Here is a 114,059-nt window from a genome sequence, read left to right on the forward strand (position 1 = left end):
AAGGCCAGGTTGGACACAGGGGCTTGGAGCAAGCTGCTCCAGTGGAAGAGGCTGGAGCTGGAGGAGCTTTAAGGTCCCTTCCAACAGAAACCAGGCTGGGATTCTGGGATTCTATGAACAGTTCCTCTCCAAGTACAGCATCCTTTCAGAAAACCAAAAGCCAATCTCCACTAAGACATTTCAGCAACAAGGAGTCAGCCAGCACTTCTGGTAGGATGCTCCAGCTACCAAATTCTCCCCACCATCCAAAAAACATACATTTATCTCAGCTTCCAGCTTCAGATTCACTCAAGCTTCTGCTCCTGATGTTCATACTCACAGGCTAAGAGCAAACCGTGCCTTGCACATCTCATTCCTGAATTCAGCAGACTGGTCCTTCTGGCCTCTTGATGCCCAGCTTCTCCCAGCCCTGATCCCTCTGCTATCCATCACCATTCACCATCCCTCTGTGTGTCCCTCTTCCCCCACACATCCATCACAGCTTGGGTCAGGGTATCAGCACTCTCCTCATCCACTTCACTTGTCTCTCGTTGAACAATGAAGTCAGTATTATCTCCTGGCCCTATTTTCCACCCCCACAAGATGATTGACACTAATTGGAACACATTGTAAATAATTATTCATTAATCAAGTCTCATATCACCATGCTGCTGCTGTGCCTGGGATCAGTGATGTGCTGACAGGCCTGGGCTTACCCACAGGGCCCTGAGCAGTCCTGTGGTATAAGGACACATCTGTGCTCCTCCTGCTCCTGCCTGCACAGAGCCTTGCCTGCCTCAGCCATCACCTGACCGCTTCTTTGGGGCCAGTTCTACTGCTGAGGAGAAAACAGCAGGAAGATGCTTATTTTAGAAGAACTTTGAATGACTGTGATTCAAGAATTAGTGTGACTCAAGACTCTGTACGGTTCAAAACTACATCCAGACAAGAGTACCAGTACAACTTCACAGCCCTCACCAGAGAAAAAGTGGCCCCAGTTTAATGGTCTCAAGCAAAGCATCACCCAGTTCTTCAGGCCACCACTTAAATATCACTTAAATACTGTGTTAGTGCCAGCTGCTTACAGAGAGGAGGCAGTACAATGGCCTGGTGGACTATGCTGGAGATGAGAGGGGCTCAGCTACTCTGAAAGAAATCTTCCCTTTAACATGAAGGAATCAATGAGCATGAGCTCACAATTTCTGGTGATGCCCAGGAAGATAGAACCAGTGCAAACCAGTTGCCCAGCGCAAGGGACCAGCACTGCTGACTCAGAACCACCAGCCAAGCCACCCTACTCCTTCTCTAAGAGCACACTGAGGGGGCAGGAGAGTTTCATCCCTCTTCTTGTCCCTTATTTGAGGTCAAAGGGGGCAAAAAATAGTTCTGGAGGAAAAACAGACGACATTTAGCAGGCACCAGGAGCTGCAAAAAGCCCTTCTCTTCCTGCTCTCTGACTGGGATTCCAGTGACCAAACTGCCAACGGAAGGCCGTATCCCAGGGCTCATTTCTACCTAGGCAATATCATTTTCTATGGAAACCAAAACAAAACAGCTCTCCTATGCTGCCTGGATCTTCTCCAGGGCATCCATCTGCTTCACCCCAGAAACCTCACTGGTAGGTCTGTTCATCACCCCCCACTCACAGGACATCTCTCTAAGTGATGGCAGAGTGCTGAGCAGCCGTGCGAGCATGAAAGGGGATCCTCCTGAGGCTGCTTCTCCCACACGATGTCTCTGGACAGCACTGCAGAGCTTTTTGCACACCAGGGAAGAGATGGAGACTAACTCCAGCCCATCCCTCGGGAATGCTATCAAAATCATGAGGAGTGATTCTGTGTTTTGAAAGAGAAGAATAAATCACATCTCGGGTTCTGTCTGGGAGGTGGTCAGGCCCTTGGCCCACAAGTCCAAGGAACACCCAGGGCTTGCATTGAACAACCCTTGAGTTACTCACAGTCCTTTCAGTAGAGCTGGAAGAACACGTGAAATAACCTAAACAGAATGAGTGTTTGTGTTGTGGGTGTTCTGAAGTCTGACGTTTCGGAAGGCGAATGGCTTCAACAGACTTGCAAACCCAGCCTCATGTTAGACTCATTACTCCAAAGAAATCCTCAAACTGTGCAAACTCCTGAGCCCATACTATAAAATCCTTCCTTCAACAACAGGTACTGGGATCCGAAACACTTTGGCGCATCCTTGGAAGTGGGATGATTGTGGCAATTCCCAGCTCACCAGCAGCTTATAAGTAAAGGAACATTCCTGTGTAACACTGCTGCTGGTACAAGCACTGAGGGGCTGAGGCTGTGCCCTGGCCATCCCTGGGAGCAGTCCTGGGTTAATGTAGCCATGTACTTGCCTAGAAAGCACTGTTCTTTCTGTGAACACTTCAAAACGAACAACCCATTTGAACACTTAACCCCCCCCCCCCCCATACCATTTCTGTGCCTTCCACTGTAGCAGCACCCTGTGATTTTGGTATGAAGTTTGCTCCTGCAAAAGCCTGTGGAATACAATAGGACTTCACAGAGCATTAAAAAGCATAGTTTTATCACTGAGGAAACACACAAAACCAGCCTCCGAGACAAAGAGACAACTCTGGCAGAAACAGGACTGAAAGCCCCTCTGAAATGCTGTCACAGGTAAGGAATACTTTTGTATGCTGCCATAGAGCTTCACTCGTTCATTCAGCAACCACAGGGATCAACAAAACACTGTCAGGAATTACTGCAGTTAGCATGTATGACACTGCAGAGATTAGATTAATGAAACCAATAAATCCCAAGCATGGATCAAAAGCAACACGGAGGAAGGAAGCTGAAGCAAAGATGGGAAGCGCTGCCAGGAAGGTGTGCAAAGGCCCCAGCAGTGGAATACTCAGAGGTAAAGGCAGAAGCAAAGGGGAAAGATGCAGAAATGGGTTTAATGCGGATACTTTCCCCTTAACAAGCCAGCTCCTTACCAAAATGCAAGAGAGCTGCCAGGAAGACAGAGGTCAGCGATTCCAACCACAGATTTCAGAGAAAAGCCTCTAAAATACACTTCAAAATACACTACACAAATACGAATTAAAAACCAGAGGGAGAGTGTGCATTGTAATTCATCCTCCATAGCCGCCTCCTTGCCACTGGAAAGGAAGTGACATTTAGCACCTTAATGACAATCACAAGTGACACTACTCTGGGAAATCAGCAAAGCAGCAGAAAAGATAAATAACACCGGTGTCATCAGAGGAAACACGAGTGCAGCAGACACAGCCAATACACCTCCAGAGTAAACTGTGGAGCCCATGGCCAACGGATAAAACCGAGTGAAAGTGCAATGGCGTTCAGAAGAAGATAGATATGTATATGGGTGCTGAGATGAAACACTTATTTCAGCTGGGTATTATGGAAGAGGATTTAAACTCTTCTATATCAGCCCAGAAATACACTATGGATTTTTCCTACGGACAAAGCTTTCCATAATGATCCATTATGGGCTTTTTTGTGCCTTTTGAAGCATCTAAACCTGGCAAATTATAGAAGAAAGAATAACAGATGGATTGCCGCTCTGATCCCATACATCCACCCCAAAATGTTTGAGTAATAGGATGAGACTTAACTGGAAAAAAGCCCAAAAACTATTAAGCAGTGGGGAAAAGCACACAGTGAATCGGAAATGGAAACCTAGAAAGGCAGCAAAAGCTGGAGAGCTTGGGGCTGGATTGGACAGTAAATTAGAAATCAAAACGCAATTGAATTTGGCAGTAAAAAGGTCAATGCAATTTGGAAGTGAATGTGCCAAGACTTCCCATCACCGGGCGGGCAGGATAGAGCCCACGACCAGTTTGCAAGATTTAAGCAGCTTGAATAAGTTTCAAACAAATACGCAGCCATTTGGGTGCTTAACCAAATCATGCCTCAAAACCCTGCTGGATTGTCCTTTGATTTCTAACATCTTTATGTTTGGCCTCTTTCCTGAGAATTCAATCTGCTGTAAAAATGAATCTCTCAAGATAAGCATCTGCAGTTGCCAAGAGACTATTGTGCTAAGCCCGAGGATGATTTAGCATCCTTGCAAACTGGGATTTTGGAATTAGAAAAAATGGCTCTGCTCTTAGCAGTAGATACACTTCACATCCCTGAGAACTTGCCACTGCTGCTCGGAACCTCTGATTCAGTTATTCCCCCCAAACCACAGCAACACTTTCTTCCGAGGCCCATTACCCCTGCCACTGGATAACACACTCCAATAAATAAGAGAAGTCTCTAAATGAGACACAAAATAGTCCTTTCATTTCCAAATGCCCTGCAGCAACTTCCCCGTTGTCAGAGCTCCATTTACCGTCTGTAACACAATGAAGAACAGGATTTCCTGCACAGCTTTTCCTCTGAAACCCAGGGATCTGACAGACTGAGTGGGGACCAAGCTTCAGAGCCATCAGCTGCCTCTATAAATAAGTCTTGCTGATATTTAATGCTCTAAGTATTTAAATAGTATGGTGCAGTGAACAGTAAGAACTATTTTGCCTTTGAATGTGCAGTTGCTGCACTCTTTCATAACCAATATTACATCTTTTAGCTGTTCATTATTGTTTGATGTAACTGAGTCTCCCATGTCAAGGAAGTTCAGATCACTCCAGCCTCAACATTCACTGGCAATTTCCTTTGAAGGAGGAAGGAATTTATTTGGCTTGACCTAATGATTGAACTAAGAGGGTTTTCCTCAAGCCACCTGCAAGACAGACATACTTATACAACAGACATATTTATATGACAGACATATTTACTGTGTGTGCTCTGAAGACACTTCAGGAATGTTCCTTGTAAGTATGAACTGCTCAGGAAGCTTTTAAATGACTGTGCATTGCTGAGGTAAGTCCCATGCTAAACCCTGGGTATTTGTGGAGAGCTGTTTTGAATCGGGAGGCATGGACTTCCCATTACTTCCCTGAAGCCCACAGAAACACCTTTTTCCAGGCATTTCACTTAAAGACTACGAGGCAAATGCAGCCATTTAGGAAATGCACTTGTCTGTAAGCAGCACATCCCCTGAGAGGCTGGGGAAACCTGAACAGTACCATTTACTGAAGAGCTCATTCATAACACTGCAGGTTAGATGGGGCAGTAAATGCAGCTCACACTGAAGCAGGGGGCCCTGAGAGAGCCGGATAGTCAGCAGAGCTGCGTGCCCAGGACCAGTGGTGGTGGTCCAGGCCTCGGGCCACCAGTTACCTTATTGCTGCTCTGGAGCAAAGCAGCACTGCACTGTGAGAACTTAGGCAAAGGGTTCCGAGCCAGGAATGGGCTTGCAGGAGAGGTCTGAGCTGGATGGAAGCAGGAACTGGTGGGATGCGCACTGCAGCCTGTGGTGCATGCTGAGCCCGGGATGCGGCAGGAATGACATGAGGTTTTCCCTGGCAGCCCACAGGCTTTGAGCGTGTGAGGTTCCTGGGCTGCACAGCTCCTTCAGCCCCCGCAGCCTGACCCCAGGGCTGCAGCTCTCGCTCGCTTTCATCTGCTCTGAGTGAGAAACTCACCATTATTTCTTGCTGGTTGAACTCTTAATTCTCCTGTTCCTCCTGACCTACACTGGAGGTTAACAGAGACCCAGCTTCTGTGTGGCGGATACAGTCAAACACGTAGCAAGTAGGCTTAAAAACCAGGGGGGGTTAAAGCTCAGAAAGCTGCCAGTTACCCTCAGTCTTTAATCCTTGGTCATTACACAAATAAATTATAGGTTCAGATAAATGTACTCCTTGCTGGGCTCTTGGAAGCTACCAGCAAAAACCTGAGCAATGTATTATCCTGCTCGGCACAATAATAAAGGCAAATACGCATTTGGCATCAAACCCCTGGAAAAGCAGCCCATGCTGCAGGAATTCTTGCTCGGAATTGCCCTGAAGTGTTGCCTTCACCCCGCACCAGCTGCAGAGGCAGTTTCCTGACTAGCCCAGAGCAGTCTGAAGTACCTTAAACTGTCCCAAATGGCAACGTTTGCTCTGATGTGAACAGAAAGGTCAGAGATAATGGAACCTGGCTGCTAAGCTGCTCGCAGCGAGCCGGGGGCAGCTCCTCTTCTGCAATGGGACAAGGAGGCTTTGCTGCATCCCCTGCTCAGCTCCTGCACGGGCTATGGAGGCTCCTGCACCCAGCACTGCACATGGGTCAGGCTGGTTACTGCGAGGTGCAAAAGCTATAGGAGAATTCTGCCCATTAAAGACTCCACATTCGTCCCAACACTGAGCAGTTGGTGAAAATCAGAGCGACGATGCATTAAATGAGGACATCAATCTAAAACCCAGAAATTAAATTAAAAAAACATTATTGCTCTGTAGGCAGGATTGACTTGGGGTGCTACAAGCTGATGTTCAGAGCTGCTCTGAAGGGATGCTGGCTGCCACACAGAGCAAACTACAAACTGCAGTTTGTACGTGACATCCTCTAGTGCCCATGAAACGTCTGTTCGCTGCAGCATCAAACCCACGGGCACATCAGGCTGCCAGGTGTCAGTCAGGAGCGCTTCCACTTGTTTCAGTGCAGTGAGACCTGTTTACACCAACGGAGCAACCACGGTTTGACGTCCTGCCCCTTGTGTTTAACTGCCTGGCCTTTGCTAAGCTACCTCCAGATGTTCTTACACGAAACTCCTCCTGCTGATTTCATGGGCTGCTGTGGAGGCCTGGAGCACCGAGCCCCACTTGTGCCTTGGTTAGGGTGGCACAGTTCAGGAGCCATGTGCTGCTCTGGTGGCCACAGCTACCCTGAGCTTCTGCACAGCAGCAGCAATGATCCCCTGACAGCCCCCAGAGCTCCTCTTCCAGCTGCAGCCCACACTCATACCAATGGAGGGTGAGGGCTTCCTGGCTGCCTTCACACTGAAAACCCAGCGAGCAGCTCCAGTGCCTGAAGGGGCTGCAGGAAACCTGGAGAGGGGCTTGGGACAAGGGATGTAGGGACAGGCCAAGGGGAATGGCTTGAACCTGCCCGAGGGGAGACTGAGCTGAGCTCTTAGGCAGAAGCTCTTCCCTGTGAGGGTGCTGAGGCGCTGGCACAGGGTGCCCAGAGAAGCTGTGGCTGCCCCATCCCTGGCAGTGCTCAAGGCCAGGTTGGACACAGGGGCTTGGAGCAAGCTGCTCCAGTGGAAGGGGTCCCTGCCCATGGCAGGGGCTGGAGCTGGAGGAGCTTTAAGGTCCCTTCCCACACAAACCAGGCTGAGATTCTGTGATTCTGGTGGCTCCAGCCCTGCTCTCTGTCCCTGGACCCTAAACCAATAACTTTTCTCTGCAAAACTTCACAGTGGGAGCAGTCCGTACATCGCAGACATGAGCAAACAGACACCCTTCACAGAAACCTTCCAACAAGACTTTCTAAATCCCACATTTACGACAGAGGGAACTCGGTTCTTTTCTTGCATTTAAAGCTCTAATCCACCAGTCACCCATTTATTCATCCCATTATCTCTCCCATGTAAGCCCCTGAGCAGTCGTGTAGCTCTTCAAACAGAATTTTAATCACACTGTTTTAATGCTTGAGCACAATGCTGGTCCCTGACTTGCCCACAAGTGCTGTGTTGTTGCTTCCTTTAGCTGCTAATCAAGCAGCAATAGATGGTCTGTAGGAATGTCTGTCTACACCGGGCCAAAAGCCCTCTATAATGCAGCAGCAGGGTACACTTGGTGATGGCATCAGTCAGAGCAACAAGAGTGACAATATGATGCCGGAGACCCAGCGAGCACTGGGTGGGCAACTGGGATTGCAGAAGAGAGATTAATTGGAATGTAGATGAGTTAGGGGAATCACAACCCTATTTAAAAGATGCTTATCATACACAAATGTGAAGTGCTGTCTACTCCACTAGTCCATGGTTACACAGCGGGGTTCAGAGTAGTGCGACAGAGACACAACTCTGCCACCCTGGAGCATTTCCATCTGCTCTGGAACTGAAACCTCATTGAAGCACATGCTATGGAAACACAGCATACCGTTACCCTCCATCGGAACCAGCGATGCTGTACAGCGAGCAGGAGCTCCATCCACAGCCAGCAGAACAAACTCAGAGATAAATGCACTCTGGTCCCAGTCTCCTTTCACCCAGCCATTGGCAGAGCAAGGCTGTGCGGTGTCTGCAGTGTGCGATGGAAGATCTGCCCCAGCGCTCATCACTGCAGCCCCACAGCCCATCCATGCTGCCCCGTGCAGGCAGGTCCAGCTCCAACACATCCAGTGCCAGAGCCTGCCCTGGTGCTGCCGGGATAAGGTGGGTTTAAGGCCATGGCAGCAATTCTCCCACAGGTGCTTCCCAGGCCAGGGCTGCTCTGCCAAATGCCACCTACATTTACAGCAGCGGCTGCTCTCCCCTTCTGCCCTGTGGCCATGCCCATCGCATCCCCGGCACCACCTTCAGGCGGTTCTGGAGATACACAACACACATCATTTTCTCTCCCAGAGTCCCGATGGCTCTGCAAGTTAATTAAAACAGAACTTCAATGGCTTTCTGTAATAGATCGTGATAAAGTTCCAGGACATCTGTTAAAATTTACAACCAAGGATGTCATTTGGGGGGAAAAACATGTTCTTTTACACCCAGCCCATTTATTTGTGTATTTACTTAGTGACAGAGCATGTCATTTATAAGAAACACACAAAAGCAATCATTAATCATACTTTTGTCACAAAGCAGCTTCCCCAGCAGTTCACTGAAAACCCACAGACAAGCTGCTCAAATGTGGGTGTTATGAGGACAGCCAATGAAACCTCACCAATAAAGCTGTAGAGTCACCTCATCTCTTCAAAGTCTAGTGGAGATTGGGTAGAAGACATCAAAGAATTGGCAAATTAGGCATTGGCTACCTGGGAAGTACACAGCACTATGGACAGGAGGAAAAGTAAATCAAAGCAGTCACTGCCATCAGGAATTTTGCTGCGTCAGAACCATTTCAGGATAAATCTACATCACTTACACAGCTCAGAGGCTGTATCATAGCAGTGCCTTGACACATCCCTACTCAAGTGGTTAGCAAGTGATCTCAGCACAGACAGCCCCATTGACAATGTCTCAGACTCACGGACCGGTTTGTGTTGAAAGGACCTTAAAGCTCCTCCAGCTCCAACCCCTGCCACGGGCAGGGACCCCTTCCACTGGAGCAGCTTGCTCCAAGCCCCTGTGTCCAACCTGGCCTTGAACATCCTCAAAACCACCTCTCCACATGACATGTGCCTTGGCTCTGGGTCCCCACTGAGACTCTGTCCTGCCCGCCCCTTCCTGATGCCCATGCTCCCTGAGGCATGTGAGGTGCATCCCCCTGCAACAAGAGACTCAAGCCAAACGTTGCTGCCTAAAGCTGTGAGGCAAGGATGAAATCGCTCTGTAAACATCAGGTGGAGAGTCCCCGAGGCTGTGCAGATGATGGCTTGGCAGCGACAATGGCCCACAGCCCCTCCTTCCTGAGATCCCCCTGTGCTGCAGCAGCCGCAGCAGCAGGAGAAAGGCACCAGCACAAACAGAAGGTCCACTCAAGCAGCACATCTGCTGAGGGCTCTTTGTCCTGTTCCTGCAGACTGACTTGCGCTCCACTACCAGAACAGTGGCAGGAAAGGTTTCAAGCTCTTGTACATAATTCCTGTCACAGAGAGATGCTCTGCCTCGTTCTGTGCTGTAACCACAGCTTTTAAATGCTGCCATAATCAGTGAAAGTGGCAATGTGGATGCTCATTAGATTTCCAATTTGCCTTAATGACCATTTTGAGCCACAGGAAAAGACTCTGGGCACGGAACAGACTGTGCAAACAAGCTGTGAGCCATCGGTACAGGAGTTCAGTTCAGAATGGCAAAATGAAGCGTTCCTCACCCTGGGGAGATGGGCATTTTGAAGAACAGCCCCATCTTCTCCTGTTGGTGACAACCCCTCAGCACTGCATCACCCCCAGGCACCTTTACATCCTTGTTGGCTTTGGCTGTATTCTTCATGCTCTGGGATGATCCCTTTGCCCCTCACCCTGGTCCTCACAGGACAATGCTCCTCCTGTGGCCACCTCCACAAGGTACATGGTCCTGCTTCTCCCTTGGGCTGGCAATAAAAGTGGTGTGGCATTGCCACTCAGGGTGACGCGGCTGGCATGAAAGCCGTTATATGTGCAAGTGGTTAATGGTCTGATGTCTTTCCTGAGTCCTCTTCCATGGTCTAATGACTCCAGTCGGTATCCAGCGTGAGCCCAGAAGGTGTGCAGCTCACCTGATAAAACCCATCTCACGAAAATCAATGAAAGATGAAAAGACCAGTGTCCATTACCAGGAGGGTTAGATGCAGCGCATCATCTTCACAGCAACTCAGCACTACTAGTCTGTAAAGTACCATCTTATACCTGCAGGTTGCTGCTTATCAAACGTTAACAAACAACAACAAACAACTCTGTCTGCACTGTGCAGCAGCAAGCCAGATATTGTCCTTTTCAGTCATTGATTTAAAGGTAAAAGAACTCAACTAACCCAAAATCCTTCATTACTGTGATCTTTTCCTTAAACATTACCTCTGCATTTTGGAGAACACAGATGCTGAAGCACAAAACCCGTCTGGTTACAGAGACTGCAGGGAGCTGGGTCTCCAGGAAGCGGAGCTGGGTCTCCAGGAAGCGGAGCTGGGCGGCAAGTCCACAAGATCATTCTGCTGAAGTGTGTGGTCAACAGCGGAGACGGCTCCCAAAGCCCTTGGGATTCAGAGTGAACACCCCAGAGTGGGGAGCAGCACTGAATCACAGAACCCCAGCCTGGTTTGGGTTGAAGGGACCTTAAAGCTCCTCCAGCTCCAACCCCTACCACAGGCAGGGACCCCTTCCCCTGGAGCAGCTTGCTCCAAGCCCCTGTGTCCAACCTGGCCTTGAGCACTGCCAGGGATGGGGCAGCCACAGCTTCTCTGGGCACCCTGTGCCAGCGCCTCAGCACCCTCACAGGGAAGAGCTTCTGCCTAAGAGCTCAGCTCAGTCTCCCCTCGGGCAGGTTCAAGCCATTCCCCTTGGCCTGTCCCTACAGGCCCTTGGCCAAAGCCCCTCTCCAGGTTTCCTGCAGCCCCTTCAGGCACTGGAGCTGCTATAAGCAAACCAAACCTCCCCTGAGGATGGCTGATACCTTTATCACAGGCTATGGACCTGTGGGTAAGTGCAGAGGAAGAATCCAGAGCAGGCTCTAAAAAAACCCCATTATGAAATGTCCCTGTCGGGTTTTGTGGTAACCCCTGCAGCAGCACTACCAAAGGAGCTGCTGTGAGAGGACAACAGCAGAGTCCCGGGCTGTGGTCAGGTGCTGGTGGGTGATTCAGACCTTAACCAAGGTGGAGGAGGAAGAGCTTAATCCATCTTCCTGCCCTGGCCTAACCCTGCCTTCAGCCACAGAGTACAGAGCACATAGTGTGAGGCTGTAATGGTCACCCCTTTTCATAAAGAGCTAAAACCATCGGCTGTGTTACAAGTGAACCCCTGAGAAGCAGTAAAGATTCACGCTGGTGCTGTAAAAATGCCTGCACCTCGCTTTTTAAAAGGCTGTCTTCAACCTCTCACCCATGGATGTCTGAACTTTGGTGCTGTTTAATTGCGTAGCAGTGAGAAAGCAGCAAAGGCCACAGTGAAAAAAGGGTTTAAAACTGAAAATAGGTTAAATCACTGCTATTCTGAAGTGCAAAAATAGAGAGCACCAGATTGCCTACGCTACCTACACCACCTCCGTGCATCACAGAGCTCAGATGGCCTCAGACTAGCCAGATCTCGTTAAAACACGTTATAAAAGCGTAATTCGACTTTAGCTATTTTTTGCCAGACTGGCTGGGACATTCACAGCCTGAAACACTCTCAGCCCATTGGAGATAAGGGACTCTTTGCATTATGACATGGGGTGATTTGATATGTAACTTTCCCCGACTATCTCTCCACGCCCTGCACAATCCTGCAAATGCAAGATATGGCAAGCAGCACACAGCTACAGTGATGTTCTGGAGTCTCTGCACACCACTGTGAAGTGAATTGCGACATCTTTTGATATAAAACCCTCTTGCAGAACTCAAGCAGGCTCCTCAAGAAGAAGGACGGTGGGATTACATTAGTTCAGTGTGGCACAATATTCTGTCCTAGAAAATGCCATTTAGCAAACCTTGTATTGGTTTTATCTTATTAGAGAAGACAGAAATCCAATAACATTCACACATTTTCATAATCTGTTGTGAAGTGCATATACCTGTGTGATATCAGCATGGGTTAGAAACAAGTATCTCAACATCTGGAAGTGTGATGGAAATGAACACTGCTGAATGTGAATAAGGATTGTTGTCAGACTGCAGCAATAACAGAGGTCTTGAGTCACCATTATTGCAAACATATCAATACCTTCTGTAAATGAGTGAGTATCCCAGCTCATGCCTGCATTAACCATTAGCACAAGGATGACCAAACACCACCTCTTTTGTGTTATTCCTACAAAACTCACTCTCAACACTAGGTACGAAGGCCAGAGATACAGCCATGGTCATGCTTGAGCCGTTCCCCATCAGCAACCTGTTTCAGTCACATGCACATTGCATACTTCATATAACACATAACTTAAAACAACCCTGGTGACCTTCAACAGCTGCACGTAACCAGAGTACGGAATTAGGAATCCCAGACTGGTTTGGGTTGAAGGGATCTTAAAGCTCCTCCAGCTCCAACCCTGCCACGGGCAGGGACCCCTTCCACTGGAGCAGCTTGCTCCAAGCCCCTGTGTCCAACCTGGCCTTGAGCACTGCCAGGGATGGGGCAGCCACAGCTTCTCTGGGCACCCTGTGCCAGCGCCTCAGCACCCTCACAGGGAACAACTTCTACCTGACAAAGAAGTGAGGCTTCATCTTTTGAGCAGGCCTTTGTCAGATCCTCCCCAACCTGCAATGCTCAGAACAAGAGACCTTCCCTACAGCGATGCTCACACGCGCCCCTAAAGCACCTCTTCAGTGATCAAACATACTATTAGAAGGACAATATCATAATGTAACTTGATGGGGTAAAGAACCTCTCTTAGGTAGTGCTCTGAGAGTGCCAACAATCACAGTAGCCTCAGCAGCAGCACTCAGTGTAGGTTATTTTGTTTTCAGTTTGTCGCCAATACATTTATCCCAAAGCAGAATCCCGGTGAATTAAGGGCATTCACTCAATCTTCCTGTAAAAGCAGCTGTTATCACACCTACTGAAGGTGGTGACGCGTTCCTAAGAGTGGAGATGTGTCATTGAGAGGAGGTGCCTTGGTGAAAAGTCACTCACTAAATGCAGGTAGTGAACCACAGCGACCATGGTGCAAGGTTTGCCAGGACACCCTTACCTTCACCTTCCTCCTTGCACAGCGTGCTCCGGGGGCCAGGCAGCCACCACGCTTTGCCGAATCAAACCCCCACATCTGCAGCCCAGGGCAACCCGTCTGTGAACCGAAGGGCATCTGTAGCAGCAGTTCCGAAGATGACAAGGTGAGTGCAAACCGGCTCTAATAGCTAAAGGGTTCCTGACTTCCGAAGACGTTCAACCCAACATTTAAAAGGCTTAGTCTCATCTCAGGTCTCGAAAGCACCCTGGGGGCAGGCTTAAGTAACTGCGCCATTAGGCAGTGAGCTGCAAATTGCCTATTAAGTCTGACTGAAACTGTAAAATTGCTTTTCACAATGCAAATTAATGTAAATAAGAACAATTGGTTACACATATCATAGACTATCAAACCGAGGACAGATGATGCATGCTGGTTTTTCCCCCTGAATTAGCATTGCTTTAAAGTTAGATTTAGTTTGTGTTTAAGAGGCCTGGATGTTGCTATGATAAATTGTACCAATGCGTTAGGAGCAGCATGCACATCAGGATGTATATTCTCTATTACATGAAATATAAACATCTTAGGAGAGTCAGTGATACTTGCTTTCAAGCCCAATGGAAACACCACACAGCAAGCCCTTTCCTCAGCAACGTATTCAGCCAGATCTTAACCTCGTTCAGAAGAGCACGATTATATGATCTATAACTCCACGATTCTGAATCAGCTGCAAAGCCATTAGGAAGGAAGGAGAAAAGCTGTGCTTCTCAAAAGCACCCCAGGTGATCAAGGTCCCCTGTGGCTCCCGTTGGTACCCTGTGTGCAGCCCTCACACCTCCACCCAGCTCTGACTGGGCAGCCTAAACTTCACATCTGGTTCCCAAAGACTCAGTATGATGCCGATTGGAAGGGTCCTCTTCTGGTCCTCGTCTTAGGTGAAACGCTCACCGTACAGAGGCACAACCAACTGAACTGCTTGGGCAGAACAAGGTCCATGCCAAGCAATGGACACTTTCAGTCCTGGCAGTCTCTTGCATTCCACAAATCCATCTCTGAGGGGAGTTGTGGCAGCCAGGGGCAGAGGCACTGCAGCACTCAGAGCAGAGCTTTCCTATCTTCCTATTCAGTGGTGGGGGGTGTTCTTATCGGAGATTTTCCTTATCATTATTAACACGTTATCTGAATTTTTACATTCCCATTAGCTACAGAAATATCTGTCAGCAGTTTATCATGGACTCCTGCATAAATCAGGGCTCCTGATGGCTCCCCAAAGGCTGCAGCTTTCCTTGGTGAGGGGTGGAAAGAGGTAAATGGAGCAGGGGTAAGCTCAGCAGTTGGTACCAACCACCACATCCCCATGGGCGAGCTCTGTGCAAGGATGAGTGCAATGGCTGTCAGCCCCTCTCCATTATCTGCTGCAGAGCACCCTGGGGTGCCGTAGCCATGCCTTACCCCTTGGGAGAAGGCAGCAGAGTCACCTCACACAGGAATGCTGCGGCCATCCTTTAACAACCCACTTCCAGACCTGGGGTCTCAGGATGAAAACAGCAAAGGTCCTGAGACCCATGAGAGAAACCAGCAGGGCTGGATACACATCCCACATCTTGCATGGCTACCGACAAGGGGGATGAATAGCTGGATGCTGCAACTGCTGTTAACTCCAACCCGTGTTCATCTCCTCCCTTCTTTGTTGCGCTGCTGTGGTTTCTGCAGCATTTTCTTCTCTTTTCCAGTCATTTTAATTGCTGTTTTAAAGAACAGTGTTTGGAATGGAGTCTGGTACAAGGTGCAGGGGTCAGGTAAACACCATGTTTGCTTATCTTCCACACTAATAGATTTTAAGGGAAAAGATAATTAGCCGCAAGCTGAGAGTGTTTCCTGCAGGCTCAGAACCTGGGGGTGGCAGTCAGCTCCCCCTGCCTCCTGCAGTAATGTACGGGAGATAGAGATTAATTAGGCAGAAAGAGCCTACACCAAATCTGAACACACTGACCTGTATTTGGGGTTGGCTGTCTTGGTGTCCTCTGGGGTTTGCTCAGCTCTTGTTATGTTTGGTTTTGCTGAATGCATTAGAATCTCTTTATATCACAGTACTCGTTGCCTGGGACATAACACTGAAAGATGTTAATCCCAGATCAGCCCAGCCATCCTTTCTTTCCATAACGTTATGGCTTTAAGTGATAGGCTACTAATAAAGGCTTAATTACATAAACTACAGCTCACAGGCACTCAGCAAGAAGACAAAATGACATCAACCAGGCTGCATCCCACATCCCCCTGCCTGGGACAGGCCCCTAGGGCCAGCTGGAAGCTTGGTGCTGGTGAGCAGCTGGAGCCCTTACACAGGGGCACGGTGGGACCAGAGACACAAAACCACCCCATGGCCTCTCAGCAGCTTCCAAACACCTTCACATCCACAGCCTGGCTCCACCTGGCCTCCCATCACAGAACCACAGAATCCCAGCCTGGTTTGTGTTGGAAGGGACCTTAAAGCTCCTCCAGCTCCAACCCCTGACACGGGCAGGGACCCCTTCCACTGGAGCAGCTTGCTCCAAGCCCCTGTGTCCAACCTGGCCTTGAACACTGCCAGGGATGGGGCAGCCACAGCTTCTCTGGGCACCCTGTGCCAGCGCCTCAGCACCCTCACAGGGAAGACTTTCTCCTCCTGAACTTGCATGGTTGGATGCTCATGGAACTACACCACCCATCAGATGAAGATCTGACCACCACCAGCATCCCCACAGCCTCCAGCTCCCTGCAGCAGTGCCTGGTCTCACTGTACTAAAACACTAACTGTCTGGATCCACAGCACTTCCACGGCCCCAGGTCTCAGCTGTGATCTTTACAGTCAAGCAATGATTCAGTGGAAGCTGTTGCTCTTCTCTGTATCTGAATATATGTCCTGATAACAGTGTTCACCGGATGCACCTGGGCTGGAAACTGGTATTACCTGACAGCAAAGTACAGAATGAGTCCTGGAAACCACCAAATCTGTTATAAGGCCATTTTCCAAGCACCATGGCACTTGCTGTGAACCACTAATGATAAGATACAAGACTGGAAGATACTGTTACTAAGAGGCACAGTTGTTTATTAGGGTGTTTGAAATGCACGGAACATGATCCCTGTGCCATAAAAGCGCATTGATTTATTTTAATGCATTTTGTAAGTAAATTCTTAGCAGATGGATGGAGCACCAGAAGGGTGGCACGAGGGAGCCAGCAGGTGGACAGAGCAGCCAAGAACGGACTGGCACTGATCAGATTATCAAATCCAAATACCTTGAGACAAGCACAAGCTGCCCACAAAATTGGCTGGCGCTGACCAGATAAACAAGCACAAAGAGCACCGAGCCGCAGAGCTCCCGCAGCATCCTTCTGCGCTCCCAGGCTCCTTCCCCGAGTGAAGGCATCACCACAGGCACTTCCAACCACCATTCCCCATGTGCTGATGAGGCTGCGTGGTGGGAGACCAAGTGCTGCTGATTCTCAAGAGTCATGGCAGGGGTCCACTGCCCCACACACAGGCACCAGCATGAGCCCAGGCCCTTTGGCACCACTGCACGCACACATACAGAGACATGGGGTTTGAGAGCTCCCCATTGCTAACACATCCTCATGAAAGCTCTTGCCAGAGCAAATCCAGACCAAGTCCTCAGCTGTCATTCAGCCGTTACAAATCACCCTTGTAACTTTGCCCAAACATAAAATGGGTTTAGAGCAGTCACAAAGGCAACGAGCAGATTTGTCTGCGGCTTCTCCTGCTTTCCAACATTACCTGCCCTGGTTCAACCTTGTGCTGACTTCAACTGCCTGTGGCTGGCACGCAGCTCCGACCAGTCCTGCTGTCACTCCAGATGTGCGGCTTCACCAAGCCCACACCAGCATCACCACGGGAAGGCAATTTCACTTTGGCATGAAGGGCTGGCCAGGAGCCAGGTCCGTGCTGCTGGATGGCTGAATGATTGGAAGTATGTCCCTGACCCTCAGCCTCCACTCAGAGCAACCAACGTTGGCATGCTCAGATCAGGTTATTCCATGCACACATTACACCGTGATTTGTAACAGGTCTCGTCACTACTTGTATTGCCTTATCATCACATTTCCCTAATGAAAAAATAACCTTTAACATCCTGTAACATTAAAAATGGAAGGAACACCAAACGCAGGCCAGCAGAGCTCTCACCCACACTCTCAGCCCCTGTCAGGGATGCTGGCCTGTGGGATGCAGGGAGGGATTCAATGTGCACAAAGCATAGCAACAGCCTGACTGAGAAACAGAGAGACAGAAAAGTCACAGTGTTAGGTGCTCAAAATAAAGATGCTCAAAACCTGCAGAAGAAACCAATCCTCTGGGGTTCCTTACTGGGGGAATGATCGTAGGTGTTGATGTAACCATTACCAAAAAAGCCTCTCCATAAAAGCTTGTAACATGTACGTCAGCAGAACCTCTTACTGAGATCAGCCCGAGGGACAGTCACTGTCTGCCATTCCACTTGTTACTCCTCATCTTTAGATGGCTCTTGACAGCCCTTCTACAGGTGACAAGACTGTTTATGAATCCCAGCTTGGTTTGTGTTGGAAGGGACCTTAAAGCTCCTCCAGCTCCAACCCCTGCCACAGCAGGGACCCCTTCCACTGGAGCAGCTTGCTCCAAGCCCCTGTGTCCAACCTGGCCTTGAGCACTGCCAGGGATGGGGCAGCCACAGCTTCTCTGGGCACCCTGTGCCAGCGCCTCAGCACCCTCACAGGGATGTATTAGAAGAGGGGCTTTGACCAATGAAACCAAAATCTTAACCATACCTGACGCTTTGGTTTCTTTCTCTTGCCCTTGTAAAACAATCATTCATTCATGACACATTTCCAGGGATTATTATTTCCATGTTACAGATCTGCAAAAAGCCAAGGGATCAGTTTGTCAAAAGAGAGGCAAGAGCCTCAAGTATCAACATGTAACTGAAACAACCTTTTGCTGCCTTACAAATGCCTCCTGGATTAACTCTCGCCTGCGCCCTCGCCGTTCTGAGAGCACCTGCACGGTTTGATAACACCCCAATGGGGCTGCTGTAACTCCTTGTCTGCAGTCCTACCACCACCACCGCCACAGAACCTGCCCCTTGTGCTCAGCGCCACAGCTCAAACCATCTCAGAGCGGGGCCATCGAGAGGCTTCACCCCACACCTGCCCTCCCCACAGCACAACGTCCCTCTCCAGCCATGAGACAGGAGGAGGCTTGAGAGCAGACGACTGAATTCTTAGCTACACACAGAGATCATTACGGTCTCATCTTGTAGTTGGATGAGAATCATTAAATACAACTGAAGTCAGCTAAAGACCAAGTGCCTGGTTTCATTAGCACTTAGCTACCTTGCACCATAAATCTGGAACAAGGTATTTCGGACAGTGCTTTTCCCTTCTGTTTTGCAGATCTACTGCTCTCCCGTGGCTCCTTCTCCCAGGCCTCTCCTGGAGCTACTTTATTTTACTTTTTAATATAAAAACATGCCACGGCTGCCTGAAACGGCATTGTCAGCCCCAAGCTCTTTAATGCTTTAACTGTGATGGGGGAGCAGTCTTTGCCTGACAACACAAATAAACCAACACCTCCTGACACTCCTGGAAGGACTGGTTCTTCCGCTTGGCTGAGTCTTCCACACAATTGTGTATTGACTTGTTTCTCAGTGCTCAGTGCACCTTCACCACGAAACACATCCCTAGTGCTGCTGTGGCAATGGTGCTGCAGAAAGGATGCAAAGGAGGCAAGACCTGCAGGAGGAATGACGTGTTTTAGTCCATGAATAATTGACTGAAAATAGACACAACTCCCACCTCAGAAGTGAGGCAGAAGCTGTCAATGGTGTTTGCTGTCACCATTTATGGGAGAAAGGGAAGTTCTATTGAAGACCTGGAGTCAGTCTCATTCTGCTGTTGGTACCTATAAGCAAGAGGATGCCTCACACTGCTGTTCTGCTGCTCAATGTTTCAGCAGCACTCAGCTGAAACACTCAATACCCAGCTAACAGCCACACACCAGGTATTCTGCTGCCTGAAGCTTTACCCGTGAACTGAGAAACCGAGGCTTAATCCACTGGAAATCCACTTAATCCCCTCATGGCTGTAACAGAAACAGGTCCTGGATGCGTGGACTTGCCACTGGCTGTGGTACAGCCAATGCTCAGCAGCCACACAGATACCACGCTAAATGATCTTATCCAAGCCTGAGGTTATCAACACCAACTTAACTCTACACTGAGCATTTGTTCCCGCATTATACCCACCTAACTAGGGTTACAGTCTGGCCAGAGAACTTGGATGAGCGTGGTGGGAGGAAAACAGCTCCTCAGGATGTGGCCATACTTGTAATCTTGTGGCCAAGATCTCCGATTTCCTTTCACGTCTGGTGGAAATGAGCATGAGACCCAATGCGATGCGGGTGTAAATGCATCTGTCACATCGCGTCGAGTGCATCTCCCTTTTCAAACTCACTTTATAGTTCTTTGAAAATCCCCCAGAAGTGAGTTGTCTGGCAGCTGCTGTCACCCTGTTGTAGCACAGGACCCCCCCAGCCTGTACTAGAGGTCTCATTACTCCTGGGCTGAACAGGCAGGAACCTCAGCCCCAAGCAATGTGAAAGCTCTGGCTCTATTCCTAATTTTCCTTTCAATGCCTGTGTTAATTTGCCAGCCTGGCATTTCAGAGGTGATGGAGCAGGAACGCTGCACTCCAGTCTGAGGCACCATGTTCACAACAATGCATCCCAGGGGCAGTGGGAGCAGGGGACTGCTCAGAACCCAGGCTGGAGAGCAAGGGAAAAGCTGCAGCCAAAGGCAGTGGGCAGAAGCAAGGACAAGGTGAGTTCTTGCATCCGATTAAATCAAAATCATAAAATCATAGAATCCCAGACTCGTTTTGTGTTGGAAGCTCATCCAATTCCAACCCCTGCCACGGGCAGGGACCCCTTCCACTGGAGCAGCTTGCTCCAAGCCCCTGTGTCCAACCTGGCCTTGAGCACTGCCAGGGATGGGGCAGCCACAGCTTCTCTGGGCACCCTGTGCCAGCGCCTCAGCACCCTCACAGGGAAGAGCTTCTGCCTAAGATCTAACCCTTTCCCAGCAGCTTGCAGCCCAGGGCACTGATCCAGTGGTTGGTCCCCTCCTGAAGCACCAGAGCAGTGATGGTAGGTGTGCTCTTCAATGCTCTGCTGGACCAGCCTCCCCAGCCTGATGCCTGTGCAGCTCCATGGTGCACATGGTCAGGTAACACACAGCTCCATCAGTCAGAGCTCAGGAATGGTGACAGAAAATAACATTCAGCTTGTGTACATGGGGTGCTCTATGGCATAAAGGGAAGAGTACATCACTTGTGCTAGATAAGATGCCTGCTCACCCTGGCAGACGTGGTGGACTTGGAGTGAAGCAGGGAACTCGTGAAGGAGGGCTGGAATATGTGTCTTTGAGATGACAAGCCTCACTCCTTCCAGCCTCAGACATGTATCTCCTGGGAGTACAGCCAGAGCTGCCATTAATGGATTAAACATGTTAATAACAGGCACCCTAGGGAGCCAACCCCTACTGGAGAAAGGAAGGCAAAATGAAAGGAAAACCTCTGTAGCCACTGGTAACAGGCCAAAGAACACCGAAAACCAGCATGGAAGCAATTTTCACATGAGTGCTGTCACTGCACCTCCTGTGTGCTCTGCAACAGAGCATGTAAAAGGTCAAGTAACAGGCTGCTTGCGATGCACGAGTCAATGGCTTGAGAACACGTTAATCTGCCCGTGCCGAGCGGTGCCTCTCCCGCCCCTCGCTGCAGTGATTGCAGCAGCAGCACAGGTCCCATGGCTGGGCAGGCCCGAGGGGAAAGCTCCTATTAGAGAGTCAGGGACTATGTGAAGGGGAGGCCAGGTCCCAGGGAGCACGGTGTCATCGGCTGCTAACACCAGTCACCACCCAGAGCAGGGGGCTGCAGGTACAGTGGGGTAAATCTGGGTTTAGCTGAAGGGCAGGATGCCCTGTAACCATCTAATCATGGCAAACGGGGGCTTGAGAGCTGCCTCCCGCACACAGGGAGCCAGGCACCCCCTTCAGCACAGGGCTTTGAACATCCCTCCGGCTGGTGGCAGTGGAGCAGCTTTACCAAGGCTGTGCTGAATGGAACCTGCAGCGAGCAGCACACTCGGGTTTTACTGCTGCCAGACTGGCACCCAGCAGGAGCAGGGGGAACGGCTGGATCTGAAGGCAAGCTGGAGTTTTGGGCAGCTGGGGACAGGGGGATTTCTCCTCCTTACTTCTCACTGTGCCTACCAGGACAGCTCTAAGTATCACAGTGCTGTACAGATACCAAGGAAATCCTATCCCCACTTAGCTCAGGCTTGCGGCATGCCTGTGCTAAGGTAGAACATGAACAGACTGAAGAGAGAAGCTAAACTGGCTGAATTTATACACAAGCCAAGAGCATCAGGTTGCCACTCTCTGGCCTTCTCAAGACCTATCGCTCCTATTGGACACAGAATTTAAACACTCCACCAAAACCTAGACTGGATAAATACACCTGCTTGCTCAGTCACTACCAAGAAACATTCCTCGGGTTGCTCAGACAGCAGTATCAGACAGCATCATTCACAAAGCTATGGCAAAGATTTAATGCTGTATGTGTACAGATGAGTCCAGTAAAATAAAGCAAAGGCTTAACAAGCCACCTGCTTCGTGACACCAGCTCCCATAAATGCCATGGAATTTTATGTTCCCATAAAATGGCGCAGTGACAAAACCCCTCCGTTATTCCCCTGCAAGGGGCAGGAGCTCTCACAGTGCTTGCCAGCGCTGTTCAGAGAGGCACAAACCACAGTGGTGGTGAGGAGGGACAAGGCAGAAATGTTCTCTGGGAACCAGGCTATGACTGAGGCTCTCCAAGGCATCATTGACGATGGTGCCCTCCCGTCAGAGGGTGGGATTGCAGGATGCAGGGACACAGACCCTGCCATGCTCCCTCCTAGTAACTGGGTTTTACCACCCAGCCTGAGCAGGAGTCATGGATCACATGCGTGAGGAGGAGATAAAGCAGTGATGTGGTTCTAGTGCAGACACAGGAGCTGAAGCCAGGCTGGGGCACAGTGAGGAGCAAACGTCAGCCCACGGTCCCCTTTGTCCTGGTACTGATTTGACACAACTCTTGACACAGACACAGCCCAGAGTACCGACCTGCTTCTCTATCCACACCTCTGCACATGGATGTGCACCACCCTACAGGGAAGAGCTTCTGCCTAAGAGCTCACCTCAGTCTGCCCTCTGGCAGGTTCAAGCCATTCCCCTTGGCCTGTAGCAATGCTTTACTGGAGCTGCTGTGCAGGGATCTGCTGCTGCTGGCTCCTGAGCCAGTGCCTGAAGGATGGCCAAGGGGAGGTGGCAGCATCACAGGTCCCAAACCCTGCCGTGTACTTCTGACTTTAACTTCACACGAGCAAGTGTCCGGACACATCGATGCACCTGAGATGGGGAACAGACAAGGGGCAAATCCCCTGTGCACACACAGCCAGGAGGTGCCTCCCTTTGTACCTAATATTTACCCAGGGTCCAGCATCCTGTGTCAGCCATGACTGAACCTACTGATTAAAGAACTTCCTAATGAGTCTCCTAACTGAGGCTCTCTGTTTCCCATTACACTGAGGCAAATTGGGCAGGTTCAAACGATTCCCAGCAAATATCGGTTGAAGCAGCTCAAAATTACTGCTGAAGAAACCTGGTTCCCTTTGTGGCTGGTTCTTCCCACCTGCACCCATCCATGTGCCATCAATGCTTGCCAGTCCAAAACAAGCCTGAAGAACCTCCCATCCTCTCACAACACCTTCCCAAAGCCTGTCAATCGAAGGTGAATGTCAACAGCAGCAGCCTCGGCCCACCTGAACACGGTCACTGGCCCCTTGCAGACAGCATGGAGCCTCCCTGCCTGCAGCACAGCGCTGAGCACCACCAGTGATGGCCATCAGGATGGGCACATTCTGTGGGACACCTCATGGTGACACAGCCGAAGAGGGACACCGGAGTGTGGTCAGCTCTCTCAGCCTGGCTCCAGAGCAGAGCTGCTCCAGCCCTCGCAGCATCTCCATGGCCTCCTCTGCACTCGCTCCAGCAGCTCCAGGTCCCTCTTGTGCTGCTGCCCCAGAGCTGGGTCAGGGCTGCTCCATCCCATCTCCCCCAGCCTGTGTTTGTGCTGGGGATTGCCCCTGCCCAGGGGCAGGACCTCGCACTTGGTCTGTTCCTGTCTCTCCAGCCTGTGCAAGTCCCTCTGGATCCCATCCCTTCCTTCCCACGTGTCGACTGCACCGCAGGGCTCAGCATCATCACAAACGTGCCGAGGGTGCTCAATCCTGCTGTCCATGTCGCTGACAGGGACACTGAACAGCAACAGAGCTGTTCCTGCAGCCAGCCCAGCACCCCCTGCACCACCCCCTGCACCGGCAGCATCCACTGACACCAGTGCTGGATTTTGCTCTGCCAATTGTTTTTTAAATGGAAGCAGTAAAATCCCAGCACCAAACCCACAGAGGAAGCGCAGCCGCCATCCACATGGCCTGCTCCAACACTAATTGGTACCCTGGAGAAATAGCTGCAGCGCACCAGCTGCACACAGCTCACTGTGGAGCAGGGGATGCTGAGCACTGCACGTTCCAGGCGAGGCTGCTCCATGCACTTGCACTGCTGTGTCCACATGGTGCCAGCTCCCAGACTGCCCCTGACAGCAGCTATTTTGACAGTAAGATATTCAAAAGGGCACCAAGATCCAAGACTTTCTACAACAGCTTCCTGGTCCTGCAGATATTGACACCAGTGATGGTCCCAGCTGGGCAGCACCCGGACACGAACGATCCATGTGGGAACCTACCCTGTCATCCATCACCACTGTATTTAAACCCCTGACTCCAAAGGGCTTTGTGGTATAAGCACATGCTCACAGCCACTCGGGTGGATTTTCAGATTAGCTAGATGCCCAGTTTAAACCCAAATTGATGATAATACTGATACTAATAAGAATGTTTCCAGGAAAACGAGCTTTGAGACAATCCTCGTGGGCACCCAGCTGCACTGTTAGGAGCCCATCACCTTCTAAATAGCATCTCTCAGTGACACGACATGTCTGCCTTCATTAACACACCCAGCCAAGAGCTCAGACACAATTCCACAGAGGGTGGTCAGGGAAGAGCTGCAACCAAAGCTGAGCAGCTTCAGTGAGCACAAGCAAATGCACTTGGAAGGTCACCGGCCCCTCTCGGCTGCCAGCCCACAGCCAGGGCTGGATGTGAGGAGCCCAGACCCCGTGCACAGGGCAGCCCACGAGCACTGGCCAGAGCTCCCCGCCACTGAACAAGATGGATTTATTGTGCACATAGACCAGGAAACTGGGAATCTATGGGTGACCATTGCTGAACCAAGGTCATCCGAACCTCCTGTCTACTACGGAATTCTGACATTGGCGTCTTAATAACAGTTCTCACCTCCCTGTCACGGCTTACACATGCAGGTGGGGCTCACACCTGCTGCCAAATGCTTTTTTTTTATGAATTTAGGGTTTTGGGGCTTGTCTTTTTTCCTTTTCAAATGAGGAATATAATGCACGAGTTGTCTGTCCTCCAACCTCATCAGTGCCAAGCTTCCAAGCAGAGCCATCAGGAAGCTTTCAACCATGCACATTCAAGACAGACCTTTTACATACGAAATGCAACTGAATGCCAGGGATGCCCCAGAGCCAGCGGGCAGAAGTGATCTTGCAGGCATGGCCAAGGGCACCCGCAGCACCTCTCTGTGTGAGAGGGAGCAGGAGGAGCTGAGGCAGGAGAGCACACTCAGTGCTGCTTTTAACTGTGTGTCCTTGAGTAGCTCAGCAGCAAAGACATTCATTATACTGGTGAGCTGCAGCCCAATGGTCCTTCTCATACCATGGATTTCACATCAGAGACATCCCAGTGAAAGGAACCTTCCTCTGCCACCATGGTGCCTGAACCCAGAGATCACTGCTTCCAGTGAATTGTCTCACCTCAACAAAACCAGCAACCCACAGAGGATGAGAGGACCTGCAAAACCACTGTCAGCTCTTGCAAACTGAACAATCCACAGCAGGAAAGTCCTCGGCAGCCTTGTCCCAGTGCGCCTATGGCAGAGCAGTAACAGAGGTTTTGACTCCTTGCAGCCATCCCATTGGAATGCAATGGGCAGCTCTGATGTATCTGCACCCAATGCTTTTGGTGGTTAAAAAAGGTTACTTCAAACTTCTGAAACCCTGAGACATCCCATTTCTCATGTATGATCCATGCAGTGCCTGAACTGGCCTCCCGAGGGTCATCCTCCCAGTAAATTAATCTTCCTAATGTCAGCCTTAACTTACGGGCAGTGGCACCACGACCACAGTGTCAGCAGCAGCACTGGCCTCGCTGCAGACAGGCGTGCTGGGGACACTGATGAGAGCAAGCCTGACAACATAAAATATTAGCTTACAATTAAAACAACTCCAACGACAGCAAAGGCAATGGAGGCTCATTCAGACCCTGGCCACACTGCCTCCAGCCACAGGCTCTGGTGCTCCATTTCTCCCATCAGGAATGAATTGCAGATGGGCATCCCACTGACTGACATCCCTGCAGGACATGCACCAGTCACATTAGCCTGGAGTCACTCAGCCATGGAGGAGGTGGGCCTTAATGATCATCAAACTGCATCAAGCTGCTATCGTCAAACAAGGTCTTCTTTAGCTTGCCTCCAAGCACCCAGTATTCCAGCAGAAGCTCCCGAGCCTTGGGTGCCATGGTTTAGTGTGAGGTGTCCCTGCCCATGGCAGGGGGGTTGGAACTGGATGATCTTAAGGTCCCTTCCAACTATTCTATGATTCCATGTTCACTCGTGAAATACCAGGCAGTCACAATGTGCACTGGGAAGCAGGCAAATAAAATACAGCAAGTAACTGTTGTAACTGGTCACCAGCCCTTGCTCAGAGACCACCCTTCTCCTTCATGGACCTTTGAGCCCTTCACTGAACACATCCTGGAAGCAATTTTGCCTGCTGCCTGTTTGCAAGCAAGTCAGATGTATTTCATGGTTTTGTTGGCAGGATGAAGCTGGAATTGGGCACTAGCAAATAGACTCTGGGATCTGAACCCTCACTTCGTGCCATCAGAATTCTACATTTGACCAAAATTTAGTTTTTTGGCAAGCACTCCTGCCAGGAATTTCACCAGCCAGGGCTTGCAGGAAGTGAAGGGAGCAAATCAATATTAGCACAGGCAGAGCAAATTCATTTGCTGATTAATGCAGGTATTGCCCGCATTTTCTTGTACAGTCTCAGTTATCATTGGCAGTACACAGGATGCAGCAACTGTTCCATTGCACAGCCTTCAGCATCACTTACAAACCAGCTTAACTCATGGCCACAGAGTCGGTTTGCTGTCGAATCCAATAGTAACACTCATTAACAAACTATGACAGTTACAATGAGACGTGTGGCTTTTCCTTCTGCATTCCCCATGAGTGGCAGGCTGGATTCCTCCTTCCACCCTGGCACCCACCACTCCACATGGCACCAGCACTGACTGCCTTTGGCTTGCAAGTGCTGTGCCTTGGCCAGGGAGGTGATCCAGCTTCTCCTGAGCTCACCTGCCTGCAGTCACCCACCCATCACCATGGTCACAGAGCTCACAGCCCTGCACTGGCACCATGTCCCGGGGAGGGATGATGCTCCTCTCAGCCTATAAGCATGGCATTATGCACACAGCAACTGAGGCAAGTACAGAGTAGAGGAAGATGTCAGGGGGGTGGAGGCAGCAGGTCCAACCAGTTCCCCTGCCTCCAGCAACCACCCCTTGGTAATTACAAGAAAACCCACACCCAATACATGAGTTTGGTCATTTGCTATTGTTTCAGTGCCCTCTATGTGAGCCCAAAATTGTGAATTGGGGACTCCATGAAAAAATGCAGAAGCACACTGGATCCTGCACTGAGAGAGTGGTTTTACTCAGCTGCAGTCAGCACCTGCACCCTGGGTGGACAGAAGTGGCAATGCAGGATGCCAAGAGGTAGCCACACTGGTAGATGATACACAGAAACAGAAATCAGTTATTAGGAAATGATTACCATGGTTGCAGTGTGTTTATGCCATGGGATCCATCCCGAGCTCCACCTCAGCTATCAGGGGAGCAGCCCTGAGCCATCCCCAGTATAGCATATCCCCTCTCTGAAGGCACAGAAGTACCTGGAGCAAGGGCAGGAGGAGCACAGAAATCGGTGCTTGCAGTTGGAGATCCATCCTCTACATGGGAACCAGGGCCAGGATCTCCCAGCACCCGCAAAGGAACACAGGACAAAACCCTGGCATGGCAGGAGGATGGAAGCTGGACTGGTTCAGCCTGGAGAAGAGAAGGCTCCTGAAGGGGAGACCTGAGAGCAGCTCCAGTGCATAAAGGGGCTGCAGGAAAGCTGGAGAGGGGCTTGGGACAAGGGCCTGTAGGGACAGGCCAAGGGGAATGGCTTGAACCTGCCCGAGGGGAGACTGAGCTGAGCTCTTAGGCAGAAGCTCTTCCCTGTGAGGGGTAGGAAGCGGATGAGCTTTAAGGTCCCTTCCAACATAAACCATTGTGTGATTCAATGATTTGGCCAGTTCTGCAGCCCTGAAGTCTTCACACCTTGCTCTGCACTGAGACACTTCTTGTCTCCCAAGCAGTGAATTCTGTTGGCTACTATTGAGCTCCTCTGTAAAAGCATGCACATTACCCTAAAGGAGTAACTTACTGTTCTTACTGACACACACTGCTGAAGAGCAAGTGTGGTGGGAGCCCAGCCACCAGGATGTTTTCTTCTATTTAATCAGACAACAGACAGCGTATTTCAGCAATGACGCCTCTCCCCCAAGAGCCATTTGTTTCAGGTGTCGGGTTCTCTGTTTCTCAGTGACCTTTTTTCAGGGAGCATTTCTGATGTTGATTGATCTCCAGTTGTTATTAATGCCTTCCTGGCTGTTTGATCCAGAAACAAGAGCTATAAATTCCTCTCTCTGCATGTGATCGCACCTGCATTACAGACCCATCACAGAAATCCAAACAGAACGAAGGCATCTTTACAACTCAGTAGTACTCAAATGAGCTCTTACTTTCTTTTTTTAATGGGTACCTGGTTTGGGGATAGTCACGCTTAAGGTGTAGTTAATCACACCTAAATATTACCTTCTTGCTTTGCACTTAGGCTCACTTAAGGTAATTGCAAAACTAGCTTTAATGACACGGTTGGTAATGAACTGCGTTGGCTACCCAGGCCAGTTGTCCCGATGTTATCAGTCAGCTGCTGAGATGCTCACAAAGGAAATCTTATCATTATTCACAGAGCCACAGAAACAAACATTAAATTTAATTGCACTGCCGAGCACCAGAGTTGTAATCTTTACATGACAGTTAATGCTTTCATTGCTTATCATTCACTTCTTGTGTTACTCTGTCAAAAAGCTAAGCATCTACCAAACAGAAGTAGATCTTGCTTTTCTACATACGTGAAGACAGCTAAATGACAGTGTGGTTAAGTAGGTACACTGGATATCTTATATGAGTAGTTTTACTAACTCAGGATGGCATCTTTACACGTCTTGTTAAATACATTTCCCTTTCAAATTCAGAAAGAAGTTTTCATCCACTCTAAATGGGCCTTATTTCAGCAAAGCCTGTGGTACCCATCAGATGCAGGCAGTTCCCACAGCACGTCCTTTTGCAGAAGCATTGGTAGGAACAGAGCTGCTCCACACAGCTGGATTCACAGCGCGGCTCTCCAATCCCATAGGAATCCCACAAGCACAATTAGCATTCCATATGGGAGCAGTCTCGTGTATGTCAGTGGGGTTTCTGCATGTCGGGCATCAGTCATGTCCTTCAGTGCCCTCATGATTGTTTTCCTTGAATGCACTTTGTTAAACACACGTTGAACTGTTTGGAAGAATATGGTCTGTAAGAGAATCATGGAACAACAGGGAAGCACCAGGTCAGATTGAAATTTGGATGCTACTTTAATGAATCATGGAACAGTTTGGGTTGGAAGGGACCTTAAAGCTCCTCCAGCTCCAACCCCTGCCACGGGCAGGGACCCCTTCCACTGGAGCAGCTTGCTCCAAGCCCCTGTGTCCAACCTGGCCTTGAGCACTGCCAGGGATGGGGCAGCCACAGCTTCTCTGGGAGCCCTGCTCACACAGTGGGTTTCAGGCAGTTTCTATGTGCAGTTGTTTGATGCAGAATCAAGCTGTGTGGCCATTCCGAGCCAGTGTCACCAAAGAGCTGCTGGTAGCTGATCTCTTTAGTTATCACACTATATATGATGGTAAAACCATAGCCTCTGATTGACCAGGATGTGTGGACACCCAAAGGCAGGTAATGCACGCCTGGTGCAACCTTCACTCAGTGTTGTTCATAAGCTGCACGTTGCTGCTGCTGTGCAGTTGCAGTTGTTGCCTTAATGCAGTCTAGCTTCTTGCCGAGGAAATAACACAAAGAGTGCTTGAAAATTGCTGTTTGATATCTGGAAAGAAATTAGATTTGCCCATATTTTCTACTGCCCATTCAGATATATGTGATCAATAGAAGCAAAGAGGTAACAAAATAGAGCATCTTACCACGTTGCCTGCCTGGGGCTGAGGGACACAGGTAACCACTGAGCCTCTCGGGTTCATGCGGGCATCAGAAGAGCTACATCAATAATTCTGCCTTTAATTAAATGTGGAGGTTGTTAATTTGTCCCCTGCAATGGTGATGGATCCAGCAGCAGGCACAACACAAGCCAACTTCTTTCTGGGTCAGTAATTCTTGCCTTGTGCCTCTACTTCAGCTCTAACACCAAAACTCTTCAGCAGTCGAAGCCTTCAGCTCTCAGTGATTACAGTGCTGGTAATAAAGCTTTCACGTGGAGTAAGAAGGAGATGAACATTAAAATAGTCAGGTTAAGTGGCACAATAATTGAACCTGCTAACAAATGGGGGGGAGCCCTTTTTGTAATAATGTCTTTGCTTTGCATAATATCCGAGTCTAAAGCAAAGAGGCTTTTTTCATTGTGCTGTTGCTGTGTGTACACTTGATGTGCCACGTTAATAAAGCACATGAAAACTGGATAATCTGCAGGTTGTCCTCTTAACACCCAGGCTGGCTGGTACCCAGATAGCCCTCAGCAACCAGAGCCCCGTGACTCATAAACAGTGATTTGTGCTGGGCAGGACTGAGGAGGTGACAGTAATCCTGCCTTACAACGCAAGATCACCCCGAAGCAGAGCCCATTGTGAAGAACAAACCTTAATGAACTGAAAATGTTGGAGCCACCGAGCTGTTTGTTTCAGACAGGCAGCTCCTCTGTTACTGCTTTCCTGGCTCATCTCATGGCTACAGCTTGCACCGCTCTCTTCAGGCCCAGCACAGAACCACAGAACCCCAGCCTGGTTTGTGTTGAAGGGACCTTAGAGCTCCTCCAGCTCCAACCCCTGCCACGGACAGGGACCCCTTCCACTGGAGCAGCTTGCTCCAAGCCCCTGTGTCCAACCTGGCCTTGAGCACTGCCAGGGATGGGGCAGCCACAGCTTCTCTGGGCACCCTGTGCCAGCGCCTCAGCACCCTCACAGGGAACAGCTTCTGCCTTATATATGACTTAAGATATCATGGAACCATAGACCTTCAAAGTTCATCTATTCCAACCCCCCTGCAATGAGCAGGGACATCTTCCACCAGATCAGGTTCATCTCACCCATGTTGGAACTTGGCAGGGAATGCATTCCTCACTGTTTCCTCCCTTTTATTGACCAGCCTCACTGATGCCTTAGATGCCTGGATGAAACACTCAGTCCCCAGTAATGACAGTGATGCTCACCCTGTGTTCTGCTCATCCAAACCAAGCTTCTTCATCTCACACAGCACTGCCAGGACAGCCCTGTCTGCAGCTGGTGCTAGTTAGACATTAGTGACGCCTAACAAAAGGCAGGACCTGAATGAGTTTAGGTCAGCTCTAGTTGCACTGGTTAATCTCTGGGTCCCCCACCCAGCAAAGCTGGGTTCTGTCCATTCCTGCACCACACACAGCTGAGCAGCTCCAGAAGCCAGGCAGCCACAACACTATTCCTGTCCGCATTTCCCAGTCCAGGATTCTCGTGTTCCTCTCCCTTCATTCTCACCACTATGTGCATCCCTGTTTAACCAGGTTCAAAGCACTGTTCAGCACCCAAATACCTGTCAAATTTGTTGAACACTTCCTTGATCACCGAAATTCCTTGTGATCAGAACTCAACACCCCTGGGAGGCGCGGGTAGTCAGGGTGGTACGGAACGTGATGTACAGGATGTGACTGATGATAAATTGATTACAAGATAATGAGATGCTAATGTCACCTTTGTGTCAGGATGACACGAATGTCACTGTCTAACATACCTGTGTGACTTCTGAGTGACTGCAGTGTCACCTTGAAGCTTGTCTGAGGCACCTGATGACATGATTGCAGCATTGCCCCACATGTAGGCGTGCTGTTTGGGTGCAGGCAGGTACCACCATCGCTGCAATGGCATACCACTGTTCCAACTAAGACACCAGAAACCCTGCAAGCAAAGAAAAGCCAACAATTAAAACCTTAAAATCCCAGCATGGTTTGTGTTGGAAGAGCCCTTAAAGCTCATCCAGTCTCAACCTCTGCTGCAGGTGGGCAGGGGCACCTTCCCCTAGAGCAGCTTGCTCCAAGCCCCTGTGTCCAACCTGGTCTTGGACACTGCCAGGGATGGGGCAACACAGTGATAAAAGCCTTCTAGTGGCCTCTGCAGTGTCAGCACCCAGCACTGCCTTCCCCTCCAGGTGATGGAATGGAGGTGAAGGAGAGCCCGGCACCCACCACACACACACCCCTCCTGCTTTTACGAGATCTCCTACGTAAAAACTGTTCTCTTCCGTACCACAAAACGGAATGAATTTCAGACTCAGTTGGATCCTATCAGACAGGCTGTTCCTGTAGGCTCTCTGAAACAAGAATCAAGGAAAACACTCGAAAGGAGATGGGCATGAAGTGAAAAAGGAAGAGGGTATCTGTAAAAATATTATGAACTTTAAATGCACAAAGATATTGCAGAACCCCATTGTTTTCAACTAGCTGTTGGAGCCAGATGTCCAATTCAGAAGAAAGAGCATGAGGAGCAGTCCCATTGCCTACAGCAAAGCCCTTCTTACCTGTTGTGGCCTTGAATTCAATGTTGAGCTTTGCCAGTACCCTCAAAACTTGCCTAATTGGAGGCATGCAGCAGTGCAGACAGCAACGTGTGCCTGTGGTACATAAGATCCAGACGCATACATCTGAAGCTCAAATGCCTTGTACTGGGAACCCATGGAAACCCCAGTGCTGAAGGTTCAGCTCAGGAGGCATCAAATCAGTGAGTACCGCCCAAAAGCGCTGCCGCATCATCCACATCTGCCAGCTCCTGCTTCAACACCACAGCCCCACGGGACATGTCCTGTGCCAGCAGTGTTTAGCCATGCGAGTGGCCAGTCTGGGGTATCACTGCTCCTTCATATTCACTCTCAGTTGGAGCTTTTGAGTGCTGAGCATGTTCAGAGGCTTGACACTAAAACATGCAGAGCAGTGCATTAAGGCATCAAAAAGGGTAACTTAAAAGTCATTGCCATGGCTACGTGACAACTTATTTTGCAGTATAATATGATCTATGAAATATGTATGATGCTGTTTGATACATACCATTTGTTTTTAGCATTTCATTTCTGAAAATAGCCTTTTAATGATAACCATGGTCTTCTAATGATTGTAATAGACTCTGATAAATCAACATGGTTTATGTTAAATATGCTGAAACCCTTTAAAAACATTTATTTTCCCCCACACTTCAGAAGCTGCTTTGCTCTTTTGCAGTGTCTGGAATCTCTTTAGAGCTGCATTCAAGAGTCTTCTGGGACCTCATTTCCCTCCCCGGCTGTGACAGGCGCCTCACACCTCTTCCTCCTTCTCTTAAAGATGTGCTAGAGAGGGCAGAATCAAGCATCCATTGTTTGCATGTAAGATGCCATCGATAACATTCTTCATCCTTTCATTATCCAGAAACCATCACAGGACTAAATCTTGGCAACGAACTTGCAAACAAAGGGCTGGGAACAACAACAACATACACTTAAGATGTACTGTGTCCAGTTAGCCAAGGACATCTCCCGGGCTCAGGCGTCAATACAGCCAAGAACAGCTCTTTATAGACCTCTTCTTTTCCCTTTCAGAGCTACTATTGAACAGCAACAGAGCTTACAACTTCCCTCTTCTTTGAAAAACCCACACCCTTCCAGTCTTTCTTGTTAAGAGCTATTGACAGCTTTCAGAAAGGTAATATATCCAGAAGGGAAATCTCGTAATTCATTTGATCCTGCAGTGCCCCATATTACACAGGAAGGTTTAATTATACATCTAACAGTTACTCACCCATTTTGACACAGTTTCATTAGACTTTTATTAAAGACAGGGCTAGGAAAAGAGAATTATTTGTAATTCCTTTTACTTATTTCCTAGTTTGAAGGGCAGAGTAGCTGCCATGAGAGTGTCCAATGGCCACTGGCACAGAGCAGGCACGCGAGAGGCGGGGGCGATTCCTCAATCAGATGAAGTGGAGATTCACCAGAGTTTGAAAGGGGCTTGACTGAGCCTGGGCACGCTTGGATCACAGACAGGGTCCAGTTTCACCTCAAGCTGAACACCCCAGCACTGCCTGAGCAGAGGCCGTGTCCCACCCAGCCAGCTCCCACCTGCAGCTCAACACAGGCGCTCGGTTACCGCACACATTTCCATCCTTCTTTCAAGGTTACTTCAGCTTGGCCAAGAGCTTCCAAGGATCTCGAGGGAACACTGGGACGAGCAGAGCATAATGTCACTGTTCACATCTCATTTTCTCAGAGTCCATTTCACAGATATGAATGCACAGTCACTTCATGCTCAAAGCAGGAGCCACAGAGGCTGCTGAGCTGCAACGCAGACTGTGCCGCAGCAAGGCTCAGATCAACAGGTCCCACATCTGCCCTGGCTTCCGTGCCTTTCTCTGCTCCAGCCCTCCTTCTGCAGCCTCCTCAGATCAGTGACCTGACCGCCTTTACAGCATCACCTTCTCTCTACTGCTGCCTCCCACTCCCAGCTGTGTTTCCTGACCACATCCACAACTGCTCATGGCATTCCAGCTGGCACAGCAGCTGACACAAGCCCTGTCCAGGCTGGCAGCGAGCTAACACAGTTTTAAGGATAGCTGTATTTAAGCCAGACAGTAGTAAGCCAATCTGAAACCTGATAGCACTCCTGATAGCATTGTGTCAGCAGGGCCTGAGATGAACAAACCTCGCATGCATCAGAGCTGAGCTGTGGCCCTGCACAGCACTGAAACAACTGCCCATGACACGGTCTGGCAGTCGGCAGTCAGCATCAGTTTAAACCCCATGATGCCAACAAGCACAAGCTCTGGGACAGCTTTATCCAGGTGATGGCTCAGCCACTGAGCAGTGTCCTGGGTTCAGTTGGGATAGAGTTATTTTCCTTCCCAGTACCTGGTGCAGGGCTGGGTTTGGGCTTTAGTTTGAGAACAACACTGGTAATGCACTGATGCTTTTAGTTGCTGCTCAGTAGCGCTTACCCTGATCAAGGACTTTCCAGTCTCATGCTCTCCAGTGAGGAGGGGCACAAGCAGCTGGGAGGAAGCAGAGACAGGACACCTGACCTGAACTAGCCAAAGGGGTATTCCATCCCACAGCACATCATGCCCAGTATAGAAACTGGGGGGAGTCACCCAGAAGGGATCAATCGCTGCTTGGGTCAGGTTGGGTATTGGTCAGCGGGTGCTGAGCAATTGTATTGGGCATCACTTGGGTTTCCCGAGCTTTCACTGCTTCTTTCATTGTTGCTTCCTATCATTATTATTATCAGTATTGTTATTGCTGGTATTACTTCTATGATCATTATTATAGCGTACTTTATTTTAGTTATTAAACTGTTCTTCTCTCAAAGGATGCAACATCACTGCCTGGCCTGAAAATGGCACATGAGGTGGATGTGCGAATCCATCATCACACATCCTCAGATATTGTAACGTTTTCTATGAAGAAAAACCCAATTTAAGCAATAATTATAGTGGATCCCCTCTCTGCAGTAACAATGGAGAGAGAACATTATCACCACTGCTTGTGGCAACAACTTGAACAACAATGGCTTAGAGGGGAAAAAAATAATTAGGCTGAGCCACGCATGCCTGGCTCTAAAGAAAGGCTGTTTGTGCCTAATGCACGAGAGAAATTGCTCAGGAAGAGTTCAGCGAGAACCTGGCTTATCTGCCGGGTCCAGCACACTGCTGCACGGGCTGAGGCAGCCCCAGGGCTCGGGGCCAGCGCTGACAGCACAGGAGACATCCCCCCGGACAGGGATGTAATACACACCACAGCGTGGGCCTCAAGAGGCTCTTGGGAAAAACAGAGCTGGAGAGATGTGTCCTGCCCATCAGCGTTGCCTCGGGGCACATCAAATCCCTTAGCACAGGCATTACAGCACCAAACCAGACCTCTCCTTTCATTCTGCTCACACAGAGGTGAGGGGGCAGCACACACTGCAATGCCTGGGCTCCTTCCAAGTAGTGGGACATTGGCATCCCATCAGAAGAACCTCAGACAAGGGGGAGGCAGACACAGTGTGTGTGCACACAGAGGTACGAGTACCTACATATGTGTGTGCGCAATGTATTACCTGTTTGTTTAGAATCATCACAGAATCCCAGCCTGGTTTGGGTTGAAGGGATCTTAAAGCTCCTCCAGCTCCAACCCCTGCCACAGCAGGGACTCCTTCCACTGGAGCAGCTTGCTCCAAGCCCCTGTGTCCAACCTGGCCTTGAGCACTGCCAGGGATGGGGCAGCCACAGCTTCTCTGGGCACCCTGTGCCAGCGCCTCAGCACCCTCACAGGGAAGAGCTTCTGCCTAAGAGCTCAGCTCAGTCTCCCCTCGGGCAGGTTCAAGCCATTCCCCTTGGCCTGTCCCTACAGGCCCTTGTCCCAGGCCCCTCTCCAGCTTTCCTGCAGCCCCTTTAGGCACTGGAGCTGCTCTCAGGTCTCCCCTTCAGGAGCCTTCTCTTCTCCAGGCTGCCCCAGCCCAGCTCTCTCAGCCTGGCTCCAGAGCAGAGCTGCTCCAGCCCTCGCAGCATCTCCATGGCCTCCTCTGCACCCGCTCCAACAGCTCCACGTCCCTCTTGTGCTGCTGCCCCAGAGCTGGACCAGGGCTGCAGTTAAGGTGTGCACTGCCATGCTTCACACACACACACAGAGGATTTCCCAAAGGCCTCCAGCCCGCAGGGACCCCTCTGCCCCCGGGCACGGATGGAGATGGAATCAGCATTGCCGCCTGGGCCTTGGTGACATCTGTGGTACCCACATTGCGACCATGCTGGCTTCCAGCAAGGGAGGAGCTGGCACCTCAACGGCACAGGTCACTGCCACCTCCCTTCACGTCTCTTGGTCTAAGTCTGCTTTAGGAGTCTTGAATTCAATCCATGGATTAAAATAAGTTAAGAAAACCAGAGTTCTCTGTTCCATTTACAACAGTCACCAGCCTCTAGAGCTCAGCTGGGGCAGACACCCGACACTGCCCATTACAACCAACACTGTAGACATTTACTGGCCTACGGGCAAGTGCGAACGTGTAACTGGGAGATGCCACGACAATGTTGAGATTATGTGGGCTGCACTGCTCCTGGAATACTGGTGGTTTATGAAGGAATGCAAGTTCAAGGAAACAGGATACAGAGATGCCAGTTAGACCAGGCAGAGCCACTCACCTTGTGCAGGGCGCACCGGCTGTGTCTGCCCACTGTGCTCTCCAATTCCATCACAAACACACCAAGGAGATGGTCATGGATGACAAACCAGACATAGATGTGGGATGCCGACCCCCTGGGATGTTCCTCTGACTCCTGCTCCGCAGGCACAGCCCAGTGTCTCCTGGGGGAAGCACAAGAGCCAGAACATCAGGGGGTTTGGCCCAACTGATGCACAGGGGACACGAGCACCTTCAGGAGAAGGGCACAGCATTCCCACAGGCACAGCCCCGTGGCAGGGGTGCTCTCCATGTTCCATGATGCTCAGCATCACATTGTGGGGTTGGGTTTGTCACAGGATTAAAGCAGGGACTTGTTCTCTGGGTATCTGCCAAGAGCCATAAACCAAAAACAAGCAATAAAGACACAAGCTGCTCCCAGCTCCCCAGGCCAGGTATTAAGCAGCCACAGTATATCAGCCCTAACCACCCCATGCTGCCAATGCAAGCATTTGTCCCTGCCTCATTCCTCCATCCTCTCCAATCCAGCAGCCCCTCATGCCCTGCAAGCACATCTCCAGGGCAGGAAGAGCAAGATGAGGAGCATGGAGAGCAGGCAGGGCTCTAAAGCACAGGAGGAGAACAGGGTGCAGCGATCACACAACTCCATGTGAAAGCTCCCCAGGGCAGGAGAGCTGCTGATGCACCCCTTTGGCTGCTGATTCACTCCTTTGGCTGCTGATGCACCTCTTTGGCTGCTGATGCACCCCTTTGGCTGCCGATGCACCCCTTTGGCTGCCGATGCACCCCTTTGGCTGCCACCAGCCCAGTGGGACATGCTGGGCAGTTGGGAGGTGCAGGGATGAACTTAGATACACAGGATCGAGCAGGTGAGGCAGGGACCTTTCTCCACCGCCTGTGAGCACGTCACAGCTTGCACATCCCCATCCGACACCAGTGACCAATTGTACCAGCATGGGCTTACATCAAAGTAAGAACCCACCTAGGACTGCAGGGAGCCTTCCTCTAGCCCTGGCAGTCAGTCACTGCAAGGCAGCAGTAGGAACCATGGGGTTCTTGAAGAAACCCCTCAAAAACTGCCTCCAATCAGCCCATTCTATGGGCAGCAGTGGCCAGCCCCAAGATCAGGAGAAAACTCTTCTCTTTCCCTCTTTCCTTCCCTGTCTTTGAAAAGTCCCCAGAGGACATTAGTGCAACCAGGAGCAGAATAACCATGGAACCCCAGCCTGGTTTGTGTTGAAGGGACCTTAAAGCTCCTCCAGTTCCAACCCCTGCCACGGGCAGGGACCCCTTCCACTGGAGCAGCTTGCTCCAAGCCCCTGTGTCCAACCTGGCCTTGAGCACTGCCAGGGACAGGGCATAATGTACTTACAACAAATAAGTGCAATAGAAACAAAACCGAGTGCAGTACTGAAAGGGGAAAAGAAAAGTGCTGGCAATAAAGAGAAAATAAGAATATTGAAACTCCTGCCAAGAGCAATACAACATAATCATTCATGTCTTCCTGCATTAGCATCACTTTGCAGGGCTACAGCTACAGAATGCAAAGCACACGAGGTGTGGTTACGAACCCCCTCACTCCCATGCAGCACAGGGTTAGGAACACACACTGCTGGTGAAAAACTAATCCACAAAACCCAACCAACAGCAGACCCCAAAGCAAGCCAGAACCAATTCCTTCCTGTACCGTCACTGGGAGACCAAAGCCTGGGCCACAGACCTGTGCTTTCCCGCAGGAAAATCCAGCCCCTCTCTGTATCATTTGTGCATCAGGCCCCAAACGTACCCCGTGTCAGAAACAGACCCTCCCCTTGCTGCGTTTGCAGCATGGAGCTCTGCACGCAGCCACTGCATTTGCAGCATGGGGCTCCCCATGGGCTGCCTCCCAACGTCAGTTTCTAAAAGGGTCAGTCGAGACCAACGGCTATCAAATATTCGGTGATCATATCAAATATAGGTACTGGTAAACAACGTGGCAGGGATCGTATTTTGGACTTCCGTGACCGTTTCCTTCCTGCTTCCAAAGGTCCAACTTTCTTGGCGGCTGGGGCCGTTTTTAGGCCAAGCCTGGATGGATGCTGCCATCTACTGACAAGTAGAACTTGAGCGAGCAAAACGGAATTTTCCCCTGTCGTGGTTTAAGCCCAGGTGGCAACCCAGAACCACGCAGCCGCTCAGTTAATGCCCCCTTTTCCTGCCCCCGCTCCCGGAGGGATGGGAAGGAGAGTCGAAAGAGTGCAGCTCCCCCGGGTTGAGATAGGAGCAGCCCAGTAACTAAGGTATAACACAAACCACTGCTGCTGCCACCAATAATAACGATAAGGGAAATAACAAGGGGAGAGAATACAACTGCTCATCACCCACCGACCGATACCCAGCCTGACCCGAGCAGCAATCTAGCCCTTCTGGGTAACTGCCTTCGGTTTATGTAGTGGGCATGACGTGCTGTGGTATGGAATACCTCTCTGGTCAGTTCGGGTCAGGTGTCCTGTCTTTGCTTCCTCCCGGCTTCCCCTCCTCCCTGGCAGAGCATGAGGCTCACAAAGTCCTTGGTCAGAGTAAACATCACTGAGCAGTAACTAAAACCATCGGTGTTATCAGCACTGTTCCCAGGGTGAAAATCAAAACCACAGCACTGCACCGGCTACTAAGAAGGAGAAAAATGACTGCTACTGCTGAACCCAGGACACCCCCAAAACCTTGAGGGGATCAGTATTCCTCCACTACAGTTACTTCATTCAAAAGGACTAATGCTGTTGCTTGGCATTGGGCATATACAGAAAGAACAGATTTAAACCAGTGAAAAATAAGCTGAAACAGTAAAAGAGAAACGACCTGACAGCCTCAGGGTGCGTTCACTCCATACCAGAAACAGAGCAGCACCAGCGGCTCCTGCTCACTGCACCTCCTGCACATCCCCACTTGTTGCTGCTGAAGACAAATGGCTGGAACTGGAGGAACATTAAGCTTCCTTCCGACACAAACCAGGCTGGGGTTCTGTGATGATACAGTTATTGCTGCAGGGTTTGGTAGGGCACATCCCAAGCATCCCTTGTCCTTTGAAGGTGAAACCTCCAATGCTCCTACCTGGCATTCCTCATTACAGTCTCTGAAGCGTGCCCTGGTGGCTCAGGAGACTCACACAGTTGTTCTGCAGTTCCAGTTACTGCCGTATTAGTGAGACAGTGAGAAACGGTTGTTTCTCCATTTTCTCCCTAGTTTTTTCCCCCAGGTTAGCAGAGGCTGTAGCTGCCAACCCAACAGGATGCCAGCCAGGAGTGGTGAAGTGAATCAGACTGGTTTGGGTTGGAAGGGACCTTAAAGAGGTCCTCATGCACCACAGAGGCCTCTTTCTGTTGTTGAGCATTTTTAATTTACAGCAGGCATTACTGTACATTTAATGTACAGATGCTGCCCCATGGGACTCAGTTTAACAAAGCACCTCAGTAAAAAGCCCACAAAAAGACAGAATATCCTGTGCCTGCACAAAAAGCCCTCGGTGACTGATGGGGGGTGTCAGGGAGGTGCTCAGCCACATCACACAGGGACAACACTCCTGGAGATGGGCTATTTAAACATGAAATCAATACCAGCATTTCTGTAGATGCTGAGCGGGGATATGATGGAAAGTTATTTTTCTGATCTGCTCACACTGCAATCACGGCCTCTGTGCTCCAGCTAAACACATCATCTGTCTTACGCTGTACTTCATTATGTTATTCACTGTGTTTCCATCTAAAGAGTATTTCAATTGCCTTTTCTTCAATAGATCACTGGTGTTACATTCCACTGGTAACTGAGCACAGCAAGGAAGTTCGGGCACAGCTGACATGCTTGTACAACATTTCCCATTAGCCTAACAACACTTTTATGGAACATTTTATCTATTTTCATGAAATCTTTTTCTAACCAAATGATGTATTGCTAAAAACATAATAGCTTCTACTCAGGAAGATTAATATTTTTTGGGGGGCTTTAGAAGCCTTTCTGAACTCTATTCCCTTTTCTGATGCCACCACTGGTGTTAATACCAATACCAATACCAATAGGTAGAATCAATTTCTCCACGCCCTGGCCTGGGGCTGGAGGAGGGTTTCTGCAGCACATCAGGTGCATTTCCCCAGTGACACAGATACACAAATGATTCCTGCAAACAAAGAGCGTGAGTGATTTCATAACACCTGTATGAAAGCGGGGAAACTGGTCCAGCAGGATGTGTTCCAAAACTCACAGTGACACGCTGCATTCCTTTGGTTTTGCACCCAAAAGAGCTTCGCTTAGAAAACACAGTTTTGCATCACTGATTTCAGCTCAGCGTGCAAGCCAACAGCGCACTGTGCAACACATAGAGATTCGAGTGCTCGTGCCCAGCACTAAGCAAGTGTTTCTGGCAGCAGCATACCAGGCTATAAGCACCCACTGTTAGCCAAGGGAAGAGCGAGCCTCTGGGTTATGGCTGGGCAAAGCCCCAGCCCTGCAGTGTCCCCTACAGCAAGGGCAGAGGGTGAAGGACCCTTCAAGCACACAAATGTAGTTAAGTCTACAAAAATCATCTCCTTTCGTGCAACACATTCACATTCAGAGCATGGAGGGTTGAGACAAACCTCTCATCCAGAGAGCTTGGGAGCAACTCTTAATGCTTCTCCATTCATTCTCTGCTCTCCTCAGCAATACTATGAGTTTTCTTTGTGGCATCTTCGTGTTCCCTCCAACCACCAAGCTATAACCAAGCCCATGTCCAAGCAACACACCACGCACTGAAGTCTTCACCTAAGGAACACTGGGTTTTGTTTCTTGCTCCCCAACAGCCCACATCTCCAGTAATCCTGAAGGTTCCATTTGATGCTGTTGTAAAGTTCTCTCAGCTCTCAGACCTCTTCTTCCTGTTTTCTGGATCCCACATTGTTCCTCACTGTGGGAGAAGCCTGGCACTGCTGGAAAGGACAATTCCACTCTGGTCATTGCTCTACATCAAGGATTTCTATTTTCAGGGGTCCCACGAATAAAACAGTCCGGCATCAAATCAGTCTTGGAATAGAAATAGGTAAGATTACAAAATTTCTCAGTTTTTATTGTAGTTTAGTGTTTGCTGACACCTGACTGGGTAAGACAAGTCACTGACTGCTGTGGTGGGCTAAATATGACAGCCCTTTGAAATGCCCCATCCCTGGCAGTGCTCAAGGCCAGGTTGGACACAGGGGCTTGGAGCAAGCTGCTCCAGTGGAAGGGGTCCCTGCCCGCGGCAGGGGTTGGAGCTGGGGGAGCTTTAAGCTCCCTCCCAGCACAGAGCAGGCTGGGACTCTGATTCTAGCAAACAGGACTTCAGCAGGCTGCCCTCGACACCCAGTGCCACCACCCCCAGCACTGCCCATTCCAACACGCTGCTGCGTCCCCACCATGGCCCGAAGTCCGCAGCCAAGATGAACTTCCCTGGAGGCAGCACAAGTGCTCCCCAGGGTGCCAAGACCGAGCTCATCACGGCTCCCCCTGAGCTCAGACCAAGCCCTCCCAGAAGCCGTTGCTGGACCCTAAACTGTATAACCAAATTCCAGTGAGTGATTCCTGACCCACTTACAGTCTCCTACAGCAGCTGCTGCTTGGAATAGATTTAAAACCCAAACTTCTGACAATGCAGAAATCGCTGCATGAAACTGTACAAGTAGGAGATAATAACACAGCTTACATCTCTGCATGTCCCTGTTTGAAATGTATTCCTGTCTCCTACCGGCAGTTCTGGTATTTCCCTGAAAATTATGCACCAGATTTATGTGGAATCGTGTATTTCATCTACTATTTCATACTTAAAATCCAATTTTCCTGCTTGTATAATCCAAATATAAACCAGATTGAAATAGCATCCCTGTCACTTTATTGATGAGGAGAATTTCAACAGCATGGCCACATGCAAGTCTAGGAATTGTTTTTGCAGGGATTTGTTTGCAAAACAAGTGTTGTTTTAACACAGATAACTAAAACAGTAGGGCCTCGGCTCTTCTCCTTGTGCACCATAACAAAAAGCAACGCAAGCAAAATGCAGCGCTCCAAAAGTTCCAACACATCCTTCCTCTGCCAAGCTTCTTGTAGTTTCACTGATGGCACTTCCGAGGTAGCAGGAACCACGGCTCCCTCAAACAGGGTGAGCCTTTCCCCTCTCGGCACAGGATCCCTGCTGGGATCCCTTCTCTGGGCACCCTGTGCCAGCGCCTCAGCACCCTCACAGGGAAGAGCTTCTGCCTAAGAGCTCAGCTCAGTCTCCCCTCGGGCAGGTTCAAGCCATTCCCCTTGGCCTGTCCCTACAGGCCCTTGTCCCAAGCCCCTCTCCAGCTTTCCTGCAGCCCCTTTAGGCACTGGAGCTGCTCTCAGGTCTCCCCTTCAGGAGCCTTCTCTTCTCCAGGCTGGCCCAGCCCAGCTCCCTCAGCCTGGAAGATCCCCAAGGGAAGGAGGAGCTGGCACTGGTCCTCCAGAATCACTGACTCCTGGCTGCTGCACACACATCCTCACCAGTCTAGTTCCACTAACTGGCGTTTGCAGTACATGTCCCAGTGCCACCCCAGTATGGAATGAGATTTATATCACCCTGGAAGATGATGCATGATGCGACACACATCGGCACGAACACGAGGATGTGCGTTAAGAAGAACTAAACAATTAGAAAGACTTTTTTTTTGCAACAGAAAGGCCAATCATTACCAGCATTTGTGTGACTGGAGCTGCTTGTTTTACAGCCCAACTGTCATTTCTGTATCCAAATGTTTTCCTTTCCACTAATGGAACATAAAAGAACACTGAAGTGCCGCCGGGAAGCCTCAGGCACACGCTCAGAGCCTCATCTGCTGCAGCGAGTAACCAAACTGGTAAGAACAATGCACAGACCTACTCAGCTCATCATACACTTGCTAAAATACATGACATGAATCCAGGAAAAAAAGAGCACAGTCCTAATAAAAAGCTTCTTATACTCAAGCCACACATTTCATAAGTTACCAAAGATCGAGATGAAATGCCCTATGGACTTCTCTGCTCTTCTGGAAGCAGTGGAAACCAATGGAACTTTCTTTGGAAAGACACATGACAAGAAAACCCCCAAACTTTAAGGACCACATAAATGGTTACTTCATTGTGCCTGTGACTGAACACTCACTTCCCAGTGAGAGAAATGAGGCTAAACCCGCCTGCACAGCAAGGTTTGCTTTTCAGGTCCAAATCAGCAGCATTGACAGCCCAAAATTAATCATCTCGCTCCCCATTATGGCAGGGATCACCCATAGAAAGTCATTATGAAATTAAAATTGTCAAGCATAAACCCATTTAAAGGCAGCAGAGAGTGATGCTGGAGATAAATCACCTGCAGAGAAGGAGCAAATCCAACAATCCCTCCAGCCCTCTTCCTCTGAACCTCCCTTTATCTCTCACCTCCTTTTCCTGCCATCTGGCCTACAGGGTATAATTTGTTATTTTTAAACTTAAAAGGAAAAAAATCCCATTTCTGTTCTCTGAGGTGGAAATTATCATTAACTGAAGAGAGTGGGACAAGATCATCCTACCTTGAAACTGTAAAGGGCAAAAAGGTGCTGGAAAGGCAGAAAAGCAGGAAAGTTAGATCTAAAAAGGAGGCAAACTTTTTTCTTCTGTTCATAAAAGTGGTTTTTCTAATGCTCTTTACACCTGATTGCACTCAGGCAGAGGAGCAGTTCTTATTTAAGCTCCATGGAAGACAGTGCATCTGAACACGTGCCTTGCGCTTGGTGTCAGGGAGCTCAGGCAGCAGCACACCAGACACACGGACACGACCTGGAGGTGACTGCAGTGAACACGCAGAGCACGTAGCCCATGGCTGCGCTTCAGCTGCAGCACCAGTGGGGTCGGACTGTAGTGACAGCACAACAGAAACTGCACCCAAAGCACCCCTGTGGCACCCTCCTGCTCCCATCCCCTCTGCCTCCCATCCCCTCTGCTCTTCAAGAACTTGCTCTATAGCTCCCGACACTTAAAGGACAGTTAATTGCATTTATACACACATAAATGGAGTATTTAAACCAAGAGGTCTACCTGCACCCCGTTGTGCTGTATGCATGGGTAGGAACATGAGGGGCATCCCGGGATATACCAGGAGGCGGGCGCCGGCAGGTGAAGGTGGTCCCTCTCCTTCACCCATAACTGGAGCACAGGACCTGGCTCCCCAGCACCAGGGAGATGTGGGCATGCTGCAGAGAGCCCAGCGAGGGGCCACCAAGGTGCTGCAGGACCTGGAGCATCTCTGCTGTGAGGAGGAGCTGGAGCTGCTCAGGCTCAGGGGGAGGGAATCCACATCCAGATCCCTGCAGGGAGGGAATGAGGAGGATTCCAGAGGCGCTTCCAGAGATGGCCAGGGACAGGACCAAAGGCACATGCTGACACGCAGGAGGGTCCCTCTGGACATCAGGAGACACTTTGTCACTGGAGGGTGACCAAGTACAAGCAGGGGGTGGTGCAGACTCCATTCCTGGAGACATCCGGAACCAGTCTGGACACAGCTCTGGGCTGCCAGCTCTGGGTGGCCCTGCCTGAGCAGGGGCTGGACCACGTGATGTACAGAGGCCTCTTCCAACCTCAGCCAGCCTGTGATTCTGTGGCAATTCCCTATATGCAGCCTCTGCTTGATCAGACTAAGCCAGAATTCGTGGATTGGTGCTTTCGTTGGCTGCAAGCTCATCTTTCTTAGATGAAAACATTGTGACCAGTGGCAGGGACTCATTTCCCAGCCAAACTCTCTCCACCCTGAATGTGCTGCTCCTGGTTAGTGATGTGGTACATGAGGTTTTCCCTATCACACACTGAGGGTGTGCTTTGACTGTCAACTAATTTATCTTCATCCCTGACGTGATGTCTCTGCAGTGGAAGTTCAGGCAAAGCAATTCTACTGTAAAAACAACCAAACCACCTTCGTGACTCCTTCACAGTGCATAAAGAAGCAGGTGGTGCTCAGGACTGGAATAAAGCAGAGTTAATTCTCTTGATGCAGCTGAAATTCAGTGAGCCACCACACAAAAACGCTCATTTAATGAAATATCGAGTCTGAAATGTTAGACCAATCCAAGAAAATGTGTATTTCAACCCCTCAGTGCTTGCTCAACACAGCCTCAGTGAAGTGGGTGAGCAGTGACAGGGGTTTCACAAGCAGCATGCAGGGAGTTATGCAGAGCCAAAAACAAGCGCCTTCTTTGGACATGAATGCTGCAAACCAGGGCAGGCACTGACTGGGAGGCACTGATTGCCTGCCTCCAGGAGCAAGGAAAACAGGCTACAGGAAGCTCTGCTTGGGTCAGTCAGAGCCAGCCCATCCAGTGTAGGCCATGTGCAGCCCCTCATATGCTGAACCTGAGACAGGGAACACATCCCAGTGTTCCTGCCTGCCTAGTCCTTCAGTTTCCCTCCTTTCCACGGATGTTAACAAGAGTAATGCAGCATTCTGTAAGCATGACTGAGCCTTCTCTCTCTTCAGCTGTTTACAGTCAGGAGTCCTACCTGGGTTTCACGACTTACGTATGTATTCTCCCTTGAACAGCATTAGACATGGCTGGCCTCTCACACAGCCCAAGCAGCAATGGCAGTGGTAACCAGAACCGAATCCAGGACGTACTGCCAACAGGAGCAGGCTTTCCTCACTAGCTATTAGGAGAAGATTGATTTTCCAGGTCAGATGTTAGGAAAACCAAGATTTTTCCAGATGAGATCTTAGGCAGTTCTTCCCTGGGAGGTGCTGAGGCACTGGCACAGGTTGCTACATCTACAACATTAAACATGGGCTTCCGTATGTCTCATATTCATAATGTTCCATACATTCAGCATATGAAAATGAGCTCCATTCTAAAATTACCAGTTTCTGTGACTTCCATTACTCCTCACACAGCTGCACTTCAAAACTAAAACCACACGGTATGGGTTCACCTGCTGCTTAATTCAAGTGTGGGGCTGCTACTGATGGATCATCAGTCATTCTCAATTCATTTACACAGCTATCCCCTGCTTACATGTACGGGCTGATTTCAATGTACCAGAAATAAGAAATAGGATGGTTTTCATAAAATACATTTTTTTGTCCTGGAAGCTTTGACTCTGTTATGAAAACAAGAGTTTAATCAAATGAAACATGGTCTGGAAGAGATGTTCAATTTCCAAGGAAGCCCCTGCCAGGCGCGGTTACTGCTCTGGAAGTATAAAGAATAAGTGTATTGTTCTTTGAATGGGATGCACAATGCTTCAGAAAAATGGACAAAACATCATCTGCAAAGGACTTGACATTAACATAATAATGAACCGGGTTTGAGCCTGTATGGAGACACGGAGGGTTTTATGGTAATGTGTAATACGGCAATAAAACACCGCAGAATCCACAAGCATGAAGAACAAAAACACTAAAGGTTCCTGTGCTGAGCAGATTTGCTCCAAGTACAGCTGTGGTGAGGAACTGCAGCTGCTTGCCTCAGCCTGAAGGCGACTGGGCAGCAGCACAATCCTCTGCTCACCCGGGACAGGAACACAAGGCCGGGACAGAACACAGAGGGCAGCCTGCTTAAGTCCTGTTTCACAGGACCATAGAACCATGGAACCGTTCGTGTTGGAAGGGAGCTTAAAGCTCCTCCAGCTCCAACCCCTGCCACGGGCAGGGACCCCTTCCACTGGAGCAGCTTGCTCCAAGCCCCTGTGTCCAACCTGGCCTTGAGCACTGCCAGGGATGGGGCAGCCACAGCTTCTCTGGGCACCCTGTGCCAGCGCCTCAGCACCCTCACAGGGAAGAGCTTCTGCCTAAGAGCTCAGCTCAGTCTCCCCTCGGGCAGGTTCAAGCCATTCCCCTTGGCCTGTCCCTACAGGCCCTTGTCCCAAGCCCCTCTCCAGGTTTCTTCTTTGTACCTTCCTAAATAATTTTTTCCTAATACCTAATATAAGCCTACCCTCTCATTATACAAACTAATGAGCACCAGCAGCCCACTACAGAGGAACACAACATTCCAGAGATGTTATTTCTCCATTTTAACCCTTTTCCCCTCAGACACCCATTAGACACGTCTAAGAGCTGTAGTGGCTCATGCTCTGGTGAGGGGGTCCCTGCTGCCAGGCTCTTCAGACACCACCCACCGAACAGCACAGTCCATCACTTCCAACACAGCTTCTGAGACACTGACGGCAGCTCTGGGTCCTCCAGGTCCCCACACCACATCCCACCACGGCATGGTATTTAACAGCGTGCCTCACCAGCCTCCCCCTCGGAGACACACAGCATTCCTGCGCTGAGGCTTTCACTGTGTATCTGGAGTGAGAAAATGGCACTCTCCCAGTGGAAAAACCTGAGCTTTCGAAACAGCACCAACACCGTCGCTCTTCAGGCTCAGTGGTTCAAGGACACTGTCACTGGGAACCCATGGCTCTAATCTTTTTTATTTATCCACTACGGAAAATAGAGGAAAACATCGCTGCAGCAAGCGGAAATCAGAAGGATCAATGAGCAGAAAAGCAGCATCAGGATCCACGGTCTGTCCTGATGAAAACTGATGGACAGAACACACACAAAATGACCCTTAGGACAGGAATGCGAGCTGAGGGAATACAAGAATCCCAGAACAACCCAATTGCAGCACCAACAGGAACGTGTCACAAAACCACCCGAACACTGAGTCTTGCCCTGCAAAAACCAACCCCAATCGCTCCTCACCAGGTACCGCCTGAAGACAGGACAGCCCCTCTGCAGGGCAAAGTCCATGGACCTTGGCTGTCATCGTTGGAAGGACAGGGCCAGAACTGTCTCTGCTGTACTTGAAAATACTGTTCTGCAAGCAATGGGTACCCAAAGCTGAGGCTGCACCCAAACCACCACCTATATTGGGAAGGGCAGGAGTAACCTAACCTCAAACCCAACCTGTCATTGTCTGTGGTGCACCATGATGAGTGACTGCTCCTCCAGCGGTTTCCCAGTGGTGAGAAGGGGCTTTGGACAACAACTGTATGTTCAAACATCAAACTGCAGAGAGCCTCCAGGCCCAGGACATAGCTCCAGTCCAAGCACAACAGTGGTGGTGGTGAACCAGTACCTGACAAAAGCACAGTTAAACATGCAAGCTGGCAAGAAAAGGACACCAAATAAGCCACGTCACCCACAGAGCCCAGATGCACTACACTGAGTGATCAGAATGAGGAAATGTTTTGACCAACAGAGCTGCAGCTATAACATCCATTAGCTTCAAGCAATGAAACCACACAAAGTGGGGTAACGCCTGTGAACAGCTCCAGCCCTGACAAAACACTAAAATCCTCACGTACAAACTTTCTGATACAGTTATCCAGTGGAACAAAGACAGATATCACGTGCTTCTTGCTTTTTAATACTATTACTGCAGTGATTGCTCCTGTAGTTACAAAGTATGGGCAGGTTTACATGCAAATGAAGTTATTTCACATCTTCCCCATTAAAACAGAATCAAGTTCTTAACAAGGTAAGCAAGGAAATGAAAAGGCAGTAATGATTCCATGTGCAGCAGAGATGCTCTTTGCAGCTCTTGTTTTCTGCCATTCACCTGAGTTTAACAAATTAAACTCATTACTTTAGTACACGAGTGCTGAGACTCCACAAGTTCACCCTCAGTGGCAAAGGAAGTATCTTGTGAACGCAGCATGTGCATCATTCCAATACCTACAGCTCCAGCGTCCTTGAGTGCATCAGCATGAAAGACACCGAGCCCAGAGCTGTGCAGATCCAATGTTCTGCCTCACAGCACAGTCACTGAGTGTTTCCGATTTGAGGTGCTTCCTCATGTCTTTTGGGAAAAGCAACTAACACAGATTTACATATCTCATAACACTGGTGGATTCACACAGCCTATAAAATCACATTACGCTGCGTTAAGATGCTCTGCTCTATGCACGCAATTTTTCATACTACTTGTTTTACTCTAAAAGTATTTTTTAAATGAATAGCACGTTTCAAAGTATGGATCAAACAAGGTTTGGCTGTCAACGGGCCCTTGCAATTATCTCCATGAGCAAGAGGTTTGTTCCATCAAAAGGGAACTGTGTGAAGCTGAGCGATCACTCACAAAAGCAGGGTCAGAGATTTCAGAAGGCAGTTTCAGTGTTCCTGGTGGTGGCTTTGCTGTCCTCAGCCACCACCCAGTTACAAAGAGCCCACAGAAAACCACAGTCCTGGCCAGTCAGTCAGGTGAGAGCCCCGCTGAGTTAAAGTCATGGCTTTTGATGGACATTTGTAACAAAAAACAACTTCACCAAGAAATGCCTCTGGGCAGCCAGTTCTGATGAGAGATTTATCACATGCCACTGGCCTGCAAATGGAAAACATTCTACAGTTACTATAGGCTTAGAGAATGGGCAGAAGCAGGAGAAGGAGCTGCTCCCTATCTGCTTTCAGGTAAAGGACGTGGGGTACCAAACACAAAGTAACAGAAATGACAATGAAAATGCTTAAAGGGACTCCCACAAAGAACAAATGGGGAGGTTTTGGAAAGCCCAGGGCAAAGCCTGGGGATGTAAGCATTAAGTAAGATTTCTTCTGCTCATGCCACCACAGAGAGCCAAGGAAGACCCAGTTCTTGGCCTGCAGAGAGGACCCCATCCTGGAACCCAATGTGAGTTCTGTAAATGTTCTGTATCCCAAACTGGGAAACTCAATGGGTCAGACATGTACAGAGGGGTCATATGTGATCTTCTTTGTGTTCAGCCACAGGATGCACCCAGAGGTGCCGACAAACATGAATGGCAAGAGAATTTGGAGCTTGGTGTGAGCCAAGTGGGCTGCACGTTTTCAGTGAAGCATTGCTCTTAATGCTTATATTCTGAAGGACACCACACAGCTCCACTGTATCACCTCAAAAACATTGTTATGCAGCCACAATAAACAGCCATTTTCAGCAACAGATCCCCAGTCCTATGAGACTGAACACAGTTCCATCAAATAGTGTACTAAGGATTAGTCAAAGCCAGGCAACTAGAAAAACTCCTGTCATGCCCAAACCCATCAGATAACAGCATGCCATGAGCTGGCCATCTCTCTTGCACCAGCAGAGACCTCAAGGAGGTGACAATGGCAGAAACATTTCCATTTGACAGATAGTTTCCACCTCCCATTAATTCCCAGTCAGAAACACCCAGTGCTTGGAGGGAGCAGATGCTGCTCCCCACAACGTGCCTACAGGCTGCCTGCAGGCTCAGTGCAGCATCAGAGGGAGCATGGTCTGTCACACTGGGACTGAAAGATGCATGCACAAGTCATGTCTCCTGTTTCATTATCACATGGATACAGTACACTGAATTCCTTTATGCTTCCCAACACACTGGACTTTGAAGGTGCCTTATGTGAAATAATGATGAAAATTCATCCTTTGGGAAAATACAGTTTATTAACAGCTAAGATTATAACCCATCCCACAGGCCAGCTCAATACTGGAATAATGTACCAACCCAACGAGGGCTGAGCCTGGCCTTCGGGATGGTCACACCAACTCAAACCAGGCATTCTTGGAGCCATTCAGTGCAGCACCATTGTTTTACACATCTAACAGATCCAGACCTGCTGCAATCCCCCCACCAACCTGGAGATTCCTGGAGCAGGTTGTTCCAAGCAGCGCTGCAGCAGTTTTCTGTTTCTGGCTTGTTCTCATCCTCTCCCCAGCACATAGGGAGCTCAGAAGGGCTAAAGTGAAACTTCACCTTCCAGAACTGAAGGACTAAATAGTAGATCAGTAGGAGATGAAAACTGAGAACTGGAGAATATAAATACCAGTGGAAACTCCTTCCCAGTTCATGTGGGGCAGGGGAAGCAGCAGATGCCATCCTGATTTAACCATTTGCAGAGACTGATGAAGCATTTCCTCAGCAGTAGGAACAATAACCCACCACCCTGCACCATGCAAGCTGTGATACCACTCACCTACTGCTTATTTATTCCATTTAAAATGTGCACAAGACACTCACAGGCAGCTGTGTCACCATTTTCTCTGTACAGCAAACATTGTTTTTTTCAAGCTATAGACCTTAAGCCAAATTCATTTCAATGCCCAAACCTCTGGAATTCACATGTAACAAACCACACTGTTATCATCATCATCCTCTCCACTCCTCCATAAAGGAGGGGAGACTACAAGCATTGTTTCAGCTGGTTCCAGCCTCCCCCAGAGCAGGGAGGCATTTGTGCCTTTTTAGTACAAATGGCAACATCTCTGCCAGCCCAGGATGTAACTGCCTGTTCCGAGGGAAAAGAATGGACGCACAGAGTCACAGGAGCTTCCTCTCTGAAGAAATCACCTTTATTCAGAATACACAATGCTTTCCCAGTTACACAAGCCTAAAGATCAACAGGTTGGGCTTTGCTCCTTCACAAAGTAGTATTATTTACCTGAGGTGTGTGAAGCTCCAGCATGCCACCAAGGGAACCAGCACTGATAACGGGATTATGTGAGAGGATGAAGTGGAAAAACAGTGCTGCAAATACTCCACATTCTTCATGCACAGCCCATTCAACTGAACTGACCAGACCCTCCGAGGTTCATACAACAGACTCTGAACAATAGCTTGTCGACATTCAAGTGTCAGATCTCTTGGATTAAAAACAAGATACTCAGTATTCTGTTAACTTCCTCATGATCCTTCTCTTCTTTGATTCACCCCTCAGAGATCCAGGGAAAGAATACAGAGACTGTGTAAAGCGCTGTCTGCTCAGCGTCAAAAGAAGCATTTCAGACAACTGAGGAAAACATCCAGGTATTTGTTTTAACACTACTTACAAAATACCATACACCCACAGGCTTGAAAACCCTCCCATGGCACTAACTGTTGCAGCAAGAAAGCTTTAACAGCACATAAAAGGGTCACAGAAAGGACCCTACTACTGCTGGCATGATCCCATAGCACTCACCTTTCACTGACTCAGCCAGCTCCTCCTCACAGGTACAAAGGGTTGGTATCAACCCACTTGCCCTACCTGACAAAGGGATGGCAGCAGGACCCGACAGACCCGGGCAGTGTTCAGAGGCATGCAACAACGTGTGCCTTCTGCTGGTTTGTCACCACAACTCCCATGGAAAACTGCAGTTTCAAAGAGTCACAGAATTACCGGATGGTTTGGGTTGGAAGAGACCTTAAAGCCCATCCACTTCTAACCCCCTGCACAGGGGGGGACACCTTCCACTAGAGCAGGTTGCTCCAAGCCCCATCCAACCTGGCCTTGAACACTGCCAGGAATGAGCTTTAAGATCCCTTCCAACCCAAACCACTCTATGAGTCCATCAATGTAAAATACTGCTGATAAAACTATGAGTAACCACCCAGTAGCAGCATTTTAAAAGGAAGTGATTACCAGGAATACTTGGATCAAGAATTACTCCTGACTTGGATGATCTCACAGGGAGGATTGGGATGCCTGACTACAGATGAAAAGCTTCAAGCAAAGCTTCTGTTGAACTGCAGCAATATCTCATTGCATGCATTGGGGTCCCAGTTACAGCTTGAAAGGCTAGCTTCAGTTACAAAGAACTACGTATTCTTGGCAGTAAACACTAACTACTTTGTACCTTGGGTAGCTCTGTACAGCACTTGTAAATTAGCACAGACTTTTGATCCCACTGTGAAAATTGTCTCACTGTTGAAGGGAATGTGTGAGTTATAACAGATACCTCTCCCAAACAGTATTATTATATACAGTGACTCAGAGACAAGCTGTATATATATTATGGACACAACTCAGAGACAGATCAAGACACACACAGTCAATAAGGGGGAACCCACCACTGCACCATTAAAGGATTTCCCAATCTCTATTTCTCTTTCCCAAGTCAGAAAGCTAGCAGTTCTCCCTTTGCAAATAAATCACTCATAAGGGATGGGACAGGGGAAAACATGCTGGCCAGGATGTGAGGGCTCCCAGCTCTGCTAAAAATCCCTCATTCTTCTGACTTACAGCAGAAAACAGTTGCTTAGTACCCAGTGCCCTTTTTAAGGTGACTGTTGATGCAGATTCTCATTGGGTTCATGAAACCCAGCCAGCTGAAGGGATTCACCACTCACACTAATCAGCCAGAAGGTAAAAAGAGAAACACAGTAGTGTAACAAACCTTACATCTCTAAAGCTGGGCTTGGGCACCAGAAGCTTTTACTCATCGAGGTCAGAGTCGTCAACAATGAACACTCAAGGCAAAGAGAAGAGCAAACGTACAGCTCCAACCACACAGACCATGTCCCTCCCTGAGCAAGCTGAGGACATATGGCAGGATCAAACGCATCTGTGGTGGGCACTGCCCCTACTACAGCAGTTATCACCTGCATCACAGGGAAGCCTCAACCCTGAAGTGGGAAAGTATCCATCTTTTTTCTTTAGTTTCCCCTCTCAATGGTTTACAAACATGAAAAACTATTTTGTGACTTTTTAACTTCCTGAATTCTTCTCCTCAGTAGCTTCTGTGCTGCTTTTACAGCTACTTTTTATTGTGAGATTTAGGCATAACAAGATTGTCTCAAGACAAACCCTCCCCATTTCCATCTGTATTTGGCATCTGCGGTCTCAGCAGACTCTCAGCTCAGGACAGATGAAGCCCACAGGTTAGAGATCACCGCATCCAGGGCAAAGAACGGCAGTGGGAAGGACTCTCAGCAGGGTGAATACTGCCAGCAGACCGCAGGCAGTGGCACAGTGAAGAGCTGCAGTGAGCCCGTGCAGGATGGGCTCACCACACCAAACCCTGCTGGGCTCAGCGACTGAAATCCAGGTACTGCCAGGGCGTGCAAACACAAACGGGTCAGGTACAGACAAGGAAGACTTAAGCAGGCTAATTCATGTGCAGTGAGGATGCTGCTCCTAATTAGATTACCAAACCAGCAATTTAACTTGCCCTGCTCCCTCCTGTGACCGCCGCGGAGTCGAGATGAGCCCCAAGCCTCAAAACGCGGATCTATACCACAAACACCGCCCAGAGGCATCAGCAGACCCTGCGATCCACGTGGGACCACCGTTTTGAAGCAGCAAAGTACTCTCAAACGGAGCCCACACACGATTTCTACAGATTACCTAAGTACAGAGGACAGGGAAGATGCTTCTTTTAACGTCCGTTTGCAGTACGCGACCTCTTGGGCACATGTGAAGACACACCGGCAGGCGCGATCGGAGCCCCGTGTCCTCTGCCCGAACAAAACTCCACTTGAAATAGCTTTAACCTAGAACTCAGGGCACAGGGACTACTGCAAGTAACAGAGAGCGGAGAAACGGAAGGGAAGCAAAGCGCGCAGGCAACATCAGTAGCAGGGAGGGAGAGCCCTTTCCCAGCCCGGCCCCCCATGTCCATGTCTATGCCCCTTCCCCCAACCCCTGCTGCAGCATCACCCCACAGGGGAGCCGGACCGCAGAGAACTCCCAAGAGACAGAAAAGGAACCGGCTCCCACGGTGCCTCCTGCGGCGAGCGCGAACCAAGCCGCCTGCGCACACCCAAGAACCAAGCTCTGCGCCGGCGCCGCGGGGCCGACCCGGGTTAAAAGCTCGCTCCCGCCCGCCCCGCCTCTCCCCGCCCGGCTCTTCCGGGTCGGGCGCACGGGAGCCGCCTCGGGCTCTGGTTATAGCAGCGACAGCGGTAGGGCGGGGTTCCTGTCCCGGTCCCTGCTCCCCGCTCCGCCCGGGCAGCGCGGCCATGCCGGTGGCGGGTGAGCGGAGCACGGCGCGGCGGGAGGCCACGGAGCGACGGCTGGCGCGGTTCGCGGCGCTCCGAGGTGGGAAGCGGCGGGGGCGGGGGCCGCGGATCGGGGCTCCCGGGGCAGGTGCCTCCGGCCCGGCCGCGCTGACTGAGGCGCTGCCGCTCTGCCCGCAGGGACGCCCGCTCCCCCCGGCGGGTTCTGGGACGTGGTGGCGCTGACGGCCGCGGACGCGGGGCAGGCGCTCGCCTACCGGGAGCAGCTGGAGGCGAAGCTGCGCAGGAGGGAGCTGCCGCTGGGGCCGCGGTACCTCGTGTTCGCCGACCCGCCCGGACGCAAGGCCGGTGGGTACCGGTCACTGCCGTGGCAACGGCGGGGGGAGCGCAGCGCTGGTGCGGGGCATGGCGGGGAGCGGCCGATGGGTCCGGCTGCGCAGCACAGCGACTGTGAGGCTGCTGCGCGGGTGTGCGGTTCCTGGTGCGCTGGTTTGATGCGCTGATACCCATGTAATACAATGCTGTGCTTCCCTGCAGTCAGGCAGAAGCGGGCTTTGTGCTGCTGTCCTGTGTCACCTGCTTCCTGCAGAGCACGGGCTCCAAAGTGCTGCACAAGTATTCATTAAACCCCAAGTGTAGGGTCTAATGCCATTAAATACGGTGTAGCTTTGATTCAGTTGTGCAGCTGCTGTCACCAGGGGTGGCTGCGTTTGTCACTTTCATTTTGGCCATGGCACTTCCCGGTGTAATACATGGGGGCCCTGCGAGGGTGGTGTGAATGTTGATGCACTGCGTGGCTCTGCCGCGTGGACCATATGGAATAGGAGTAATGCTAACTCATGCTTTTTATAAGTTAGTGCTGTTTACTTTAACCTCACTGCTTAACTAATTTGAGTATCACAGAATCCCAGCCTGGTTTGGGTTGGAAGGGACCTTAAAGCTTCTCCAGCTCCAACCCCTGCTACGGGCAGGGACCCCTTCCACTGGAGCAGCTTGCTCCAAGCCCCTGTGTCCAACCTGGCCTTGAACACTGCCAGGGATGGGGCAGCCACAGCTTCTCTGGGCACCCTGTGCCAGCGCCTCAGCACCCTCACAGGGAGGAGCATGTTTTAGTATTTCACCTGATGTGCAGCCAAAGCCTAGAAGAAAGTATCCTGAGTGTCCATAACATCACCCTGTAGCTCTTCATTCCTGCTCACTTTGCTGTAGAAAGTAACTGATCTCAGCAGTCTTTCCGCAGTGTGGAGTAACAGAGATTGATTTTCAGAAATCTACCAATTTGAAGTTCTAAGAGGACATAAAAATATCCCAAACTATTTCCTCATATCCCAAACATTTTTCCTCATATCCATATTGCAAAAGTCAGCAGTGTTGGAGTTGTGGCTGGGTCGTGCCCAGTGCTGAGGGAGCTCAGAGGGTGGCTGGCAGGGAAAGCATCCAACTTTCTGGCAGGTACGAAACTGTTTATTCTGTAGGAAATGGTGGATCAACTCTCCATGTTCTTCAGTGCCTGGAAGACCTGTGTGGTGACAACTGGACATCCTTTACTGTGCTGCTCATTCACTCTGGTAAATTCCAGTTTACATTTCTCACTACAATGGTACACGATTTGGTTACTATATTAACACGTGCTCTTCCCTGTGAGGGTGCTGAGGCGCTGGCACAGGGTGCCCAGAGAAGCTGTGGCTGCCCCATCCCTGGCAGTGCTCAAGGCCAGGTTGGACACAGGGGCTTGGAGCAAGCTGCTCCAGTGGAAGGGGTCCCTGCCTGTGGCAGGGGTTGGAGCTGGAGGAGCTTTGAGGTCTCTTCCAACCCAAACCAGTCTGGGATTCTGTGATCCATTTGAGTTTACATTGGTAGTTGGGAGGTACTGCTGTCACCTGAGCATTTCTTCTCAGCTTTTGCATTGTTCTGTCAGACCATGGAGGAAGGAGCGTAATTATCATAGAATCATAGACTAGCTAGGGCAAGTGTCTGAGTTCAGCTGCTGCCCTGAAATACCCCGTAAGGAACATGTTGCCCCCTTGGGAGGGACCTAGGGGCCCTCAGTACTAAGGGCAGGTGGAGCACTCACTGCCTTATCCCACTAGAGCACTTCCAAAAGGGGCATCCGTTTTGCAGAGTGGAAGGGAGCCAGGTAACAACCTGTCCCCTGCCCAAACTGCTGCTGCTTTGCCTCAGCTCTGGCTTAAAATTCCCAGTGGGGGTGGGGGTCCTCCTTATTCTCAAGCTAAAATCAAGCATCTGCTTGCTTCGCTTGAGTTACAGACAAGGGGCCCGTGTTCCAGAATGGAACACACCACCATTTTAACAGAAGTTATTTACAGTGTGTTAAGCTGTGGGCATCAGGTCACATCTGCTTTGAGAAATGCTTGAAGAATGACTGATGTATTTGTTCATCTGTCATTGGTTTTGGTGCATACTCAGTATATGACCAAGCTCATAAAATACTCATAAAACAGCTGCAAAGGTTTAGCTTTTGCTCATGTACCAGTGTCTCTGTATAACTAAAACTGTGCTTTTCCTCAAGGCGGTTACAGTCAGCGTTTGCCCAATGCAAGTGCCCTGGGAAAGGCATTCACAGCTCTGCCATTGGGTGATCCCATGTACCAGATGCTGGACCTGAAGCTGGCCATGTACATCGACTTCCCCAGCCACATGAAGCCGGGCGTTCTCGTTACGTGTGCGGATGACATCGAGCTGTACAGCACTGGAGTTACGGAGACAGTCACCTTTGATAAGCCTGGATTCACTGCCTTGGCTCACCCTTCGGACCTGGCGGTGGGGACCACTCATGGAGTGTTTGTTTTAGATCCAGCCAGTTTCTCAGGAAAGGGAGGACTCGAATACACATCTTGCCATCGCTTCCTGCACAAACCTACTGTTGAGACCATGCGGCAGTGCGGGGCCGTGTGCGTGAGAGGGAGCGGTTCTCTGCCAGCTGCCCCTGGAGACCGCAGGGGCTCGGAAAGGGGCTCTGAGTGTGTGTACACAGACAGTATATTTTACATGGACCATAGCACTGCGAAGCGACTGCTGGCATTTTACAAGCAGATGGGCACTCTTTGCTGTGAAATAGATGCTTATGGTGACTTCCTGCAGGCCCTGGGACCTGGAGCCACGCAAGACTACACGACAAACACAAGCAGCATCACAAAAGAGGGATCACAGTTGATAGAGGTGCGGCAGAAACTGTACTCTCTCCTCAAAGGAACTGCACTTAATGTTGTAGTCTTGAACAACTCCAAGTTCTACCACATTGGAACTACTGAGGAGTATTTGTTCCATTTTACATCTGACAGCAAACTGAAGTCTGAGCTTGGCTTGCTGCCTGTGGCCTTCAGCATCTTTCCTGACAGGGCCTTGGCTCAAACAGCAAGTGTCATGCACAGCATTCTGGAGCCAGGATGTCTCATAGGACCTGGATCCGTCATCGAGTACTCCAGGATTGGGCCTGAGGTCTCTGTAGGGGAGGGCAGCATTATCAGTGGGTCGGATATAAGTGGGAAAGTAGAGGTTCCCTCACACTGCTTTCTGAGCTCCCTGAGTGTAGAAGGTGACCGTGAGGTGCAGTATGTGAGCATGGTGTTTGGTGTGCAGGACGACTTGAAGAAGAGCGTGAAGGTGCTGTCCGACCTCGGTGCCCTGCGGTTTTGTGGGGTCAGCTTGCCGCAGTGCCTGGAGCTCTGGGGTGTGCAGGTGTCGGAGCAGCTCTTCTCCAGCGAGAGCACAGGCTTGAGCTTGTGGACCGCGAGGCTCTTCCCTGTCTGCTCCACGCTGAGGGAATCGGTCCTCCTGTCGCTGCAGATGGTGCGTGCCGTGCAGCACGCGTCACGTCTCACATTGCACGGGCTCCGGTGCTTGTCTGTGCAGGAGATGCTCAGGTGCAAAGAGGTCGGGGACATGATGAAGTTCAGGAAGCAAATTTATGATGAAATCCATCTACGAAGGCAAAAAGAGAAGTGTGATCTGTAGAACAAGCAGTGCTTGAGGAAATGCCCTGTGTTGGTGTGAGCGTGGTTGGTACTGCCCAGCTTGTGAAAGTCGTCAGAGAAAAGCACACAGGTCTTGTCTGTGGTTTCTTTAGAGGAGGAAGTGTGAACCTGCATTAGCAGCAGTGTAGCATGACACGAATGATGCGGCGAGTGCAGATGAACTGTTCTTTTGATGAGAGGAGTACTGAACTGTTTCAGATCTCTGCAGACTCTGATGGGTGACTTCTCCTGGTTGCTGTGTTCTATGGCCGTTGCAGAAGGTGCGTGGTACAGAGCAGAGTCATGGAAATTTCACTGGCAACTGCTGTAGAACCTTTTCAGCATAGGCTTAGCTGCAGCAGCACAGTGTGATGTAGCAATAACTCGAGTTTCTCTCCTTTCACCCGACTCTGCAGTGATGTGTCAGATGGGTACAGGTACACTTATTAAAACTACTTTTTAAATCCAGCCATCCTGTCTTTAGCATTAATCATTTTCTTTCTCGTGTTGTGATTTTTCTCCTTTGGTTTCATCAGAGGAAAAAGCTTTGCATGGGGGATGGTTTTTTCCTTTGGGACTGATAACACTGGGATTAAAACTTTTGAGTCCTTGGAGAAGAACTTCAACAAATGTCCATGGAGCCGCAGGTAGCGCAGATTTGCCCATTGATGCTCAGTGCTCACACAGACCAGTGGAGCAGAGGACAGAGGCTCAATGGTGTGATGGTACTGCAACACACCTGCAGAGAGCACAGGGGGTCTGTTCTCTCATCCACTTCTCCACCCATCACTAATTAAATGTCCTCTTGCCCCTGGTTGAGGTGCCAGAGATCCAGCTGCAGACTGGTGAGTGTGGTTTCTGTGCTCGCTCTTCTGGCCATTTCACGCGGGGTTTCAGAACGTGCCGTGTGTTCCATCGATGCAGTTTGAGTGCAGACACAGCACATCTTCCTCTTGCATTCATGTGTGGGCTTTCATGTTTTACTGAAACACTGTTTGTGTGTACCAGTGTTTGTCTCCTGCTGACTGAATTCCTGAATGGCACCTTTCGTGTGCCACCTGCCAGGTAGCAGTGCAGGATCTCCTGAATCTCACCCAAGCTGGTTTAGCCTTCATCAGGTTCCTTCCTCACTAGTAAACAGAGGAAGACATAGGATTTTTCCTGAGCAAGAAGGAGCACAGAGGAGCAAGTCATGGAGGTTGGGAATTGCTGAGGTTGACCTCAAAGGGCTAAGGAGAGTTCCTGAGCAAATAGAGGTTTTAGAAGTCATTCTAAAGTACCAGTTTAACAATGGGAAGAGCAGCAGGTTTGAGAGCACTGAGGTTCAAGGCATTTGCCTAAAGTCACAAAGTAAAAACAGCCATAGAACCCAGAGCATGAAGTTGTGGTTTGTTTATTAACCCATCTGCAGAACCTGTGTTAACACATGCAGCACATCTTGGGGCAAGCAAACATTTGGTACAGGTTTTGCATTTTCAGCTGGAGACCAGACTGCTCTGAGAACACTTCCCTGGCGATGGCATTGCTGCCTGGGAAGGTTTCTGGATGTTCAGTGCCAATGCATCCATTTAACATGATTATTCACTTTTACTGTTACAGTTGTATTTACTCCGCATTCCCGGAGTCCCACGTGCGGGTTTCAGAGCTGCAGGCGGTCTGGTGTAAGGAGAAAATGGGTTTGCTTCTGAGACCTAAGTAATGGGGAAAAAGGAAGAAGAAAGGCAGTCCATGGAGGGCACAAGGAGAGGGAACAGGTACGTCTTAGAGTGTTTCAGAGTTCCTGGTGTGCTGCTCCTCTGCCTGTCCTGCCCAGGGCTGCTCCAACCTGCAGACCCAGCTGCATCTGGGGTGGGTCAGAAGCAGGAACTCGTGCCCCTGCAGGCAGTGGTGTCATCTGGGATGTTCTGTTCTTTGTGTCCTTCCTTAACCCTGCCCGGTGCTGGAATGACCCAAGTTCCTGTGAAGTGGTGGGTGTTGCACCAGCATTCTGCCCTGTGAGGGTGCTGAGGGTGCCCAGAGAAGCTGTGGCTGCCCCATCCCTGGCAGTGCTCAAGGCCAGGTTGGACACAGGGGCTTGGAGCAAGCTGCTCCAGTGGAAGGGGTCCCTGCCTGTGGCAGGGGTTGGGGCTGAAGGAGCTTTATGCTCCCTTCCAACACAAGCCAGGCTGGGATTCTGTGATTTGTATGTATCCTTGATGACACATTTGAAAAACAATGTCTATTTAGGCGCTGGGTAAACCTTTTGCAGTGATTTATGAAGTGTGTGTGGTTTTCAGCTATAGCAAGTTGAAGCCCTTGCAAGAAGGGCTATGTTACAGTGTGATCAAATCTCACTAAAACCAGACGGAATTCAGCCTGGATGCTTCCTGAGGGCGATGATCTCAGTTGATGTACACAGTATCTGTATGTATCCTATTCATGTACATTGTACAAACTTCAGCCCATCTTTTTCACAGTGTGCTGTGAAGGTCGGTGATAACAATTTTCTCATGCAACCAGCTGGGATAAACTTGTTCCAGGGGAATTGAGAGACTTGTGCAAGCCCATGCAGTGAAATCTAGCAGCAGGGTAATAGTAATTATGGGGCTACTGGTTTCTGGTACCAGATTCTGATTTGTGGCATTCTGGTCCAGGTTTTCCCTGAGCAATAAAGGATGCAGTGCTCAAAGTGCCCATCAGGCCAGAGCAGGAGGAGCGGGAGCATCTGTTTGAAATCTGGAGTCTTGACTTTGCCAAGGCTCCTGAGGTTCCTGGCTGGACACAGCTCCCATGCAGGCCTCTAGGTCCCTGCCTGCCTCCATCTCTCCTGAAATGCGTCTCCGGCTGGTACAATCTCAGGTAAACCAAGGTGAGTGTTTAATGATTTTATTCATGTCAGCTTGCTTTATGTAATTAGGTTTGCTGTGTAGTGCAGTAATGGGCCTCATCATGAGCATTGTCAAATCATTTCCCTGAATGCTTTGGGAGCATGCCCTAAGGGACAGGGATGTAGCCTTTCTGTGTGTGTTACACCGTGCAGCTGGGGAGGATTCTTGCAGTCACCATTTGGGCAGGAAACTGAAATCTGAGAATTGAGGCCCTTAAAGAGGAGAAGGAGGGAGGTGTCTGGGATCAGAGCGAGCAGCTGGGAGCATCTGTGCCAGGGGGACCTGCGGAGCTGATGGAGGAAGGTGAGCGCCAGCAACCACCCGGATCTGCCCGGGAGCATCCCTGTGCTGGACGGGCAGTTTGCCTGGGCTGAGCTCCCTGGTTCAGCCTCTGCTTGTTCCTAAATCCCTGGTGCAGCAGCTTCACACTCTGCTCCCTGCACGTGTGGAACATGAGTCCTTGTGGAACATGAGTCCCTGTGGAGCATGAGTCCTTGTGGAACATGAGTCCCTGTGGAGCATGAGTCCTTGTGGAACATGAGTCCCTGTGCAAATGCCCCTGCAGAGTTGTTAGAGCAGAACCAGCAGCATTACCCTCTGCACTCCTTTTAACCCTCTCCCAGAGAAGCCATGGAACCACCTGCTCCTTATCCGGGATACAGAATTCCTCAAACTTCATGTCCATTAAGGTGCCTTTTTCATTTGATGTGACAGGTCAGAATGTCACCAGAATGACATGGAAATGTACAGGAGCAGCTTCCAGCCTCCCAAAGGGAATGTCAGGTATGGATATCTTCTAACCAGCCGGACATAAAGACCACTGCAAAAGGCTTGATCCTGTAAAGCCTTCCTGTGGAGGATGCTGGAACTCAGAGGTAGAAAGGAGCCCTTGACACGTTCCTCTTGCAGGGTTGGACGTGCCAGCGGCATGTGCCAGGCACTCATAGAGCTCAGTGCTGTGTGACCGCTGCAGCTGGGGCTCTGCTCACTGAGGAGCGCTGCTCTGCCGCTGCAGTGCTGCCAGTGCAGATGTGAACTGGAACTGGCCCAACAGAGCAGTTGTTCCATTCCTCTGTTTGCAAACACTGCGAACAGGCTCTGCAATTGCTCCTTTTGTCCTCTTTTCCCCCCCGATCTCAGTTATTCCGCAGCTGCCTCACAGCTGGGATGTGGATGTGCAGAATTCACCTGGAAGCTGCTTTCGTGGTGTTGGACTGGCTCTGGTGACTGACCGGATGATCCTCCTGTGCTGCAGCTTCCAGAGCTCTCCCTGAGAGTCCATAGGAATCAATCTTCACCCACACAAATGTGTGCAAAAGAGTGAGAAAAATACAGCGTAAAACTGATGACTTTTTTGATGTTCTTGAAGCAGATGTACTAGAATATAAACAATATGCAAGGTATTTGCTGCTTTTAAAGTATATAATTTTATCTCTATCTCATGGAAATTTATGTACTTACAAAGTTGCTGTATTAAAATGTGTTTTCTGTGCAAAAGTGAACAGAACTTTTCCTGGGGCTTGGGGTCTGTCCTGTCCCTGTCGTGATTTGCTTGGTCTGACTGGGAGAAAATTCTGTTCCTCAGGCACCCAGCAGCACCACAATCTGTTTTGTCACTTCCAGCTGGTTTTTTTCCTGGCATTTCACAGAATCCCGGCCTGGTTTGTGTTGGAAGGGACCTCAAAGCTCCTCCAGCTCCAACCCCTGCCATGGGCAGGGACCCCTTCCACTGGAGCAGCTTGCTCCAAGCCCCTGTGTCCAACCTGGCCTTGAGCACTGCCAGGGATGGGGCAGCCACAGCTTCTCTGGGCACCCTGTGCCAGCACCTCAGCACCCTCACAGGGAAGAGCTTCTGCCTAAGAGCTCAGCTCAGGCTCCCCTCGGGCAGGTTCAAGCCATTCCCCTTGGCCTGTCCCTACAGGCCCTTGTCCCAAGCCCCTCTCCAGGTTTCCTGCAGCCCCTTTAGGCACTATAAGGAAAACAAGCAGTGTTTGGCTAATGACAGCAGTGGGAGAGGAGATACCTGCCTGGGTGCTGCATCCATTGCTTGAGTGCGCATCACCAGTGAAGTTGGTTGCTTGGCAACTGGACTTGGAGGATTCGTCACCAGGCTGGTTCCCTTCTTGAAAATATTTGGTTGAATGTCACAGGGTGTGCTGTCAAAGCAGGTCAGAGTCTTCTGAAACATGTCCTGGCTTAATGGGCAGATCAGTGCAAATAAAGGGATGAGCCTGTGCTGTGCCAGGAGCTCTCAGGGTGCAGGTTTGTTTGCAGGGGGATGCAGCGTGGTGAGGATGTGTGTGTGTGTGTGAGTTACATCAAGTTATCTTCTTGCCTGAAATCCTTCGCTGAGAAAACTACCAACTTGAGCACAGAGCTGCTGCCAAGGTCAGTTAACACGTGTTAAATATAGAATATATATATTCACAAATAGAAATTGTCCTGGGTTCAGCAGTAGCTGAAGAAAAGGGAAGGAAAAGGATGTGAGGAGGGCAGGCTGTGGCTGAGCAGACCTGTGCTGGCCACGTTACTGAGGACATTCAGTCTGTGAGGGTGACAAACAGGTTATTTCACTGTTAAGCATCCTTTCACCATTCTGAAGCAGCCTTCTGCTGTTAGGAGCTGAGATCATCTCTGGCCTCCCCAGAGTGGGGACCCCAGCACCCCTTGGGTATCCTGAACGCACCCTTGGGAGTCAGCTCTCCCAATTCCTCTTCCTCTGCAGAGCTGGCAGCAAGCTGCTGGATTACCCAGCTGCAGCAGCGCTGGGTGCTGAGCAGATGGAAGGAGATGGTTGTTTCTGTTGAAACAGGCATGGGCTGTGAAGGAAGCTGAGCAGGTACCAGTGTTGCTCCATGCAGCTGACCCCACAGGCTGGTTCTCTCCCTCTCATTGTTGCATGACATTCCAGTTGGCACAGCGGTTATTTTTAGCCAGAGACTATCAAAAGCATTTTTCAGGAGGACTGTCCCTGCTCCTGAGCAAGGAATCACGTTACTGCGGGAGCTCTGCTGAAACAAAGGAGATACATCGGGCAAATGGGAAATTACAAGTCCAGACCAACCCAAACTTGCACTGGTAACAAATGCTGCTTTTTTAATGCCGGCCTCCAGACACCCATCTGCGAGAAGCAGGGGGTAGTTCAGGAAATACCTTTTACTCTTGGGCTCAAGGCTGCGGTGTTGTATTGTTCTTGGTTTACAAGAGAAAGGCTTAACCCAAACCGCATGTACAGCCTGGGAAAGAAGGCAGAAAGCCAGTAAAGTAGATTTCTTTATGGCGATATCATATTAACATAGATTATGCTGTTGCTTTGGCTTGTACTTCATTAGAAAACCTTTAAACTGCCAACCTTTTATGCTGTGTGTCTATGCTCAGATTTAGGAACTAACAAATGCACCCTGAGGTTTAAGTTTGCTCTTGCTTCAGTTAGAATATTCCTGATATAAGGATTCAGATGTAGTACTTGTCAGTGAAATCAGTGTGTGTGTGTCTATATTGGTGCAGCAAGAACAGCTTACTAGCTGCAGTATTTAAACTTCCATACTTGAATAGAAAACCGTATGAAACTGTGCAACTGGATGTTTAAACACCAAGTGCTTTGGTTACGGGGACATTATGCTTCATGGTTTTGATGTGTTTTGAAGGGTTTTATAATCTAGGGTTTTTCTTGTTGGCAGATGAATGGAAGAAAAAGGTGAGTGAATCCTATGCTATCATCATAGAGCGGTTAGAGGATGACCTGCAAATCAAAGAGAAGGAGCTGGCGGAACTGAAGCACGTTTTTAGGTAAAATACTCTGGAAACCTGCTTATTAATTTCTTTCACAGAAGTATCTGCCATTAAACAGCAATTTCAGTTTCAGGTGTTTGCCCATGGAAGGACTTTGTCATGTACAAATGCATGGTCTTTAATGTCTATTTCTGGGACTATGTCACAGCTCTGGGCAGGAGCCTCGCAGCACAGTGCCAGAGGCAGTGACTGTTAATTACTGATGCCAGTATCTCCCAGCAAATGCCTATATGCTTGTGTAAGTTGGTCAGCTCTAACAGGCTGTCCAACTGTGCTGGGTACTTCCTGCTCTGCTGATGTGTTTCTTCAGGCAGGAGCATTGCTGAAGTCACAGATTTTCAACAAGCACAAGCAGGGCATCTTCTGAAAGTGCATTTCAAGTTCATGTTTGTAATTGCTTTCTCAGGGCAGCACTTGCCACCAACCAAGGTCACCCAAAGAGGTAATATATATTTATATGCTCATTATCAGAAAAGCTCAAATGCAGAAGCCACACAATTCAGAGACTATGAGTATGTGAAGATCAGGTGAATAATTCCAGACACCAAACCCCCTTGGAAAAACAGGGGGTTCTAATCAGAAATAAATCACAAGCTCAAAAAAGCCCAACTGGTCTCATAAATCATTCACCATGCACACTGCCAACACAATTGGCACTGATTGAGCCTGGGAAGTGAAAGAGGACTTTGGGCTTTCATGGACCACTTTGGCTGTGATCCACTAAAGTACTTCACTCCTTGCCTCATTTTAAGCCTGTTTAGTAGTAAAACCAATATCTTCACAAAGTGGAGCCAGAGTTCTCTTTATTTTAGATAAGCAAAACAACTGAGCGTATGGTTACAGTGCTCAGCTCCTGCGTTAGGCATGAGGATAAGGAAAACCCAGACTTTGAGGTTAGCAGACTTTGGCAGCTCAGCTTATCAGTTTGTTGCAGGGCCCATCTAAGTCTCAGTGAGATGCCAGCCAAAATCTGCTTCTTAGATAAAGAGCACTGCTCTTTCCCACAGAAGGGGTGAGAATTAATGGTATTGGTTAACACTGCACTGGAAACACCTGGTTTTGTAGTCAGGCTTGAGGAATGAGACAGTGATCTCCTTTCAAAATGCCTTTACCCATGGGTATGAAATCAGGGCTTGTGGGTCTCTGACATCCAAACATGGCCAGTGTTAGAAATCAATCTTGACTACATGAGACCTGTTCTGCAGCAGCGGTGGCTATTCTGGGAGCTCTGCTCATCACTGAGGCAGCAGAGGAATTAGTAGTTTTTCCCCATTATTAAACCAAATTCATGTATTTAAAAGATTTAGGACTGAGAACCCGGGTGGTTGCAGTGAAGGCAAAGCCGGGAGCTCACCTGGGGGAGATGAAATCAGAAGCTGCTCAAGCCCCTCCTCTGGAAGGTTTAGAACAGAAGCAGGGTAAAAGTGACCCAGCCTGGCAGAGAGCTGCCAGCATCCCCCATCATCCTCACTGCACTCAGTGGGCGTCTGTCCAGTGCCACACAAAACCCAACAGTTGTAGTGGAGAGAAGCACATGTGTCAGAGCCTGGGTAAAAGCTGTCCCTGCTCTGTCACTGCAGCTCAGAGCTCTGAGTGCCATGGTTTAACTAAAAACACACCCTAAAAATGAAAAGGCAGGATTTTGTTTCCCTAAATCGTGCAATTAACTCTTAAGGAAATGAACTAGGAGGGCACTGAGGTAAAACCAGCCCTCTGTGGAGTCATTTGAATTAGTTTTCATTGTCGGTATGAGCCTTTTAATCACAGTTTCTAATATATAAAACTGTCCTTGCAATATTTTCCCACAAAAGCATTATTGTTTTACCTGCTTATAAGAACTCAGATTCAAATTGTACAGCATTAAAAAAGCAAACTGAAACTTTTCATTATCCTTCAATCCAGGAGAAGAGGAAGATTTCAGTATCCAGCTTGAGGAACTTTCACATTCTGGAAGTTAAAACTGGTTCTTTCAATATAAACCCCAGAAAAATGAGGTGGTTTAGCATTTCCAAATCAACCTGATCGCACTTTATGCAGAAGAATAGGAAAACACAGGGTTTATTCCTAGTTTAGACTGACCACACACACTGAACAAGCAGGATTTCCTTTACGATGGACTTAACTATGAGAAGTAAAGGGAAGTCTCTGGCTTTGTCTGCGCTTGAAATTCTGTTTAAGGAATAAATTGTTTAAACGTTTGTTGCAATTCCCTTGGCTGCCGGGTCTTCTACCTTTAGTCTATGAAGCGCTTCATTTCTGAGCTGTGCCAAGTGTTGTATGACAGGACTTTGATTTGACAAGGGCCTGTAGGGACAGGCCAAGGGGAATGGCTTGAACCTGCCCAAGGGGAGACTGAGCTGAGCTCTTAGGCAGAAGCTCTTCCCTGTGAGGGTGCTGAGGCGCTGGCACAGGGTGCCCAGAGAAGCTGTGGCTGCCCCATCCCTGGCAGTGCTCAAGGCCAGGTTGGACACAGGGGCTTGGCGCAAGCTGCTCCAGTGGAAGGGGTCCCTGCCCGTGGCAGGGGTTGGGTTAAGGTCCCTTCCAACCCAAACCAGGCTGGGGTTCTGTGACAAGAAGCATGGAAATTGATGAACTGTAAAATCAGAGGTTTTAACATTTTATGTATGTTCTTTTTTTTTTTTTCTGTAAAAAAGAAGAGAGCATCAAATACCGAAGCTGAGTGCATTTTTCAATGAGTCAGGCTTGACACAGATCCTGTTTAACAGTTATTCGATTGGAAATGTATTAATAATAACAACTTCATTTTAACTGTCCATCTTTGTGTGGCCTGGGAAGCACTATGAAATCATGAAGCTGTAGCACTTTACCAATAATGTGGTAGAAAATGAAACGATAAATGGAGCTTCACTTTGTCAGTGTCACAAGATGTGATGTTCAGTTGTCTGAGAACTGTAAATGCAGAGCTGCCTTTCCATAGTCCCCACAGGTCTCAGGCACTCGTGGATCTTCTTAGGAGCCGGTGTGCCACTGGAACTGCAAATCCTCCACCAGGAACATGGCTCTGGAAAGACTCCTTCATTCCTTTTGCTTTTAATCATTGCCAGGTTTTGGTGTGAGCTTGGCCAACCCTCATTCCATGTCCATGCTCCTGTAGTGTTCCCACAGAACAGCTTCCATGTGTTGGTGGTGTTTCTGTGACCTCATCTGGGGAGCATCGCCTTACCTTCTGAAAGGCCTTTTCTGGGTGTTCTCGTTACCCAGCTCTTTTGCCTCCAGCTCTGTGCTTGCCCAGTGCTTCGCTTCAGACTGAACACACAGCTTTTAAACTATCCCTTGGTTATTATTGCATCAGTACAGAAGCTGGCTCTGCACAGATCATTGGCTCCTAAGGAGTCTTTCCTCTTTTTTCTCTAATGGAGCTGAATTCAGGCTCCGCAGTGACTGAACTGCCCGGTTGGTCAGAAAACAGTAAATCTGGACTCTCGCTTGATGTCTGCCAAGTGTTTCCAGACTTACTGAGTGCACACAGGGTATAAATTGAGCCCCAGGTCTCGAAAACTGCACTGAGATTTCTGTTTGAAAGCTTTTCCAAATGACAGGGGATGTGCGAGAGATGAAAACAGTGATCATCTGCAAACCCTCTTTCTGCAGCTCTGATGAAGCCTTCTGCAAAGTCAATTTGAATTACCGCACAGAAAATGGGCTCTCCCTGCTCCATTTATGCTGCATCTGTGGGGGTAGGTATTTGAAATCCAGTGTTCTTTACACAGCTGCTGGTCTGGGGTCTGACAACTGTCAGGAGGAGGGAGCTTCCTTCCTTGCTGTCCTTGCTGACAGCTGAGTAGGCACCTCGCAGCATCACTCGAAGCCCCACTGCCAAAAGGGGTGAATCAAGCTACACTGAGCCACATTGTGGCTGATGCTTCTGTCCAGCAAAAGTTTTGGTTGCTAATGTAGTGTGTTGTGCTGCAAGTGTTCAACTGATTCACAGCTTGCTGTACTCGCTGGTTCATCAATCCACTCTCATCTAGTATTGCTCTGCAGTGCTGTGATCTGCACATGGAATAGACTCCAGGATAGGCACCTACTTTAGCAATCCTTTGCCATACCTACAACGCTTACTTTTCCAGGGCAATGGAAATACGTGTATTTCATTTCACAGTGGTTAAAAGAAGAACAACCCAAATGCTTTAGTGACAAGCATCACCTGGTAGGAGTTTTGCAGACAGCAGCTGAGGGTACGTGAGGAAAGAGTGCAGGAGATCTGCTGGGATGGTCATTAAAACACAGTGATGGCAGAATTTTCCACTCCTATCCGTACTGCTCCTCTGATACCCATAGTGGGTCATTTGTTCATGCACGCACTTTGCTCTTGTTATACAAGAGCCAAAATCAGCTGAGAGGCAAAGAGAATTTTACTCTCAGGTTTCAGCTCTGCAGACACTAGTAACACACATCATGGAGATTTGCTCCGTCTCGGTCCAATGCCACCATGAAGGAGGGCCTGATCCTGCACCACTGAAAACCCATGGATCTTTACTCTCAGAGTGCAAGGTCGTACCCAGACGTGACACCAGTGCCTGGTAACATAGGAGCCATTGGGGATTGCTGAGAGGACACATAAGAAAGCAGGCGCTGCTCATTAACTCCATATGGTGCGTGAGCACTGGAAGGGAGGAGAGAACATAATAGGACTAACAATAACTAATATTGATTACTATCAATAGAAGGCAGGTATGTGTTTTGAGGTCACCACTGTGCATCAGGTCAGAGGAAGGCCAGTGCCCACAGTGACGTTCAGCACCGTCCACACACCAGCTGTCCCTGTGACAGTGTCATGTGGAGGGGGAGAGTGATGCTTCAGTTCTGAAGGGGCAAAGGGGGGCAGAGTCCAGCAGCATCTGCTGCTCTGTGCAGCGTGGTCAGGATGTGACACCCGGGTTTGTCCCTGTAGAGGTTCTCCTGTCCTTAACAAACCCCCATTGAAGTGTGAGCAAATGGCCAGGCTGTGGCCAGGTCTGCAGCTGCCCTGTGGGCCAGGATGTGGTGCCCAATGCATTGGGAGGTATCAGGAGATCTATGTCATGTCTTGCCTCAGGTCAGCAGCTGAGCCACTGCTGCTCTCTGCTTCAGGCTCACACGGGAGGTTCTTACTTCCTCTGCACGTTCTTCTCTGTACATGACTTTGTTTCCCTTTTTCTTGCTGAAGGTAACAAGTCCCACATCAGAACCCTCATGCTGAAAGGACTGCGCCCCTCCAGGCTAACCAGAAATGGGTTTACAGCTCTGCACTTGGCAGCTTATAAGGTAAGCTGAACTGGTGGAAATAAATCAGAACCGAGCAGTTCATTTGCGTGAACCACCCGGTTGGAGTCTCTGGTTGCTGTTTCTGGTGAAAACACAGATTTCACATTTACAGTGCATGGGAAGCACCCAGCACAGGGAATCAGCAGGTGTTTTTGCAGTGTCATCCATGAGGATATGATACTGCTTTGGAAATATTGATTAAACCATGCCGTGCAGCTCAAGATAGAGCAGTGCTCTGTTATTATCATAGCTGGTAATAGAGGCAGTCTCAAAAGAATTCATTTTGCAATTTTTCTTGTTTGCTGCTTCTTTGTTGTTCCCCCTCAGACTCCTCATTCAGCTTCAGTATTAATTTCCTTCACTATTATATTTATCTTTTGAGACTCAGCAATAACAGCAGTGAGGAATAAAGTGGACAAAGACAGCATTTTCTGAAAGAATTGTTATGATCCTTATTTTGAGATGGAGCATCTTAGAAACTGAATCCATGTATGGACCAGCCCCAAAAGCACCTGGCTTTTTAGGGGGAACTCAAGTCAAATTTAGGAGCTTTTCTAGACTGTAATGGCCACACTTAGATGTCCCATAGGTGCCATAAGCTCATACAGCCTCTTCCCTCTGCAGCTCTCATGGCAGATGCAGTTCCCATTTGCTGTGTGTTCAAAGCTGGTTAAGCAGGATGGCACCTGTGTGCCACTCCTGATCCATAAATGGTGTTGCCAGAGGACATGGAAGTGATAGATGGTCCTTAATCCAAACACCCCATTCCAGAGCAGCAGGAATCGTGGCAGTCTCTACCAATCCTCTCCAAAAGCTCACCTGTGGAGGAGGAGATGTTTTGCCTTCTGTTGGGAGATAATCTGGTGATTAGAGTATTTGTCCAGAAGAAGAGCCCCAGTGCAGCAATGATTTTGCTGCTTAGAGGGCAGCAGGAAGGGAAGGGAAAAAGAGGTGCAAGCAGCAGCATTTGTGTCCAAGGGTGGGAAGAAAGACATTGCACTATCACCTGCAGTGTTTGTTATGGACCAACTGAGCCCATTTCCTGCTCCAGTTGCTGGATTTCATGAATCCCATCCTGGAACAGTAACCTTGGCCTAGGTGTGTTCAGAGAGGTGGTCATTAAACAGGCTGAAGACTCCATCATGGAGCTGGATGCCTGAAACTCACAATGTGCTGAGGATGCTCTGCAGCTCCATGTTTAACTCTGTGTATCTGTCCATGAGCCACCATCTCTCCTAGTTACTGTGCTATGAGGACTTCCTGTATCTTGCATTCTGTCTTGGAATTCCTACGTTAATTTTACAGCCACTGGTACCCATTAGCAATGCAGGCTATAAACTGATGACAATCAGGCAGTTTTATACATCATGGGGTGAGGTGTTTTACAGCAGTCATGAAAGAAACTTCCCCCATGCTCAGTGCTGCATTATTAGGCAATTGCCTGGAAGAATTTCTCTGCTTTCTTTAATGTCAGTCTCAGTGAATGGTTTCCAATCAATAATTTAGCTGAAAAACCATTCCTTTGTTTAAAAGGAATTTTATATCAGATTTCCCAGGTGTTTTCATTACTTGGGAATAGTTTCGATTTTGCTATCAAATCTTGTTTTGTCTGGTTGCCCTGCACTGTATAGTTGATAAATCTCTTCTATCCACTTAGCACAAAACTATATCAGAAAGTCATTTGATGCAATGTAATATCCAATATCTTTTGCAGGTACCATGAAGCTAAGCAAACTAGTGTGAATTTGGGAATGTAAAGTAGAATGCAATATAACATTCCTCCCAAAGTGACATTTTGAGACTTTAAGTGACAGATTTTGTTGTATTCTAGTTCTTTTCTAAGTAAAACATAAAGGAGCCGATAGATACCTCTTAACAACAGTGATGTGCATAGAGGCAGGGCAATTCCTTGTGAAACTCCTTGCCTGCTGCTTACCTGCATTCTGGGTGGTTTTGTGCCATTTCCTCTGGGTAAAACAGAATTGGGAAACTGGGATGGGTCACTAACCAGAACAGAACATTCCAAGGTAATTCAGACTCAGCCTGTGCTCCCAGGCTGCACAATATCCCACCCATTAGCCACTCAAACACCATGTTTCGAGGTCTAAAACTATGTGATGGGGAAAGTGATGTAAACTTTAACTGTCCGTTGTTATCAAAGAGACATTGTGGATATTTCCTGAAAGCAGGAAAACCATTTCACTAGGAACAAACGCTTTCACAGACACATTTCAGCTGCTGCTTGTCTGGCATTGGCTCCTTCTTGCCCTTCTTCTAGAGACTCCTTCAAAGAGGCAGAGAACAATGAGGAAGTTTGGAGCCTTTAGCACCTCTTTCACTCTTGAGCTGTGTGGCTTTCCTCTCACCAGACAATGAAAAGGGATTGGGAAAGGCTCATCTCTGGGCAGATCTCCAGGAAGGTGGAATTATTGTAGCTGTAGTTAGTGCAGTTAGAACAAGTGATGGTGAGCAAGGTGGTCTGGTTTCTCCTGCCAGCCCTGTCACTGCCCCCCATCATTTCACTTCTCTGTGTTTAGTGTCACTATTTGTGAAGCAGAATCTATTGTTGGTCACATTGCCTGTGCACTGTGACTCTTAATGTGTTTCTCAAGTTGATTTTTATTACTACCGTTTGACAGTGCCCATTGCTGCTGCAAGAAGTCATAGCTAAAACTGCATGACAGGAGAGGAGTGAAACAGTATGAAAAGCAAACCTGCAGTTGAAAATGTGGCACTCATGCTATCCTGGGAGCTCCTCAGGTGCCCTTCTGCCATGTTAGCTGCTGTAATGTCCCGAACCCAGGACAAACATGGAGAACAGTTTGTGCCAGCACCTAATAATGGCTTGGAGACAGAGATCTTTAATGACATCATGCAATCAGAATAAAGACTTTAGATGCAGGCTTTAGTTTAGCAAAGGAGAGACTTTTGGTGCCCAGGACAAATCCTCCCTCCACCCTTTCCTTGCACCCCATGCTCCTGGCATTGCAGTCAGTTCCTTTGCTTGAAATAGAATCACAGCCTGGTTTGGGTTGGAAGGAATCTTAAAGCTCATCCAGTTCCAACCCCCGGCGATGAGCAGGGACACCTTCAACTAGAGCAGGTTGCCCAGAACCATATCCAACCTGGCCTTGAATGTCTCCAGGAATGGGGCATCCACCACCTCTCTGGGCAACCTGTGTCAGTGCTTTACCACCCTCAGTGTAAAGGGTTTTTTCCTTGTGTCCAGCCTGAATCTCCCTTTTTTAGTTTAAACTCATCACCCCCGTCCTGTCACAACAGGCTAAAAAGTCTCTCCCCATTGTTCTTATAGACCCCTTTTAAGTACTGAAAGACCACAGTAAGGTCTCCCGGGGTCTTGGAGGTCTCAATACACAGATACAGCTCCTGGGGCTCCCTGCGAGAGCTGTGCCCATCACTAACGCATCGGACCCGCTGCCTTTCAGGACAGCACGGAGCTGCTGACAGCGCTGCTGCACGGCGGAGCTGACATCCAGCAGGTCGGGTACGGAGCCCTGACAGCCCTGCACATCGCCACCATCGCCGGCCACCACAAGGTACGCTGCCCCTCCGCTGCTGTGAGTGCAGAGAGCAGCGGGTCGCTGTGTTTCAGGTTGATGCTGTTCCAGACGAAACTCAAGCTGGCTGAGTACAGCTGAGCTATATTGAATGTTCTGTACCTTTGGGGAAACCCACCCCTATGCGCGTGCTTTTACACTGAACAAACACACCCAGAGGACTCAGGTCTGTTTGTACACCTCTTACCTTGATATGAGTGCTTTAAAGTCTTGGCAATAAATGGCACTGTTTTCTAAATATCAGAAGTGTTAACCAACAGATAGCTGATGAAATGCAGTCACTCGTACATCAGCATGTCTGAGCCTGGCTATGGAGCAAGGCTTCCAAACACTGCCTCTTGAGTGTGAAGGAAGCACAGTAAAAGTCTCATTTCCTCTTCTAGGTGTCACGGGCTCTGCTGCAGAGCTCTGTGATTTTCTCTTCAGAAGGGGACAAAGGTTCTCCATGCAGAGCTATTTTATACTTTGGCTTAGTGCAGAGAAAGCTGTTGTCAGGGCAGGTCTAGTGTGGATCTCAAACATCCATAGCGATAAGTCTCCAAAGGAGGCTTATCACTATGGGGAGCAGAGGGAGGAAAAGGGATGAGATTCCCTAGATACCCATTATCAGGCCCTTCCCTCTCTAGACCTGCTGTCAGTCATGAATCTGTTTCCTTATCACTTACCACCCCAGCTCAGGCATTTCACACTTCATCTCATTTCTGTCACCCTGGCAACAGCTCACTTGGTGTAATTTATTTATTACTTTAATCTCTTCAAGCACTGGGTGTGCAGTTACCTTGGTGCTGGGAGGTTCGTGGTTCTAAATGGACTCCCCAGTTCAGGTACTTCACTTTTGATCTCCTTTGGGTCCATTAAGCAAGCAAAGATTTTGTCCTCTGCTTGAGTAAAAGTTTAAACTTACACAGGGGCTGGACTAATGTTTGGAGACAGAGACAGCAAGTTCTTTAAAGGAGAGAAGCAGCAAGAGAAGAATAGCTAAGGACAAGGACACTAATACCTGCCTGTACACTAAACTTAGTTGTGTGTTTTAGGCTTAGCCATTCCCTTCAAGTAGAAGGGTTTGTCTGGGCTAGAACAAAATGTGTGTGCATTTGCAGCAGAGGAGAATCACCTCTATCTATGTGCATGGCAAGAAAGAAGACGTTTCTTAGGAACTCCCAAGTTACAGCAGTCACCGAGCTCACTGATACAAAGAAAGCCAGCTCTGCTGCTGCTGCTCTTGCAGTCACCCATGCTGTTTGCTATACATATGCATATACATATACACATATAGAAATAGTTACACAGTATATGTGGAAAGAGAGAAAAGGTATTTCTCTTCAAAGAGGCACTTGTGTTGGTGAATTGGTGACCTGTAGATATTGTCTGTGCTATCCCAGCAACCTGCTACCACTCACATACCTGCTCTGAGGACTGATGTGGCCGGACACTGAGGTTCAGCTAAGGCAAGGTGACAGTTCCTCATTTGTGCTGTTCAGATTGTCAGATCTCTGCACAAGTAGCAATATGCTACATTTCCTGTTTTATTTAGGCTTTCAAAGAGGCCGATAGATCTCTGATGGAATTTGCAGCCAGGTTTTCGTTTCCAGTGAAGATAATCCCATAACTGATATACTCAGAAGACTCTGGAAATTGCATGAGGCACCCGTTGCAATCTTTTGCACTGAATACCTCCTAGTTTTGCACCCTGTGCACTAACTGCACTTGTATGGGCATAGGGACATAAGTATGTGCATAGAGACAGTACCTCGAGTCACTGCAGGGCTCAGGGTGCTCTGGATTCTGTGGACACTGATGCAACAACAATACCAGCAAACAGCAGAGTGATCACTGTGAGACAGAAGCTGTGATCTGCAAACACAGCTCAGAACAGCCCCATCCCAGCACTTCTGCAAGCACCAGTAAGAGCTGCTTGCCCTTAGTAAATGTTTTGTCAGTGAAGAGTTCCCCCATATCCAATGGAAATACACACGGCGCTGTTCCACCCTCCTCAGGTTTTCACTCCTCCTAAGGGCTGTATATGTTGTCTATATAGAATCATAGAATAGTTAGGGTTGGAAAGGACCTTAAGATCATCCAGTTCCAATCCCCCTCCATGGGCAGGGACACCTCACACTAAATATATGTATATACGTATATGATTGTGAATGTGCATATATGTGTGTGTGTGTGTACACTTTGCTCAGGACCTCCCCAGGCTTGTGGCCACCAGCAAGGTTACCAGTCAATGTAGCTTTGCACTGCAGCCTCCAGAGTGGTTTCAAAGTGATTTAAATCCAATAGGAGTGTCTGCTCTTGTTGTCAAAGACACGGTGCATCAAGACCCAGTTCATGCCAACCTCACGTTACCCTGAGAGGCTGTGTGTGTGCAGAAGGCTAGGCTGGAGGAAGGTTAAAACAACTTAGGGGTGGTCACACCAAGGAACTCAGCTGAAGAGCTGTTACCCTTCAGTGTCTCAGCCAGCAGCTCCAGCAGTGCCCAGGGCACAAATCGGTCTCTGCATCTGCTGCAGTGGTGAGTGAGGAGAAGCGTCAGCAGCGCAAGCCAAAGCCCTCCATTGTGAGGGGTGGAAGCAGGAGGTGTGAGCAGGGCTGGGGGCCTTGGTGCTGCAGCATTACCTCCCTGAGCTGGCAGGGCACCGTGTCATCCCCTGCAAGCACACATACAGCTCTTCTTACTAGTGATGGGAATCTTTCCTTGAGTACCCTGTTACCAAAACCAGCTCAGGAACCACCACATCAATTGCTCTGTGCAGGAATTACAATGGAGATGTTAATCAGGGTCGTAGCACTTTAATGATCCTTATCAGTTTTGTGGGGTGTGTATTTAATGTTTCCCCTGTGGGAAGTACAAAGTACTCTTCTCTGCACTGGGGCTTTTTAAAGTCCCTGAGCCTTGTCCTGCAAATGCCAAGGCAGGAGCTGCTCTTTGTCTTATGTCTCTTATTAATGTCTCATCTCAGTCTCCTCTCAGGCAGGTTCAAGCCATTCCCCTTGGCTTGGCCCTACAGGGCCTTGTCCCAAGCCCCTTTCCAGCTTTCCTGCAGCCCCTTTAGGCACTGGAGCTGCTCTAAGGTCTCCCCTTCAGGAGCCTTCTCTTCTCCAGACTGAACAAGGAGCATGTTCAAATGATTTTGAAAGCCTTGAAAACTAGAATTCATGTGAGCCTGTTCGAATGGTTCACAAAGTCCCCATTTCCTACCTTCATTCCCTGCACTTTATGCCCATGCTGCATCTTCCCAGCCTGCTTTTTTATCTGACACCAGTTTTTCAGACCTTTTCCGAACCATTCTAGACTCAGGAACACAGAATTGGCATTCACCCAGCACCACTGTACGTGACTGCACAAGCTGCAAGGTAATGGGGACGCAAAGATGCAGTAATAGTGCTCAAAGCCATGTAAGAGATTCTGTGTCCAGCAAACACCTGAATCAGCAAAATACTTCTAGAATCCCATTCTTTGGCCACCCTGTGGCAAAAGCAACCCTGGGGAGAGTTTCCTGTTCCCAGGCACCAGGACCTGCATCTTGCATTAGCAACCTCTGTGGCCTGTGTTTCATCTGATGGGAACAGCCAAGATGAAAGGTCACACACAGGCTTGTCACTGGGCTGATGTCTGAGCCTTTATTTAATGTAGAGCCACTCTGCAGGACGTGACTGCATTCCTCACTTGCCACTATTCATGTTTTGTTATAACAGCTTTCTTAATAAAGGCTGAAGCTCATGACAGATCCTTTAGGTCAGGGTAGGTTCAGTCAGGGTAAGGCTGTGCAGAGGCTACTGCTGGAGCAAAGGCCTTCACTGCTGAAGTTGTCTTCTCATTTAGATTTTACCTGCTAAAGTGTCAATAATCCCTGATCTTGTATTTTAGAGGATTTCTTACCCCTTGCCCTTGTCCAAGAGGCAGAGTCCTTATGTAGTCTGTCTTAGGTTCTATTTTGTTGACTCCTCCTAACCTTCAGAGCAGTGTAATTATCTTGGAAGTGAACATAATGGACTTGAATGCTCAAAGATCTTCTGAATAAGCTTTTCCTAAGAGAGTTTTGAGAAAGCTCACAAAGTGAGTGCTGTTCAGAGTGCTCAAAACATCTGTTTGAGTTAGAAACAGCCATACCCCATCACTTCGAGGCACTGAAAGCTGCTGTCTTTGCAGGTTGAGAACATCCCCCAGGCTCTAAGCAGCACCGTGAGTTACCAGCCGTATCCCAAGGATGAAAATCATCTTTTTCTGGCCTTTCAATAACAGCTTAAAGCTTTTTTTGCATCAGAAATTTCCCCCTTACTTTCTGCAGTCATTTTATCCATACCCACCCACTTGTACTGGCTATGCCAACTTGCAGTGTTTTCTAAGGTTCCTTTATCCTCTCCTAGAAAGAAAGCTTGTCTGGGAAACTGTGGTGATTGTCTCTGTACCCCTCTCATCAGTCACAGATGAGTGGAGTTTGCTTAACGTGACTCACAAAACCCTTTTTATCCGGAGATCACAAAATCACTTCCATGGTTGTCATTTCTGCGGCCTGGAAACTCTGCCAAAATTCATCTAGTTTGATGTTCATCATCAGAGCTGGATCCACATCTCTCAACACGGGTTTTGCAGCTCGAAGATCCATCTTGGAGCCTGTAGATAAATCTAAATTCTGAATTCCATCTTTGACTGGTCACAGCGCTGAGTGTGTTCCAGCCTCATGTGCCTAAATTAAAACCAAACTGATCCAAAGAGCTCTCAATCATATTCTTGTAAAAGCTACAGGTCCAAACAGCTCTTTTCAGAGCCAACAGCTACAGCTTCAGTTTTAGGATGGGAGTTTGCTGAAAAATGTCTAAGATGAATCACTTGAAAGCCACGAGCCATTAAATCACAGAGGAACTGGCTCTGCGTTCCCCACCTCTGGTCCACCATGCCACTCGTGTACTGAAAGTTGTCTGGACGTGGGATGCACGGATGGAGTCCAGTGCATTAACAAGTGAGTGGGCATGGTCTTTATTTACTCTCTGAGCACACTAACACTCCTCCAGTGAGTGCACGTGCAGAGGCCGCTGCTGAGCTGCTCCTCAGCTGGTAGATGGGTAAGCAGCTTCTCTGAGCATCTCCATGGATCTTTCATAAGATTTTAGTAATGGAGTCAAACTCTTTTCCAAGCTCCATAGCAAGGGAAATTCTGACTCTATAGAAAGGGTCTGGAAAGATCAGAATGAGAGTGGTGCAGCACTGAAAGCTTTCCCTAGAGCGTGCAGGACCTCCATCCTTGGAAATCATCAAAGTTCAACTGGACAAGGCCCTGAGCAACCTGATCTTTGAAATTGGTCCTTGCTTTGATCAGGAATATGTATGTATGATCTGTAGTGCCCACTATGCTCTCAGGATACTTCTAGCTTTGGGAAAATAATATTGGATGTGGAATGCCAACATTGCCCGTTATTTGTATTCAGAGAAGTGCTGAAGAAAATTCCATAGTACCACAGCAATCCTCACATCCTCCAGCCTGTCTCCAATTGATGGCTTAGTCCTTGCAACAGCCATGTGCCTCCAGCAATGTGCAGGACCTATCAAAGCCTCTGGGCTCTGAAGAGACAGAACTGGCCCTGCAGTGCTGCTCAAAGGGAGGCTTACGGCTGGGACCGTGGGGAATGGTTTAACTGATGGGAAATGGCCACGTCTGGATATGCCAGAGAAGGGACATCTTGCAGAAAGTGTATTCAGGCAGTCACCTGGAAAGAAATTATTTCAATTTAAATTGTGTAAAGAACTAATCCCTGTGCACTGGCGTTGCTTGGTAACAGGTTTTCGTTCTGGGAGAAGGGCATGGGAGGGAACGCTGGCCCTGCTCTTGCACGTTGAAATGATTTGGTGGCTTCAGCTTAGGCAGCAGTTGTCAGAAATGGGCATCATCACCACAAGCGTTAACCACAGGTATCCTCAGAGGAGGTGTCAGCAGGGAGGGCAGGTATCGATAATGCAGCTTGGAAGCTGGCCGTTTCCTCTTTGATTCATGGGCCAGCATCTTTCACCATCATTAGACTCAAAACTAACATTCATCCCATGTAGAAGTACTGGGGCAGTCTGTGGTACAAGCCTCTGAGTGTGCCTAAAGCATCCCTAGTGCTTCACAAAGCTGAGCAGTCCTTTGGCTCCAGCGCATAATCCACAGCGGTTCCACTCCGCCTTCTATCCTGACAGTTACTCAGGAAGCCAGTTCTGGTAACCCATCACCGGTTGGTAAGCAGCGGCCTCCTGAAAGACCCAGAAAGTGAAAATGAGAAAGCAAATACTTTGAGTTATTTATTGAAGCCAAAGGGCTGTTATCATCTAAAATACAAAGAAACCGTTACCCACCGAGGGAACTGTGTGTGAGGATTTACCTTTGCACATTTACATTCCAAAGGATCTTTCATTTTGGTTCTTTTTTTCTACTTCTAAAACCTGATTTGTTTACTGCTCTCTGTTCATAATGGCTAAAAGAAAATTAAAGGTTATTCTCAGAAAATCCAGACATTCATTTCAGTGCCTCTTACTTCATAACTCAGGCTTTTCACTGGCAAACAGATTTTCAGGCTTATTTATAAAGCATCAGTGACATTCAGCGTTCAGTGTGAGTACTGTAAGTCAGTCACCTGCATGTTGGATGCAGTTCTTCACCTTCATGGCTTGCTGGTTTGGGGCTTCTTGTTAAGCTGGTGGTGTAAGGTTTGGAAATCTTGTTTTAGGAGCTGCCCACGTGTCTACAGTGCTTCCAACTGGAATTTTCTGCTTGTTTCTTTCCAGGCTGTTGATATTCTTTTGCAGCATGGAGCATATGTGAATGTCCAGGATGCAGTTTTTTTCACCCCGCTGCATATTGCTGCATATTATGGCCATGAACAGGTAACTAAAGCTATAGGTTTGGTGTTCGTTTTGCTTCACATTCCAGAGGGTCCTACCACAAAAAGGCCTCATATACAGAAGTTACACTTCTGAAGTCAATCTCTAGCTGTTCCAACAGTCTGAATATCAACAGGAAATTCCTACACTTGATGCTAGACTCCAGCAAAAATAGGTTTGGTAACGTATGAACAAGCTTGGACCCAGAAGCATGATCCATTTGATGTTTATTCATCCCACATTTCAGAGCTTGCATAAGAAATGTGAGTAGCTATTCTTAAATCTCTGCAGGGAATAATAATTCCATGGCAATTCCATTGGTTTTCCCTGGAATACACAAACTAGCTTGTGGCCACTTTTTGTTAACAGAAGAAAAGGATTTAGAGAGCAGGGTTTGCATAGGGTCCATGTATGCAACAAGTCCAACTGTGCTTGCTTCCTTCACACAGACCATGGACTTACTGAAACATAAGCTGAAGTTCTGACCAAAGCTGGCACTGACCCTCCTAACTCTCTTTCTTTCGCTAGTGTGTAGTTGACATGCAGTTAATGTAGCAGTCCAGCCCTTTGCCCTCAATATCCCTGTCATGGGAAATGTGACAATGGATCTATTTTGGGTTATGCACGTCATTCCCCACACCCTTTTTTGGCTAAAAGCATGGATTCTGGGGTATGTTCAAGTTTCAAAGGATGACCTGTAGGCAGAGTGCATTCTTCATTCCAGGACACGTTCCTCTGAGTGCACCAAGGAGGTGTTGCAGGAAGAGCTTTTGAAAGCACAGAACTCAGATGCACAGATGAGTGAAGATGCTCCGTATCTACGGCTGGGGCAAACCAGGAATGTGTTCCCGAGGTGCTGCTTTCCCTATATGTGCACCTCATCATCCAGTCACATTAAGGAGCTCCTGGAATGCTGGCTTGAGAGAGGATTGGGTTTATTTGCCATAAGCCATTTCTGAACAGATAGTCACGGCCTTGTGAAATTGTGCTCCTCCCTGTGAGGAGAGGCTCAGATCAGGAAGCAAGCAAAGGCTCTGGCATTTGAGGACTTTGAGGGCATTTGCTCTATTTTGCTGACTGGTCAGTTAAACAAATGTGTCTTGTGTTGAGCCTTTTCCCATACATAACCTTTTAGAGAGTGAATGGGTACCTGCTATTGAGAATTTAAATATTTTTATAGATATATAACTCAAAAATAAGTTCTCTACTGAATCTCACCTGATTTAGCGTTAAGGGGATGCCACGTACAGTACTGCCCAGTGCAATATTCTGCCTGATTTCGCCAAAAGCTTTATTTTCATGTGATAATTTAATGACGTATTCAGGTAACCCACCTCTTACTGAAGTTTGGAGCTGATGTGAACGCGAGCGGTGAAGTTGGAGACAGACCTCTCCATCTGGCTTCTGCCAAAGGCTTTCTCAACATCACAAAACTCTTGGTGGAAGAGGGGAGCAAAGCTGACGGTAAGGAAGGATGTTTTGAAAAACCAGCTTGAACAGTGTATTTTATAGGCAAAGTCAGGCCTCAAAGCTTGGATTTACCTTCCTGACGCGTACGCTGTGTGTGTTTGTGTATCGCCTTCGGGCAACTGAAACATACAGATAGGAGTTGGAGAGTTCTCCTCACTTGTTGGTTTGTCACCTCACGTGCGTTCTGTTTCCATGAGTAACTTAGAGGTGAAAAACAGCAGCAGAAAACAAAGTAAAGATTAATATGCATAGGTAGCTTACTCCTGAGACCCTCACCCAGGCAGAGGACCCGCAGCCGTGTGCTGTGTGCTTGCCATCAGAATGACACAAACACGTGCTGAAATCCCAGTGGGGAGGTGCTGATGCAGAATTTCAAGTCAGAATTATACAGCAAGTGATTCAGAATAGTTCAGATGAGAAACTGAAATGGCTCACAAACAGTTCCACTGAAAACAGAGTCTTCCATGCACATGCTTTACCGTGCTTCACAGGCTGGTTCATAGCCTGATGGGGTAGCGAAGAAACAGACTCTCTGCGAACTCAGAGAGCCAGCTGGTGGCCAGGAAACAAACACTCCCTTTGCTTCCCATGGGCCAACTCCTACTTTTTATTATTCTTCAAGGTGCTGGTCCTGGAGGTTTCTGCCAGGGACCACGTGGTATAAAGTACATTCTTTGTCTGTGTAATTCCTATAGTCTGAATGAAATCTGCTGCTCGCACGAGCTCTGAGCCACCTGGACTTGCTCTTCCTCCCCTCCCAGGTGTCTTTGAAAACCACTGTCACCTCTGGCAGATGCAGTCGGTTTTAAACCTAAAGCCAGAGCCTGGTGTTGAGAATCCGCCACATTCAGTCTGTCTCCCAGGCTTAACCAGTTCCCACTCACTGGGTCATGGCAAGTTTCCCTTGGTTGCTTAAACCAGACCTGCAGTGCTCATTTTCCAGCCTTGGAAACGTTCCACTTTGTGCTGTGGTTCATTTAGAAATCAGAAAGCTCTCAATGGAACAAACCCATCATCCCACGCTGAGCTGTGTGTCCTTCCAGAGGAAGAGGAAATGGCTGCAAGTATTTGACATCCTTTCCAACTGCATAAACAGGGAAGATTCATGTCCCCTTCCCTGCTACAGCCCACACCTCACTGTGTTGAAGAAGCTCATGGCCCTGGGACCCCTGATGTACCCCGTGGGTACATATTCCAGCACACTGACATTTATTACTATAAAACTCTGACATTTATTCCCCTCTTATTTATTACACCTCAGAATGAATCTGTGTCTGGTTCCGCAGCATAATAAACTCAAAGGCTAACATGTCACATGAATCTATAAAGTGAAGAGTTATTTTAGAACAGAGAAAGAAAACCATTTACTATTTTACTTTTCCTCCCTTTAAAATACAACTGCAAGGAAGGGTGGTGGAAGCAGTTAGTGAAATGAAACAGAATTCACCTTTGGAGTCATCTGTCACTGGACACCAGTGAACACTGGAAAACTGGACATTTGAATGAATTCTCCTCTTCCTTTCTTGCCTTTTATGTGTTTGTATTTTAAGTGACTATGAAAAACACATCCTGCTTGCATTCCCTTCAGTTTTGTTTGTTTTGTCACTGTATAACTCCATTGAGAAGCCTTCATCCTGCTGCTCAAGGAAGCTAACATGAATCTTAAAACCAACTGGATTCTCCTTTCTTACGAGCAACAACGAAGTGTGTTCCTTAATAGTATTTGTAATCAATAACTACTGTTCCATTCATTTGGAGTAACTCAGTGAATTGCTTTCTTACACATAGTAGCTACATATCTTACTTTTGCTTCACAGCTGCTCTTCCTAAGGGCCACTTCTAACTCGTGAATCATTCATGGAAAGCTACATCAAAACATTCAATCCATCTGCTACTGGAAGAAAGCAATTACACCCCAAGTCCAAAAACCCATCCTGACAGACTACTACAGATGGCACTGAGGAATGTGGGTTTGATACATGAAAGCTCATAGAAATATCCATTTTAAAGAAATAGGACCATAAATATTTTAGCAGGAGGCTTCAAAACATATAGGCACATCTAGGCACAACACCTAAAGCATTACTAAATGCTCCAAACAAGCTACGCCAAGTATAAAAATACTTCCTTTGCTCTCTTTCTGGGTCCGACGGCAGTGAACGCTCAGGACAATGAAGACCATGTCCCTCTGCACTTCTGCTGTCGATTTGGACACCACGAAATCGTGAAGTTCTTACTGCAGAGCAGCTTTGAAGTTCAGCCCCATGTGGTGAATATCTATGGAGACACCCCTTTACACCTGTGAGCTCTGGGTTACCTGCTTTACCCCTGGGGAGTTAGACTGATGGGAAAGCTGGTGGTGTTAACTGCTCCTCACTTCACCTCCAGTGCCTGCTACAACGGGAAGTTCGAGGTTGTGAAGGAAATGATTCAGCTCTCGGGAACAGAAAGTCTCACCAAAGAAAACATATTCAGTGAAACGGCTTTCCACAGGTGAGGTGTTTCAATGCCATTACCAGCAGCCTTCCACCTGCACATGCATGCACTACAACACCCAGAATTACAGCTGTCTCACCAGCAGCCCCGCGATGAACAAAGCAAGCAGTGAGCTTGCATCTGTGTGGATGCTAAGATTACACCTGGAGATACAGGAGAGCATGTGAAGGTAGAACCAGGTAGTCCAGGAGCCCTGCATGAGAAACAAGGTGGTTGAACAGTCTGATTCTGATGCTCTAAGTTTGTAAAGTGTCATTTAAGAGGCACTCTGCAAAACAGACTTTGTATAACTGTGCAAAATGAATCTATACAATAACTAGAATGTCCCTGGAACAATGGAATGAACACGCTTTGGTGAGTGAACCATGCAGTACTAAAGGTCCTTTATTCTATTTCTACAGTTTTATCTCTGTGTAATGATTTGTTAACATTGGGCTAGCTGAGGTATTTGTCCTTTTATGGACTACAGCATTCACATTTCCCTTTATTTTACAGTGCTTGCACCTATGGGAAGAACATAGAACTTGTAAAATTTCTTCTGGACCAGAACGTTGTAAGCATCAACCACCAGGGAAGAGATGGGCACACAGGTAACATCACCGTCATTATGGGTAGGAGGGTACGTTCCAGCATTGAACAATCAGGAAGCCACACAACGTGAGGATTTCCAGGGTAACCCCCCAGTAATTCAATGGTCAGCACCCAGTTACACTTCAGACAGATCCCAGCTCTTTTGGAATACATTTGCAGGCGTGCAAAGCAGCGGTAAAAGTTCAGTGAGGATGTGCCAGGCTCCTTAGCTTGTATATGAGTAACAAACCCGATGCAGACTGATTCTCCCATAGCTGGGCTTCTAAGTAGGTTCAGGAATTGGGCCCAAGTATAATTCTGCAAGGGACCAGGCATGAAGGATCTGGTGTCTGAAGGGCTTCACACCTCCACGGCCCTGCCACAGGCAACAGCAAAAGAGCCACCTTTATTTCTGCTTGCTTCTCCTCACCTACAGAGCTGTTCAGTGTGATTTGCAGGGGGGAGAGTAAAGGCTGACACCTTGTGTGCGGGCAGCAGAGGGGTTCCTGCAATGTTCCTGTTCCATTTTCACCTGGGGCCTCGCATGCTTTTTGGATAATATATTCCTTTACATAGGAAATCAATTTCTGCTTTGTACTTGCTGCCTCAAGTCCTGTTTGGATGTTCTGGCAGCTGTGCTTACCACGCTTCTCTGATACTCTAGGACTACACTGCGCTTGCTACCATGGCCACATTCGGCTGGTACAGTTTTTACTGGATAATGGAGCTGATATGAACCTGGTAGCTTGTGATCCCAGCAGGTCCAGTGGAGAAAAGGACGAGCAGACCTGTTTAATGTGGGCCTATGAGAAAGGTATTTTGGCTTTCCTGTTTCTGCTACAAAACCCATAGGAAGAACACAAGGAAGAGGGAACAGCAGAGGAAGGAACACTGCAGAATAACCCCTCAGTACCTGTAGAATAAGAGCTCTCACCATCTGCTTTCTGGTGCCTGGAATGAAGGGTTGTAGAACCCAGCCCTTTGATTTATCTTCTCAGACCCTCTGTTAAGCATCAGTCTGATTCAGCACAACCTCAAGGCCAGGAGTGTGTCTGTGCTGCTAGAACAGAAAACAGGCAGCCTGGTCAGCAGAGGCCGTTTCTCCCTCAGTCTGTGAGCAAGTTCTAGTTTTGTTCCTGAAGGAGGCATTGCAAGGAGGGAAACAGAGCCAGTTATCCAAAATTCCTGCAGGTACGGGTCACAGCAAGGCCGTTTCCATGGCTCCTGTTGTACTGTCCTGCGTGGACCAGTTTTCTGTCCTGTTTTTGACTCCATGACTTCAGGATGCTCCCCCTCCTCCAAGAGCAGCACCGTTTCTTACGAGAATGGCTGATAGAGAACTGTGGATTTCAAAAGCCTTTCAAAAACCTGATACTGGCAAAATAGTGAGTCCAGTTTAGGACACCAAAACTGAAATCTTTTCAGGCACTGGTTTCCTTGCAAGGCCTATTGCAGAGCATTGTCAGCTTCCACTGTAGGCTTTCTGTAGCAGGGTTTGCTCTATTGCCATCCTTCACATTTTAGGATGAGGTGAACTAGCAACAGTAAGACCCTTGTTTTTCTTGGCAGGTATTTCCCTGTGTTTCCGTAGTTAAGGATCACAGGATGGCTCCAATGAGCACGGCTGTACCTGTGTCTACAAGTTTAATGGTCACATTGCGCAGTTTTCTAGAAATCCCCTGATTTTGTATTAATCAGTTTAAAAAAGAAGACTGTTGAGCTTACCTGCACATCTTTAGACTTCCTCTTTCTTCCTCAGGTCACGATGCCATTGTGACCCTTCTGAAGCATTACAAGAGACCTCAGGATGAATCCCCCTGCAACGAATACTCACAACCTGGTGGAGGTATGGTCTGAGAAATCACTTTATTCCCTAACTGAAGGGTCTGATCCAATGATCACTGAAGTCACAGAACCACAGAGTGGTTGGGGCTGGGAGGGACCATGGGAGATCATCCATTCCAACCCCCTACTAAAGCTCACTTGGAGCAGGTTGCAGAGCATCACATCCACTCCCAAAATAAGGAAGTTTTTCCTCCTGTTCCAATGGAACTTCCTGTGTCTCAGTTTGTGCCTGTTGCTGGGCATCACTGAAAAGAGTGGCCCCATCCTTTTGACACCCACCCCTGTATGCATTTGTGAGATCTCTGTCAGTCGTCTCTTCTCCAGGCCCAGCTCTCTCTCTATAAGATATATATATTTATCTCACTATAAAATCAGTGTCATGAGAACCACCATTTCCCAGGTACTCTATATATGTCAAAAGTCTTCCTTTATCTCAAAATGGAGTTGTCACTTCCTATCACTCACTAGAAAAAAAAGCTAAGCTGTGAGATGAAGATCAATCCCTTGTAATCGTTACTCCTGCCTTTTCCCATCCTAATACCTTGTCTAGCCATTCTCCTTGTGGTGCTTAGCTCTGATGTTTCTGATTGCTGACACTCAGTAGGTTTCTATGCTCAGTCCCGTTCGTGTTTTTTAGTATCTATCTGACTACCTAATTCCCTCTTGGGAAGAATTAATCACCCTTTTTGCTACAAAAATGCTCATTTGTATTGGCAACTGAATGACAAGTGCTGAGAAGAATGCTGAAGCAAGGAGTTAGATAAATAAACCACTGCAGAGTGTTCTGTTCCCAGCACAAATCCAAACCAGCCTCACAGCAGGTACTTTGAAGATTAACTCCATCCCAGCCCAACCCAGCACACAATCACATGTGTCAGTGTGCTTGTGTGCATGTCCACCCCTTTATTATTCATTCTTTGAGCAATCACTGCCTCATTAGTTTATCAGTACAGATGCTTCTGCTGGCTTTGAGCTCCACAAAACTCATTCTGTTCTTCTGTTTCAGATGGTTCCTATGTGTCAGTTCCATCCCCTCTAGGGAAGATTAAAAGCATGACAAAAGGTATTTTAACGGCAATGGAAAACTTGAACTTTTATGGTGTTTTTACCCAGGACGTTTGTCAGCTTGCACACACTGCACAAGATTCATTACTCCTGGGGTTTTAATTGTTCAGAAATGTAACAATGGGCATGAGAAGCAGTGATATTTCCCCAGGGTAACTGTAGGAAATGATATCCTCCCCTTTGTTGCTCAACATCATGATAGTTTCTGTATTCCTCGTATTTTCATTTACTTTAAGCAATACATTCATTTTTATTTCTTTGGAGAAAAGGATGTGATTGGAATTTAGCACCAAACCAATGCACACACATCTATGCAATATCACACTGAAATCCACTGTAAAGTGCCTGGATTATCTTTACAAGAAAAATTCTATCCCAAAATAATTGGTGTTAACCTGAACCACAAACAGATAAAACGTTCAGATGAATATTTGTGCTTTAAAATAGTTCATTTTTTGTGGAGTTTTCAATTTTCCACTTCAAGTACACACTGCGGGTATAATGAAACCCTGACATCCTGCACACAGCAGTGCTGAAATAGTCCATTTAGAAACGTTCTGATAAACTTTATATAACAGACCAAAAAGATCAACAAGGTGCAGCTGTTCGCTAACAAAATGAAGCTGCAAAATTTAGATTCCCCTGACACTAAAGAGTCGGTCAGATCTGGGATTGCATCTGCTGCATTAGTGATGAGCTTCTACAGGAAAACAGGAGCTAAGTCTGTGTATGAAGAGTGTTATACAACCATCAGATGAGAAGGTAGAATATGCCCTGGGATAGGGATCAGCAGGGGTAAGGACTGAAAGCCAAGAAAGCCCCAGACAGCTGAGGCATTGCATTGGTCTGTTACCGGTTTTGCTGTGGTTACTGAAAGAAAAGGGAATAGGATTTAAGGGAGGAAGACCAGCTTCCACAGCACAGGGGTGTGTGAGGGTAAATCCTCATGTTCTGCCCTTCCCCATGACCCGCACTGTGCAACAGGAAAGTGTTTTCCTTCGCAGAGAAGGCAGACGTGCTCCTGCTCCGGGCTGGTTTGCCATCACACTTCCACCTGCAGCTCTCCGACCTAGAGTTCCATGAGATCATCGGCTCAGGTACCCGAGGAAGCATGCACCCATTTGTAATGCCTCATGCTCCCGTTTGAAAAGCCTGATGCTCCCGTTTAAAACACCTGGTGCTCCCGTTTGAAAAGCCTGATGCTCCCGTTTAAAACACCTGGTGCTCCCGTTTGAAAAGCCTGATGCTCCCGTTTGAAACACCTGGTGCTCACAGTCAAGAACTTTGTGCTTATGTATTCCAAACTGTTTCAGGTTCTTTTGGAAAAGTGTACAAGGGACGATGCAGAAATAAAATCGTGGCAATCAAGCGGTGAGTTCATCAGAGTTCTCCACCCTGAAGCACTGCCCCCCCTGTTCCGTGCTGTCTCTGCATTACTGTGTCCCTTGTGTGAACTCGCAGCTACCGAGCCAACACGTACTGCTCCAAATCGGACGTGGACATGTTCTGCCGCGAAGTTTCCATCCTCTGCCGCCTGAACCACCCGTGTGTCATCCAGTTTGTGGGAGCCTGCCTGGACGACCCCAGCCAGTTCGCTATTGTCACTCAGTACATCTCAGGGGGATCGCTCTTCTCCCTGCTCCATGAACAAAAGAGGTATCTGCTCCATCCCTGCTGGGGCTGGCAGTACAGGTCGGGGTGACTGGCAAACCAGTGCCCATGTGAATGTTTTTCAGTGCAAACCAACAGGGGAAGGAACACACGAGAAAAAATGTTAGCTGTGATGTAGATAACTTGATGTACAAGGGAAATTAATAGGTTGTCACAAAATCATTATTATTTCCCATTATCAGCATTTACATTCCATGGCTTATGTGACAATATTTTGTATTTAAAGCAATCGTAAAGGTTCCAAGATGTACAGATAAGAATAATTTACAGGTAATTTATGTCTCTTTATTCATTTGGAGTAATTTCTTTGGTTTGGGGTTTTTTTTCAACATACAGAACTCTGGATCTGCAGTCTAAGTTAATCATTGCTGTAGATGTTGCCAAAGGCATGGAGTACCTCCACAACCTCACCCAACCCATCATACACCGTGACCTGAACAGGTAAGTGTCTTCCTTTATCCCAGCCATTCCAGGATTGTGAAGCCTCCAGCAGCAGCCATGCTCTGCAGCCTCCCCTGTACCCACAGGCTCCGGTACCTGAGTGGTACCTCAGTAACACTGATGGGGCTTGGAGGAAGGTCTGCTGGCACTGGTTGGGCTGGGAACTGCAACACGAGGCTTCCACATCCACTGGAGGCTTCGGTACACTGTAGTGGACTGAGCAGCAGCCAGCTCTGTGTGTGGTTTCCCTGACTGGTAGCTTGTCTGAACACTGCCACTTACAGCACACTTGCATGAGGGCTCCTGTGGGATGGCTTTTCCACGCTCCCTGCTGCTTAGGGTATTTCTTCAGTACGAGCCTTTTACTCCAAAACATGAATTCATTTCACTTGTCTTCATAAAATCAGAGACTAGTTTGGGCTGGAAGGGACGTTCAAAGCTCATCTAATCCAACCCCCTGCAGTGACCAGGGACATCTTCAATCGAACACTTCTCTGGGCACCCTGTGCCAGCGCCTCAGCACCCTCACAGGGAAGAGCTTCTGCCTAAGAGCTCAGCTCAGTCTCCCCTCGGGCAGATTCAAGCCATTCCCCTTGGCCTGTCCCTACCACCCTTTGTAGAGCTGTTTTTCCCCTTTGCTGAGCTAAGAATTAAAGCGTCTGTTGGCCTGGGCCCTGTTCTGGCATGGAATTCTGAGGGAATACGAGGCAGCAGCAGTTTTCTAGCGTGTTGCTGGCACTGCGAGCGGAACAGCACGGCCCAGAGGGGAGGAGAGAGCACCCAGTGACAAACCAGAGAGCCAGGCATGTCTGCAATGAAATCCTGAATTCTCCTCAGTGCCACTGGGTTCAAAGGGGCACTGCAGGAAGGAGTTACCTGCTGTTGAAGAGATTCTTTAAATGAAAGAACAACTCCACTTTGGTTGAGAAAGAAAAGCATTCCCCTGCAGGCTGAGGAAGCAAATCACAGCACTGGTGCAAAAGAAACACCACCTTTCTTTATTTGAGGCTGAAAAATGCAGCCTACAAACCCTGGCACAAACTCTGCTGTACGCTCTGACTGCAGGTTTTAGCACACTTTGCTGTATTTGCCTGCTCCGATGTCCAGGAGCATCCATCAGCTCACACTGAAACTGCCACGAGTAGAGGAATGGCTGCATCCAGCATTGGGCTGCAGGCCCTGCTGCTGTGTTGGGCTGTGCAGCCACGTGTATGGCTGTGATCAACAGGGGGTAAGGAGGATATTGCTGGGGTGTTCCTCTTACAGTCAAGGTTCTCTCCTCCTCACCCTGGCTTCATGCATCCGCCACTTCTCCCTGTGTGTCCCCATACACCTCCGTCCCTTCACAGCTCCCTTTCAGGCCACAAACAGTGAGGCTCAGAGGAGGGAGATGCTTTGTTTGAAGCTGTAGCTCCTGCCTCAGTTGTGATGCAAGACAAGAGCCCATGTCTGAGTGCTGCAGCCTGTGCAACTGGTTTAGGACAGCAAAGACCCGGATGAGCCTTGTCACTGCTGGCTCTTAGGAGGATAGTTCTGCTCTCAAGGGCTTAAATCATGTTTTCACGACAGAAAAGGCAAAACATTCTCTCCCTAGAGAGCCTACAAGTGCATCATTGCCTTTCAGAACTTTTACCAGATCTTACTTATGGGGTCACAAGATAATTTGCTGTAGGGACATCAGTGTGCTGATGTGATCAGTGGTGCTTTGAGTAGCTTAACTGCTGAAGGTTTCCAGTGCGAGAGCAGAAGTCGTGTTTGCAGCGTGAGTCCCAGTCAGCCAAGGCACTATTACAGGATGAAAACCTTCAGGACAATTGAAGAGAAACACCAAGAGGGAAACTCTGTGTTAAGTTTTGCCAGCGGATTCACAGGAGCCTCACATTTTGTACCTTAAGCTTCACATAGCTTGTAACCATCTTTGTGAGATCTGAAATCCAATGCAATGCACATAATGCATTCAATAAATCTGCAATATGGCTTGAAAGAACTGAGAGAAAATGGACCTTTCATGTCTCTGCCCTGGAAAAGGGGTTATCCTTCCATTTGGAGAATAATTGGGAGTTTTCTTTTGCTTTCCAGTTCTGACAGCTATCAGCAATCGTGGCACGTATCAGCTTATTACTACTAACACTGCAGTGAGGGTTGTAGCCACAATGATTATAGCACTTTAATAAAAAAGAGAGACCATTTTAGCAGCTATTTAATTTAAGCCACAGCAGCTGAACATGGTTGGGACAAGCCTTTGAGTGACTCACCTTCATTTGATGGCTCCTACTGTCTGTAAAAGCTCCGGAGAGCCGGCTTAGTGAGGAAGATGAAAGCAAGGATGGAAGCCTGGTGGTAATGGGGATGGTGTCTGCAACTCCTCTTTGTTAGAAACCCCCTTGTGAAACCTTAAAATAGCAGTTGCCTTTCATTAGGCCCACAGCGTGCTAAAGGCAGAAGGATCTTTCAATGGCCTGTTCCCTGGGAGAGGGACACACAGCCAATGTGCTCTGTGGGCTCTTGCCCCGGGACGGAGCAGCCCCGCACATGCGAGCCCCGCAGCCCTGTGTGTGCCTGTGGCAGCCCTGAGCACACGCTCCTCTTTCTTTCCTCCCACTCTCCTTCCACAGCCCCATGAAGAGCACTGCTCGGCCCCACCATCGGGAACCACGCGTGGCTTTAGCACAGGACAATGGATTTCTGATCCTGCTGAACTCACCATTAACCTTCCGTCAGCTCAGCTCCGGCTTCTCTTGCTGCATGGCTCAAAACAGAGGCTTACAAGTCCCTGTCTCATCTGTGGCTTTCAGATCTCCAAGTGCCATTGAGGCAACAACAGTGTTTTGGAGCTGCACCTCCCAAGCCTTATTTCTGGGGGTTATAATAAGCAAACTCAGCAGCTGTAGTGTTCAGTGGTGGGAACAGACCAACAAACCCTTCCAGAGGTCACGCCTGCTGCCTGCTATGTCCATACACACAGCACCAAGAGAAGCATTTGGCATTGGTTAGGGTATAGAAAGGGTCCATGCACAGAAAGGGTCTATTATTGATTTCTTGGCTTCTCCACAAAAGCTGCCACACCAGCACTAGGCTGTGTATTGCCAAGTTTGGTGTAGTCAGGGTCTGTGCTATCCCTGAGCAGGTCGAAGTTGAAGCTGGGGCTCAATGGATATATTCACATTGAGAAATGGTGATCATTTCTGTCCCTGCTGACAGAGCTCAAACCTGAACCAAGACCACAGAGGACTCCAGCTCTGCAGGATCCAGGGTTCAGCCCAGGGTTCAGCCTTCAGGACTCTCTACTTTAGTCTTGCCTGGATTAACATTTTCATTTGACACCTGGTGGGGGTCTTCAAACAATTCCACCATCCCTGGCAGTGTCCAAGGTCAGGCTGGACAAGGCTTGGAGCAAGCTGCTCTAGGGGAAGGGGTCTCTGCCCGTGGCAGGGGGCTGGAACTGGATGAGCTTTTAAGGTCCCTCCAACCCAAACCAGTCTGGGATTCTGGGATTCTGTGTTGCACTCAAATCACTTAAATATTTCGATGGAAAGTATCTATGGGAGCTAAAGTCAGGTTAACTATGAACTGACAGAGTTGTGGCCATGTTGTATGAACCCATTACACTTCAATGATTTAATTTATCATCTTAAGGTTTGGGTTAGGTGAAACCAGAAACCTTGAAGATTTGTAGGAGTCCTGGTTGGGAGAGCTTAACCTTTTTCTGTCCTAAACACTGTTATCTGGTGAAATCTGTGTTCCTCACTTGGCTGTTCTTGCTCGTATCTACAGCTCTAATATGGGCAAGCTAGGCTTTTTCTTTGAGGCCATCAATATTACTTTCATTTCCCCTTCATCTTGTAAGCCATTGCCAAGCTTTTCATTTCTTCTTTTCCTACACTCTACACTTTGTTGAACTCTGAACAGCCAGCATTTTGACAAATACCATGTCAGCATCAGGGTGTCCACACTCTGCACCTTCCCAGGGTAACCTGCTCAGCCCTCTCCAAAGCCACAGGCCATGAAGACCTAGTGACTGCTGTAGGAAACCTTCACTTCCAGAGTTCCTGGAAGCCTTTGGCCTAGCCAGAGCTTCTTGTGCAGTTTCCTACATCCCCACTTTGTGTGAAAACCAGCGTGTGTGATGCTGATTTCCAAAAGCCTTGCTCTTCGTTCTCACATGGAATCAGTGCTTTTCTGCTTTCTCCTGTGTGCATTTTGCTGAACATCAAATCAATTGCAGTAGCTTCCTTGGATCAGTAAATCCATTTTCAATGGATTTTATATATGATTTTCCAGCATTTGTTTATGTGGAGGGGACACTTCAGCCCTGGTAACTCTATGCTGTCCAATGTGTCAGCAGTGTAGTAAAATGATACCTTGATTTATGTACTCAGTATAGCATGAAGAAGAAGAGGAGCAGGAAATAAGTGCATCTGAAAGGCATTTGTGGACCCACAGAAGCAAGAGCCCATATGTGTATAAATATGCCTATAGGTAATTTACTCAGTGCTTGGGGAATTACTGACCTGGAATGGGTTGCCCAGGGAAGTTGTGAATGCTCCATCCCTGGCAGTGTTCAAGGCCAGGCTGGAGAGAGCCTTGGGTGCCATGGTTTAGTGTGGGGTGTCCCTGCCCATGGCAGGGGGTTGGAACTGGATGATCTTAAGGTCCTTTCCAGCCCTAACTATTCTATGATTCTATGAACTCCCTTTGCAACCCCCTATGTAGTTTGCTGCTTGAAGAGCTGCTTGCTGCTGAGAGATTAAAGAGAGGCCACTGGAGAGCTGCAGTTAATAAAATCACAGAGCAGTTAAGCTGGGAGGGACCTCTGAGATCATCTGGTCCAAAACCTCCCCCTTCATTTTGGCTGACTTCAAAGGAAATTCTCTATGAAACCCAGCACTAACACACAATGCTGCTTCAGACCTTATCTCTGGCTGAATATTTCATCTCACATGGCAAACCCTACCAGCAGATTAGACTGAGCCCCATACAAAACACAGCAGAGAGGACATGTTGGACTAGATTCAATCTGGGTTATTTTGATGAACAGCTTCAGTCCCTTGCTTCTCTACCCCTACACTAAGAAGTGCCACAGAAGCAGAAGGACTGCTGCCAGTGGCTTTAACTTCAGGTGCCACTGCCCAGCCAAAAGCCATGGAATGGGAACTGGGATTAGGAGAAAGCTAGATTTTCAGATTGAGGCTTTGTACAATAGCAGAGCTGGCAGAAGGAAGGGATGATCTACTCCAACAGTCCCCTTGTGACTGTTCGCTCTTTCTCTCTATACTCTTGGCAAAGTAAATGTCATCTGAATCATCTCTCCAGAATTAACTGATGCATCTAAACTAAAACAAGTGTCGCCAAAGGGTGTCATCGATCCGTACCGCAGAGACCCACAGGGAAAGCAAACAGCAAACCCAGGAGCAGAAACGCTGCAAACCGTGCATTGCTCCCCCTCTGCTGACCAGCCTGCGCATAAACCTGGCAGGCAGGACTGGAAGTTCCCCGTTCTCCCGTACTTGCTGCCAGGGAAGTGACAGTTTGCGTTTGGTGTCAGTAGGGCACGAAGGTCCCCGGGATTCACCCTGGGAATTCTCCTTTTTACATGCAGCTTTTGGACAGCTGAAGGTTGGCTCCTAGGGTTTATTGCCACTATAACTTAGGCCAGTTTAGGGGATGAATGAACTCAGGGGAAACGCTTCAGGTAGGTCACTCAGGTACTTACAAGTAAGAACATCATTTTCTTTGCACACGATGAAATGTCTGATCCCATCTTAGTTCAGGACAAAATCGGACGTTGCCATCTTGAACATTCCTGGCAATACCTGGGCTTATTCCCAACCTGCTCTGCTAAATGAGTTTATTGCCAAGAACCCTGGGGCTTCTCTTCCCTTGGGACGTTAGCATAGTCTCTAGTTGTATATCATCCGTTTTCTGCAGCCTCTGCAATCTCTGTCCCAGTGGCCTTTCTGAGTCATTCCAACACTTCTGCATGTGCAACTCCTGGATAAATCCGGGCAGGAAGCCCTCGAGCTCCTGCTCGTTCCTGCGTGGTTGTGTTCGCAGGTAGTTGATCAATAGCTCATTTTCCATCAGCACATACTGTTCCAAACAGGAATTTCCAAGTCAACGGGTGGCATTTCCAAATGCCAACCCCATTGGAAGGATTCCTGAGCTGGATGCAGGTGAGCAGGTACAGCTGTACCAAACACATACCATAGTCCTGCATGGGATCTGTCTTTCCCTTCTTCCTGTTGGCATCGATTAGAAATTGCCACTATGGATTTACACTTGCAAAAGCTTTAAAAGAGAAAAGAATGTCATTTCATTTAGAGGCCATCACTGCATTTATATTCAACTGTCACCTTTTCCACTTCATCACTGGGAATCAGTGCACACACTGAATAAAGCTGTTACACTTGACCTGTAGCTAATTACAGACATTCTTCTGCTCTACTATTGATTCAAAACTGATGTTCTCAGTTATGAAGTTATTGGGTTTGCCTCCTTGGAGTTCATGTGTACCTTATCACAGCAAAGAGCAGACGTAGCTCAAAGTGGTTTATCTATAGACATTTATCTACTTAAGCAGGTGATTTGAACCCCTCATGAGCCCAGCTAGGAACCAAAACCTGTGATTTTTCACCACCTTTAAGACACTATTGACCATTTCTGTATTCCCCCCCAGTCACAACATTCTGCTGTATGAGGACGGCCATGCGGTTGTTGCTGATTTTGGAGGTAAGGAGAGTTTATGGAACATTTAGAAATGGACCTCAGATTCTCTCTAACTAAACACGTGCTGGCTGAGGAAATGCTGAGGAGTTTGCTCCTTGCTTTGTTATTGTGAGAGGACACAAAAGGCTTGTAGCCTTTTTCATCTCAACTGTAGCCCCAGTTTTCATCTCAAATAAGCCTTCAGGTCTGTGGAGCACCCCATTTACCTGAGCAGGAAGCCCGGGTGCTGGTGAGATGATGTGCTCAGTTTGAGCAGGTTACAGGAAGAAGGTGAGTGAAAATGCCTGTAAGAGGTGTGCCCTCCTCACTCTCACCTAGTGCTCAGGATCTGAGGATGGTGTCAGTGCCATGGGTTAGTGGTAGCCTTGGCAGCACAGGGGGAGTGGTTGGACTGGATGATCCTAAAGGTCTTTTCCAACCGGGCTGACTCTATGAGTCTGTGATGGTGCAGGTCTGCTTGCTGGCACCGAGCCCCTTGGCTGCAGGACCGGTTTCTTTCACTCTAGTTAGCAGAGCAGAATGCAGCCCGTCCCTTCAGTCACAGACCCCACTAACTTTGTGTCCCAAACCAGGGCAGGCTGCACTGTATGAACCGGGACTTTGTGCACTGTCTTGGTGTTTGTCAGACAAGCTCTACTGAGTGTGTTAATGCTGGTGCAGGGAGCTCAGTTGGACCCGACTTAAGCCTTGGCCATTGCCACCATGCATGTCACCACAGATGTGACCAGCAGAGATACGTGAACAGCTGCTTAACACAGGAGGAGGGTGGTGGCAGCATCACCATGCCTGTGATGCACCCAGTGCTGACCCAGACCTGCTGCTATCAGCCCTGCCGAGGCAAGGAGGAGCTGCTCATCCAAGCTGATGCTGGCAATGCTCTCATCCATGTACTTGTACACTGAAGTGCAGTCTTATATGGCAAGGGCTCCTAAGTCCTGCATCACAACATGGGGCATGTGCCACCACTTCCACTATGTTCATGCAGGATCTCTCATTTCCCAGTGGGAAGCCTTTCTGACACTGCCAGAGACTGACAGGCATCTGTCAATGCATCTGACAGGCATTGTAAAGCAGGGCTCAGTGGCAGTCTGATGTCAGCCTAGGTGCAGTTATAGTGACCCACACAAATGGCCATGAGGTGACACTGAGCTGGACCCCAGCTGCTGCCAACTGCTGCTAATGCTGATGGAGGTTTCATGGCAGAGCTGAATCTGGCACGCAGGCTGCAGAAGCCTCGTTGGGAAGCTGCTGTCACAGCTCTCCTGGGCAAAGCCCCCAGATGATTACTTAATAAACCCCCCACCTCTTACCAAGGCTTTGGTGCCCTGCATTGTGTGTCTGCGTTGGCTTGACTGTAACTTCTCTTGTTGTTGTTCTGTGTGTTTCAGAATCTAGATTTTTGCAGTCCCTGGATGAAGACAATATGACAAAGCAACCTGGGGTTTGTTTCTTGCTTTGTTCCACATCATTAGTTCAAAACATACATGCAAACTCAGTTCAGGAGCAAATGACATCAGATGCATTTGTGCTGGAAAAGATGAACCCGCATCGCATTTTATCTCAATGTTTCTTTGTGTTTTCTTTTTTCATTTAAACCTCATTAATATAGAATGAATGTAGAATATCTGCAAGAGAAAATCATGGGGTTTAGGTTGTCTTTGGAGCTCCATTGCCCCCCAGACCCTTAGTGAAGTGTCATTTATTATCCACTCTAGCCACGCACATACACAGGGTGCTGGCAGGTGCTTCCTGTTCCTAATCCTAGCAGGGAATTAGTTATTCCACACTGTTTTTCTTTTCTCCATTACAAGCCTGCTGCTCAGAGTCAGCTTGACAAGGCAGTATGGTTGTTCTCATGAGTTTCAGTCCAGATGCATTCCATGCATCACCCCATGGTCATGAAGTTTGCATCATCATAACGACTGATGCTGGTGGTGCCGGACCAAGGGCTGACAACCACCTTTCCACCCCTGGTGACAGGCACTGGCTGGGTGAGAAGTGGGCACTGCTGCAGCAGAGTTGTGTGCCATTGGGGTGTGATGGAGTGCGCTGAGAAGGGCTGGGCTGTGCTGTGAGGAGAAACCTGCACGAGCACCCTGAGCCCAGCACCCTGAACCCATCATCCTGAACCCATGACCCTGAACCCATCATCCTGAACCCATCATCCTGAACCGGTCTCCCTGAACCCATCACCCTGAACCCATCACCCTGAACCCGTCACCCTGAACCCATCATCCTGAACCCATGACCCTGAACCCATCATCCTGAACCCGTCACCCTGAACCCAGCACCCTGAACCCATCATCCTGAACCCATCACCCTGAACCCATCACCCTGAACCCATCATCCTGAACCGGTCTCCCTGAACCCATCACCCTGAACCCATCACCCTGAACCCATCATCCTGAACCCATCATCCTGAACCCATCATCCTGAACCCGTCACCCTGAACCCAGCACCCTGAACCCATCATCCTGAACCCATCACCCTGAACCCGTCACCCTGAACCTGTCACCCTGAACCCGTCACCCTGAACCTGTCACCCTGAACCCATCACTCTGAACCCATCATCCTGAACCCATCATCTTGAACCAGTCTCCCTGAACCTATCACCCTAAACCCATCACCCTGAACCCATCACCCTGGTCAGAGGCTGGTTACTTGTGAGAAAGCCTCAGGATGGGGCTTCTGCAGCAAGCAGGGGGATCCCAGGGGAGAAGGCACCAGCCCAATGCAGCTGAGCCAGTTTCTTCATCTACCGGCTCCTAGCAGTTGATAGGTGCTATATGGCATTGTCAGACCTTACAATGTGGTTTCCAGGCCTTGATACTGGGTGTCCTGGTTTTAGCCCAGCACTGCTCACATGTTTAAAACCTGATCACTCTGGCTTTATGGTTGAGACTGCTGCCGTGCTAATGCTGTTCTGTGTGGTGCCTGCACTTTGCAAGCTGGGTGAAAATGTTTCCTGGCAAATTTACCAGTTATTCTATGGGCCAATGGAGACAAGGGAGTAAAGAAAGGAAAAACCCATACAAATACAGGCAAAGATGCACACATGAAGAAGTAAATGCTAACACGTATTATTGATGTTTCCTGATGCACAGAACCTACGCTGGATGGCCCCTGAGGTGTTCACCCAGTGTACGAGGTACACCATAAAAGCAGATGTTTTCAGCTATGCCTTGTGCCTCTGGGAGCTGTTAACAGGTGAAATCCCATTTGCTCACCTCAAACCAGGTAAGATGCTTTTCCAACCTAGGTGATGCTATGATTCTTAGACTGGGGTTGTTTTGGGAGATCTGGGTCTGATACCAGTTTACCCACAACGGGACTACACCCATCACCCTGGCTTAATAATGAACATACCTTTTTTTAAGGTGAGATGAACACTGACTCATTTCACCTCCCAAAGGCCTTTTTCTGTGTGGGTTTCTTTCTCTTGGGTCTAAGCACAGTCAGGTTCTCTCCACCCATGCCCAGGCTTAGCAGCACCATGTTTCCACCCAGGGCTGCTGGCTGCCTTGTCTGTCTCTATACAAACAGTGTGGGCTGGGAAGCCTCTTTAAGCCCCCAGCCTGGTGGCTCCATGTCCCTGTGCCCACAGGTGGGGTGTTTCAGTGGTACCACTGACGGTGTGTGTCACTGCCTGGGAGTGCTGACCCGCGTGTCTGCCAGTGACCTCGTGTCTGCTGGTGACCGCGGTGTCTGCCGGTGACCTCAGTGTCTGTCAGTGACCACGGTGTCTACCCGTGACCTCAGTGTCTGTCGGTGACCGCGGTGTCTGCTGGTGACTGCAGTGTCTGTTGGTGACTGCGGTGTCTGTTGGTGACTGCGGTGTCTGCCGGTGACTGCAGTGTCAGTGTCTGTCGGTGACCGCGGTGTCTGTCGGTGACCTCGGTGTCTGCTGGTGACCGTGCTGTCTGTGTCTGCCGGTGACTGTGGTGACTGCCGGTGACTGTGGTGTCTGCCGGTGACCACGGTGTCTGTCAGTGACCGTGCTGTCTGTGTCTGCCGGTGACCGCGGTGCCTGTGTCTGTCCTGCAGCAGCGGCAGCTGCGGACATGGCGTACCACCACATCCGCCCGCCCATCGGGTACTCCATCCCCAAGCCCATCTCCGCGCTGCTGATGAGGGGCTGGAACGCCTGTCCCGAGGTGAGTGCTGGCGGGGGCGGGCACCCCTGGCTGCCCAGAGCTGGGGGGCAAGGTCCGTGCAGGGGCCAGGTCAGCTCTGGCTGTGACAGGGTGAGCCTGCGGGAACACCGGCAGCTGCTGCTCTGCGACCACGCTGCTCTCGGCAGCATTGCTGTTGGTTTGGGGTGCGGTCTGCATGGCCTGGGAAGTGAGAGCGCACTGCTAACCCCAACCTGCGCCCCTCCTGTTCCACCCATCTACACTCTTTACGGCTCTTCCTATTATTTCAGTTTTTCCCCATATGACTCTGAATTTAATTTCCAAAGGCTTAAGCTAGTGAACACAATGAGTACTTTTCCCCAGCTGGGAATTTTCCCCTGGGACTGGTTAATGCTGCTGAAGACAAACTCAGAGATGTGCTGCAATTCACAGTCTCTCCTTTAGGACAGAAAGTAACTGCTCCGTGAATGTCAAGATGCATGCTACATTGGCTGGAATTCCTGTCTTTTGGAGTCCAGCAGTGCCTGCAGGACAGGAGTCTGATTTAACCAGGAGCTGTTGCAGTCAGGGCGGTGTTGATGACTGGAGAATACAATCTGATTATCCCAACTAACGCAATAGCAACAGCGTTAATAAAGTAAAATACACAAGCGTTTCCTTCTGAGGTTATGAAACAGGAGTTAAAGGAAGACTGGGTTGTGTTGGCTTCTGCAGCCTGTTGCTATTTCTGCACTAAAGGGAACATGAACTAACTAAAGCAAGTCTGCAAAGCTCATCATCCTCACAGTGGCCACAGCAGGAGTTAATGGTGCTTGAGAGCATTCAGGGTAGAGGTAGGATATAAAGACCCCTAACAGGTCTTTATATCCCTGTCCTCATAGTGAGGGTCAGATCTCCCAAAGGCAGCACTTTGCTGGTGCTGCATCCCAGTTGTACCTCCTGCCTGGATGGGTCCTGCACACGTCTGTGTGTGTGCACATGAAAGTGATGCAGATTTTGGACCCTGTGCATTACTGCTCTGGCCTTTGTGAGGTTGTCCCTAACTCCTGGGCTTTGACAGTGTTCCCTGGGGATGGAAAATAGAAAGCAGCCAGATGAATGTCATCTCCATGAAGCATCTCTCACACAGAGGGCTATGAAGATGGGCTGGTCCTTTATATGCTTCTATGTGCCAGCCAGGCAGGGGGCCCTCAGTGGTCCATCACAGCATCCTTGTGTGTGTCCCAGGCATCCCTGCATGTGGCTCTGAACTGCCTGAGAAATATCCTCCGGAGCCTGGGAATTCAGTTTGCTTAGAAAGCATCCCACAGGGTGGTTACTGCTCTAGGGAGCACACTACAGGGAAGGCTTCGGGTTTGGAATCTTCCACTGATTGCTTGGGTTCTGGTGCTGTTCTGGCACCAGGTTGTTACTCAGTTGTTAATTGAACACTGTGGAAGCCTCATTCCAGATGAACGGGAGCAGATTTGGGAACCTGTGTCACTTCCTGATGTCACAGGAGGCCTTGTTTCATGTTAGAGCTTCATAGACTGAACCAGATACTCAGACTTTGCATTTCCTACTGGAAACTGAGTCCTGGATTTGGGCCTGGAGTCCCTTTCCTAGTTAGCCTAGCATGGAAAGATTGGTTATCATGTGCCTGAACCTGCCCTTGTCTGGTACCTGAGAGCTTTCTTACCTGGTGCAGTGAGCTAAAGCATGTGCTCAAGTGGTCTACCAAGACAAGGAAAGAGGGAGGTTCTTTAGGGAACCAATTGATGACAGAGAGCTTTGCCCCCTTCCTGTATTCCTTACTGGTTATGTACATAATGCATGAGTGTGAGGGCTGTGGATTAGATGTGTATCATATCATAGAATCATATCTTGGACTGGCTTGGGTCAGAAGGGATCTTAAAGCCAATCCAGTTCCAACCCCTGCCACAGGCAGGGATGCCTTCCACTAGAGCAGGTTGCTCCAAGGCCCATCCAATGCACCTGCAGCTCAGGACACAGCTGGTTTGTCTCACCACTGGGTTATTTATTGTCATTAGTGTTTCCTGGGTTCTTGGATTCACTCTTGTCTGTGCACTGCAGGAGCTCATGTTATGGCAGGGGGTGTTGGTTTGTCTTCCGTAACTGTAAAATAGTTGCTAATACTCATAAGCATGTAACTCGCGTTCTGTTTAGATGTATTAATAAGATGTCATATTAAATTGTTGACTTAAGCAAGTGCAATGTAATGGATACAGTCACTGTATCTTGTTAGCATCTCCACAGATCATTTAGCCACAGTGCAAAGAAACTCTTTTCAGAATCCTAATGCACTTTGTCACTCATCAGTATCACTCCAGCACCACTTAATCTTGCTCATGTCTTAGAGCTGTGTGATAGAGCTGTAAGGCAGTTGACGGTTCAGTCAGCTTGAACTTTGCACAAGATGTGGGCAAAAACTTACTAAAACGAGCTTTATTAGAGGTGTTTTGCTCCTGTTCTCAGAAGCAAGAGGGCAGTCACTTCTGAGGGCCACAGAACTCAGGGGAAGGGGAATGGGAATGGGGCCACTGTAATCTGCTTTGACCCAGCTCTGCCTGCTCTTGTGCTCGCAGGGGAGGCCGGAGTTCTCCGAAGTAGTCACAAAACTGGAGGAATGTCTGTGCAACATTGAGGTAAGGGTGAGCCCGGGTGCGCTGCGGGGTACACGCGGGGCTTGCAGCAGGCGCTGGCAGAGCCTGCAGCCATCACTGACCAGTGCCTGCCATCACCAACCAGTGCCTGCCACCACTAACCATTGCCTGCCATCACTAACCAGTGCCTGCCATCACTGACCAGTGCCTGCCATCACTAACCAGTGCCTGCCATCACTAACCAGTGCGCTGGGTGATGAAGGCGCGTTGTGAGAAGCACTTTATACCGGTGCCGGGAGGAGGAGGCAGGACCCGTCTATTGCTGTGAGCAAGCAGTACACTGAAGGGAGAGCCCGCAGTGCTGGGGCCATGCAGGATTTTATGGTCCCATTCCTCCCATCCCAGACTGCTCAGGTTAAAAAGAATCAAAGACAAACTGGCCAAGGCCCTTGGGAGAAAAGTAAACCCCAGACAACGTAAGAGGCAATGCAAAGGCAATTCCTGCTCAGGGCTGTGGCTATGACACAGATGAATGTACCAGCCCTCAGCCTGGTGTAAGATGAGCGGTCAGAGTGGATAACTCAGGGCTGCAGCTCCTGAAGGGGTATCTTCTGTGTGCATTGGTGCATGTCAGTCTTAAGGAACAAACCAAACCAAAGAACTCCTTGCAAAAGGGATCCCTGCACTTGAGCTTAGGGGTCAGAGAAGACACACGTAACCTACCGCATTCCTTCATGCTCTGACTGCAGCAGGGTATTCCAGGGGAGGTGGAAGCTTTCCAGTGCAGAAAAGCAGGTGAAGCACTATCACAAGGAGCCGTGTCACCTCATGGGACACCAGGTTGCTGTGGTACACGGGCAGCAGCATGCTGGAGGATATCTGGGGCAAGAGCTTATACATGAAAAGAAAAAGGGAAAGCATTACTTAGCCAGGGAGGTGGAGCTGAGCTGTGCTACAGCCAGGGCACAGCCTTGTTTGAGAGGAGCCTTAAGGAGCAAGACCGCTGGTAAGTTAAGTACTGCAGCCGATAACGAGTTTTCTCCCACCACCTCCTCTATTTCCTCCCTTTTTTCCTCTCCTCAGCTGGTCAAAGCCAGGAGGTTTTTGTGCACCAAACTTTGAAGGAAATGCAGGGACAGGCCAAGGGGAATGGCCTGAACCTGCCCGAGGGGAGACTGAGCTGAGCTCTTAGGCAGAAGCTCTTCCCTGTGAGGGTGCTGAGGCGCTGGCACAGGGTGCCCAGAGAAGCTGTGGCTGCCCCATCCCTGGCAGTGCTCAAGGCCAGGTTGGACACAGGGGCTTGGAGCAAGCTGCTCCAGTGGAAGGGGTCCCTGCCCGTGGCAGGGGTTGGAGCTGGAGGAGCTTTCAGGTCCCTTCCAACACAAACCAGGCTGGGGTTCTGTGAAACGCAGGACACAATAAACAGGAGGGCAGGTTTGTAAATCCGTAGCAACAGTGCCTGGTTTTGCTTTTAACCCCAGCTGATGTCCCCGGCCTCCAGCAACAGCAGCGGCTCCCTGTCCCCCTCCTCATCCTCCGACTGCCTCGCTGCTCGGGCAGGGCCCGGCCGCAGCCACGTCGCAGCGCTGCGGAGCCGCTTCGAGCTGGAGTACGCCTTGAACGCGCGGGCGTACGCGGTGTGGTCGCAGAGGTAGGTACCGCCCTGCCTGGGGCAGCCCGTGTCCGGCCCGGTCTGGGGAGAGGAGGTGGGGACAGTGCTGCACATGGCAGCCCTTGGGATGAGGGGTGAGCGGGCTCTCGCAGGACAGTGGGTTTGGTCAGGGACTGAGAGACAGTTCAATGAGCCTACCTGCAGGGGTCTGTTGGCAGTGAGGCATAAAACACACTGCACTGATCTCAGGTTGGTGCCTAGCACTGCTTCTGGAATAGCAACATACAAACAGTTGTAAAGCCCCAAACAGTCTGTTTGAGGGACGTTATCCTGAGAGTGGATGCAGTATGAGCATCGGAGACATATTCTTGCTTCATAACTTCTTGCTTTTTGGTTATTGCAAATGCCAGTGGCTGGGCATCAGGCTGAGGGACTTCATGTTAGTATTTTCCTTCCATCTGTGTAGAAGAAGTTCTGATGATCTGAGATGTGACCTCATCACTTACCTAACCCAATCCCTCCTGCTTCATTTGCAGCACGGGGCAACACCCTTCTCAGGGTCTGTCTTTGGATGACATGAGACGAAACTTCCAGTACCCCCCGATCGACAAGAACGGTGAGTTGGTTCAGAACAGCCCGCGGTGTGGCTGACCCACAGTGCTGCCCCTCCGGAGCACCAGAACACCCCCCGAGAGAACAGTGCAGGGGCTGGATGGGGTCGGCTCACTGCAGTGCTGACACACAGGGGTCCATCTGCTGCACCTGCTGCTCTTGCTGAGCCCAATGGCAGCACCACGGACCCACCTTGTGCCTGCCCCATGCAGTGTGCTGGAGCTCAAGGGGAAGGCAGGCAGCCTGCAGACAGAGCAGCGCAAGAGGCATCTTCTGAAGCCACTGCTGGAGGCACCACCATGCAGAGCGCTGCAGTTCACCAATGCAAAACCAGGCTCTGATGCCCTCTTACAAAAGCACCACAGAGCAGGCAGGAGCCGAGCCTTTGGCACTGCCTGTGCCACCCCCCTGTTCTGAGAGCTGGGTACAGGTTTTGTCATAAATCCTTGTATCAGACTTTGGGATGTGATGGAGAAAGGGGGCGAACAGTGGCAGGAGCCCTGAGCCTTACATGGCAGAGAGCAGCAGCAGCATCCTCAGCACCGAGCGCGGGGCTGAGCTCTGACAGGCAGCACACACGGGTAGGGACACACACACCCCGGGAGCAGCAGCAGGAAGGTGTCGGTGCTGCTGCGGGCAGAGGGGCTGTGCAACGTCTGCTCCTGCCATCACTGCTGCAATGAGGCACCTTTCCCTGTGTGCTCCAGTGGCAGCTGTGTGGAGCGACTCCACCATCCTCACCGTTTGCTGCCATCCCCTGCTCTGGGGCCTCCTCACTTCCTCTCCTGGCATCCGTCCCCTTTCCTGCCACTTCCCAACCTGTTCTGTCACCAGAATTCAGTGGTTCGTTCTGCCTGAAGCATCTATCCGACACTTGGCATCTTTGCAGCTCTGCATGGGCCCCAGCATGGCCCTTGCGCTCCCTCCCTTCCTCTAACAGAGCACATGGGGTGAGAAGAAGAGAAGATCTCCCCATGTGCTGTGCACAGCACCAGGAGCAGCGCTGCTGTCACGAGTGATGAGGTGCTGACCTCTGAAACTGACCCAGAGCAGACGCTCTGCTGTTATTGCTCTGTACGTGGCTGCAGAGCTGCAGGGAGCACGCAGGGAGCAGCTCCTAGGGCACAGCTCTCATCAGGTACCCGGCACCTGGGAAACTCAGGGAGGAAGAAAGCCAGGAACAGGAATGTTCGGTGACCCCCTCCGGGCAAGGCTGGAGCGGGGTTCTCGGGCCTGTGTTAGAGAGGAGCAAAAGGGAACAAAGGGCTCGGGGAGAAGAGACCCTCCAAGTTAGCCCAGTGAAATCAGAGGGGCGGGAGCAGGTGACCAGTGACACCGTGCAAAGGAAGCACCGGTTTCCTTGGCACTGTTGGAGTGTGCATTAGAGATACAGGGCTGGATGAGCGGTCGGTTTCTGTTTGGTAGTGTCAGGAACCGAAATGCTCTACAAACACCTCTGTCAGAACGCTTCAGTGCAGCTCCAGCTGAAAGGACAGCAGGTAATTTCCAATGGCAAACTTCCACCGTGCCGTTAAAACATCGAGATTGGTGTCTTTGTGTCGGTGACCAGGGCTGCTTTGTGTTGCTCATTGTGAATTCTTCACCGAGTGACAGGGCCTGTTTACCTCCGAGTTAAACCTCTCCTCAGCAGAGGATGTCCAAGGGAAGTTTGCAGCCAGGGAGGAGGTACCGGCATGATCCTGCTCACCCACACTGACACACACGTTACCTGGCTGAGGCTCTCACTGCAGGGAAGGCTGGGGGAGCCGCGGTGGTGCTGAGCCCCACCAAACCTCTCTCTGTGCCCCGCAGGGTACGTGTCGGACCCCATGAGCACCATGAGGTTTCATTCCTGCAGCAGCAGTGGCAGCTTTGAAGAAAGCAGCTGACAGCATGAGCCGTCCGTCTGCAGAGAGACCCATCACCGTGTCAGCACTGCCCCAGGCTCCCAGTGCTGCACTGAGCACCCTCAACAGCTCCATGTGCTGGTGGCAAATGTCCCCGTCACAAGTCCTGCTTTAGCATCTTCCTCTGCTGACCTGCTTGAAGGTTAGGGGTTTTTGGTGGTGTGCATCTCTTCTTTAACAAATGAATGTTAATGTTAAATGAGGGATTTAAAAGACATGTAGATGTGGCACTGAGGGACACGGTTAATGGTGGATTTGGCAGCGCTGGGTTAGTGGTTGGCCTTGATGATCTTGAAGGTCTTTTCCTACCTAAATGATTCTGTGATTCTAATGTCCCACAAGGAATGCTGCACTCTCACCTGGAGCTTCAATAACATAATGAGGTGAAAGTAAAAATGCATCTGTTGTAGTTTCAGAGCTGTGAAGCAAGATGTTCACAGCTGGGACTGGCCGAAAGTGAGGGGCTACCAGCCCCGTGCTGACTGGAAGGAGCTGGGAGCCGCTGGTCTGCCCTGGTCAGGAGGAGCAGCAGCCTCTTGCTCCCACCACCATCCAGACCATGCGGAGCTGAAGATCTTCCCGCTTCTGGCTCCTGAACCAGATCAGTCACAGAATCCCAGCCTGGTTTGTGTTGGAAGGGACCTTAAAGCTCCTCCAGCTCCAACCCCTGCCACGGGCAGGGACCCCTTCCACTGGAGCAGCTTGCTCCAAGCCCCTGTGTCCAACCTGGCCTTGAGCACTGCCAGGGATGGGGCAGCCACAGCTTCTCTGGGCACCCTGTGCCAGCGCCTCAGCACCCTCACAGGGAAGAGCTTCTGCCTAAGAGCTCAGCTCAGTCTCCCCTCGGGCAGGTTCAAGCCATTCCCCTTGGCCTGTTACTGTTTGAGACCCATTTTCTGTCTGAGCTCCCTCAGGCCCAGACACATCCCGTGTCTCATGCTTGCACCATGGGCTTGCACAGCCCCAGCACAGCAGCCCCCGGCTGCAGCTCCCCAAAGCCTGGTCCTTGAGTGCTTTGTGCTTGCTGAGAATACAGATATCTGGGTGGTTACATTCACTGCTCTCTTCCAGCCTTGTGTATTCTTACCCATCTGCTTGCTTTGGTTGGAGGGATTGGTTTTGACAGACTCAGTATCCTTCCTTACAGGAAGCAAGAGGAACTCACAACAAACTTTCAACCACAAGGGAAATATTTAGGACTGTGTCACAAATATCCAGAGGGACCGTGACACGCTTGTGAGGTGGGCTGATGCCAACCTCATGGAGTTTAACCATGCCAAGTACAAGGTCCTACACCTGGGTTGGAGCAATCCCAGGCACAGCTACAGGCTGGGCAGAGAAGAGATTCAGAGCAGCCCAGGAGAAGGACTTGGGGGTGCTGGTCGATGAGAAAATGAACATGAGCTGGCTTCAGTGTGCGCTTGCAGCCCAGAAACCAACCGTATCCTGGGCTGCATCCAAAGGAGGGTGACCAGCAGGTCGAAGGAGGTGATCCTGCCCCTTTATTCTGCTCTCGTGAGACCTCACCTGGAGCACTGTGTGCAGTTCTGGTGTCCTCAACATAAAAAGGACATGGATCTGTTGGAACAAGTCCAGAGGAGGCCACGAGGATGCTCAGGGGCTGGAGCACCTCCTGTATGGAGATAGGCTGAGAAAGTTGGGGCTGTTCAGCCTGGAGAAGAGAAGGCTGCGTGGAGACCTCAGAGCAGCTTCCAGTATCTGAAGGGGGCCTATAGGGATGCTGGGGATGGACTCTTCATTAGGGACTGTAGTGACAGGACAAGGGGTAATGGGTTAAAACTGAAACAGGGGAAGTTTAGATTGGATATAAGGAGGAAATTCTTTCCTGTTAGGGTGGGTGAGGCACTGGAATGGGTTGCCCAAGGAGGTTGTGAATGCTCCATCCCTGGCAGTGTTCAAGGCCAGGCTGGACGAGGCCTTGGGTGAGATGGTTTAGTGTGAGGTGTCCCTGCCCATGGCAGGGGGGTTGGAACTGGATGATCTTAAGGTGCTTTCCAACCCTGACTATTCTGTGATTCTATGATTCTAAATAACCTCAACACAGGGAACAGTGCAGTCTGGCCTCAAAGCAAAGCTGCTGCAGGATGCTCTCTGCAGCCTGCTGAGCACCACACATGGTCTGGGCCACAGCACCTCTGGTCAGTGCGCATTCAAAGTAACTAAATACACCAAAACCACCCTGAACAGCTCGGGGGGGGGGGAGCTGACCGCTGCTTCTAGAGGCAGTGACAGAGTTCACTGCACTGGGGCCTTGTTCAGCTGGAGCCCCTGGCCGCCGGGGCAGGTCCGGCCGCTGCTCTGCCGAGCCAAGCCTCGAGCGCGCCTGTGTCCGCACCCGTGGTCAGTGCCGTGAGGGCTCGGGGCTGGTGCGCATCCTGGCGTGCCCCAAGGGCCACCTGCATCTCCTCACGCTGCCGTTAATCAGTGACCAGAGAGGGGCAGAACCACCGCGTGCAGCAGGTCTGAAAGCTGGGGTTCAGACCTTCCAGCGAGGTCTAAAAGTTCGATGGGTTTGCTTCTTACCAAACAATTCCACCCTCTCCCGTTTGGAAGTGCGCAAATGGCCCTTCTTTAACAGCCAGCCCAGCAGCAGCAGGGCCAGTCACTGAAACTGCCAAATTCAGCTCAATTGTGTACCTGGTTCCAGCCCTCTGACCGTGTTAGAAATCAGCTCCATTGAAGGAGCTGGACACGTGAACATGGCCCAGCACAGCTCCAGTTCATGGCCCTCAGTGAGCTGCAAGTGGCTTCATCAGCACGGAACAGGGGAGGAAGAAGGTAAGCATGAGAGCGGTGAAACTGTCTGGTCCATGCCAGGGGAAAAGGTGAGATGGGGCAAGAACTGCTTCGCATCACAGATCGAAGCTCACCCACACCTGCCCTGTGTGGGAGAGAAGAGAAAGAAGCACGACAGAGAAGAGCTTATCCCATCAATATGAGCTCAGAAATCACGGTGTCTCCTTGGGAAAGCTGATTTTTTTTCTGCCGGTCTATGAAACCAGAGTATGTGCAGGGTGGGGGCTTAGAGCAATACGAGAATTCGTACAACTGGCATGTTCCAAACCAAAGGGGTCATTCCCGTAATGGTTAAAATCACACACACAGGTGTCAGTTATAAATATGTCAGGTATTTTAAGTAATGAATTGTCAGCTTCCTTCCCCAATCGCTGCAGCACCATTTATCTTGGGCTTCCCTGGTGCCTACCAGCAACACATCACACCCCTTGTGTTTTCATCCTGCCCTCAGTAAAGCAGCTCAGTGTCAAATAGACCAGTATGAGTCACAATGTGCCCAAGTACAGCCTTAGTTTTAGTCCTGACCCTTCCAGGCAACCCCTGCAAAGGCAAATCCCTGCCCTCCTCCTTCTGCCCTTGCTCAGCTCCAACACTTTAATTGCAACCACGTGAATGGATGTGCAATTGTAAATGGTGCTGGTGCAACCATGCTTACAAGGCTCTGCATGAGTGCGTGCATGATGTAGTTACAGCATTCAACTCCGCATTAGTCATTTGGTTAGAAAGAAGAGATCAGTATTGAAGACCAGAAGAAGATTCAAGATACGTTTGAATGCAGAACCATTTGTGACGATCTAAGAAACTTCACAGAGTGGCCCAGGGCTTTGGTGCCCCAGACGGATGTGCAGTGGAGAAGGTCCTTAGCACAACTTTCCATTCTGTGCCCTTCACACGCTAGGAGATGCAGCAGAGCTGGAATGCAGACTTCAGCAGTGCAGATCTGCAGCCAGCTTCACCCTGCTGACCACCCAGCACAGCCCCACGGGCCAGGGAATCACTCCTGACTGGCACCAGCAGAAGCAAAAGGCTTTATTCATTCACAAACCCAGTAGAGCTGCTCTGATCCAATGATCTTCAACATTGCCAAGTGCCAAGAACACCCTGAAGCATGGCCAGCAGCAAGCCTGGGCCCCAAGGACAGGGACACACCCCCCCCCCAGCAGCGCAGCACCCCCCAAGCAAACACCCCATCCCGTGACCCTGCCGAGCACCCCCCGCTGCTCTGTGGCAATCAGAGCATCAGCAGGTGCCCATGCCCGGGGTATGGACACAGCCCCGGCTCACAGCGAAGAGCCTGCAGCTCACAATGGGAAATGACACACAGGGACGCGCAGACAGGACATGGACACAGCCACCACCACGGGCACTGGGCGCAGACACCTCCTGTCCTGTGAGCACACACAGCACAGCCACCCTCAGCCTGCAGCAGCGGTGCTGGGGGACGAGGCTCAGCCGGTCCAACACTTCCCTGTGTTTGGGGAAAAGCAAGCAGTGGAACAGCCCTTTGTGATTGTCTTCTTTGTCATTCTGAGCGTGCTGCTCCTGGGCTGGCGGGTTCAGGTTCGCTTGAGGTGTCTGCTGCACACGGAGAAGCTGCTCTGGTAAAATGTGACAGACAATTGTGGTACTCATGGAGTGAAATAAAGGAGGGAACATTGCAATCAGCACAGAGCTACAGCAACTTGTGTCAGTGTTGCAGGAAGGAGCTGCAGAGAAAGCTTAGAGGCAGCTTTCTTTCTCAAGCTGGGGCTGTACCGGGGGCACGACAGCGGTGTCTGGGACTGCAAGCTCCTACGGAACAGAGAGAAAAACGTCAGCTTACAGAAAACATGAAGTCTGAGCTACTGCAATGCTGCTGCAATGGGTTCCTGCAAGCTGATGCCGGAGTAACCAGAAAAGCCGAGTGCTGCTGCTGCGGCAGAGGAGCCAGGCAGGGGAGCGGGATGCTGGGCATCGGGAGCTGCTCCACGTGGCAATGGCTGGGGAGCTGCAAGTGTTAG

The 114,059-nt window shown here is 49.3% G+C and overlaps 2 protein-coding genes across 4 annotated transcripts; both read left to right on the plus strand.

Moving 5' to 3' along the window:
• The first annotated feature begins 55,721 nt into the window (after nt 1-55,721).
• On the plus strand, nt 55,722-59,946 carry FPGT (fucose-1-phosphate guanylyltransferase). The gene is made up of 4 exons (XM_061365042.1): nt 55,722-55,832; nt 55,931-56,098; nt 57,226-57,318; nt 58,281-59,946. The coding sequence occupies exons 1-4, from the start codon at nt 55,754-55,756 to the stop codon at nt 59,723-59,725; spliced, it is 1,785 nt and encodes a 594-aa protein (XP_061221026.1). The 5' UTR covers nt 55,722-55,753; the 3' UTR covers nt 59,726-59,946.
• A 5,487-nt stretch (nt 59,947-65,433) lies between these two features.
• Nucleotides 65,434-110,297, plus strand: TNNI3K (TNNI3 interacting kinase). Of its 3 annotated transcripts, XM_061365039.1 has the most exons (25): nt 65,442-65,669; nt 66,272-66,380; nt 69,996-70,081; nt 71,554-71,651; nt 75,098-75,208; nt 81,996-82,094; nt 83,417-83,555; nt 85,718-85,862; nt 85,950-86,054; nt 86,553-86,647; nt 87,292-87,441; nt 88,387-88,473; nt 89,479-89,535; nt 90,542-90,634; nt 90,851-90,908; nt 90,999-91,193; nt 91,545-91,649; nt 98,326-98,378; nt 99,764-99,816; nt 101,480-101,612; nt 102,420-102,529; nt 105,094-105,153; nt 106,593-106,762; nt 107,260-107,339; nt 109,148-110,297. In XM_061365039.1, exons 1-25 carry the CDS (start codon nt 65,630-65,632, stop codon nt 109,222-109,224), a joined length of 2,508 nt encoding a protein of 835 aa, XP_061221023.1. In that variant the 5' UTR covers nt 65,442-65,629; the 3' UTR covers nt 109,225-110,297. The 3 variants fall into 3 exon arrangements, with proteins under 3 accessions (XP_061221025.1, XP_061221024.1, XP_061221023.1); XM_061365041.1 differs by lacking the exon at nt 106,593-106,762 and having other exon boundaries at nt 65,434-65,669; XM_061365040.1 differs by lacking the exon at nt 105,094-105,153 and having other exon boundaries at nt 65,437-65,669.
• Nucleotides 110,298-114,059: the final 3,762 nt, after the last annotated feature.

The sequence above is a fragment of the Neopsephotus bourkii genome, unplaced genomic scaffold, assembly GCF_033783945.1.
Source record: "Neopsephotus bourkii isolate Nb327-2 ecotype Australia unplaced genomic scaffold, CSIRO-AGI_Nbou_v1 NB_1269, whole genome shotgun sequence".
In the NCBI taxonomy this organism is placed as follows: domain Eukaryota; kingdom Metazoa; phylum Chordata; class Aves; order Psittaciformes; family Psittacidae; genus Neopsephotus; species Neopsephotus bourkii.

Coding starts and splice junctions, on each gene's coding strand:
- TNNI3K (XM_061365039.1), top strand. CDS start 65,630: ATGGGAAATTACAAGTCCAGACCAACCCAAACTTGCACTG. Junction 71,652..75,097: donor TGCACTTGGCAGCTTATAAG/GTAAGCTGAACT, acceptor GCTGCCTTTCAG/GACAGCACGGAGCTGCTGAC. Junction 91,194..91,544: donor CTGCTCCATGAACAAAAGAG/GTATCTGCTCCA, acceptor TTCAACATACAG/AACTCTGGATCTGCAGTCTA.
- FPGT (XM_061365042.1), top strand. CDS start 55,754: ATGCCGGTGGCGGGTGAGCGGAGCACGGCGCGGCGGGAGGCCACGGAG. Junction 55,833..55,930: donor GCGGTTCGCGGCGCTCCGAG/GTGGGAAGCGGC, acceptor CTCTGCCCGCAG/GGACGCCCGCTCCCCCCGGC. Junction 56,099..57,225: donor CCCGCCCGGACGCAAGGCCG/GTGGGTACCGGT, acceptor TTTATTCTGTAG/GAAATGGTGGATCAACTCTC.